The sequence below is a fragment of the Lissotriton vulgaris genome, chromosome 9, assembly GCF_964263255.1.
Source record: "Lissotriton vulgaris chromosome 9, aLisVul1.2, whole genome shotgun sequence".
Classification (NCBI taxonomy): Eukaryota; Metazoa; Chordata; class Amphibia; order Caudata; family Salamandridae; genus Lissotriton; species Lissotriton vulgaris.
The window spans coordinates 1,086,353,338-1,086,497,516 of record NC_141697.1 but is presented as its reverse complement, the minus strand read 5'-3'; positions in this window follow the sequence as shown (position 1 = coordinate 1,086,497,516).

Below are 144,179 nucleotides of genomic sequence, written 5' to 3'. Positions count from 1 at the left end.
ACGTGGGGGATGGAATGTCCCTTATTTTCTTTTTTATTATTTTTCTGCCGTATTGCAATATATAAGTCCTTTAATCTTGGGAGACAGAGTAGAAGTGTTGAATTTTCAGACATCAATCTACGAAATGATTATGGGCGAGAAAGTCAAAGGCAGCTTTCTGAGGATTGTAGAGCCTAGTTACCATAAAAAACAAAATACAAGATACCGAAGGCGGCTTTTGGAGTCTGGCAAAAAGTTTGAAAAAAACTTTTGAAATTACGTAAACTAAACTTTTATACTCCCCTTATATCAAAGGACCTCTTTCCTGAAATTTTCTGTGATTTAATTATGTATAGATGGCAAAAGAAAGGAATATGCTACTTGGGAGATCTGTTTAATAATGACCAAATGCTTTCATTCCAGGATTTAATGAATATATTTTCTGTGGGAAGAAATGATTTCTTTAAATTTCTCCAACTACAAAGTTTCCTACAGAATCATCCTTTAATCCCCCCAGTTAAAGTCTCATTGTTAGAACTTTTGCAAAAAAAAACCCCGTATAGGAGTTATCTATTCAAGTTTAATTCAGGAATATAGAGATGATTTGGGACAATGTCAGCTGAAATGGGCTAACAACCTTGGTATACCTGATGTTGATATTTTGCTTTCAATTAATATGGCTGCAGATTGTTTAATAACAGGGATGATGAAATCTCAACATTTTATGTGTATTCATAATTTGTATTATACCCCTAGTAAAGTTGTTAAGTGGAGCACGACGACAGGTACAAACTGCAGTCGTTGCGGGTTATTTGCAGCTGATGAATTGCATATGTTTTTTCTTTGTCCTAAACTCTCTACGCTGTTTCAACACATGGACATTTTTTTATCTATTATTGTTAAATGTCGGATTAAGATAACGGCGGAACTGTTGTTACTAGGTATTGATCATACTGTTACTAGGTCAAGTTCAATTTCTTATTTTTTATTTCTTTGCATGGCTGCAGCTAGATCTTGTATTACTAAGGAATGGATCAGCTCGGATCCGCCGTCATTCTTTATGTGGCGTGAAAAACTACTGTTTATGTATAATAGTGAATCTGCTATATGCAAGTTAAAGGGGGTTAAAAAAAGAGCATTGGGGGAGAAAATCTGGGCACCAATTGCCGAATGGATTTAAATTATTAAGTTGTTAGACTTATATTGATATTTATGTTACAATACGATATATACTTTAAGAAAGATTTGTCTTATTTTATGAGCTATGTATTGCTGTATTTCCTTGCAATAAAACAATAAAATAATTTTTTTTTTTTAAAATGAACAGCGCATCTGCGGGATTAACTGACCCCGAGGCCACCGGTGGGACTGCGAGGACCAGCGTGCAGTGCGGCTGGTCATCTGCCGCAGCTGGTTCTCTTCCCGCCCCGGCCCCCACCCCCGCCTCCTGCCTGCTAAAAAGACTCTCTGAGGCAGCGCTTACTTGGTGTTGTCATTTCTTCATTGGGCTCCAAGACTCACGGATTCCCGCTTTGCTACAGGATCCTTTCTGCCGCCTCTCCTCGCGGGCCCAGCTTCGCTGGAACCGCTCGAGAAAGGACTAGTGAAAGGATTCAAGGGGGTGCATTTGAACAGCGCATCTGCGGGATTAAATGACCCCGATCATACTGTTTATTAGTTGTTATGGCGGCACATTGATTAAGGGGGGAAGGTTGGAGAGAAATCCTTTACCGGAAGTCTTATGGGTACATTGGATAATTATATTACATGGGTCTCTGTGGCATTGGATCACCAGATAAGTGTTGTTGAGAAAAGATTATCAACGGAAATATTTTCTAAACGGTCCTCTTTGGGCCCGATTCAGCATTGCACTATGCCTGAGAATCGCATTAGTCAACGGTTAAGTGATTTGGGTCTGCCTGAGTCCAGTATTGAACTAGACTCTCTTGCAAATATTCATGAGGAAAATAATTCATCAGACATACAGACAGTTAGTGCTGACCTAGTAGAAATTTCCACTAGTATATCATTGCCCCAATGCACTCCTGTCTGTCTCAAAGATGATTCACCGCCCTCATGTAACAGAGCGACAGGTAAAAGGAAAAGAAGAGGGGGTGAGCCAAAATGCAAAAGAGCTAAGATTTCAAAGTTAACGAAAAAGGGGGACAAGTCTATGGGTGCAGGGATCCATGCTGAGTCTGTTAATCCAGTGCATTCCAAACCCATACCAAAACCTGCTTTTGTTGCACAAGGTGAAGGGTCTCTGGTGGGGCAGGTTGAAGATATGATTAGATCCCTATTACTCCATGCTATCAAGAGCAGAGAACAGGTGGCTATTCGTTGTGCCTGAAAGAACTACAAAGATAGTATAGCCACAGCAAAAAAAACGTGGGACGAGCGGCACTGGAGTGAGCTAAGGGAAGCATATAGGACCAAAGATTCCAGGCTTTTCTGGAGCATTGTTAAATGGGGTAGAGGTGGTGTACCTGACTGCCCCGATAATAACGTCCCAGAGGAGGATTGGGTCAATTATTTTTAAGCCAGAATATGCTGAAACTTTGCCTGGCAGTGAGATGGAGGGGTTTAAGGCTGTGTATCCCGAAGAATTTTTTTTTAGTTATCAAGAGGTGTTGTTGGCCCTAAGTGCAGTGTCTAGGGGCAGAGCACCTGGCTTGGATGGGGTCCCGGCGGATCATTTTATTAACGATAGGGAACGCTGGGGTAAATATTCTTCTTTTTGTTAATGCTGTTGCTCAGGGAGCATTGGTATCATCATCTTGGAAGGGTGCAATTATTATTCCCGTATATAAGAAAGGCAACCGTGGGTTGCCGGGTACCTATAGACCCATAAGCTTGATTGCTACCATTCAAAAGGTGGTGGGGAGGATGGTGGTGAACAAGCTTATGGACTGTGTTGATGAGCATAACGCATTATCCCCCTATCAAGCGGGGTTTAGGAAGGCCACTAGTACAGTGGATCAGGTGTTCCACTTCACTTTATTACAGTGGCGAACTGTGGTGCTAGGCCAGGGCAGCCTGTATGCAGCTTTTGTGGATCTGCGGGCTGCCTTCGACCTGGTCCCCAGGTCTAAGCTGTGGTCAGTGTTGTGGAGCCTGGGACTACCGGAGGAACTACTGACTATGATTATGAGGTTGCACAAGGTGAACTTCGCTAAGATCCAGTAGGGTAGGCAGGGTGAGGTCACCGCCGACTTTCCGGTCAAGCGGGGTGTTCGGCAAGGGTGTGCGATGGCCCCCTTTTCTCTTTTCATTATTTATTAATGGGGTAGTAGCAAGAATGCTGTCTGTTAATGTTGATGCACCCTCGTTCTCGGACATTAAGATACCAATTTTAATGTTCGCAGATGATACCCTGATCCTATCAAAGACCCCGAGTGGCCTGCAACGTGCTCTCTATATTTTTGATGAATTTTGTGGGGAGCATGGTTTAGAAGTCAATGTGGCTAAAACCAAGCTAATGACTTTTAACCCCCATCGTAGTTTCCAAACTAAGGTGTTTATGAACCATCGACCTTTAGAGGTAGTCAAAGCTTTTACCTATCTTGGCATTTATGTAACTAAGATGGTCCCAGCATATTGATCTTGCGGCATTAAGGCATAGACAATTAGCTGGAGCCCTTGGGGCAGAGCATAGAAAATCAAAGTCTAGACCAATTGCACCAGCACTACAGGTTTATGAAGCAAAAGCCCTCGTCTCTGCATTGTATGGGGCTGAGCTGTGGGGATTTGGGAAGGTTCATTTAATGCAGAAGTCCGAAAACAAGTTCTTTAGGGCTATTACTGGTCTTCCAAAAAGCACCCCATTGCTCCCCCTTAGGTATGAGTTGGGTAGGAAGGCTGTAGAAGACTTGGCCAGGCTTTGCCCAATTTTATATTGGAGACGGCTCTGGACCACCCCAGAGCTTAAACATTATCCCGAGGGCTTTCTAGCAACGATAGAAGCTGATGTGTTCCACAGGATAAAATGGTTAAAAGATCTCAGAACCATGTTATGTGTGCTTGGCCTCCAATTCCTTTGGGATAACCCGTCAGGCATCCTTTTTCCTAGCAAAAAAACATTAAATGAGCTATATTGGGATTATATGGCCAAGCGGGACTGGTGTAAAACTGATGCTGAATCTATGACAGGTCGTTATTTGGAAGCTTTTTTTCCAAATGAGGGTAGGTGCTCTCCCTCGCAGGTCCTTAACTGGCATGTGGAGTGGTTCATCTAACACTACCTGCCCCACCTGTGGAACTCCAAAGGAAACTATTGGGCACTTCCTGTTCTCTTGTAGAGCCTATGTTGTCCCAAGGTGAATTTGGCTAACACCGGTCTGTAAAAATGTAGGCACCTTTAGTAGCTCAGTAGCTCTGAGACTTATCTGCACCAATACTTGTTTGCCATTAGCTATAGCAAAAGGTAAATTTCTGGGGTGGGCATGGTCTATCAGGCAGAAAGCTATAGCCGAGAGACTGCCTTTATAGGGATTGTTTTATTGTATCCATCTGAGTCACTGTCTAAATTTTAACCATAAGTATTTTTCTTTTGTTTTATGTTTCCATGTTTGGTAATTGATTTTTATCTGAATGAGGTACCTATTTAATGATGTTTTAAATGTATGTAGGTTTGTGCTTTTATGAGAATTACTCGAATAAAGCCTCTTTGAATTGAAAATTGAATTGAGATATTCAAGTCAGGAACACCAGATTTATGTTTGAGGTGGTGTGAGTGAACTTAAGAAAGGTGTTCTGTTGGTTGAGCCAGACCATGACTGCTCCAATGGATTCGGCGTCACCTCTCCATATCACTAGTGCATCATCAATGCAACGTTTCCAGATAATAAGTGGAACGGGTTGTCTTGGTGTAGTATCTTCCTGATTTCAAGATGATGTACATATAAACCAGCCAGACTGGGGCAAAGGTGCTCCCCATGCTGGTCCCGTGTTTCTCTAAATAGTACATCCCCTCGTACTGAAAAAGGTTTTTCTTTAGGTCCAGAGAAATACATTCCTTGACCACGTTATGAGGTGTATGGTATTCCCATGTTGCAGTGAATAATACTTCCTCTATAATGTCCAAGGTTTTGCCGTGAGGTAAGCTAGTACATAAGCTTTCCACATCAAGTCCCGGTAAGAGGTGTTTGTCTGGGTCAAAAAGGTAGGTATCTGTTTTCTGAACCAGCGGGCAGAGGAATGCGTCTGCAAACTTGGAAAGCGGTTCTAAAATAGAACTGATCCCTGACACAATGGGACAGCAGAGGGGATATTCCATATTTTTATGGATTTTGTGGATGGTGTAAAAATATGGTGTCTTGGGTGATTTTTGGATGAGAATACCGGCCTCCTTCCTGGATACCCAGTCATGTGCTGTGGCTTCTTCAACCTTTCCCAAAATCCCTACCCGGATCTCCTCTGTTGGGTCATCTTGGAGGATCTCGTAGTTCCTCCGATCCTCCAAAAGTTTCCTGCATTCGGTGTCATAATTGTGTGTTGTTTGAATTACAATTGCACCCCCTTTATCAAAAGGTTTTATGACCATGTTAGTGTTGTTGGCCAATTGTTGTAATGCTTCTTTTTCCAGTTGTGTGATGTTCGGGAAGGTTTTATTGTCCTCGCTTGGTATACTGGTCAGTTCCTCCATCATTGCTTTTTCAAAAGCAAGTAGTTCTACTGGTAGTGTGGAGTTCAGTGGGGTAAAGGTCGATTTAAGTCATAGTCCAGTATCAGATGTATGGTCCTCTGTCACTTCTGCAAAAAAGGCTTGTAGTTTCAGTTTTCGGATAAAATCTTTCATTTCTATGCAGAGCTTGAATATGTCCATTTTGTTAGTGGAGACAAAACCAAAACCTTTTTCCAGGACTGGTTTCGAGACTCTGTGAATACGCACTCTGTTATATTGACCACTAGTTGCCCCGCCTGCTTGTTGATGGTTGGTTGTTCACTGTCACTGTCATGCTCCTTGTCGATACCCTCGCTATATCCTCTGAATCTTTGCCCCAGTGGACCTGGTTGCGTCTCCAGTTCCTTTCTCTGGGTGGACCTGGGCGCACTCCTACAAAAGGAGTTGGTCCATAATAGTTAAATCCTTGTGGTGGCGGGTTCCTGTGTTGGAATGGTCCTCCAATCGGCGGTGGACCGTGCGTAAATTGGTGGTCCTTGGTAACTGCCCCAACCTCTCCCTCATGGTTTTTAGGGCCTCTGGTATTGTGTTCCTCCTCTCTCATTTCTAGGAGTACTACCTCTGTTGAAGTAGGAATCGTTGGATCCTGCGTTAGACAAGTCTTTGTCCGTCCCTTGTTTGTTGCTGATTTTCTTGGTTACATAATCCTCCCGTATGTAGGGATAGACTTGTTCATGGCTGAAAACTGCAGGGTCCTTTTTTAGTTTCTTGTATTTACTCTGTTTCAATAAGATTTCGTACTCACTCATCTGCTGGTTGAGTTCGTCCAGTCTATTCTTCAGAATAGTAGTTGATTGGTAGCTCTTCAGTTGGACCTCTAGATTTTGTATGTCGATCTTAAGTTCCTGTGCCAATCGGGTGGCGGTCTTGATGATAAGGACCAGCCAGTCCCGGGTACAGTGCCACGATATCAGTGACCAGTCCTTTTTGAATGATTTGTCATGCTGGAATATGAAAGGCTCATTCTGGACTATCAGGCCTTGTGGTGCAGCGTTAGCCCTGAGGTACTCTGTCATTATCAAGCCATGTAGTGCTGTTTTTATCTTGTTTCTCCTTAGATTAGCCAACTCATCCCAGTCTGCTTTGTTCTGACCTGGATCCATGCTGCTTAATCCCTCAAAAGGATTGAGGGCTGCCAACATTCTGTCAACACTTCAAGAACTAGGGGAGAAAGAGTGTTTACAGGCTGGATCCACCCTCCTTTCAACAGTCTAAGCAAACAGACCGGGGGTTACCAGATCAAGGACCTAGCTAAGGTGGCATTTGAACCCAAAACAAAATTGAGTTGGAAGGTCAGGTATTTATAGCAAGAAAGAGCAAATGCTTTCTTGAGTTCCCTCACTCACCGGGGGTTCCCACCGGTGACATGCTTCATCATTGGGGTCAGCTCAATCTGCTGTGGATTGAGGCATGCTTCGACCTGCGAATTACGTAGGAGCACTCAACAGGTGACTATGTGTGGTGCATTGTAGGTGGAGTGGATGGAAAACCTAAAAATACCTGGCTAGTGGGCGAAACTCTTTATTCTGGCTCCTAGTCGGAATTATAAAAACAAGGGGTACTAGACAACTAATTAACTATAATGAGATAAATGTTCCTAGCATTGGTCAACATGTTTTGATCCACCCCATGGCTCTTCTTCAGGACCACACAGGGCCAGCCCTGTGCATTCCACTCCTAAGTGACCCAAAAAGTGAGATAAATAAATAGTTTAAGTGGGAAGTGATGTGCGCGCACCTACTGTGTGTGCACTTTCATACATACGATTTAAACGCAATTGATTATAGTATCTGTAGGAAATAAAACAGAGCATACATCTGCCAGCCAGGATACTGGCAGGTTATGCACTTCATGCAAAACACAACATCTAGAGCACATATACGTGAAGTAAAAAATTTGGCGTTGTTTCCAGTGACTAATTGGTGGAGAAAAAACATGCTGCTGTCATCTCTTAAAGCGATCTTAAAGAATAAGTGTATTTAAAATAAAGACATAGACACCACGTGACAGCACACACATGTAAACCACAAAAAAAATATTCATATTGGGATATTACATACTATAAATGAGGTTCAGACTGGCCCTATGGTCTGGACCGGGTGAGGGGCTCGTATTCATACTCTGTAATTACGCATGGTTATAGGTGAATCATCGCTTCTATGTTGTCATTAGCAGACACAACAAGGAATACTTCCACTGAAGCTAGTCAATGTTGGGACGAATTAACAGAACTACAAAGGAATCAAATAAAAACTATGATTCATGCTATTTTGATGTCCGAGTATTTAAGAGCAAACACCGCCCCACGAGGACTGATAGTACAAAATAAACCCTTCATCTTTCAGCAGAAGACAGCATTCATAAAGGACTGGTCACTCACTTCCTGACACTGCACCAGAGACAGGTTAGTGCTGATCATAAAAACTGCAGTCACCTGTCTGACAAGATAACAGAGGAGATACAAACGTTGAAAATACAACTGAAGTCATACCGAACAGTGACGGAACTAAAAAAGCGTTTAGAAGAATTAAACAAAACAATGATGGACTTTGAGGTGACCCTTAAAGACACTAAGTACCAGAAGTTTAAAAAAGACCAGAAATCCTTTTCACATGAAAAGGTCTACCCCAACATAAGTGAGGACTACATACCTCCTGGCAGAAACCCAGGCAACAACTCACACGGACTGCTCCGAAATGGGTTCTGACAATTTTAGAACCAAACTACAACTGAAACAACAGCAACAGGAATTGCAACTATGGCAGAGTGTCCAAAATAGTGAATAAACACTGGAGAATTCTAAACTGCGGGAGTCTCAATTCTCCAAAACCCATGTTTTCTCACAAGAGAAGCAATAACCTGAAGGACATCCTGGTCCATACAAGACCCCGTGTGACACCTGTAAGGGATCTTGCGACTACTATTCCGAAGGCTACCCTCCCGCCTGTACAAGCAATTGTAGCATGTGCAACCTCACCAGAAAAAGTAAGAATATCACATTCACGAATGGCTCAGTTTAGGAACAAAGAAAATTCACAAACTGCAAAAGCAGAAACGTGATGTATATGTTCACATATCCATGCAGACTGGAATACGTCAGAATGACGTCAAGACCAGTGAGGATCCACATTGATGAACACAAGAGCAATATTTGCTGCAAAAAGAGCACTACCAAGATGGCAACTCACTATCTAACCATGGCCCACAGCGTTGACGATTTAAAATGGACAATAATTGAGCAACTCAACAACGAGAATGGCCTACTAGAAAAAAAAACATAAATGGGTGTTCTGTCTGAGCACCCACTTAACATGTCTCAACGGCGACATACCTTGAGTACAACTGTCTTGAATCATGAAGTAATCACTATTTTCGGTCCTGTTTAAACAACCATGGGTCTCATTTATGAGGCCCCTTGCGCCATCGGAACTTCACTTTTCATGAAGTTCTGTGGCGCAGAAACCAGCGTGGTATTTATCAGGCAGCAGTACGCCAGTTTTTGTGGCGTACTGCTGCCTGATAAATATCAGTCCCTTTAACGCAGTGTACTGCGTTAAAGGGGCGTGCAATGGGTGTTGCTGGGGGCGTTCCCAGCAACATCCATGGCCTTTTGACACTGCCCCAGATTTACGAGAAATCGTAACTCTGAAGCAGTGCCAAAAGCTCACGCCTCCCCAGGGGAGGCGTAAGGAAGGCGCAACAGGGAGAAATGTCTTTATTTCTCCTCGTATTTCCTTTTTCTATGTGTGCTGCATTCTATAGCACACATAGAAAGAGGAAAAGCCTCTTGTGAATATTTTTGTACAGAAAGGTTTCCCTTCCTGTACAAAAATAATCTTCCCCGCAATGCAGGCACCCTTGCACCATTGTGCAAGGGTGCCTGCGCTGGCGCAGGCAGCCCATTGTGCGCCGGCGGAGGGGAAAAGGACAGGAATGCGCCGTATCTTATAGATACGGCGCATTTCTGCCCTTTTCTTTTGCCGTAGGGAAGCGCAGCAGGAAGGCCTGCTGCGCTTCCCTACGGCAAAAAGTCATAAATGAGGCCCCATGTCTTTATGGCACACTGCTCCTTGACCCGTGGGAGTATAGGCTACTCCCCATCAACCTTTTCCACTGTTAGGTCGGGGATACACTTCTTGAACATCTCACCATACCACCCGATACCAAAGGGGCGTTGAAACATTGCCACTGTATTGCAGATCACTAACCGCACCATTGTGCTATGATCTAAATTTTACTATATAGCATATTTTTCAGGACTATTGTTTTTTAGATACACCAAGACCATTTCCACCATTATATCGGGGGCCGGCCGCATGAACATCTCATCACACCTCCCAGTACTGAAGGGGTCGAAGACTGCCATTGTACTGCACATTATGAACAACTCCATCATGCAATATGCCCTATATTTGTTTTAACCTTTAATTGTTTAGTTTGGCATCGTTAATTTATGAACTTTTTTAGTCACACGGTCATACACGTTTCAATGTCCTCGTATTAAGTACATCAAAAACAGGGAGTAACCATTACTCACTTCCTGTTTGACACCCTTATCTACAGGTTACTGCTCTAGCGCTTCTCACCAAGCTCACTGCCACTTGATGTGATCTGCAAACACTTCTGGGTGACAAATAGCATTGACACAGGTGCAATCGTTCTCTGATTATTTGCCATTTGCCTGCAATATGAATAGAGCCCTCCCCGTGGACTCATTACACAATGGAGCAGAGGGATGGCGTTACCTTGAGCCAGGCAGTGTTCACTTCACGGTAAGTACGGCATAGCCACTTCAGAAAAACCAGTGGGATACGCTTCCTTTTAGACCCTCTTGCCACTCATTAGCTGCCAGTAATGGACAACGATTGTTTTATTTTTTATTTTCCTTCCCCACCTTTGGTCTCCATCGAACAGCATGCAGTTGCAACTCCCTTCCCACCTGTTCTAGAGGTTCATGGAGCATTTTCTCCTACATATCCCAGAATGTATTCACTTACTGTGTTTATTCTACATACTTAACAACTCTCCACTCCATTTTTCTAAACGCTAGTATAGAGTGTTCTGTTTCAATGTGTGTATGTCCAGTTCGTCAATTTTTTCTACAGGCCACAGCAATAATGGTTAAATATACAACTATGGCTAATGACACTATAGTCACCTTGTGGCACGTTTTTTTTCTTACAGGTAAAACATGTTTGCACGTAAGGAGGCGCAATTTTATAATGAATTGTGTTTTCTCTTTTCAGATTAACTTTTAGAATACCAATGGCTATTGTATAAAGTGCATGATCATTTGCTTTTTTCACTTTCCTGTATATATCACTAACTTCACTTCATTTGTTGCAACATAGTGAGGACTGAAGGGATCAGTTTCAGTCCTGATGAAGAAGCCCCAATGCTTTAAAACATGTTGACTTGATAAGGAGTATCCGCACATTACACCCAGCACATCTCCGACCCACTGTTTATAATAGTACCAACCCCAGTGACCTATTAAAGTTTTTTTAGTCCATGGGGTTCGGTCCTTTTTAATTCATCTTTTGCATTCACTCTTGACCCTTCCTCTCACTACCCCTACACCACACATAGTACTGAAAGATCAGTGCTCTTGTGTAGTCGCAGGTCGTAGCACGCCCCATCCTGCAGCAGGAAGACCCCTATGATGAAGCATGACACCAAGGGCCCTTTTGGTGTGTGAGGGGTATTTAAGCAAACTCTGTGTCGGTCCAACCAATGTAGGAAACACACCTTTTTTTACATAGTGAGAAACTCAATAGATACAATCCCCCTTTACAGGTGGATCCTTGTGTTTTGGTCTATTGTCACTAAGTGCATCATTGCAAGTTTTGGGAGTGCCGCCTCGGGTCTACCCCGCCGTCACACTGCCAAACTTGTGGTCGGGCTGCCCCATCAACACTAGATTTTCTCCTGTCGGTCTGGCTTTTGTTGATGTTCCCACTGTGGTGCAGTCAAAATGGGCACTGCAATGGGAACGGCAAAAATAGTTAGTGCACTGTATGGACTAAATATTCCATGCTGTGCATGAACTGGGGTAAATGCAAACATGGGGGCACATGTTGTGCCGACCTGCATACACCCCAGGGTGGAAAGGCACAAGGGAGCCCTGTAGGAGCCCTTTTTCTCCTCCCTGCCTTGGTTTTCATGGAGGAACCACGACAGTGGCAGAAAGGAAACTCGTAATATGTTTGGCTGGACCACCAAGCATATTGCAGCCTGCTGAACAATGCAACACCACCAGGGAATGGCAATACCCTGGTGGCGGCGGCAGGACACTGGTGGTCCAGCCATCTAAAATGTAATAGGGCAGTAGGAAGACCACCACTGCTGCGCACCACGAGTCCGACCACCAGACTGGTAAAAGAGCCCTCAGTGTTTATGTAGTCTCTGTAATTGTGCTACTTATAAATTGTTAACATTAGGATGAGGTGTGTATTTGGCTTATACTGGCCATGTTGCTTCCTCATTACTAAGGGAACTTAGTCTAGCATCTTCAGTTGTGTGTGGTTGGGTGCCATCAATCCCATCTCGGTGTTCTTGGTATGTTAACAGTATTTCTATTTCTTCATGTTGTGTGTAGTTATTTTAAACATGTATTTGTGAAATAGCCCTGTTGTAATGCCTGCTGCAGGGAATATAACTCACAAATAGAACACTTCTGTCCTATATGCTGCGTGAGCCTAAACAACAAAGGTAAGATCTCGAACCAAAAGTGTGAGACTATGTTGTAATAGCTTCTCAGTAACCACATGTTTGCATTTCTCTGCATTGTTAAGTGCTGTTTGGTCTTATTTGTAACACATTTTTTGAAATGGAATTCAAAGAGGGTAACATATTGAGAATGATCATTTGAAAAGTTCAAGCTTGAACAACCTACAGAAAATACATATGTGTTAACTATTCAGCTAAGGAGGATAGTCCCTATCACCATGGACATCTCCGTCTCTGTAGGATGGCCCAAAATCTTTCTTTGCCACAATTTTCCTTCTGAACAAATTCTCATTCCTCTGGATACAGCAAGGCCTTGCCAGGACTTCCTTCAATCCACCAGTGGTGGTGCGTCTTACTTGGAAGATGCTTTGTTCGTCATTGAAACTGTTTAGTTCCTGTAAAACAGGCAGCATCATTTGGATCAAATGGGGTTTCCAAAGCCACTGTACTGGGACTGCGAGGTCTGAGACTCAAAGCACTACCCCAAAGGTATTTCATAGGCAGTCCAAGCACCCAGGGATTTTCTATGCAGATTGTTAAGTGCCCTTTGGACTCCCATATAGATGATGGGACCAACTGCAACCAGAGCCTAGTACCCTAGCTGTTAAAGACTGCCTTAGGTCCCTTTTTATTTCTCTCCATGCCCGAATTTCCTTTGGGATGGTATGGGGAGGATAAAGCATGGTCATGCCCAAACTTTCCATGAGATCTTTGTAAGTCCTGGAGGGAAACGCCAGACCTTGTTTGGAATATATTTTGCCACTGAGTTTGTCTAATAAGACTCGCAGATCCTTTATATCAGTTCAGGCTTCAGCTGTCCGCTCTGGCCATACCCATAAGAATCGAGAGCAGGAGTCCACAGCAACATGAATATACTTGTAAGCCCCATTTGACGACAAAGGGCCACAATAGTTCAAATAAAAATAAGCGAGAGGCCTGTTTGAAATCTGGAGAGGTATCTGTGGTCAACGTGCCACGGTGGAACCTGCTCCCTAAGAGGTGACCAATGCAGATTGCGAAAGCTCTGAAAGATGGAACAAAATGTTGGGAGTATTTGGTGTCTCTGCCTGGATATATTCACTCAGTGCTACTCCCACTAGACAATCCATCAGGTTCCAGCGAACTATTGTGATCTCTGCTGCATAGTCCAGCATGGTGACTGCCCACTCACCACTCAGAAAAAGTGTCCCCAATATCTGCATCATGCCTGACCCTAAGAAGAGCTACTTTCTTCTTTTTCAATTGAGGTTTGGACGCTTTAGGTTTGTCTTCCTGTTTACTGATGCAGTCAGATGAGTCCTTATTTGGTTTCACATGCTCCTCCAAACTGCACTCTGACTGTCCAATATTATCATGGTTATGCAAGTCATAGTGTTTCTCAGTGGATCCCTGTGGAGGCGGCCCACCTCGTGATTTAATTTAGTCTTTGTTTTTCTTATTATTCCACTTTTTCTTTGTGGATGACTTGGGTGCTTGCTTAGAGTTATCCTTTTCAGAATTATTCTTTAGTTGTGGTTTACCAGGTCTGGCTCCCAAATGATCTCTCGCCAGTGTAGCATATGTTTCTTCAGTAATTTTAGACAATCTGCACTCCTGTTGTCCCAGAGCCAAATCCTTTAGATACTGGCATATAGCCAATGTTGCTGCTCCCCTTTTATGCAAGGGCTGCCCCATACTCATTCTGGATCTGTTTAAGCACTTCTCACAAAACAACTAATGAAGGGGTACTGTGTGTTCTTGTATAAACTGCTGCAAAGACTGTACTCCATGTGGTGCAGTCTTCCACAAGGGGGACATTCTCATCAACAAGCAAATTGTTAATATTCTTTGTTTTTCCTTCTGTCCCGTAAGGGGAAATACCGGTTCAAGCTAGCTTGTTTTTTTGCCATCCAAAATGAAAGCTCCTTTCATCTTGGGGGAACCTTACCAATTACTGCATTTAGTGTTTGTGGGCTGATGCCCGATGTAGCCAATTGTGGTTGTGGAGCTTGAGAAGTTTGGTGCAGTGTTAAGTGTCAATGTTGGCAATACAAACAGTGTCAAACATCTGTACATTGTCACTAAGTGCCTAATTGCAAGTTTTGGCAGTGCAGCATCAAGTCCACCCCACCACCGCACCGCCAAACCTGTGGTCGGGCCGCCCACCTCAATAGTAGGATTTCTCATGTAGGTCTGGCTTTTGTTGATGTTCCCACAGTGGTGAAGTCAAATGGGCAGTGCAATGGGAACGCCAAAAATATTTACTGCACAGTATGGACTAAACATTACAAGCAGTGCATGAACTGGGTGCATACAAAGATGGGGGCACATGTTGTGCCCCCCTGTATTCACCCCAGTTTGCAAAGGCACAAGGGAGCCCTGTAGGAGTCCCTTTTGTCCTCCCTGGCTTGGTTTTCATGGAGGAGGAACCACCATGAAAACCGTGGCGGAAAGGAAACTCGCAATATGCTTGGCTCAACCACCAAACATATTCCGTCCACCTGAACACTGCAACACTGTCAGGGAATGGCGATATGCTGGTGACTGCGGGGCACTGGCGGTCCAACCACCCAAACTATAATAGGGCAGGCGGAAGACCACCACTTCTGCGCACTACGAGTCCAACCACCAGACTCGTAAAAGAGCCATAAGTGTTTGTATAGTGTCTGCAATTGTGCTGCTGATAAATTATTACCATTAGGATGTGGTGTGCATCTGGCCTAGACTGCCCATGTTGTTTCCTTATTAATAAGGGAACTTAGTCTAACATCTTCTGTTGTGTGTGGTAGAATGCCATCAATCTAATCTCTGTGTTCTTGGTATGTTAAAGGTATTTCTATTTCCTCCTGTTGTGTGTAGTTATTTGGAACTTCATCTTGTACGTATTTGTGAAATAGCCCTGTTGTGTTGCCTGCTGCAGGGAATGTAACCCACAAGTAGAACACCTCTGACCTATATGCTTCTTGAGCCTCAACGACAAAGGTAAGATATCGACCCAAAAGTGTGAGACCATGTTGTGATAGCTTCTCAGTAACCACATGTTTGCATTTCTCTGCAATGTTAAGTGCTGTTTGGTCTTATGTGTAACACATATTTTGAAATGGAATTCAAAGGGGGTAACATATTGAGAATATTCATTTGAAAAGTTCAAGCTTGAACAACCTACAGCCAAGTACATATGTGTTAACTACTCAGCTAAGGAGGATAGTCCCTATCTCCATGGACGTCTTCGGTTAGTAGGTGTGTAGGATTCTCCAGGTATGCATGAGAGATCTACTCAGGCAATCCAATTAAATAAGAACCCAGTCTACGAGCGTTGGTACCACCATGTCATAAGGTTTCTGCTTTTCAGTGCAAAATGTTAGATTGTTGGACAATATAAAAGTTGGGATTGTGCCAAACTAATTCCATGTATCCCATCAGGATATGTCTGTCTATAGACCTGCTAGCTCACAGTTCTACCTGTTAAGGTAACAAATGATATGAGCAATCTCAGAACATGACAACCCTGACTTCCCAGGGAATCAAAATAACAGATGTAGAAACTTTTCGCTTAATAATTTGTGCTTACGAAGAGAGGTACAAAAGAAATGCATAAACTGGCTTTTTCAATATGTATTTATTAGCCTTTGTGATTCTTGGATAATTCATCCACTGCAATGATTAATAGACAAAAGCTCATTAAAATGTTTAGCAATGTAAGGACAGTGAAACAAATTAATGCTTGGACCATCATGCTAAAACAGTTTATATATGCTGGCATGTAAGTACTGGGTACAGTGTACTCCTACTATGCTTTCCCTAACCTAGTTGCCTAGGGCGGGTATTCTGCAAAGAATCCCCTACTGGATGATCTAAGTCCCACTTACCTAAAGGCAAGGTATGTAGGTTCCCCTCTTGGTCACAAGTTGGCCATCCCCCTTGCAGAGGGTAAACAGGAATCAAGTGGACTGAGACTCCAACAATAGCGAATACCTTGCAATGACAGTAGATTGCTCCCCTAATTCACTGAGACATTTATGCATTTATCAAAACATTATCCATGCTTCCATTCCAAGTCTTCAACCAGGCTGACATTGTTTAATGTCTCTGTGATAGCCCTCTCACCTCATGAACGAAAAATAAATAACAACATTCGCAAAATGTGTGTTCAGGCCTTGTACTGAATGTTCAAGGTGTCGTGATAGTGTACTTATGAAATGGAATTGCAAGAAAACTAGTCCTGCACTATCATTTAAGCAAATGTGTGTCAAAAGTCATCGTGTGAAAACGAAGCCAACTTCAGAAATGGGTACATGTAAAATGGCAGTGTTTTATCCTAGGCCTAACGTAGCCATGTGGAGGGGTCCAGTCTTCTTCCAGGTCAGAGATCAGCAGGGCAGCTCAGCAAAGCAGATGAGGTCCTCACAACAGTGAATCAAGGCAAAGTTGCAACCTTTACAGTCGCCTTTCATCCCAGCCCTGTCAGTCAGGCTAGCTGTGGGGGGTAATCAGTCCTTCGTGTGGGGGCAGGACAAACCCTATTTAGATGTAAATGTGAGCTTCCTCTCCCCCTTTCGGTCCAGGAAGAATATCACAATCAAGATGAATGCAGATGAGTCCTCTGTTACACCCACCCTTCCTGTGTTTGAAGAATGCACAAAGTATAAATGTAACCCAGCTGGAAGTGTATTGGAGACAGGCTGCAGGCATAGCAAGCAAAGTTAAGAGGAAAGAAATTTCTACTTCCTAAAAGTGGCATTTCTAAAATAGTGTTGTTAAATCCAACTTTAATACTACAGAGGATTGATCATTACAATTCCAATGATATGGAGCATGATTTGGCTACTACTTTCTAATTAGGAATTACAGCTTAAAAGTGTTTTGATGAATTCCCACTGCTAGCCTAAGAGAGGAGTGGGCCTCACAGTAGTGAAAAATGAATTTAGCTGTTTGTCACTATTAAGCCTGGCTAGTGTTCATGAAATTCTTCTACGTGGTTTACACATAGCAGAACTCCACGAAGTGACAAAAAAATTCAGCCAAGCTACTTGTAGCTATGCAAGCAGCGGAGTTGGTTACCTTGCGATGTTCACACTGATTTTTAGTGCTGGGTGTTTGTCCCACGCTGTAAAATCAGCGCAAACTGCATCTTGCACAGTGCAAGAGGATGCTGCTTCATTCTGCTGCCTGTGTAGAAGTTCTGCTCAATTAGCAGCTTCCTCAATGTTGATGGAAGGTTTCTCAACGCGAGCGGTAGCAACCGTCCGTGACCGCCTGCATTGAGAAATCTTGCTGGGTAGTGGACCAGCATCGATTTTCCTCTCTCGCGCTCACCATCTTACCATCTTACTGTTGGCTAGGGAGGAAAAACCTTTGCTCTGTGAGTTTTTCAGAATTCTGCAAGACTCTCGGAGCGTGAAAAACTCCTCAAATTCCACAAACAGAGTGGAGTTCACCATCCAGGCTTAGTTACAACCAGAACATGTAAAACACAATTTTACATGTCTTACCCTTTACCTACACAGCACCCTGCCCTTAGGGCTACCTAGGGCCTGCCTTACGGATGACCTATGTATAATAAAAGGGAAGTTTAAGGCCTAAAAAGTGGTTTTAAATTCCAAGTTGAAGTGACAGTAAACTATGCACATAGGCACTGCAGTGGCAGGGCTGAGACAGGAAGACTACTATGGGCCCGGATGCCCGCCACCCCTTCCACCACAAATCCTAATGGGAGGAGACAGACACAGTTTGAACTTTTGGAAGGCAGGGGGGCCTCACGACCCCCCCGGACGTATTTATTAAAATATGAAACAAAATTTAAAACTTTAAATTAAAAATGTTTCATGTATCATGTACAAATTCAACTTCCATTACATTTGATGAAGACAGGTATTCAGGCTAACCTTAACAAATCTCTAATACAAAGATTTCCTAACCGAGTCTAACATCATGACATAATGCATTGCATATGAATTTGTACATCCTAACGTTAGGGGCCAACGGCAAGGTCTTAACCGGTGTCAGGTCCCTATCACCAAATTCCCGCCCTCACGTGTGAGTGGCGCATGCGCAGAGGACTTTACCCTCGCAGCCAACTGTAACTTCCCTTGTCGTGGGGGCCCCCTTTCACTCAACGCCATCTTAAGGTCGTCCGAGTTCCCATGCAGGGTATCCTTAAGAAGGACAGCATGGAATACCCCCCTTTCCCCGCATTCTCTTCCGCCGGAGCGGAAATGCGGCCCCCGGGAAATTCTGGGGAGGGGCATATAGCCGTCTCCCCCTGGGAGGGGCCTATGGCCGTCTCCCCCTGGGTGACCCATCTGTAATGGGTGCTGCCCCCCCGTGGGAGGGGCGAGTGGCCGCCTCCCCCCGGCGCTCCCATCCACAATGGGTGGAGCCCCCCCTAGGGACCTTGAAATCAATGCTCACCGATCATGACCTTACCGCCACAGGCCAGATAGTTGACCGACTATCTGGCCCCCCCACACCTCCTATAGGTCATGTCTCCTCAACCCCACTAGCCAAGCTATCATGTCTCCTATCAATAAGTCATTCCCCACCCTGGAGAGGTGTACCCCATCATCAGAATAACAGTGATCACCCCAGAAGCACCCATGAGATATGCTTTGAAGATGAGCAGAGCGAAACAATTTCTCCATTTTATTGTTGACCCTCTTTACCGAATGGTTCAACGCTGTTGTGGACAAACCACCCCGCCATACCCTTCTCCTCCGAATCATGTGAGACCATGCCATTGTACATCCCGGGAGCCTTCTTGCTAACCAGCTAACTGCAGAAAGTATGTGCTCAACTAAAGCTCATCTGCCAAGTCTTACCAAGTCATTGCCTCCAATGTGCACTATGACTACAGATGGCGGTGACCTGTGGCGCCCATGGAAGGACACCCTGAACCCATATTCCTCAGATGTGTGGATCGCATCACCTGTCTTGAATATGTCCCCAGCACGCCTCACGTATGAGTGGCCCACGACCCAGACCACACGTCTTCCATTCCTTATGCCTGAAGTGGTGGTTAGCTGGTACTGGGCCGGTCCCAATTTCCGCCCTGCGTCACAGGCTTGTGAAACTGTAATCCAAACAAAAGACAACAAGCGTGAGTGCACTTCATAAGTAACTTACAACATGTGCAGTCGCACGTACCTCTTGAAACAGTTCGAAGACCAGCGGCCTAACTGCTTAACATTGTCTGCCTGCAGACCTTGAGCCGTAGCTTCTGTAGCGGCCTCTATCCTGAATGAATGGGTCCCAAAATCACTCGGGTCCAAGCCCGCCGCTGCAATCGTGATTGCCAGCACCCTCTGAAACTGAAACTTTGTCAACGGGGTGCCGTCCGTATGTCGCAGCAAGGCCCCACCCCCCACGTTGTCAACCTTTGTTTTAGGTAGGCCTCAACATGCCTCCCTGGACAACAGGGACTCCCTGGCGCGCGCTGCAACACAACGCTATTCCCCTGGGCCTCCTGGACCGTCTTTGACCTGGCTATCGGGATCAGCAGAGAATCCCCCCTTACTTGGATGTGATCCCTTGCCAGACCCCCTTCCGTATCTCTTTTGTTGACAGCCACCAGTTCGCTCACCCGCAGGGCCCCATAGAACACCAACGCGAATGCTGCCCGGAATAGTATGACCTCGCTAGGTGAGGAGCATGTCTCCTCTAGTTTAGCCAGCAAGGAGGTCAACTTGTCAAATCCTATTGGGTGCCTGTTATCCTTTCTGTACCCTTCTAAGCACCGCCAGCCGCGCAGAGCCTTCCTGACTAGAAAGGAGTCTGTCGGGTCCCTGATCCCATGGAGCTGAGCCATAAATGATATGGCGGCCTTATACCGAATTGCGGTTGCCGCCGACCGGCCTTCCTCATGAAGTGCCACTAAAAATTGGATAAAGGACTCCTCCTGACCCCATCTATGCTCCCCTGCCGGGCCCAAAAAGGCGCAGTACGAGCGGAACGCCCCTTCATAAGCTTTCCTTGTCCTGGGCGCTAAACTGGCTGCCACGAGGTTTTGTAGTCCGAGGCGCCGATTTGCCATAGTGCTTCGGGAAATGGCGCCGCCACTAGCTCCGCTGAATTGTACGTTTAATCTCAAGCATTTCAACACAATTTATTTCAACAATCGCAATATCCATTTGCAGCGTGCTGCCTGTTGATTAATGCACTCAACCACAGTCATGTTATCGGACCAAAACACCACCGAGCAGTCTCTGAACTCCTCCGGCCATGCCGACAGAGCCACCCAGATGGGGAAGAGCTCTAGAAAGCCAATGCTACTCGTCAAACCACTTGTTTCCCACCATGCTGGCCATCTTTGGGCCGACCAACGGTTTCGGAGGATCGCGCCAAACCCCACGCTGCCCGCCGAGTTGGTCCATAAGCCTAGCTCCGCCGACGAGGCCGGGGCTTTGCCCCAGACCACTCGGCCGTTGAAGTCCGCCAGGAATGCCAGCCAAATGAGCATGTCCTGGCGAACCTCAGCCGACAGTCTCGTGTTATGTTATGTTATGTTAATAACATTTATTAGGCGCAACAGCTGCCCCAGCGAAGGGGCGTCCTGGCGCCTGATCATATGCAACAACACAACAGATCAGAGCTGAAAAAAAGGGGATATTAGCTAACAGAGATGAACAGGTGGGTTTTGATGGCCCTTCTGAAGAGGGTCAAGCTGTTGAGGGCGTGAATGTGAACAGGAAGAGAATTCCATAGATCCGCCGCCAGCACACGGAAGGAACGTCCTCCCATCCTGCTAAGCCTGAACCTAGGCTTGTTCGCCAGATACTGGGCTTCGGATCTGAGGGATCGCGTGGGGACATAAGATGAAATAAGGCCTGTCAAGGCCGGGGGAGAAGAAAGCTTTAAGATCTTGAATGTCAGACAGAGAGCCTTGAATTTGATTCTCTGTCTGACCGGAAGCCAGTGCAGAGAGGCCAAGACAGGAGAGATAGAACATCGTCTCGGGAGGCCCACAATGGCCCGTGCAGCAGCGTTCTGCACCCTCTGAAGCCTAGTCGCCTCAGCCTGGTTGACTCCAAGGAGCAAGGCACTCCCGTAGTCTATCCGTGAAAGGATAGAGGCCTGAACCACCAGTTGACGTGTGGGAGGGTCGAAAAATGTGAGGACTGGTCTGAGCCCTCGCAGAATGCCATAGCAAGTGGCTGCTGTCTTCTTTGTATGGCTGGTAAAGGAAAGGTTAGAATCCAGCCATACCCCCAGATTTTTGACTTCGTCCACTGGAATGGGCATCGCCCCCAGTTCGAGAGGCCACCACTGGTCTCCCCAGAGTTCCGCCTGCTTCCCCACAATCAGGACCTCGGTTTTCTTGGCATTAAGCTGTAAGCAGTTGTTACGCATCCAGCTAGCCACAGCTATCAGTCCTGCCGGGAATCTGGGCGCAGTCACCTCAGGGTCCCCACTAAGTGTCACCGCCAGCTGCGTGTCATCGGCATACGATGTCATCGTAAGGCCATATTGCCTGACGACGGCAGCCAGCGGTTTCACATACAAGTTGAATAATGTGGGGCTGAGAGCAGAGCCCTGAGGGACTCCCAGTTCCAGAGAATGGTACGAGGACTGGCCAGGTGGAATGGCTACTTTAAAAAACCGGTCCGAGAGGAATGAGCGGAACCACTTAAGAGCCTTCCCGACAATCCCCACTTCCTCCAGACGCCGCAGCAAAATGTCATGAGACACCGTGTCAAACGCGGCGCTCAGGTCTAACAATAGGAGCGCCGCGGTCTGCCCCGCATCTAGCACTGACCGCAAATGCTCGATCATAAAGAGCAGAGCCGTTTCAGTGCTATGTTGAGCACGAAACCCATTTTGACTCTCGTCTAAGATGTTGTTACGCGAGAGGTGGGCAGACAGAATGGTATTCACGTGTGCCTCCGTGACCTTGGCAGTCCAAGGCAGGAGGGAGATGGGCCGATAATTCTCCGGGAGCAAGGGGTCAGCATTAGGTTTCTTCAAGATGGGCTTGACCACAGCCTGCTTCCAGGATAACGGAACCACGCCCTCACTAAGGGAGAGATTGATCAGCTCCAGAATGGGCTCACGACAGAGAGGCGGGAGAGAGGCGAAGAACTCCGGCTTCAGAGGGTCTGAGGGAGAGCCTGATTTAATTTTGAGGCTCAAAGTGTCGAATACCTCATTGGACATAGTCGGCAGGGTTGACAGGGTTTCAGACACCAGGACCTCTACTTCGCTAGGAGCATCCCCGGGGGCAGCTGGTGCGAATCCTCTGTAGATTTTCTGTACTTTCTCCACGAAAAAGGATGCCAGGCTTTCACAGTGCGAGTCCGTACAGATTTCTTGCGAGGTAGCCCTTTCCCCCATCAGGTCTTTAAGTACCTTGAAGATCAACTTAGAGGGGTTGGGGCTGTTGGAAAACTCAGCTGCGTAATATGCGGCCCGGGTTTGGCAAATAGCTCTGTGGTAGGACTTAAGCTGGGCAAAGTACAGCAATTTTAACGTGGAATCAAAAGCTTTTCTCCAGGCCCTCTCAGCTTGCCGGCAGGTTCTCTTAAGCTCGGCAAGAGTCTCATTATACCAAGGGCTACGATTTTTCGCATGACATTTTGCCCAACGCAAAGGTATGAGAGAGTCGAGGGCAGTAAGAACCCATTTGCAGAATTGTTCATAGCCCTGTTCTACATTCTGCAGTTTGCCTAGGGGTTGTGCCTCCAATAACCTCGTGCTATGGTGCCCTTCCTTGAGGGCTACCATGGACTGGGCAATGGATCGTGAGAAAGGGCGAGCCATTGGTATCACCCTTAATGTAAAGTTAAGCTGACCCACTGTTTCTGTAATTGGTGCAGTGTCACTATCTCGTTCCGGAGACACTGCAACAAGGAAGCCCTGAATTTGGCGATCTTCTCCGCCGGCAAGCGGAAGCAACCCTCCACGGAGTCTAGTTCTATGCCCAAAAACTCCAGGGAGGTAGTCAGCCCCACTGTCTTACCTGGCGCCAACGGCACCCCGAAACCCCGCATGAGCACGCAGAAATCCTGCAAGGCCCGTGCACAGTCTCGAGCGCCCGCTGGGCCGAGAAAGAGGAAATCATCTAGATAATGCATCACATGTTGGTGCCCTGTGGCCTTTGAGAACACCCACTCCAGAAACGAGCTAAACATTTCAAAATAGGCACACGAAATTGAACAACCCATTGGCATGCACATATCCATGTAGTATTTCCCCTGAAACGTAAAACCCAGCAAGCGCTGATCTTGGGGATGCACCGGGAGCAACCTAAAAGCAGATTCAATATCCGACTTTCCTAACAATGCACTGGGGCCTAAGCGATTCAACATTACCACTTCGTCTTCAAAAGATGCATACTTCACACTGCAAATGTCTGGATCGATCGCCTCATTGACGGAAGCCCCCTTCGGTGCCGACAAATTATGGATGAGCCTGTACTCCCCCGGGTCCTTTTTAGGCACCACCCCTAATGGGGAACATACAAAGTCAGCCGTTGGTGGGTCACCAAAAGGTCCTGCAACCCGCCCCAAGCTAACCTCCTTGGCGATCTTTTTGGCGGCAACCGCCGGGTTGTGCTGAACGGACAGTTGGTTCTTACATGAGAGGGCCCCCCGAAAATCACCCGCTGGGATCCTGAAGCCATGTGAGAAGCCATCTTGCAGGATCCCAGCGGGCGCATGATCAGGGTATCTGTTCAGCCATGGGGTCAAAGCCAGGATATCTACAGGCGAAGCTGTGGACTTCCGGGGCACCGTATCAATCCTGCTTAGTACCCCCTTTTCCTCTGGTACCATTGGCTCTGGATTGGCAGCTAGTTTTGGGGTGTGAGGTGTTGCCACAACTAGAGCACGCATGCCTGAACCTACACGTTCCTTGCGGCCTGCTACACGTCCCCTTATTGAAACCCAAAACACACCCCTCACTTATTTCCGTTCCCGCCCGATCTCGGCTGAGACTCCCCCCCCGTAGTTTGGCCGAAAGGGCTGCGACTGTTTCTGTGGAAAGGCCCTGGAGCCGTTTGTGCTCGACCCTAAACCACCCGTTGATCCCGGCAAGAGCTGGGCATGCAAGATACAGTATCCAAACAATCCCAAGTCAGTGTTTCATTAAACTCTTTCGCTTTTCTAAACGCCATGTCATACCCTTTCCATTCTTCTCCTCCATACTTCTCATGGAAGCTCGTGATCCTGCTCTGGTAACAAGCCAGGTCACTCAACAGTTCCGGTGTACATTCAGAGATAATCGCTACAAAAATAGAAAAGGCCCTGATCCAGTTCATCATAGACTACTCGACCCTGAATTCCGCCATTTTTGCCCGCCATACACTGGGGTGCCATAAATCCTTCTGAGTCTTGGCATATTCTAACTCTCGATGATCAGTCAACATGAAAACATGTTTATATATTTGTTGACCCACACCATCTCCTTAGTAACCATGGGAATATGTTGCGCCAAGCTTTCCCGCCTTGAGGGTACCGCGCCCTCCCCCAACATTGGGAGTGATCTCTTACCGGCTTCCGCCGCACCTCCAGCCGTGTCCGTGGACTTATTCTGGTTTTCGGCCATGACCACCTTCGGCACCTGTGGAGAAATAGAAGGCACGTTCGCCGCCCCAGCACCCCTTGTCTGCCTTAGCTGCTCTATAATCAGTCTAGCTTCTTCGGCCGGGTCTTCTACAGCCGCGGATCCCCCCGCTCCCTTCTTCAACCAGGGTAACACAGCCGCCAACTGAAGCGCTAGTTCAGGAGGCATTTGGTTGTCATCCAGCGGTGTAGTAACCACAGGGATTGGCAATCCCCCATCCAGTGTGGGTACCAGGCTGGACGCTGGTGCTACAGGGACCGGTGGGTCCTCCATCGGGACTGGGGCCTCACTAGGACCCGCTTTCGCCTTCTTCTTTTTCCCCTTATCCCCCCCTGGGGTAATGTTTGGTAAAGCAGGCCCTGCGATCCTCTTAGGTCACCCTGAGGGCCCCGCTTGGTCCTCAACTTGTTTCCTGAGGGCCGCTAGGCCGCGACCCAGCTGGTCTACTTTACCGAACTTCCTGTCCATCGCCGACACTTGGTTCATCAATGTGCTCAGCATTCGTTCCATCTCAGAGCTCTTTCCAGTCTTCTTACCAGGCATGTCCGTGTTTAACGTTAGCTCAGCCTGTCCTCGAGAAGTGACTTGGACTCTAGCTACGCCTTGACGACTGAAACAGAAAAAACAATGATTACACGTTCAAAAAACTGCAGCTTGTTCCCTTGAGGGCTAACGAGCGACGAGTGGTGCAGCCTTCAGAGCGCAGGAACAAGAGGATGCTTCCCCGGATTCACACGCCTTTTATCCAGCATTGGGAAGGCGGGGCCGCGACCCCATCCCGCCCATAGGTCCACGGACTTCCGGGCGGGTGTTTAGGACAACCCTTTTAGGCGGCGGGGGCGTGCTCCGACCACGCCGCTATGGGCATACCGACCGGGACACGCCCCCCGCCCGCAACGGTTTCCCGGGGGATCGGGGCACCCGGCCATACGTTCGGGGTGATCGAGTGGTCTCCCCTTTCCATTCTGTTTGTGGCACAATCAGTGCTGCAGGGCCAGCAGTAGCATTTAATTTACAGGCCCTGGGTATATGGTATACCATTTAACAAGGTAGTTACAAGTAGAATAAATATGAGAAACAGGTGTAAACCAATTATTCCATGTTTAGAGGAGAGAGCACATGCACTTTAACACTGGTCAGCTGTGGTAAAGTGCTCGGAGTCCTAGGACCAACAAAAAGAGTTCAGCTGAATTAGGAGGAGGAAGACAAAATGTTGTGGTGACACTTAAGAAACAGCCATTTTCCAACACTGGTTCACTTGTAATTGAGTCCATTGCATTGCACTGCTATTAGGAAATTACTTTACTGGACAGAGAAAAATTGAGCTTTTCCTATGTTACTGCTTAATTTGCTTCAGTACATTATACCAATATGTGTGCCGAAGAATTTGCATTTTTATCCTATGATTTGCATTACACAATGTCACTTTTAAGGTGAAAACTTTTTCTCTGACCTGCTTGTGTTTGAAAGGGAGATGCTATATTACTGTAGTTATTGCACTATACTGTACATTGTGCAAATTTAGAAGGAGGGCTCATAGAAAAAAAGAGTGATCGTGAAATATGATTTTGTTCAAAAAAACTTTTGGTAGTGATATTGAAGGGTACAGTTTTGTTGCTAGGTACCCATATGTGCATAGAGTTAAAATGATATCGAGAATACGTAGTTACAATACAGAACACACATGGTATGTATGTCATTATTGCTAGTGTAGTCGATATGTATGAAATTGAATCCGCTTCATTTTCACTTCAAGGTCAAAAATGTCGACTCGCATTCGGAAAAATGAGTTCAGTCTTGATCCTTGTGCAAACAGAAGTTGGTGCAGGCAGTTCTTAGTGCTGTAATTATCTCGCCCCCACAATTTTCCATTCAAAGATTTCGCCTGTAAAATCCACCCACAAATTAATGGGGGAAAATCTTGCATGAATGTGTCTCTGCGCCGCAAAAACAGTAATCGACTAGATAAATGCGACCACGAACAATGTACTGCGTATTATTTGTCAGTACAATAAATGTTTGCAATCAATAATATCTGGAAAATGTAATTTACAAAAATACACATTCATTTTTTAGGTATGATAATATTCTGATCATTGCAATAGTGACTTAATTTCGCCAGTAAACTGAGTATAAATTTTGGTTGGATTTATAACATCTGTGGATACATAAATGTATTTCTTTACAAAAATGGGATCTGGCAAAGCCCAATACTCCCTCCACTGCAGGGCACCATCATGAGCATATGATGACTCCGCCACAATTAGTCATGGGGATTTTCAAATTGCTATTTGATATATGTCATCAAGGTTCCGCCGTTCACTTTAAAGACACTGTGGGAGTTTAATGACGCTGTCTTTTGGACGCAATTTTATTTTACTATATTCTGCTTACTGCAGTCATTTTGCGATACTTTATACATGCACTATACGTTAATCAGTATTCTGCAATAATGAAATCGCCAAGTTAGCCTGTAGCTAGTAATTTATATCTGACAAAAATGAATGGCATCATGCGGATTGCCAATCTGCTAAAAAAAAAATCCACACATTATAAACCGACTATAAAAAGATTTTCTTTGCAGTATTAGGCAACTGTGCGTAGTTTACCGTTCCAACTTTTACCTAACCGAATAAAAGTAGCTACATATGAGCTTGCAATAAAATGTTTGCAATATTCATATTTATGTTGCTCTGGGAATTAATCTTAATATTTCACACAATATTTTGCAGAATCGTATTATTCTTGGTAATACATCACTCAACACTTTGGGGCAGATTTATGAGGCCGTTGCGCCTCTTTGCGCCGCAATAGCGTCACTTTATTTGACGCAACTGCGGCGCAAACAATGCGCCCTATTTACAACGTGACGCATCTAGGAGATGCGTCACGTTGTAAAGCACTGCGCCATAAGGAGGCGTTCCTGCGCAGGGGGGGGCGTTCCTGCGCAGGAACGCCTCCTGAAAGTGGCTGAGTGAAATCTATGAGATTTCACTCAGTCACTTTCAGGGCAATGCTGCGTCAAAACCCTGCGCCTGCTTGAAGCAGGCGTAGGTCTTGACGCAGCATTGTGCAGATGGTGTACCCTAGAGCCTTGCTGGAGCTGCGTCGCGCTTGCGACGCAACTCCAGCAATGCGCCACATTTCCGGCACAGATGCGTCACGCATCTGTGCCGTTTTTGCACCATGGTGCGCCGCGTTATAAATGCGGCGCACCATAGGTGGCGGAGCTGTGGCGCACTGTGGCGCACGTTAACTGGCGCATCCCTGGGGATGCGCCAGTTAACATAAATCTGCCCCTTTGTTTTTCAACCAATAGTTCTTCACTTAGAACTCAGACGATTAACCTGGGTCCGTTCCACTCTAAGACCACAAGAGTAACCAAGGGAGTCCCGAAGGGCTCCTGTCTGAGCCCTACTTTATTTAACATTTATATCACCCCCTTGGCGGGGTTGATGAGGACACTAGGATTCAGTCACATCTCCTATGCTGACGACACTCAGCTTCTACTCTTGTTTGATAGATCTAATCTCAACACCCAAGTTATCTTCTTGGAGGGCCTGAAGACTATTGCTGATTTGATGAGGGATAACCTCCTTCAACTTAATGCAGAAAAATCGGAGCTCATGCTGTTTGGAGAAGCAACAGTGAGCTGGACTCCTAGTTGGTGGCCCGAGGAATCGGGGACTTCCCCTACTACAAAGGAAGTGATAAAACATCTGTGAGTCTGCATTGACCAGAAACGTATGTTAGAAGAGCCATCACTACTGCGGGGGCATGTTTCCACACACTTAGCCGACTAAGGAGAGTCTTCCCTTTCCTAGCCCCACACAAAAAAAGTTGATCCAGGCACCAGTGTTGAGCCGTCTAGACTACTGCAATGCCCTGCTGGTTTCAGCCAACTAAGCTTCTTTAAGCAAATTTCAGGTGGTCTAGAATACTGTGGCCCGCCTTGTACAAATGCCCATCCCAGAATGGCTTCTGATCCCCTACTGCAACAACTACATTGGCTCCTAGTGTGGAAGCGGATCGGATTCAAAATTTGCTGTACTGTTTTTAAAGCTCTCTATGACATGGACCGCAACTAACTATCTAACAAACTTGTAAGGTACTCACCTTCTAGGTCCCTATGGTCAGGTCCTAAATCACTTCTCTGCATCCCACGGTTTAAAAAAGCTTGCATGGGTGGCAAAGCCTTTTCTCATTAAGCCCCTCTCTTTTGGAACCAACTTTCCATGTCCTTACATCAATGTTCAGACTACTTACAATTTAGAAAGCTGCTAAAGACCTTTCTGTTCTGAAATGTGCTTGTCTAGCTGTAGCTCATAATCTCAGTGCAGAGATACACCGATGGGGTGATTCAGGCGCTATATAAATGATAAAATATCACATAAGTATGTGCTATTGTCATGCTACTTGATAGATAGAGTTTCTTTTCAGTGTTGTTGGTACATCCTTAATTTGTGTTTTCAAGGAGGTCTCTCTGCCTTTAAGCAATAGTAATGGTTTGGGGTTTTTAATCATGAATGTTTATGTAGATGGTTCTACAGATGTAAAGCAAACAGGTTCTCTGCCTATTTTTCATAGATAATCTAAAGCTACTTCCAGAAGCAATAGCCATCCTGGAAAAATAATGTCTTTAATTGAAGTCTGGGAAGTTTTTTTAAATATTATTTAAAAGCTTTTACCTAATATTCATTTTGCTTGTTGATTAACCAATACATGGACATTTTGATTGCTTTAGTCTATGGTCCAAATATTTTCTTATTCTTTCAAGGCAAAATAGTGTTTTTAAAATCATGTAATACATACCTGCATTTAACTTTTCTATGTGATATAGTTAAACTTACCTGGCATTCCTTATTTTTTTAAATAAAATGTCCATTGGTAATATGCTAAACGTGTCATCCTTAGGGTGGTCCTCCCACAACATTTTGCCTGCTTACCTGCTCTTCTGCTGTATCATTTTGTTGGCAGAATAACTCTGAGCATTTTACCAGTGTTCACCAGTGTTGGAGTGCATGGGCTTCTCCCCTAAAACATGCCATTCATTTTTTTGGTAGTCAAAAATCTTGAACAGGACAAGGCAGGAGGTTGTAGCTGAGGACAGTTGTAGGAGGTTGGATACCTCTTTGAGATAGGACCACTGAACAGGATTCACTGCGGTAGAGAGGAACATTGTGCTACAAGCCGCGGTCAATCAAGCTGACCGGAGGCAGATCTTGGGCAGTTGACAAGCAGGTTGGTCCCAGTCTATCCTTAGTTCTTATAGAAGTTTTTAGCCATAAATTTCACCAGGTCCAGAGTTTCGGTTTTTGGCTATCTGGGCACCATTAGCACCATAACCGAGGATCCGTAACTGGTGAGACACCACTGGGGGCTTAGGTCTCACTCAGGCTGGGTCCAGCTGATGGTTCAAGATTGTTGGAGTCAATTCAATTCAAACAACTTTATTTCGATTCCAAGCAGGAGTCATAAAAGTATACATACATAATAAAAAAAATATTAAACAACATTCACAGTTGATATCTACACTTAAAACAAGATATTTTAAAAAACATTAGTCCGGTAGGAAGAAAATCATCACTGGGCTAATTTCATTGACAGGAAAAATTCCCCTTAACTAATATCCTATTCCCTTTTTTATATTTAATATCGGTTTCTAATCACAAGGGCCGATCTAATAAAATTCAGCACTGCATTGCAAATGGGAGGGGTTGACAAAGATAATAAGTGCTCATAACACTCTCTGTAACAACGGGATCCAAAGGAGACCAACACTAGTCTAATAATTCTGCTTCTGGGAACTTTATACAAAGCACAAAAGAGGGTTAGATGCACAGTAGTCTGAGTAACTATATTATTACAGGGACATGGCGGTAGGTTCTTACACCACCCACCATGTTTTGGGAAAGCAAAAAGAAAATGTAAAGTATTAAGACGGAAACGTGTTAAATAAAAACGCCATTGTGTGTGAATAATGTAGGTTTGGTAAAGGGGCCTTTGTAGTTTACCCCTTACATACATTGCATGCTTGCTACGAATTAGAGTGCCCAGAGTATTGCGGAAAGCAATTTTGGTCTTTGTTTTTGAATCCTTGCCGATTAATCCAGGGTAATCGAAAATATCACTTAAACCAATTTTATAAAAGTTATCCTTCACATATTGAAGTCAAGGTATCTCCCTAGTGTTGTCCAGCTTGAGGCAATCCTGTAAAATTCCATGGGTCAATTTTAGTTCTTCAGATTGCCAAACTTTAATCCATAGCAATAAGGGGGCCAGATGTATAATATCACTGAGAAACTCTGTGCACACCTCCGCGTGGCAAAAGGTGTTTGAAGTGCCTGTCTGAACTGCTAGGAGACATTTAATACATTTATTTTCCTGCAGCTGCAGTGTTTCACAATTGTGTGTGCCCCACACGCCAGCACCATAAGTTGCTACCGAGAAACATTTGGCGTTATATAGAGCTAATAATGTGGGTATTAGTTTTTGACCTAATTTACTCGCAAAGCGGAAAAGGCCCTCCGCTATATTTGATACTTTTTGGGCCCGCAATGCAATTAATGGTTCCCAATTCAATTTTTTGTTAAAAAGGTTTCCCAAATAATTAAAATTGTCCACTTTCAGTATGATGCAGTCCTTAACCCTATAAGTACGTGTTTTTGCATTTTTAGGGGCGCAGGTCATACCTAAGGATTTAGTCAAATTAACTTTTAAATCCAAATCCCCCATAAACAAATCAAAAGCATCCAGACAAAGCTGCATGCCATTTGCAGCAAGAGTCATTAAAACCGTATCATCCGCATATGACAGCATAGGGATCCTTCTATCATTTGCCTTTGGGAAATCAGCACCACATTGCAACAAAAAAATTTCCAGGCCATTCGTGTAAACTAAAAACAAAAAGGGAGCTAAAATGCATCCTTGCCGGACACCCTCAGTGGACGGGATAGGATTAGTTTTTTCTCCCCCAGGGCCATACCGCACACTTACTGTAGTTGCAGCATGTTGTCTACGGAGCAGGGATACCAATTGCTCCTCAAACCCCATCGACCCCATCATATGCCACAGCTTGTCCCTACATACGGTGTCAAAGGCACTGGATAAGTCCATGAGTGCCAAATGGATGGAACTATGTTTGGCACCCATGTACTTACCCATAATTAGTGCTAAACTCAGGCACTGCTCGGTGGTTCCCCTACCCCGTCTAATTCCATATTGGGAGTCAACAAAGGCGCGCCAAAATATTTCTGCCCATTAATTTACAGGTTGCATCAATTAAAGAGATCGGCCTGTAACAGCACGGATCTGACTTTTTACCCTTCTTAAAGATTGGTACCACTACTGCATCTTTCCAGGATCTGGGAATAACCCCCCTAACTATAGCTCTAAAGACATTTAATAAGAGAGGTACCCATACATCCATATTGCATTTATAGAAATCTAGCGGTACCGCATCAGCGCCAGGCGCTTTTGAGGCAGAACCCCTTGTCAGAGCCAACTTCACCTCAGAAAGAGTGAAAGACGCCCCTAACTCTTTAGCTGGGCGGAAAATCCGTTACGCTCGCGGATTTTCGGTAAATTCGCAATCCGCGAACGCTAGCAAATTAGCAAATTTACCGAAAATCCGCAAATTTGCACGCAGCGGATTTTTTTTTCTTGGTGATACAATTTTGCGACGCGCGGCGTTTACTTACCGTCATTCAGCGTTTGCCGAGTTGTTTTTCTCGATATTTTGCGAATGCTGCGCCATTTTGGATCTTGCTGCGGGATCCAGCGGGAATTTGGCGAGTGCGATTACGTCATCGCGGCTTGCCAAGTTGCACAGCGAGAGTTTGTCAACGCGAGTACGCCGTGATCACGTATTGCGGGACTTCGCAAATGCGAGCTTGTAGATGCGGCGAGCAGCAACAATCTCGCACTCGCGAAAATACAAAATTTGCAATTCTGCACAAGAAATCCACCAGCAAGCAGCATAAACCTTCTGGAAATGATGATTTTTATCTGAATACCTCCTCAGGTTGACATTTGCCTTCACTTTTTTTGTGAGGAGTCCATTTTGGGGAGGGGCGGTGGGAGGAAGGAAGTGCCCCACAGTCTTCAACTTCCTGTTCCTGTCCAGCAGGCTCCTCCCAGTGCTTTGTCCATCTCCTGGTCACTTTTCATTTGGATCTGGAGCTGGAAGGATTACTTTTTGTGGATGCTGCTGGATATTTGGATTTGAGGCCTTTTTAACTTTCTTTGGATCACTTTTGGATTAGAAATTTCACAAGTAAGTTTGTTTGTCGCATTACAGTTGCTGCAACTACAATTTTGGAATTTTCGATTTTTGGGCTGTTTTGGGGCCTTTTTCCCAGGGGTACTCAGTGGTGGGTGCACTGAGTCTTTCTCTGGGGTGTTTTGAATTTAAACATCATGGAGGGGCTGGATGGCTTGGGATTGTGCTGATTTTTCTGTGTTTTTCGATTTTTTGGGGTGTTCATGGGGACAGGCCATGTGGGTGGGGGCCATTTTGAGTGCTGGTACAGGCAGGCCATGTGCTGGGAGGCAAGTGGCTATTTTTAATGCAGGCAGTGTTGTTAGGCCTGCAACCATTTTGCCTAGTTTTCAACCTTTATGCCCAGGGGTAGTGAGTGTTGCATGGGCCTAGTCTTTCTGTGGGGTGTCTTGAATTTAAATATCATGGAGGGCCTGGATGGTTTGGGATTGTGCTGATTTTTCAGTGATTTTCGTTTTTTTGGCCTGTTGTTGTGGCCTTTTCACCAGGGGTAGTGAGTGTTGCATGGGCCTAGTCTTTCTGTGGGGTGTCTTGAATTTAAACATCATGGAGGGGCTGGATGGCTTGGGATTGTGCTGATTTTTCTGGGATTTTCGTTTTTTTGGCCTGTTGTTGTGGCCTTTTCACCAGGGGTAGTGAGTGTTGCATGGGCCTAGTCTTTCTGCGGGGTGTCTTGAATTTAAACATCATGGAGGGCCTGGATGGTTTGGGATTGTGCTGATTTTTCTGTGTTTTTCGATTTTTTGGGGTGTTAATGGGGACAGGCCATGTGGGTGGGGGCCATTTTGAGTGCTGGTACAGGCAGGCCATGTGCTGGGAGGCAAGTGGCCATTTTGATTGCAGGCAGTGTTGTTAGGCCTGCAACCATTTTGCCTACTTTTCAACCTTTATGCCCAGGGGTAGTGAGTGTTGCATGGGCCTAGTCTTTCTGTGGAGTGTCTTGAATTTAAACATCATGGAGGGCCTGGATGGTTTGGGATTGTGCTTATTTTTCTGTGATTTTCGTTTTTTTGGCCTGTTGTTGTGGCCTTTTCACCTGGGGTAGTGAGTGATGCATGGGCCTAGTCTTTCTGTGGGGTGTCTTAAATTTAAACATCATGGAGGGGCTGGATGGCTTCGGATTGTGCTGATTTTTCTGTGATTTTCGTTTTTTTGGCCTGTTGTTGTGGCCTTTTCACCAGGGGTAGTGAGTGTTGCATGGGCCTAGTCTTTCTGTGGGGTGTCTTGAATTTAAACATCATGGAGGGCCTGGATGGTTTGGGATTGTGCTGATTTTTCTGTGATTTTCGTTTTTTTGGCCTGTTGTTGTGGCCTTTTCACCAAGGTAGTGAGTGTTGCATGGGACTAGTCTTTCTATGGGGTGTCTTGAATTTAACATCATGGAGGGGCTGAATGGCTTGGGATTGTGCTGATTTTTCTGTGATTTTTGTTTTTTTGGCCTGTTGTTGTGGCCTTTTCAACATGGGTAGTGAGTGTTGCATGGGCCTGGTCTTTCTGTGGGGTGTCTTGAATTTAAACATCATGGAGGGGCTGGATGGCTTGGGATTGTGCTGATTTTTCTGTGATTTTCGTTTTTTTGGCCTGTTGTTGTGGCCTTTTCACCAGGTGTAGTGAGTGTTGCATGGGCCTAGTCTTTCTGTGGGGTGTCTTGAATTTAAACATCATGGAGGGCCTGGATGGTTTGGGATTGTGCTGATTTTTCTGTGTTTTTCGATTTTTTGGGGTGTTCATGGGGACAGGCCATGTGGGTGGGGGCCATTTTGAGTGCTGGTACAGGCAGGCCATGTACTGGGAGGCAAGTGGCCATTTTGAATGCAGGCAGTGTTGTTAGGCCTGCAACCATTTTGCCTACTTTTCAACCTTTATGCCCAGGGGTAGTAAGTGTTGCATGGGCCTAGTCTTTCTGTGAGGTGTCTTGAATTTAAACATCATGGAGGGCCTGGATGGTTTGGGAATGCGCTGATTTTTCTGTGATTTTCGTTTTTTTGGCCCGTTGTTGTGGCCTTTTCACCAGGGGCAGTGAGTGTTGCATGGGCCTAGTCTTTCTGTGGGGTGTCTTACATTTAAACATCATGGAGGGGCTGGATGGCTTGGGATTGTGCTGATTTTTCTGTGATTTTCGTTTTTTTGGCCTGTTGTTGTGGCCTTTTCACCAGGGGTAGTGAGTGTTGCATGGGCCTAGTCTTTCTGCGGGGTGTCTTGAATTTAAACATCATGGAGGGCCTGGATGGTTTGGGATTGTGCTGATTTTTCTGTGTTTTTTTATTTTTTGGGGTGTTCATGGGGACAGGCCATGTGAGTGGGGGCCATTTTGAGTGCTGGTACAGGCAGGCCATGTGCTGGGAGGCAAGTGGCCATTTTGAATGCAGGCAGTGTTGTTAGGCCTCCAACCATTTTGCCTAGTTTTCAACCTTTATGCCCAGGGGAAGTGAGTGTTGCATGGGCCTATACTTTCTGTGGGGTGTCTTAAATTTAAACATCATGGAGGGCCTGGATGGTTTGGCATTGTGCTGATTTTTCTGTGATTTTCGTTATTTTGACCTGTTGTTGTGGCCTTTTCACCAGGGGTAGTGAGTGTTGCATGGGACTAGTCTTTCTGTGGGGTGTCTTGAATTTAAACATCATGGAGGGGCTGGATGGCTTGGGATTTTGCTGATTTTTCTGTGATTTTCGTTTTTTTGGCCTGTTGTTGTGGCCTTTTCACCAGGGGTAGTGAGTGTTGCATGAGCCTGGTCTTTCTGTGGGGTGTCTTGAATTTAAACATCATGGAGGGGCTGGATGGCTTGGGATTGTGCTGATTTTTCTGTGATTTTCGTTTTTTTGGCCTGTTGTTGTGGCCTTTTCACCAGAGGTAGTGAGTGTTGCATGGGCCTAGTCTTTCTGCGGGGTGTCTTGAATTTAAACATCATGGAGGGCCTGGATGGTTTGGGATTGTGCTGATTTTTCTGTGTTTTTCGATTTTTTGGGGTGTTCATGGGGACAGGCCATGTGGGTGGGGGCCATTTTGAGTGCTGGTACAGGCAGGCCATGTGCTGGGAGGCAAGTGGCCATTTTGAATGCAGGCAGTGTTGTTAGGCCTGCAACCATTTTGCCTACTTTTCAACCTTTATGCCCAGGGGTAGTGAGTGTTGCATGGGCCTGGTCTTTCTGTGGGGTGTCTTGAATTTAAACATCATGGAGGGGCTGGGTGGCTTGGGATTGTGCTGATTTTTCTGTGATTTTCGTTTTTTTGGCCTGGTGTTGTGGCCTTTTCACCAGGTGTAGTGAGTGTTGCATGGGCCTAGTCTTTCTGAGGGGTGTCTTGAATTTAAACATCATGGAGGGCCTGGATGGTTTGGGATTGTGCTGATTTTTCTGTGTTTTTCGATTTTTTGGGGTGTTCATGGGAACAGGCCATGTGGGTGGGGGCCATTTTGAGTGCTGGTACAGGCAGGCCATGTGCTGGGAGGCAAGTGGCCATTTTGAATGCAGGCAGTGTTGTTAGGCCTGCAACCATTTTTCCTACTTTTCAACCTTTATGCCCAGGGGTAGTGAGTGTTGCATGGGCCTAGTCTTTCTGTTGGGTGTCTTGAATTTAAACATCATGGAGGGCCTGGATGGTTTGGGATTGTGCTGATTTTTCTGTGATTTTCGTTTTTTGGCCTGTTGTTGTGGCCTTTTCACCAGGGGTAGTGAGTGTTGCATGGGCCTAGTCTTTCTGCGGGGTGTCTTGAATTTAAACATCATGGAGGGCCTGGATGGTTTGGGATTGTGCTGATTTTTCTGTGTTTTTTTATTTTTTGGGGTGTTCATGGGGACAGGCCATGTGGGTGGGGGCCATTTTGAGTGCTGGTACAGGCAGGCCATGTGCTGGGAGGCAAGTGGCCATTTTGAATGCAGGCAGTGTTGTTAGGCCACAAAACACACTATTTAACGGAGGGTCTAAGGGCAGGTTTTACGACTCGAAACTGGACACATGCCCCTATAGTAACTTATAACAACAAAGAGTGTCCAGGAGTCGCCATTTAATGTTTTTACTCAAGACCTTTCAACAAGTGACTTTGTAAGTTAGACTGTGTATGCACTCAGATGTGAAGAGACATTCAACTACTCATATATACAACATGCAACATGGGTAGGAATTTTTCCCATCAGTTGCCGTTCTGTACCACCATTATCACATCATATGGGTTCTCCTTACCCAGGAGTTAGTACACAAGGTCAGTCACACTCTAACAGGTGTGAGGACTATGTGAGTGAGGAGACCGATGTCAATTGTGTATGTGATGGTATCAAATATGGTGTTGGATAAAATAGTTGTACACCTGAGGGGAAGCAGTGCAGTGGGTGTAAAGTGAAAAGTGAGTAAAATTGGTGAAACTGAGTAGAAAAGTGATTTATTAGTTTCTCTCAGACCCCAAGGTTAAAAACAAGTGAGAAGTAGATTTGACAGAATATCTACCGGCAAGTGGTCAACATGTTTCTGCATACCATTGGAAGATTTTCCTATGCATTCGTCAGGACCTAGATGGTGCTACTGCTTGCATTTAAATAAGTGAAGATAAAATAGAAAAATTTCACCTGAAAAGCAGGTGTAGAATCTCCACCACAGTCTACAAAAGTCACATAGGAGACAAAGAAAAGAGAAAAACATTACACGTATTAGAGAATGCACTCAATACATCGTGCTATTCTAGTGGTCACGTATTAACATTTAAACAGATATGATAACACTCACCCAAAACTTGTGGGGATGGCGCCTCACCTCACCTGGCAGCAGCTCAGGTAGAATAGGAGCACCGCTCTGTTTAGCAAGAAATAATCACAGGGACTCTCAACCGATTCCGTTAAAACAAGGCAAAAAAATATGTATCTCTGGTGGCGTGAGAGACAAATTGTGTGCGTTAAAAGTATCGCCGGTGCCGGACCAGAAAAGTTTTGTGTGTTCGGTCTTCTAACATTATAAGGCTACGGACTCGTAGCAGACAGGACTACCTATCTAGATTACGTAGCCGCACTCTTACCTCTTCGTCGGTGTCTCCAAGCGTCCCTCTGGGCTGTTCTGGGGAGGCACCGAACAAGAGAAAAGGGCGGGTATATGAGTGAAGCCAGTGTGGTGCATGATGGGAGTCGTAGTTTTTCAGATAACAAGGAAAACATGGAAAAGATGACTCAATGATATTATAATGACATCCACGGTATTGGTTCGTTTAGGCCATCCTTGTCACTGTTTAGTTTGTAGACCCATTTCTGCTCTATTCTAAACAGAAACTTTCCGACATCAGGGCAATGATCTGGTATCGTCGGCTGTTCGAGTATTGTCCATTTAAAATCACTAGGACCGTGGCCTTTTTCCAAAAAATGAGCTGTTAAGCGAGTTGCTTGTTTTCGACATCGAACAGTGCTCTTGTGCTCACCAATTCTTATTTTGGTTTTTCGGGTTGTCATCCCCACATATCTCTTTTCGCACGGACAAGTGATCATATAGATTGTGTTCTCACTATTACAGTTAGTGAACTTACGCTGTTGCCATGGGCGCATAGTTCCGATGTCCACACTGGTGGACTTATTGGTTTGTGGACATGCCGAGCAGTTACCACATGGGTGATGCCCTTGTACCGGCGGCAGGTCCCAAAGTGCTCCCACCTGTCTTGATGGTTTGGTTTTTGGTCGAGTGTGGACTAGGTGGTCTTTTGTATTAGGTCCTCTTTTGAAGGCAAAGAGAGGTGGTGGCAGAGTTTCTCCACTGGAGTTCAAAATGGACCAGTGTTTGGTTATTATTTTCCGAACCTCATTAGATCTTGTGTGAAAGGTGTTCACAAAGGTCATTCTGTTAGATCTTTCTTTCGGAATAGTTTCCAATAGGGCGTCTCTGTTATTGTTAGAGGCCCTTTTCTTCGATTGGCGGATGATTTTGGCTGGATATTTCTTTTCTCGTAAGTATTCCGAGAGTGTCTCAGAGTGCTTTTCGAATGACTGCTTGGTCGAACAGTTCCTCCTGAGCCTCAGGAATTGCCCAAAGGGCAAGTTGTCTCTGAGCGCTCGAGGGTGGCAACTCTCAAAGCTGAGACGAGCGTTGCGTGCCATGGGTTTTCTGTACAACTCTGTCTTCAAACCGTCTTCTGTGACCACTATCAAGAGATCTAAGAACGGTAGTTCTTTTTTACTGAACTCTAGGGTGAAGTTCAGAAATTCATTACAGTTGTTCAGCCATTTATGGAATTGTAAGAGACTGGCCTCCGATCCTCTCCATATGACAAAGATATCGTCTATGTATCGCTTCCAAAGGCGAAGCGATACATAGTGTGGGTTGTCTTGGTGCAGTATTTTTGTTTGTTCTAGTACATGGACATAAAGATTCGCCAGACTAGGCGCAAAAACACTGCCCATACTGGTGCCAGAGGTCTGGAGATAAATGGTATCCTCGAATTTGAAATAATTATCTTTCATTGCCATTTCAGCTAGTTCCATAATGAAGGAGACAGGAGTTGTTGTCTGTAGATCCCTTTCTTGAAGGATATTGCCCACCACTTCCAGGGTCTCTGTTTGAGGAATTGACGTGTACAAGGACTCTACGTCGAAGGACACAAGTAGGTCCATGGAACTATCAAAGTTTACGTCTGGAAGTAAACGTAACATATCTTTTGTGTCCTTGAGATATGTTGGCATTTCTTTGACAATTGGGTTGAGAAAGTGATCCACAAATGTAGAGAGTGGCTCTAGGACTGATCCTATGCCAGAGATGATTGGTCTCCCGGGTGGTGGTCTCTTCTCTTTGTGCACCTTGGGTAGGCAGTAGAAATAAGGGATCGACGGGTGAGAAGTACAGAGAAATTGGCCCTCTTGTGGAGTAATCCATCCTTGAGACGTTGCCTCTTCCACTAGATGGCTGATCTTGGTTTTTAGCCTTTCAGTGGGGTCGTCTTTCAGAGGTAGATAAGACTTACGATCTTGTAATTGTCTAAGACATTCTTGTCTGTAAGTTTCTTTATCAAGGATCACGATTCCACCGCCCTTGTCTGCAGGCTTTATGATGATCGATTCATTGGTTGACAATGACTGTAGTGCTAATTTTTCTCTGTTCGGTAGGTTTACAAAAGACCTTGGTTTCTTTGTTTTGTAGAGGCGTTCAATGTCTGTTTCAACAGCTTCTTCAAAAGTTTGAACCCTGCTTGGTAATCCAATCGTTGTGGGATTGAAGGTTGATGGTTTCTTTAGACCAGTGTTGACGACAGGGTCTATGTTCTCTCCAGGGTTCTGTTTAGCAAAAAGGTAGTGGAGTCGGACTTTCCGGAACAGTTTCGAGATCTCTATCTGGGTGTTAAATTGGTCACCTTCGTGGGTTGCCACAAAGCCAAGTCCACGATTTAGGAGTTCTTCCTCATCTTCGGACAGGTTATGGGAGCTCAGGTTGATCACGAGGCTGGTTGATCTGTTGTTGCACTCGTCCCCGCTCTGTCCTGCGGGATCTTCTTCCCATTCCTCAGATCCATAGTCGGTTGTTGCAATGGCGTCGTCCATCGGACTTGGGATCCTTGTCCCTGTCTTCTTCTCCCTCTGTTGGTCCTCTGGCCATACCCTAAAAAAGGCGGTTGTCCTTGGGTTTGCTGCATTTGTGGGGGGAAGAAAGGGGGTCCCATTTGGGGAAAGTTGGGGCCATACATCCATGGACCCGGTTGCCAAAACGGTTGGAACTGATTTTGGCCAAAGTTGTTAAAGTTGCCTCTGTTCCCTCTTCTATTTCCACGTCCTTTGTATGGTCGTCCATTACCTCGTTGTGATGTATCAGAATCACTGGAGTTGTCGTCAGAGCTTGAGGTAGCATAACTAGAACCTCTTCGACCTCCATTTTGGTTAAATGTAGGTGCTACATAGGAATCACTGGTGTATGGGTACACCTTCTCACTGGAGAATTTGGCTAAGTCCTTCTTAAATTTCTCCATTTTTGTAAAGAGGATGGATTCTTTGAATTCAGTATTCTTTTTGTTGGTATCGTCCTGCCCCGTTTTGTAAGCAGGGTTTTTTAGGGTAGCCTTGATTTTACCCTCTAAGAGTTGGATCTCAACTAAGATTTTATCAGCTACACGTTTGGCTGTTTTAATAATGAGGACTAGCCAGTCCCTTGTGCATCGCCAGGCAATTAATGACCAATCTTTTAGAAATTCCTTATCATCCATGAATAATCTTGGTGTATTGGTCAAGATTAGTCCTGACGGTGCACAGTTCCCATGTAGGTACTGTGCCATGATTGTCCCGTGCACTAAAGTTCTTGAGTGAGATTTCTTTAGAATCAAGATCTTATTCCAACCCTCGTCTGGAGTGTTAGCTGCGGGTGGGATGTTCCCCAATAGACTAGGATTGAGTGCTGGTACAGGCAGGCCATGTGCTGGGAGGCAAGTGGCCATTTTGAATGCAGGCAGTGTTGTTAGGCCTGCAACCATTTTGCCTACTTTTCAACCTTTATGCCCAGGGGTAGTGAGTGTTGCATGGGCCTGGTCTTTCTGTGGGGTGTCTTGAATTTAAACATCATGGAGGGGCTGGATGGCTTGGGATTGTGCTGATTTTTCTGTGATTTTCGTTTTTTTGGCCTGTTGTTGTGGCCTTTTCACCAGGTGTAGTGAGTGTTGCATGGGCCTAGTCTTTCTGAGGGGTGTCTTGAATTTAAACATCATGGAGGGCCTGGATGGTTTGGGATTGTGCTGATTTTTCTGTGTTTTTCGATTTTTTGGGGTGTTCATGGGGACAGGCCATGTGGGTGGGGGCCATTTTGAGTGCTGGTACAGGCAGGCCATGTGCTGGGAGGCAAGTGGCCATTTTGAATGCAGGCAGTGTTGTTAGGCCTGCAACCATTTTTCCTACTTTTCAACCTTTATGCCCAGGGGTAGTGAGTGTTGCATGGGCCTAGTCTTTCTGTGGGGTGTCTTGAATTTAAACATCATGGAGGGCCTGGATGGTTTGGGATTGTGCTGATTTTTCTGTGATTTTCGTTTTTTTGGCCTGTTGTTGTGGCCTTTTCACCAGGAGTAGTGAGTGTTGCATGGGCCTAGTCTTTCTGTGGGGTGTCTTCAAATTTAAACATCATGGAGGGGCTGGATGGCTTGGGATTGTGCTGATTTTTCTGTGATTTTTGTTTTTTTGGCCTGTTGTTGTGGCCTTTTCACCAGGGGTAGTGAGTGTTGCATGGGCCTAGTCTTTCTGTGGGTTGTCTTGAATTTAAATATAATGGAGGGGCTGGATGGCTTGGGATTGTGCTGATTTTTCTGTGATTTTCGGGGTTTTTGGCCTGTTGTTGTGGCCTTTTCACCAGGGGTAGTGAGTGTTGCATTGGCCTAGTCTTTCTGTGGGGTGTCTTGAATTTAAACATCATGGAGGGCCTGGATGGTTTGGGATTGTGCTGATTTTTCAGTGATTTTCGTTTTTTTGGCCTGTTGTTGTGGCCTTTTCACCAGGTGTAGTGAGTGTTGCATGGGCCTAGTCTTTCTGTGGGGTGTCTTGAATTTAAACATCATGAAGGGCCTGGATGGTTTGGGATTGTGCTGATTTTTCTGTGTTTTTCGATTTTTTGGGGTGTTCATGGGGACAGGCCATGTGGGTGGGGGCCATTTTGAGTGCTGGTACAGGCACCCATGTGCTGGGAGGCAAGTGGCCATTTTGAATGCAGGCAGTGTTGTTAGGCCTGCAACCATTTTGCCTACTTTTCAACCTTTATGCCCAGGGGCAGTGAGTGTTGCATGGGCCTAGTCTTTTTGTGGGGTGTCTTGAATTTAAACATCATGGAGGGCCTGGATGGTTTGGGATTGTGCTGATTTTTCTGTGATTTTCGTTTTTTTGGCCTGTTGTTGTGGCCTTTTCACCAGGGGTAGTGAGTGTTGCATGGGCCTAGTCTTTCTGCGGGGTGTCTTGAATTTAAACATCATGGAGGGCCTGGATGGTTTGGGATTGTGCTGATTTTTCTGTGTTTTTCGATTTTTTGGGGTGTTCATGGGGACAGGCCATGTGGGTGGGGGCAATTTTGAGTGCTGGTACAGGCAAGCCATGTGCTGGGAGGCAAGTGGCCATTTTGAATGCAGGCAGTGTTGTTAGGCCTGCAACCATTTTGCCTACTTTTCAACCTTTATGCCCAGGGGTAGTGAGTGTTGCATGGGCCTAGTCTTTCTTTGGGGTGTCTTGAATTTAAACATCATGGAGGGCCTGGATGGTTTGGGATTGTGCTGATTTTTCTGTGATTTTCGTTTTTTTGGCCTGTTGTTGTGGCCTTTTCACCAGGAGTAGTGAGTGTTGCATGGTCCTAGTCTTTCTGTGGGGTGTCTTAAATGTAAACATCATGGAGGGGCTGGATGGCTTCGGATTGTGCTGATTTTTCTGTGATTTTCGTTTTTTTGGCCTGTTGTTGTGGCCTTTTCACCAGGGGTAGTGAGTGTTGCATGGGCCTAGTCTTTCTGTGGGTTGTCTTGAATTTAAACATCATGGAGGGCCTGGATGGTTTGGGATTGTGCTGATTTTTCTGTGATTTTCGTTTTTTTGGCCTGTTGTTGTGGCCTTTTCACCAGGTGTAGTGAGTGTTGCATGGGCCTAGTCTTTCTGTGGGGTGTCTTGAATTTAAACATCATGGAGGGCCTGGATGGTTTGGGATTGTGCTGATTTTTCTGTGTTTTTCGATTTTTTGGGGTGTTCATGGGGACAGGCCATGTGGGTGGGGGCCATTTTGAGTGCTGGTACAGGCAGGCCATGTGCTGGGAGGCAAGTGGCCATTTTGATTGCAGGCAGTGTTGTTAGGCCTGCAACCATTTTGCCTACTTTTCAACCTTTATGCCCAGGGGTAGTGAGTGTTGCATGGGCCTAGTCTTTCTGTGGAGTGTCTTGAATTTAAACATCATGGAGGGCCTGGATGGTTTGGGATTGTGCTTATTTTTCTGTGATTTTCGTTTTTTTGGCCTGTTGTTGTGGCCTTTTCACCTGGGGTAGTGAGTGTTGCATGGGCCTAGTCTTTCTGTGGGGTGTCTTAAATTTAAACATCATGGAGGGACTGGATGGCTTCGGATTGTGCTGATTTTTCTGTGATTTTCGTTTTTTTGGCCTGTTGTTGTGGCCTTTTCACCAGGGGTAGTGAGTGTTGCATGGGCCTAGTCTTTCTGTGGGTTGTCTTGAATTTAAACATCATGGAGGGGCTGGATGGCTTGGGATTGTGCTGATTTTTCTGTGATTTTCGTTTTTTTGGCCTGTTGTTGTGGCCTTTTCACCAGGGGTAGTGAGTGTTGCATGGGCCTAGTCTTTCTGTGGGGTGTCTTGAATTTAAACATCATGGAGGGCCTGGATGGTTTGGGATTGTGCTGATTTTTCTGTGATTTTCGTTTTTTTGGCCTGTTGTTGTGGCCTATTCACCAGGTGTAGTGAGTGTTGCATGGGCCTAGTCTTTCTGTGGGGTGTCTTGAATTTAAACATCATGGAGGGCCTGGATGGTTTGGGATTGTGCTGATTTTTCTGTGTTTTTTGATTTTTTGGGGTGTTCATGGGGACAGGCCATGTGGGTGGGGGCCATTTTGAGTTCTGGTACAGGCAGGCCATGTGCTGGGAGGCAAGTGGCCATTTTGAATGCAGGCAGTGTTGTTAGGCCTGCAACCATTTTGCCTACTTTTCAACCTTTATGCCCAGGGGTAGTAAGTGTTGCATGGGCCTAGTCTTTCTGTGGGGTGTCTTGAATTTAAACATCATGGAGGGCTTGGATGGTTTGGGATTGTGCTGATTTTTCTGTGATTTTCGTTTTTTTGGCCTGTTGTTGTGGCCTTTTCACCAGGGGTAGTGAGTGTTGCATGGGCCTAGTCTTTCTGTGGGGTGTCTTAAATTTAAACATCATGGAGGGGCTGGATGGCTTGGGATTGTGCTGATTTTTCTGTGATTTTCGTTTTTTTGGCCTGTTGTTGTGGCCTTTTCACCAGGGGTAGTGAGTGTTGCATGGGCCTAGTCTTTCTGCGGGGTGTCTTGAATTTAAACATCATGGAGGGCCTGGATGGTTTGGGATTGTGCTGATTTTTCTGTGTTTTTTGATTTTTTGGGGTGTTCATGGGGACAGGCCATGTGGGTGGGGGCCATTTTGAGTGCTGGTACAGGAAGGCCATGTGCTGGGTGGCAAGTGGCCATTTTGAATGCTGGCAGTGTTGTTAGGCCTGCAACCATTTTGCCTACTTTTCAACCTTTATGCCCTGGGGTAGTGAGTGTTGCATGGGCCTACTCTTTCTGTGGGGTGTCTTGAATTTAAACATCATGGAGGGCCTGGATGGTTTGGGATTGTGCTGATTTTTCTGTGATTTTCGTTTTTTTGGCCTGTTATTGTGGCCTTTTCACCAGGGGTAGTGAGTGTTGCATGGGACTAGTCTTTCTGTGGGTTGCCTTGAATTTATACATCATGGAGGGGCTGGATGGCTTGGGATTGTGCTGATTTTTCTGTGATTTTCGTTTTTTTGGCCTGTTGTTGTCGCTTTTTCACCAGGGGTAGTGAGTGTTGCATGGGCCTAGTCTTTCTGTGGGGTGTCTTGAATTTAAAAATCATGGAGGGCCTGGATGGTTTGGGATTGTGCTGATTTTTCTGTGTTTTTCGATTTTTTGGGGTGTTCATGGGGACAGGCCATGTGGGTGGGGGCCATTTTGAGTGCTGGTACAGGCAGGGCATGTGCTGGGAGGCAAGTGGCCATTTTGAATGCAGGCAGTGTTGTTAGGCCTGCAACCATTGTGCCTACTTTTCAACCTTTATGCCCGGGGGTAGTGAGTGTTGCATGGGCCTAGTCTTTCTGTGGGGTGTCTTGAATTTAAACATCATGGAGGGCCTGGATGGTTTGGGATTGTGCTGATTTTTCTGTGATTTTCGTTTTTTTTGCCTGTTGTTGTGGCCTTTTCACCAGGGGTAGTGAGTGTTGCATGGGCCTAGTCTTTCTATGGGGTGTCTTGAATTTAAACATCATGGAGGGGCTGGATGGCTTGGGATTGTGCGGATTTTTCTGTGATTTTCGTTTTTTGGCCTGTTGTTGTGGCCTTTTCACCAGGGGTAGTGAGTGTTGCAAGGGCCTGGTCTTTCTGTGGGGTGTCTTGAATTTAAACATCATGGAGGGGCTGGATGGCTTGGGATTGTGCTGATTTTTCAGTGATTTTCGTTTTTTTGGACTGTTGTTTTGGCCTTTTCACCAGGGATAGTGAGTGTTGCATGGGCCTAGTCTTTCTGTGGGGTGTCTTGAATTTAAACATCATGGAGGGCATGGATGGTTTGGGATTGTGCTGATTTTTCTGTGTTTTTCGATTTTTTGGGGTGTTCATGGGGACAGGCCATGTGGTTGGGGGAGATTTTGAGTGCTGGTACAGGCAGGCCATGTGCTGGGAGGCAAGTGGCCATTTTGAATGCAGGCAGTGTTGTTAGGCCTGCAACCATTTTGCCTAGTTTTCAACCTTTATGCCCAGGGGTAGTGAGTGTTGCATGGGCCTAGTCTTTCTGTGGGGTGTCTTGAATTTAAACATCATGGAGGGCCTGGATGGTTTGGGATTGTGCTGATTTTTCTGTGATTTTCGTTTTTTTGGCCTGTTGTTGTGACCTTTTCACCAGGGGTAGTGAGTGTTGCATGGGCCTAGTCTTTCTATGGGGTGTCTTGAATTTAAACATCATGGAGGGGCTGGATGGCTTGGGATTGTGCAGATTTTTCTGTGATTTTTGTTTTTTTGGCCTGTTGTTGTGGCCTTTTCACCAGGGGTAGTGAGTGTTGCATGGGCCTAGTCTTTCTGTGGGGTGTCTTGAATTTAAACATCATGGAGGGCCTGGATGGCTTGGGATTGTGCAGATTTTTCTGTGATTTTCGTTTTTTTGGCCTGTTGTTTTGGCCTTTTCACCAGGGATAGTGAGTGTTGCATGGGCCTAGTCTTTCTGTGGGGTGTCTTGAATTTAAACATCATGGAGGGCCTGGATGGTTTGGGATTGTGCTGATTTTTCTGTGTTTTTCGATTTTTTGGGGTGTTCATGGGGACAGGCCATGTGGGTGGCGGACATTTTGAGTGCTGGTACAGGCAGGCCATGTGCTGGGAGGCAAGTGGCCATTTTGAATGCAGGCAGTGTTGTTAGGCCTGCAACCATTTTGCCTACTTTTCAACCTTTATGCCCAGGGGTAGTGAGTGTTGCATGGGCCTAGTCTTTCTGTGGGGTGTCTTGAATTTAAACATCATGGAGGGGCTGGATGGCTTGGGATTGTGCTGATTTTTCTGTGATTTTCATTTTTTTGGCCTGTTGTTGTGGCCTTTTCACCAGGGGTAGTGAGTGTTGCATGAGCCTAGTCTTTGTGTGAGGTGTCTTGAATTTAAACATCATGGAGGGGCTGGATGGCTTGGGATTGTGCTGATTTTGCTGTGATTTTCGTTATTTTGGCCTGTTGTTGTGGCCTTTTCACCAGGGGTAGTGAGTGTGGCATGGGCCTAGTCTTTCTGTGGGGGGTCTTGAATTTAAACATCATGGAGGGCATGGGATTGTGCTGATTTTTCTGTGTTTTTTCGATTTTTTCGGGGTGTATAACTGAACTGATGTTCCTCTGTCTTCCATTGCTTTCAGGTGCACAAGCCTCAAGAGAACCACCAGTGCCAGGAAGAAGTCCTGCAGCGGTGTGTGTGTGCAGCATAACTTCACGCGACGTCACGTCTGGCCACAGACAACTCTGCAACTCGTGCAACTGCGGCCTGCTGTTCTGACCTGCTCTGAAGAAGATGGCCCCAAAAAAAGTTCTCCGTAGCTCCTCTAGAAAGAAAGTTGCCAGTAAGGAGCAGAAGAAGCAAGTTACCAAGGAGGCTGGTGTGCCGGCCGCCGCGTTTTTTGGGTGTAAAAAAAAAAGTACGCCTGCAGCAGCAGCGGGATCTGCTGGGGACCAAGCTGGGAGCAGCACCCCCGCTCCATTGGGCTCAGTGCCTCCACCACCACCACCACGCCAACTTAAGTCCAAGCCCTTGAGTGCTGCAGAGACAGTCAGTGTACTTCTTCAATCACCATCGACCAGTGATGTTGGCTCATCGCAAGAAAGTAGCAGCAATGTCCCTGAATCAACACAGGTTGTTGTAACTCATCTGACAAGTGTTGAACAACCACAGCCGCAACAACAACCCCATGTGCAAGTACAAGCCCAAGTACATGTGGAAGGAGAGGCAGCGCAAGGAGATGCGCAAGCAGAGGTGCATGGAGGGTCACAAGTGCCCACAATAGTTGTTCCTCCCGAAGTAGGGGCACTCATGAAATCGACAATCAAGCCGAGGTATCATTTGAGGAAGCCACTCCTCCTGATGATCATTCATTGTCTTCCACATCCCTAGCAAGGAAAAGATCAAGGGGGGTGTCTACATCTTCTTCAAGCCCACCTCCTTCTGATGAACTGGATGAAAATTGGGAACCACCACGGCCGTCTGAGAGTGAGGCACACCATGATCTGACAAAGGTACTTAAGCGTAAAAGGAAGGTCGTCGAAAGACTCATAGTTATGGAGTGTGATGAGGCTCAACAAGAAGTGGCGGATACTCCTGCTGATGAAGACTCTCACGACGACGATGCAGTCATCATAAAGGTCACTGCAGCCCCAGCGTACATGCAGCAAAAAGACATTTGACATTTTGACCCTAGCCCGAGAAGCTGCTGAGCGTGATGATGTTGTCGACAAGGAGGCAATGGAAGAAACACCACAATCATTGGAGTTAACTAGTACACCAACACCTACCGCTTCCATATTTCTTAGTCGCCAGAAGGGACCTCCATCCACCTCGACCTCAATTAGTGGTGGTGAAAGTGCAAAACGTACTGAAGTTCGGCAATCCACATCCTCCACTTCATCTGGCATTAGCAGCAGGACCACCACCACCAGTATCGCCGCCTCCTCCGGCCCCCAAAGACATTTCAAGTCCGCAGTTTGGGACTTCTTTAGTGTTTGCCCAAAAAAGGAAAACTTTGCTATTTGTAGCATTTGTAGTTGGCAGTTAGTCATGGTAAGTTTGGTTCCAACTATGGTACCGGAGGCCAGAGAGGTCATCTTGAAAGAAAGCACGCTGTCAAATGGTTTGAGCACCTACAGGCGATCAAGGAAGCCCAAATTGCACGTAATGCTGTTTCATCTGATGATGACGAGGAGGAAGAAGACGTGTCAAACACTTCACTTACACCCAGTACCCCTGTCAGAAGCACACCCCATGTGAGCCACACTAAGAGTGTGGGAGAGAGTGAGACACCAATGCGAAAAAGTTCATCAGCCAGCGTAACTGGGTCGAAGATATCATCGTCATCATCATCCCGTAAATGCTTGGTCCAGGGCAACATTAAAAAGATGCTGTTTACAGAAGCGCAATATGAACGCAACCACCCACTGACGCGTCTGTATAACACTAAGCTGGCTAAAATGCTAGCTCTGGACCTTCTCCCTTTTTCTTTTGTAGAAGGTGTTGGTTTTCTAGAATTAGTGGCAGCTCTCTGCCCTAAATGGAAGGTTCCTAGCCGGTTCTATTTTGCCAGAGTTTCGGTTCCAGCACTACATGAAGATGTGCTGGAGGTGATTGGGGCAGCTTTGCAGAAGAGTGCTGTTTACACTATACATCTGACAACAGACATGTGGACCAGTGGCGCAGGCGCTGATTACATGTGCATCACTGCACACTGTTTTTTTTTTCAGGGGTTAAAGGAAAGCAAAACGCAGGTGTTGACCCGGACCAAGTTTTTAAAGCTGCTCGGAAACATGCAACACTAGCCATGTTTGGTTTGGAGAAACGTCACACAGCACAAAACATTTTGGATGAGTTTAACACAAAAGTCCTTGACTGGCTGTCCCCAAAAAAACGCCAGATTGGTTATGTTTCCACGGATAATGGCGCCAATGTAGTTAAGGCCATGGAGCTGGGTCAGCATTTCAGAGTGCCGTGTATAAACCTGGTTGTCAAAAAATTCTTGAGTGAGAAAGACAGTCCAGCGTACGAGGTAGTGGACACCTGCCGAAAAATGTGCAACCATTTCAGCCATTCTTTTAAGGCCCGGAAGCATCTGAGGAGCCTGCTACATGAACTTCGAATGCCAGTGAAAGCACTCATCCAGGAGGTGGCAACACGTTGCAACTCAACCTTCTACATGCTTGAGCGTCTGTATGAGCAGTATACGGTACTCGATCACTATTTCTTAAAACAGGGTACAGCTCAGAAGGACCTGAGGATGGGTGCGGCGCAATGGGACATAGTTAAAAGCCTGACAAGCATGCTTCGTCCTTTTGAGGTCTTCACGCCTGCAGTCAGCAAGGAGGACTGTAATTTGGGAAAAGCTATTCCATTGTTGTACATGCTGGAGCACCAACTGAAGGAGGTGTCTTCTGTGTTTCAAAAAGATGAAAAAAACAATGACCCTTTTGTTTTGGCGGAGAAATTATTAGAGCGCCTACAAGGTGATGAACGTCTTAAAATGATCCACTCACACCAGCATTACATTTGTGCTACTATTCTGGATCCACGCTACAAAAAGGTGCTGGCAGGCCGAGCATTCTTTCCTTTTGCTGATGAAGATGTTACAAAGTACAAACGTTGGCTAGCCTTGTCAGCCAAGAGGTTTGAAAGAGAACGGCAGAAAATTGATGGAAAAGGCAGTACATCAGCATCAGCATCAGCAGGCCATCCCCAGTCAAAACAATCCACTTCTGCACCTGTGGCTGTGGCACAAGTGACCTCTCAGCCGTTAAAGACACCGGCAACCGGATCATCTGCACCAGACACAACAGTAACATTGGATGCTGAAGAGGATTGGCTAAATCGGCTTGGGTTTGGTTCTCAAAAGGTCACAGCAAAAGCTAAGCAAAGTGGAGGAACCTTGGAGGACCTTGAGTCGATGGTGCAGGACTATCTGAATGACTCAACGGAGGTCTATGTTAATGCTGAACCATTGGCGTATTGGCATGGGAAAAAAGAATTGTGGCCACAGCTCTCCAACCTGGCTTTAAACTACTTGTCTTGCCCACTCGCAAGCGTGTCTTCTGAACGTGTTTTCAGTGCTGCTGGTGGCATTGTAACTCCCAAACGGAGCCGCCTCTCGCCCTAAAATGTGGAGAGGTTAACAATGATCAAGATGAATCAGCACCTCATACCACCAGATTATAGAGTACGAGAAAGCACGCCGGATGAAGACGAGGTGGACAGCAACGTAGATGAGGGAATTTCTTCTCTGTCATGTGACAGTGAGCTCACCCTGCCTGAATTCGCAGAGTATGATGACGAAGCCTTATTCTTATTCCTGGACCCTGACACTGAGCCCTGAAAATGAGACAATGAATCAATAACTTTCTTTTTCGTCCTTATTCACTTTTATTCCTGTGTGTCTGTCTTCCTTTGTTGTGCACAGTTAATATAGTTCAAACTTTAATCACCTAATCACAAAAACAAGCCCATCAGCAGAACTGTCTTCACTTGTTTGCTTATTGATTTGAAGGTGCCGCAGTCTGCATTCCTCAGGTTCACAAGTTCAGAAGAACATGCTCCTCTATCCTCCTCCTCCAGACTCCTATTTTCCATCAAAGCAGAGGACTGGATTACGCCCAATGAAGAAAGACTCAGCACTTGTGGGGGTGTTCTACTTCTTTGCGGGTGAGTTGACGGCTCTGGGGCCATTCTGGGAAGCTCCAATACCGGATAAAAGTGGTTTGGATCAAATTGGAGGAGGACATTTTTTTGTGTTTTTGCTGACTTGCTTGCCTTTGAGGTGCTCTTTGGGGGGGTTCCGGGTGTTTGTGGGTGAGTTTTGGGGTCTGGGAGCACTGCTGGGACACTCTAATCTTGATTGCATTTGCTTTTCAGGAAATCCATGCTGGAAAACGGGAGTTATGGCCTAGCTGCACAGCGCGTTTGGACCGAAGGATAAAAGTGGTTTGGATCAAATCGGAGGCGGAATTTTTTTTGTGTTTTTGCTGACTTGCTTGCCTTTGAGGTGCTCTTTGGGGGGTTCCGGGTGTTTGTGGGTGAGTTTTGGGGTCTGGGAGCACTGCTGGGACACTCTAATCTTGATTGCATTTGCTTTTCAGGAAATCCGTGCTGGAAAACGGGAGTTATGGCCTAGCTGCACAGTGCGTTTGGACCGAAGGCTGAGAAATATTGTAAGTATGAGATTTTCCTTTTTGGCTGTTTGGGGGTGTTGTGCTTTTTGGCGGGTGGGTTGGCGGGTCTTGGGGCATTCCTGGGAAGGTCTAATACCGGATAGAAGTTGTTGGAACAAAATCCACAATGATTTTTTTTTTGCTATTTCAGACATTTTGCTCAATGTAGCGTTTTCGGGGGCCTGTTTGGGGGGCTTCCTGGTGTTTGTAGGTGGGTTTCGGGGTCTGGGAGCACTGCTTGCTATGGATACTTTAGTTTGCAAGAGGTTTGAAGCAAATCCATGGTGGCAGAGGGCAGTTAGGGCCTAGCTGCAGAGCGCGCGCGGAGTGATTTGGGAAATTGGCAGAAAAATGACTAAGTCCCCATTTTTGTACGTTTGCTTTTTGGCTGTTTGGGGGTCTTCTACTCGTTTTCTCCTGGGTTGATGGCTCTGGGGCCATTGCTGGGAAGCTCTAATACCGGATAAAAGTGGTTTGGACCAAATCGGAGGCGGAAATCTTTTTGTGTTTTTGCTGACTTGCTTGCCTTTGAGGAGCTCTTTGGGGGGGTTCCGGCTGTTTGTGGGTGAGTTTTAGGGTCTGGGAGCACTGCTGGGACACTCTAATCTTGATTGCATTTCCTTTTCAGGAAATCCGTGGTGTAAAACTGGAGTTATGGCCTAGCTGCACAGCGCGTTTGGACCGAAGGCCGAGAAATATTGTAAGTATGAGATTTTCCTTTTGGGCTGTTTGGGGGTGTTGTGCTTTTTGGCAGGTGGGTTGGCGGGTCTTGGGGCATTCCTGGGAAGGTCTAATACCGGATAGAAGTGGTTGGGACAAAATCCATAAGGAAAAGCCTTTTGGCACTTTTTGTAACTTAGGGTTCGTTAGGGTTAGCCCTAGAAGCAGGATTGCATGTGTTTAGGGGTGTTCTAGATTTTTGCAACTGAGTTCTGGGGTCTTAGAGCACTCATGAGAATGTGTAATTTTGGTTGCAAGTCATTTGAAGAAAATCCATGGTGGGAAAGGGGGGATTTGGCATAGTTAAAGAAAGCCTCTGCCACTATTCTTAACTTAGAGCTCGTTAGGGTTAGCAGTATTTCTATTGCATGTGTTTGGGTGGGGGGGTTTTCGAGTCTTGGAGCGATGCTGGCTATGGATACTTTTGCTTGCTTGCAAGTGGTTTGAATACAATCCACGGTGGGTAAGGGGGTATTTGGGCCTACTTTTCCTTTGGAAGTACGTTTTGTCACCAGTTTTCTGCTAGGCCTCGTTTTTTTAGATCTGGGGGTCTTCTACATTTTTGCGATTGGCTATAGTAAGGGTCTGGGTGGGAGCACTGCTGGAAAGGTCTAATTTTGTTCTAAAACACAGTTTACAGTACACCTAGCTTGAGGGGAAAGATCCGCTAAATTAATTTGCCCATACTTATTTATCCATCAAAAGGTGACTCAGACAGAGTACGCACTTTCAAAAATGTTGTACTGTCTATTAGGAAAATCAAAGTGTGACTTTTTGCACTACACAGCGTACATACCTTATATTTATTTATCAGTGCTGTTTTTCGTTCAATAATTACAGGCCGGGTTTCAGTCTGTGCAATGGGGAAAAAAGGATGGAGTCAGGCTTCACATTAGCAAGCCGCAATTCATCATCCGCCAGGCAGGCATTGGACAGGGTGTCTTCTGGTCACCAACATTGATGGACAAAGCGTCAGCTGGAATGGAGGAGTGCCGCTAATAAGAGGAATTGTTTGCTGCATGCAACTTACTTACCAAATTCAACAGGACAACTAAAACAATACAGATACAGTATCCATTCTTTTCTTCTATGAGTGTGTGTGACTGCAATAATTGGATCTCTCTCTGCTTCTAAATTGATCCCTACAGCCATTCTATAGGTTTACTTCGGCTATTTTTTAAACCTAATTTAATGTAGCCCTGTACTGTCGCATTCTGTCATTCACGGTTGTCGAAAGTACTACTTACTTTTCAGTAACAATGCATTCAGTAGTGCATGCACTTCCTTTATGTCACGTAAAAGATTTATGGTTAGCTTTGTACCCCAAAATTTCTTTATGTTCAATTATTGTTTGTCCATGCTGTGCTTTTTTTTTTTCTCTCAACAAAACCTACCCAAAAAGAAACCCCCATTCCCATCCATTTTACAAACCCTAACCCTCTTCCCCCGGGCTGTGTGGTTTTGCTTGATGTGTGACTAAATGGCATCAATAATTCAACACACTTACTGGGGAGGATAAGGTCATAGCAACAGGCTGGTGAAGGAATCCGAGGATATATTCTAGACTTACTCAGCTTCAGTACTATTTCTTGTAGTAGTAGCCAATGTCAAAGAAATCCTACACAAGTACAAGTTATACTATCAATACTTTACCATTTGTTAGGCTACATTGTGTCACTGTTCTAGTCTATTGTACTGTCACCTCTATATTCTCTATCGTACCGTTATAATGCTAAAGTAAGGACAAACCAGGTTTCATTTTCTATTTTTTTCCATAGCCAAGCGAATGCCACTGTGTCACACCACTAGTACCACCGCAATAAGGAGGAAATTTCATCCGCCCTGGATTGCCAACCTTAATCGCCATTTCCCGTGGAGCGAGCCCTGGGCCTAGCCCTACTTTCAAACACAAATTACAGGTAAGATAAGCGTTTGGTTGGAGGTAGTATAATGGAGTATTAGGAGAGACGAGAGATTGACGGTAGTAGTACTAAAGTCCTAGGACTTTTCAGGAAAACAAATTTACTGTTAAACCCTCAAAAGCAGTAAAAAACAGGTATGGTCAGATAAAGTTTCAAAAAGTATATTTTTATAGCCCTAACAAAATAATCTCCCACAAGACCCTCCCTAACCCCAACGATTGTCCTTCAAAAGTCCCCAAAAAACCCAACTCCCAATTCCCACCCCCCAAAAGTCTCTAAAAAAGGGGCAAGGGACACTACGGCAGGGTGCTGTTGACTTTAGCAGCCAGGGCATCATGCTCCTTGCGGAGGGTGACATGTTCGAAGCGGAGGCCCTCCACCAAGTTCTTATAGCTTAGGACCTCCTGCTCCAGGTAGGACAGTCTGAGGCATAAGCGGCGCCGGCGTGCCTTGCAAATCCTGTGGGGGGCAGCTGATGTCTTTGCTGCTCGGCGGTGGCGTTTGGCTTTGGTAGCCCGGCTCCGTACCGCTGGAGCACTGCGCTGGCTGGCAGCCTGCACGAAGGAGGATGCAGCTGTCCCAGTGGATGTTGTTGTAGTACCAGACTGCGTCTCCTCCTCCTCCAGGGCCACCAGCCGCTGATATTCAGCGAAAGTGGCATCCAGCCTCCGTTGCCGGGCCATTCGAGCCAGCTGCCTCCTCCTTGATGGTCTCTTGGATTTGGAAGGAGCAACTATATGAAGAAAGAAAGACATAGTCTGTAACCAATGCTCCTTAATTAACACAAAATGATTGAGCAGAAAGATGTGTCACAGTACAAGTGGCAAATTGAAAGCACAGTACATAACTATTGAGGACAGTATCTTTGTAACCTCCGACTTCTTCATCCTTGCTCTAACATTAGTGGGAGTTTAAGGAACAAATTCTACGAGCACTATGGACTTCCATTACAGTCGACTATGACAGTACACCAGTCTTATTCTTCTTCTTCTCTCTTGTTTAGGAAAATTGGTACGTTATCTTATGCAAGCCGGCATAATGCCAGCGCAGTGAACTTGCACCCAAGAAAAACAGACGCACACCATGGTGAGTGAGACAGACTTGCGTTACTGTACCGGTCCAGTACATGCAGGCGGTGAAGCTCTTACTTTTCTATTACGGGTGGCACTGAGAATACTCTGTTAAAAGGGCTACTGCTTAATTAATTTAGCTTTCACCCCATAGTGCAAATGAGTATTCGAAAAGGAAAATGAAGAAGCTAAATAATCTGATTATCTATCACTTCACATGGGATGTATTTGATGACATATGGGATGACTTTAGGTGCTTTGCTTATTATTGAGTGAACAGTGATACACCCACACATGAATGACGTACTACTACTAAACTAAAGTTATTAAGAGAGGTAGGGAGTGTCCACCGTAATAACCGGATATATGCTGTGCTTGCAGTTGCAATACAAACTACTGCTACTATTCATGGTAGTATTTGGACAAAATTACAACTTCTTTTCCTTGCCTTTCCTACACTGGAACGGACGTGCGGGTGCGGTGTTACATGCTCTTCAAAGTAACACTTAGTTCATCCAGTGACCGTCTACTCTCTCTAGATACACATATGCTATCTAAGAGTCAGATAGTACCATGAATGATCCAGGCATCCATCCATTTAAAGTATATGCACACATACAGTTTCTGTTTCACCCACCCAGGCTGTTCTCCTTCCACCCATCCTTGCTTCATCATTCACCCAGCCATGCACCATACCATATTCTTTCCTTCCCAGCCACCTCGGGGACCAAGCAAACACATATCATTCTTCTTTGCCAGTCATCATTACATTTATCGTCCTTCCACACTTACTTACACCCTTCTTTCGCTTTTTGTTCATCCCATCCATCAAGTTCATCTCAGATCTGATTGGGATTCTTCTCGCCAAAAACTTCACAGCTAAGTCGAAGTACATTTAGAGGAGGCTACTACCTGGTTTATTTATAATACACTAAGCATGGGCGAATTTTGCGAATCTCGCGTTCGCGAATTTTGCGGATTTGCGAACTCGCAATCCACAAAATCCGCTAATTCTCGCGAATTTGCGGATTTTTTTTTTGTGTTCGCGCGGGTTTCTGCCAGTTCGCGAGGGTTTTGTACAATTTTGCAAAACGCGAACTTACCTGTCGGGTCGCAAGTTTCGCGAACTTGTTGTTTCTATGTGTCCAGCCTGTTTGGGACACTCTTCTTCATCACTGCCACTCTCTGTCACCACTGCCACTCTCTGACTACTCATGCCACCCTCTGGCCCACCCATGCCACCCTCTGTTTCATCACAGCACCCTCTGGTTGTCCAGTCAGTGTACATTATTGTGGCAAAGCAAGCACACCTTCCCTGCCTCAAGTGACCTGAATTAATTTGGGGCTGATTAATGTGTCACAGAATATTTTTTTAGCTGGCACCTGCTTCCTTAGTGCTTCCTGATTAGTGATCTTTTGCACTTGCTAAATGCTTTCATTGTTGCAAAATTAGTTACAACACCTGCCCTGCCCCAACTGACAATAATGAATTAGGGGCTGATTAATGGATTTGAACTTCCAGCCTGGCTCCTGCTTGTCTCCCTTAGCTGTAATTCAGGACCTTTGTGGCATATGTGTAACTATTCTGAGGTTCAGAGCAGGGTCACATAATAGTTGCAACTAGCAACTGAACTCTGGAGGGGCCCCTCAGGAAGCACTACAGGAAATGGCTACTAATGATGAGCCTGAACTTTTGAACCTCGTAAGTAGTTTCAGTTTTGCTAAGATCGTATTTCTGTAATTTTGCGCTTATTCGCGGGGCGCGAAGTTGTACTGGGAAGCCGCGAACTCACGCGAACAGTGCGAGCAAGCCATAAAATCCGCTGCTTGCGGATTTGCGGATTTTGCGGGAGATTCGCGAATCTCGCGGATTGCGAATTTACCGAAAATCCGCAAAATCCGCGAGCGAAACGGATTTTCCGCCCATGCTTATAATACACCCTTGCAGAAAGCACACTCTGCAGTCTTCAATCTCAATAAGTAAGGAATATATAGCTTACCTCTGCCCGCCACCACCGTGTTATCCCTCACAGAATTGTCCGGCACTTCCTCCGCCTCCTCCCCAGAGTTGTCCTCGTCCAATGCCACCACCACCTCCGCGCTGGCCCCGCCTCCAGATGTTCCACCTACAAAGTACATTTAATAATGTTAGAATACACCACTCGCTACTATATAATATTTGGTCTAGGAGGAAGAAAGAAATGTGAAAAAAACAGTATACAATTTAATAATTTGTGACTGTCTACTCTAAAGTAAAAATGTCCCTTTGTCCAGGGAAGGCTGTTGTCTTGCTGCACTTTTTGGCACAACTGATGAATGCTTGCTTTTTATTTTTAACACGCACCACTTTTTCTCCTAACAGACAGAAGCTTGACTTCTAAGAACACGAGCAGGATCAAGTTCAAACCAGGTGAGAGCTCGGCTCGACCACAAGAAATGTGTCCAATTAATCGTCAGCACTAAGCACTTTTCCATTTTCAGTTAAACGTTTACTTTTATGACAAACTTGATTTTAATAAATGTATTTACTTTTAATAAAGTTTTTAAACTTAAATAGACTCTGTGGTTTTTGGTCCTCCAGACTAGAGTGGATGAGCTAAAGGTTTTGCAATTTTTGCAAGCATGAGTCTGTGCCTCTGACATCATTGGGGATCAATCATCAGTGACTTTGGGAGCTAAATGACTCTGCCACACTATCTAGTCAGTAAGGAGATTGGGGGTTCAACTACAAAGTCTGTTATCACTGAGGTATGTGGAAAGTCTAACAGCACCTATTATAATTGATAAGCTAAGCAATGCAATATTTAGTGTCCATAGTTCTGTTTGTACAGATTTGTCCCTGCAACAGTAGTAGAATGGATTGTCTTCCTATCCAAACCAAAAGTAAAGTAGTATCTTATTCTTTCTTGGTGGTCATTCACCTTTTTATTTTTGGCAATTGTCAAAGCATAAACATTTAGAAGAGTTGAAAAGACATTATGGACAATCCCAGAGGACTGCACTCAGTGCATAGAGCTATTGCTGACTAGAATGGGAGTCCAATGGAATTGCCAAATGTGCAATCTTAGTTAGCTACACAGACAGACTAATAAGAATAATCTAGTAATACCACACAGAGTCATAGTCGAGGCAGGATAAGAATTTAGATCCAGTCTACAAGAAGCGCAAAGACGATTTAGAAAAAATCGAATGAGGAACGCTAGAAAAAAATAAGTACTCTATATTAAAATTAAAACTTACTGGGGCCAGCAAAGGAGCCCTCGCCTGCCTGATCCTGGCCTGCATCCTGAACAGCACCCTCCTCCTCCTCCTCCTGTGTCCTCCTCTTGCCCCTGGGGGAAGCTGATGTACAACATGAAAGAAAGAAAAACAGAAAACATGGATGATATTTGTCAACCAAATCAAACATTTCAAAAGAACTAACAAAATATTTTGGCGAAATAGCAAATAGACAACTATTCCACGGGATATATTATTGACCAATCTCCTGTGGTCTACTACGTTATTAGTATTGCTTGATTTGCGGACTGTCGAATTGGAAACTTCTTATGTAACTCACTAAATAAAGTACTAAAAAGGTTTGCCTAGGATTGGCAGGCAGCAGTCTGCAGCACGCGAAGTGACAGCCAAAGTCCATCGTGATTGCAGATCAGCAACAACACTAAAGTTTCCTAGTACATTAACCAGTCATTAAAATACTCAAACTATCAATCCACCACCACTATTTCTTCTTATCACCATGTGTACAACGGAAGGACTGGACTTGAGTCTGTAGGGGCTGATTTAGAAACCCCTTGCGGCTCTTTTGCTCCATTGTTGCGTGACTTTTGTGACGCAGCGGCAGCACAAAAGAGGCGCAATGGTGCGGCGTATATTAACAACGTGACGCATATGGGAGATGCATCACGTAGTAAAGCCCTGCGCCATCAGGGGGCGTTCCGGCGCAAGGGAGGGCGTTCCTGCGCAGGAACGCATCCTAAAAGTGGCTGAGGGAAATCTACAAGATTTCAATCACTCACTTTAACGACAATGATGCGTGACTCAAACCCTGCGCCTGCTTGAAGCAGACGTACGGCTTGATGCAGCATTGGGGAGATAGGGCACCCCAGAGCATTGATGGAGCTGCGCCATTGTTGCGACGCAACTCCAGCAATGCGCCGCCTTTACGGCACAGATGCGTAACGCTTTGGTGACGTTTTGGGCCCATGGTGCGCCGCATTGTAAATACGGCGCACCATGGGTGATGGTGGCATGGCGAACAATTACTGGCGCATCCCTGCTACTTTGCAGGGATGCGCCGGTAATTAAACATCTGAACCTTAGTGTGTAGCATTACGCAGTTCTTTAAACAACACTCATACATAATTTCACAGGCCAATGAAATGAACACAAAATCGAAAACAAATAAGCATAGTAGCAACACTACTGAGAAGGAGAGCAGTGCACCTGAAATGCACAGAAGATTTTGAAATATAATTTACCTACAATGTAATGAACAGCATTATTGCTCTTGGTAAAAAACAAAAATTTGCAATATAATAATACAGCAGGAGAAAACAGAGTAGTAAAGAAATAGCTACTACTATTCACCAAGCCCGGGGTTCTCAAGGCCAAGCAGGTCGAGCAGATCTCGTTCACGGGTCAGGACATCCGTCCAGCGGTGGTTGGCCTGGTTGTAGGTGCGCCGGACCCGAGAGTGGTGGTACATGGCCCGGCACACCTTATCCCACCGCTTCCGGCGCTCCCGGATCCCGTACCCGACACCGATCCTGCAGCCTGCCATGATGGTCCTGGGGAGGCGGCGCTGAACATAAAAAATGAGTGCGGCCACCTCCTCCGGGCTAAAGATCACCCTGGGTACAACCTGCTCCCCCCTCAAACACCCGCACGGGAGCCGGGCACGGGGTGCGGGACCCTTCCCTTTCTCGGGATGCTTCCCGGCTCCCTTCACCATGGTCTGGGCGGAAAGGAATAAAGAAAATAGAATAGGGAAGAGAAGAAAAGAAAAGCGTTTAAAAAAGTAGTTTAAAATTAACCAAAAGTAGCAGTAAACACAAAAATATAGGGCTAGAAAAATAAAGGGATAGATGATAAGTAAAATAGATAAAAAAAAACTTCAAACAAGCAAAGGATGGCAGAGATTTAGAGAGGATACAAGAAGCATGCCCAGAACCATAGCAATGAATGAGAAAAAGATGGCCGCGCCCGTTCACGACCGCGCGGGTACGTTCGCGCAAGATTTTCCTCGAGAACACTTGCAAAATTGTACTGGCGAGCCGCACACTTTGCGAGATTACACTTCGCGCCCGGAAACGGAAATACGTCATGCAAACAAGATGGCCGCGCCCTTGAACGACTGCGAGGGTAACTTCGCGCCTTGCGCTACAAGCGGGTCGCGAAAACGCACAAAACCTTGCGAACTAACACGCCGCAAAAAAACAAATCGCATATTCGCACGAATTCACGGCTTCCAAATCCGATCTCGCGCGTGTTCGCGCCCCGCGAATCCCGCGAAATTGCAGAAAAACGAGTTTTGCAAAACTGAAAGCACTCGGCAGGTGCAAGAGTTCAAACTCATCATTAGTAACCATTCCCTGTAGTGCTTCCTGACTGGGGCCCCTCCAGAGTTCAGTTGCTAGTTGCAACAATTGTATGACCCTGCTCTGACCCTCACAGCAGGCTCATAGAATAGCTACAAGTAGGCCACAAAGGTCCTGGAAAAAAAATTGCACTGCAACAGAAAGCAAATTACTGATAAGGAAGCAGGTGCCAGACCTGGAATTTTAAAACAGTGACAGATTAATAAACTAACCCCAAATTAATTCATGTCAGTTGAAGCAGGGCAGGTGTGCTTGCTTTTCCCCCCCATAATCTACAGTGATGATGAACCAGAGGGTGGCATTGATGTAACAGAGGGTGGCATGCGTGAAACAGAGGGTGACAGTGGTGAAACAGAGGGTGCTGGGAACCTGTGATGATGAACCAGACGTAGAAACAACATAGTCGCGACTGTTGCGAGCCGACAAGTAAGTTCGTGATTGCGAACTGGTACCAAACCCTCGCGAACTGGCAGAAACCCTTGCGAACACAAAAAAAAATAATCCGCAAATTCGCGAGAATTCGCGGATTTTGCGGATTGCGAGTTTGCAAATTCGCAAAATTCGCGAACGCCAGATTCGCAAAATTCGCCCATGCTTATCAAAATCCTCTATTCCCTGTAAGGTTCCTAGGGACACATCTTTAGGATTAAAAATGTTACTGTAATGGGCAACCCATTCATCTTCTGATATTTGCACCTGCATTGACTCGCTATCCTCGGTTTTTAAAAATGGTTGATTTATTACTTTCCAAAACAGGGTATTATCCCTCATGTCTACTGCTTTCTCCAAATCTTCCAAAGCCTTTGATTTTAACTCCTTTTTTCGTCTGTTTAGTGCCGCATTGTACTTTTTCCTGGCCGCTCTAACCAAGTCTCTGTCAAGTGGCACTTTTCGTAAGGCTTTTGCTAGGCTGGTTTGGGAAGCCGAACATTCTGCATCAAACCATTTAAAACCCTTCCCTTTATTTCTACCTGCCTTCTTCACTAGGTGTGTAGCTACATCACCCAGGGGAGTTTCAAAATTCTTAATAATACAGTCAGGGTCAGTCTTGGGATTCAAACACAATACTATCACTCCGATATTTTCCTTAAAAATATCCGACTCTAGTTTGTCCACATTTACTTTATCCCATCTTAGCCTGACCCCCTGATTTTTGGTATACTTTATTTGATGATCAGTATGATCAATATACCGATTTTTTCTGGGGGCAGGGACAAAGCTCACAATTAAGGGATTATGGTCACTAGCCGGGTTTGCCTCAACCTTAAAATCAGTCACCAAATCCACATAACCCATAGATACACTAATAAAATCAATTGTACTGACTCGATCCCCTAGCCCCTGAAATGTTGGAATACATGTTTTAGTTGAAAAACTGGACATGTCCAGAATGCATAGGTCATTATTAACAATAATACTATTTAAAGCATTCCCTTGACTTGAGTGAGTAAAATGGGCCAAAGGCTGATCACTATGATCAAACAACCCACATACATTTGATACACTGAACTTGCAGAAGGTACAATTGAAATCACCCACCCAAATAATAAAAAGTGGGAAAACTGTATTTGTTAATTTAACAATCTCCTCCTGTAACATTTCCATAACAAACGTTTCATGGTGATTAAACACATTATAATACCAATTTATCAAAAGGACAGGGGGAAAGAATATACCACTAACCATAAGCAATTGATACCAGGTGGATTCGGCTAGTTGTTTCACCTGTATTTGGTTCATTTTTACAGCGATGGCAGAAAGGAGTCCCCCCTTTGCCCCCCCTGACTGCGAGGGTTCTGCCTGAACGTTCCATGATTGGAAACCATCAAAACTTGCTATACCAGAGGACCACGTTTCCTTTAGACATACTAAATCAAAAGATTCAATAAATTTCAACCATGCAGGGTCTTGTAATCTCCGTGATAGACCCGCTATATTCCAGGAAATCAGACAAACACTTTTGTTTTCTAGCCGTTTGTACACCTTCCCTGGTATAGACATTTTCCCCAAAGGGATTTGGTCCCCTCCCTCAAAACTACAGGGTTGGCATCCTTAACCGTCTCCAATTCGGAGTTTTCAACACTTTCATTAGGTGCTTTAATATTCATGTGACCAACAAACTCCCTACTTATATGAACCAGATCATGCACAGCATCATTTCGTATTATGGTCTTTCCTTTAGCCTCATTTATGTATGAAATGTCTGTGTTCCTAGCCCCAACCTGCTGCTGAGACACTACTTTATCCATATTTCCATTAACCATAGTGACTGTAATAGCGTTCTCCGTTTGATCTTTAAACCCCCTCCTAATAGAGCAGGGCCTATGGAGTCAGTCCACTCCTTCCAGGCCCATAAGGGGATCAAACTGGTTTCTTAGAGGCAGGAAATGTGGAAAATGTGGATAAGGAAAGAGATGCTGCCCCCTCCCTGCACCATTTAGGCCAGGCCAACTACCCCAGGAGGGTGTCTTTACAATCGGGAATGGTTGTTATTCACATGGGGGTAAAAGTAATGTAAACTAATAGACTGTATGTCCCCTGCACGAGCAAACCTAGGTGTCTTACAAATAAATTCAACTGCCCAAGGATCCTGAAGGTTGACAATCACGCAGTCACCCTCAAGATCCTTGGAGCTATGCCCCACCCAGGGGACCCTTCTTACAGCCATGATGTCAGTCCTCATACCCTGAGGTAGACTCCTATGCTTATTGAGCATTTGTTCCAAGTTCAGGGACCCCTGTTAAAATGACTGTATAAGGGATTGATTCCGGGGGTAAATTAACTAAGGGGGCGTCTTCTTATATGCTTGATTGACAGTTGGGGTAATAACAGTAGGGGTAATAACAGATGGTTGGGTGAGACCCTGCATTGGAGTAGGTACTGTCCTTGGGACATTTGATACCGTGGTCGATGGTTTTGGGGCTGATAAAACATTTTTAGTAGCCAGATTCACCGGGGCCCCTAGTTTAGTTTTGTTATCAGTCTGTTTTGGAGGGTCAATTCTACCTTTTGGAATATTCCCAGTTGTTATTACCTGGTCCAATTTCAGTGTGTTCCCTTTTGCCAATTCTTCTAATCTATCCAATTTATCTGTAATTTGATTCAAACGATTTATCATTGGCATCACCAAAGATTTAACCAGTGCTTCCATTTTTCCCACAATGTCCACACTTAAAGGTTCCTGTAGAGAAGGCAATGCTGAATCGTTTGAGTGACCTGTTTGATTTACACTCTCTTCTATCCTGTCTAATATAACCCGCTGAGTTTGTTTTTTTGGTTGCTTAGTCACCCTCCTTTTCCTACCCTTTCTATGTCCTCCCCTTCTTCTTCTTGTCACTATTTCTACATTTTCACCAGTTGAGGTTTCATTCTCGGGTAGAACCAGGTTAATGACTGCCTGTGATTGGGGTACATTACGTAGACATGATGCATCAGTATCAGCCACATCCTTGTCTATACCTGTTTGTTCAAGGAACACATTTTTAGGGGTGGAGGATAAATTTGGAGGTTCGGATGAATAAGAAGCTTCAACTGTTACAAGGTTGTTAGATATAGGAGCATTTTCCACCACTACTCCGTCCCGCTCCATATCTAGAGTACATCGGATTGGGCTGGTAATAATTAGCGGGGCCAAGTCCGCTTGTTCGGCCGGGGTTACCGCCATGCTGATTACACCAAGAGAAGATCTTTTACCTGTCACAATATCAATTGAGAGATGCCTTTCTGCAAGGGCGATTTCCTTTTCTATAATTTTTGTTGTTCTTGTAAAAAAATCGTCAAGTGTACCATTTACTAACCCGGCCTTAGTTTTGATGGAGACTACTCTTGTTTTCCCTGAGCGCAAATCCATTTTAATATTTTAACCAGAGGGGGTCAGGATTTACACAAATATTTCTAATATGCGACTCCTATAACAATCCAATATAACACCATAAACACACATAACACAGAAGCCAGAATATATGGCCCAACCCAACCTCGACCGACCACGGACGGCCACAGACGGCCCAGCCCTTGTCCCGGGCTTCTCCCAGTCGCTCCCGCACAGCGGGACTGGCAGAATACTATTATAGGGTTTGAGCCTGAGGGGAGGTCCAGGCAGTCGTTTATGCAAGGTTCAAACAGAAGGACTGGCAAAGAGCGTTGAAGACAGGTTCCAGGCAGTTTATCAGTCTTTCTAGGTGCAGAAAAGTAGTCTTGTGGAGGACATAGCAGACAACAGCAGCTGGCCGTCCTCTGAGTGTCCTGCCACAGGTTCAGTAATTGAACTGAGGAGTGGGTTTGATGCCCCTATTTTTATATCTGATGCCTTCTTTGAAGTTGGGAGACGTTTCTAGAGGTTTCTCTTTGAAGTGCTTGCAATTTCCTGACGCCCCTGCCTTTGCTCCAAGCTGGCTGCAGAGACAATGTTTAGTTCACAAGCCCTTTGTATAAAGCCATGGCACAGCCTATTCAATTGCAAGTGGGGCTTTGACCAGTTCTACCCCCCACTTAACCTGTAGGTGTCCCATTCAGGTACACCTAATCCCTCTATTGTGTTCATGTGTGGGAGAAATTCACAAACAACTGTCAGTTATTCCCAGTCATGGGACCCAGGGGAGGCTGCAGGCACCAAATGGCCGGAAAGAAAAAACTTTCTAATTGTGGTATTTTGAAAATTGTAATTTAAAATCTGCCTTTACCATCAAATAGGATTTTTAATTACAGTTCGAAGACACAAAACATGAAATGCTTATGTGTCCCCAATCAAAAGTCAGTCCTTATTAAATGTAGTAAGGCAACTCAAAATTATCTCATGGGACAGACAGGCCTCACAATAGTAAAACACAAATATTTTGACTAACAGCACATGTAAAATGTATAATTTATATACATGTCCAACCTTTCAATTACAATGCGCCCTGCCCTAAGGGTTACCTAGGGTCTATGTTATGAGTCACTGTGTCCCCAAAACCAAACTGTACCTGACTGATGAACACATAATTAGGGCTAATCTAGTCCTGGGTTACTTGTGTTCTGGTTCTCCAGCACAAAAAGGAGGGGTATTCCACCATCTTCTTTTCCAAGTCCCCTTCTGATGATTAAGACTCCACTTGGATGCTACCTTAGTCTGAGACATGCAAGGAGATGTAAGGTTACTGAAAACCTTAGAGTTATGGATGAAGAGGATAATGATGACCACAACTCAGCCATCATGGATGTTAGCCCTGCCCTAGTGGAGACCAATGATACCCCATCTCAACCTGCTGTGAGGGATGTGAAACAGATACCACCACCACCATCTTCCATCATTGCAAGGCCCCTGTGACCTACATCCACAACTACCTCAGTGTGGCAGGCACTGCAGGGAGTGGAAACATCAAAACAGCCAGTGACCACCACTTCTTCGGACATTGGCAATGGCACCAGTGTCAGAACATTGCCATATGCTCCATTTGCAAAGCATGCGTTTGTCAGGGTAAGCTTTGTACCAACTATGGTACCAGAGCGCAAACACATTCACACAAAAAACACGCAATCCATTGCGAGGCGCACCTTAGCTAAAGAACTGTAAGTGGTAATCGTGTAGGCGGTGAGAGCAGGAAATCTGATCAAACCACAGTGGAAGGTGAAGAAGTGGTTGATATTTTTGTTATGGAAATCAGTCCTGTCCCCAGCAGTGCAGTAGCATCACCCATATCAGCAACATCGCAATGACACAAGACTTGAAGTCAGGTCAAGACACCGGGGCAAGAGCATACAGTGACTGGCCCACTGACATGCACATTGAGCATACCACCTTTTGCTCCCAAGAATTCGCCAGCATCAGAGGCACCCAAAAAGAAAAAAATCCAGGCTAGGATTCCTGGCATGTTTAGGCAGGAGTGTCAGTATGAACATAACCACCCAATGGCACATTTGTACAATGGGAAGATTGTTGTGGAAGGACTGGGTTTTTCCATAATTTGTGGCAGCCATCTTACTGAAATAAAAGGTTCTCAGCCGACCTATTTTGCCAGAGTTGCTGTTCCAGTGCTATCACATGATGTGCTGGGATTGTTTGGATAGGCTTTACAGCAGAGTGCTGTTCACACTATCCACCATACGACAGACAAGTGGACCAGTCGCCAAGCCACTGATTATATGTGCATCACTGCACACTTGATCTCTTTTATGGGGGCTAAAGAAATTATATCTGTAGGTGTTAACTCTGCTGAAATATTTAAAGGCTCCTGGAAGAATGTAACAATAGACATTTTCGCCATGGAGAAATCCCATACAGCTGCACATATTTTGGATGACTTTAACAACAAGGTATCTCAATGGCTACGATCCAGAGGGATTAAGATTGGATATGTTGCCACGGACAATGTTAGTAATATAGTTAAGACCATGTCAGATGGGGGCTAGTTCAGGGTCCTGTGTTTCGTACACTACATTAACAACATTGTACAGGACTTTCTCAAAAAAGAAGACCAGGTCAGCAACTTACTGTCCATCTGCAGAAGAATCTGCACACATTTCAATCATTCTTTTAAAGCCTTGAAGCAGTTCAGGATTATTCAACGGGATAATAGAATGCTAGTTAAAGCACTCATTCAAGAGGTGCCAACACATTGAAACTAGGCTTATTAAATGTTGCACTTGCAATGTCTCTTTGAGCAGTACAGACCAATCAATGAATATGTCATGCAAAGAGCAGATTCAACTGTGAAAGGCATGATCATTGAGATGGACCAATGGGGCCTAATTAAATGCAGAGATGCTTCCTTTTGAGGTTTTCACATGGGAATTCCGCAAGGAGGACAGCACCATGGGCCGTTGTTGCATATGCTACAGGGACAGCTAAATGAGGTGTCTGAAATGTATGCAGGTGTGGATGAAGAAACGGATGCTTATGAGTTGGTGGAGAGCTAAATGCTTTATTTATCTGTTAATTCAAGGCTGCAAAGAGACATTGTGTCTTCCAAACGTTACATTTGTTCACAATTTTTGATTCACAGTACAAACAATTACTGGCCACTTTCTTTCATTTTTCAGATGGGATGTTTCAAACTATAAGTCGTGGATTGCTGAGCAAGTCAGTGACCTGGAAAAAGAACAACTGAAAATTAGAGGCCCACTCCAGGGCAGAAGTTCTGAAGTGAAGCCTTCAACTTCCATTGAGTCTGAGGGCAGTGGTGTTGGCTCACAGCACCCAAAGACAACAACAATACCAGAAACAACAACAACAGGAACAGGAGCATCAACCCAAAATCTGCATTTGATTGGTTCCAAAGGTAGGGCTTAAGTCCAGTGCAGAGGAGAACACAAAAGAGCTCGAGCATGTTGAAGCACCAATGACTATTGAGAGGATGGTCCATGTCTATCCAGATGACTCAACAAAGGTCTACCTGGATTGAACCGCAGTGGTGTATTGGTAAAATAGGCGCCAGCTGCCAGTGCTCCTCAGGCTGGCAATAAAGTATCTGGCGTGTCCAGTAGCCAGTGTGTCTGCTGATTGTGTGTTCAGTGCAGCTGTTGCAGTTGTCACAGTGAGAAGGACCAGGCTCCCAACACAAAACATGGAGAGATTAACCATGATCAAAATGAATCAATACTTTATACCACCAATTCTACCATACCTCAACAGCTACAGGAGGAAGATGAGAGCAATTGGTCAGGCTCAGGGCATGGGGTGTGTTAGCTGGCCAACTTCTGAGCAAACCATCTGAGCTTGAGGAAAAACTCTGCTTCCCGGCCTACTGAGTAGGCCTGGGCCACAATAAAGCTTTCTATCATTGAACTGCTTTGACAAAAATATATATATAGCTAAGAGAACATTATATTATTTTGTTTGTTTTTTTGTTTGTGCTTGACAGACTAATGGAGCCCCAACATTTGAGACACATGTATGGCCAGATTTGAGTTGGACCAATGTGCAATGAAGAAGCCCCCTATTCACTTCAAGGGCATTAGTGAGACAATGCCTGCCTCTATCCCCTACTTATCTTTTTTCATCCCCTAGCAGGACTGCCCCAGAATATAAAATTTACATGGCTAGCCAATGTGTGCTGTGTGAAATCCAAGAGGAACAGAAATGTACCACTATGCTTGAATTGGAACAGGTAAATAATGCACCAATAAGGGATTTATGAGTTATTGTTTATGACTATTGAGATGATTCATGTGATGGCAGACAGTGAGGGTGGGTGTTCCACTATAATTTTAAGCTTGATTGTATTTGTGATGATTTACAATGTTGATGGCCTAATGAGTGATCCTTTCCTGAAGGTGATTTTTTTCCTTCCACTTTGACACTTAGCGAGATTTGTTTGCCTGATCCACACTGCTTAGTTTTCTGGTTCACACTCCTGAAACAAACCTCCACAACCTGTCTGTTTAGCTAACAAACAGAAATCTAGTCTACTCCAAAAAATTACTCAATGTTCTCTTGTTGTTCATCAATAGCATTTCACTACAAATCAATCGCTCTCATTTGGGTTGGGAGTCAGAAAGGAGTTGAACATATTCATTAGTTAGAGTGAAGGCGGACACCCTGTCCCCAGTAAATGACCAATTTAGCCATTCAAAAACTAAACTCCAAACTCTATTGGTCCCCAACTCTCAACATTTCCACTCTCTACCACCCACAACAAGTCCCACCACCAAAATAAATAAAGGGGGTTAAATGGGCACTAGACATAGTGGGCCACAAACTTTCTGAGGTACCCCTTCATCTGTTCCTGCTTTGCTTCTATGCATGCAAGCCTCAACAGGCTGCGGCATTGAACGGTGCGGTCTGAAAATGAGAAGGGTAGCAGTGGTGGAATGACGGTGGGCTGCTGCCAGCGAGCTACAGTCCTGGTGTTGCTTAGAGGCTGGAGGTGCTGGCAGCTGGCTGGAGCCCTGGGCAGCTGCCTCCTCCTCCTGGGCCACTAGCCTCTGGTACTCAGTCCTTATGACCTCCAGGTCAGCTATATCCTGCCAAGGTGGACCGGCAGGAGTAGCTATATCAAGTAAGAAAAAACAAATTGCAAACAATGCTCTGTGCAAAATATTTGTTTAAAATTATGTAGTGGTACAGTCACAGTACCTTGCTGGTCCTGTAAGGCCATTCGATTTTGATGTGATTAGAGTCACAGCCATTGCCCACACATGCCTCAAAGAAAACTAAAGGCAAATGGCAAATACACTAATGGTCTAAACGGAATTACAGCAGAATAAACAGTACACCAGTTTTAAAAAACAGTATTTTTTTATTTTGAAGGATTCCTAGTAAACAAAATTAAACAGACACTTTGGTCTCAAGTGGTCGGTCGGACAGCTCACCGCTATCATGTCAGTCAGAAGATCGCCATAAAAGCAGGCTGCTGTCAGATAGCTGCATTAGGATGTGATCGTCAGGCTGGCAGTGCCTGAACCATGTCGTGCATGGCACACAGTGCATGGAGGTCAGTGGGGGCACTACATGTACAGACAGTGGCCCTATTTGGGGCCCCAATATCCCTTTACAGGCTGTCAGAAATGGATATCCAAATCCCGTTGGTGATGCCTGGTTCAGCACCGCGGCCATTCTGGGCCATTACTCTGATCGCCGCTGCCCCATTGGGATCTGAGATCCTGGCAGAGGCAGCGGTCTGAACTCAGAGAGCTGTGGTCCAACTGCCAGGATTAAAATGTTGGGGTCGGATTGAAGACCTGTCAGCAGTTGGACCGACGGCCTGTTGGTGGTTGTCCATCCGCCATCAACATGAGGCTCTTTGTGTGGAAAAATAAAAATATAGACACTTATCTCATTCCAATCGCCCTGCTCTTCTCCAAAATGCCTTTTAATTTGATCTTGACTGCATGTCAGATGAATAATAATGAATGATACACGTCATGTTCAAAATCATGCGGACATCCTGTCTGCCATCGGTGAGAAAAGTGATCCCCTGCAGTAAAGGGAAATGATTGAGGAATGGGATATAGATTGTATTTGGCACATCTGTCATTGACTATCCCATTTTCAAAATTCAAGGCACTAAGAAAAGGAAACCTAACTTACTCTACTGAAGGTTAACATTATGGGATTATTAGACTGTTTTACTACAGATTAGTGGGGTGTCACTGATCATCATCATGTGCTTAACCTTTGGCTAGTGAATCACTATGGTTGACAAATGGTGAAAAGGAAAAACTTGAACAGGGGTAAATCCGTTAGCCATGATGAAATATATCACTTGGCCCAAAAAAATGTGGTGCATTCCAAGAATGGATTTTTGCCAATTTCTTGGAAGGCTGTGAAAGAACTTAGGAAAGAATAAAGGAGTGAAGTACTTTTGGAAGAAGATCCGAAGATGGATTGCGTTCTATTTACAACTTCAGAAGACTTTAAAAAATGACATATTAATGAAATATGTATAGCTTTTTCTGTTGCAAAATGGTGCCATCAAGTTATCCGTTCCCAACTCTTTGTTCTGGAGTTGTTCTGACTAACATTTACCTAAGTCCACCCCAGAGCGTGAAATATTAAATAAATGGCCCAATACCAACAGATACCAAGAAGGAGATAAATGCTTCTTAGACACAACACAATCAGTGTCAGAGTGGATTTTGTACTCATTTATTTTCATGACAAGGTGACGCCCAACAGAGTGGCTATCCAAAGATCTGTGTGACCAATAGGAAGCACTGGAACGCACATAGTGACATGAATGTGAAAAGTAGAAAAATTATCAAGAATTTCCTATCCAGGTATGGACCTAAGAGAAGTAAACAACCCTGCATCTCCCACACTTAGGGCTGAATTTGAATTACCACTTTTATTCCACAGGTGAAGCTCATCTTTGATAGAGATTTGTAAATCCACAAAGTTAACACATTCAAGAGTGGTATTTTTTTGCAACTGTGTTATCAGCTAGTGGAATGTTGATGTTGGAATGCCATTGCTGAATCTCATGTAGGACCGTTTCACTGTGTGACAGTTGGAGCAAGTCCTGAGGAGAAGATGGCAGTGACTTCTTGTGTTGTAATGTGTTGCTTATAAACACACTTAAGCCCATCTTATCATTGTTATTGATCCTTCGCCATGACACAGATTGGCGACAAAAAGAGGCCACCATAAAGAATCCACATAGTTCTACTTATGAGAATCTGAAGCGATGCTCTGCCGTTTATGACCACCCATAACCCAAGGTGAGCCGGGGGGTCGCATACACGTTGGGGTGCTTCAAGTTAATTTTCATCAGCACAGTGATCGAAGGATGATGTGTAGTTTTGGGCAGAGCCGCTCATCACCATCCTCCAAAACGCTATACTGCTTTTACGAGCGCTATTGAAGCATCTGCCACCTTAGGGGAAACTAGTTGCATGACACATAACATTACAAGTTAGGGCTCCAGCTTTTTATATTGCTTCACTTCAAGTCACCATTTTGGAAATCTAGTGTGCCAACTTCTCATGTCGCTTCACGTAAAGCTGCCATTTTGGTAATTTAGAGGGATATTTATAAGCCCCTGTTGCCATGGGAACATCACTTCTTGCTATGTTTGCGTGATGATAGGGGCTTTGATTTATTTACAAGGCAGCATGTCTTAACTCTGCTTTGTAAATAAGGCACCCTTTCACACTATGCTTAGCGTGAAAGGAGTGTGCAGTGGGTGTTGTGGTGGGCATTCCACTGCAACACCCTATGATTTTGACTCTGCGACTCTGCCCCCTGTTACAAGGACAGAGTAAACATGAGGCAGCGACAAAAAAAGACAGGAAAAACCTGGTCTTAACTTGGCAAAACGAGGAGAAATGCTTTATTTCTCCTCACTTTTGCTTTTTGCTTGTAAAAGCAAAACGCCTTGGATTGTTTATGTTCAGGAATATTACCCTTCTTGCACATAAACAATCTTAAAAAAGAAAAAAATTAAAATTTTCATGTGTGCTGCATTTAGCAGCACACATAGAAGTGACAACACTGCATTTAAATAATGTTTATGTGCAGGAAGGGGGACCTTCCTGAACATAAACAATCTCCCCATGCATGCAGACACCCTTGCATTCGGGTGCAAAGGTGCATGCGTTGGCACCACACAACTAAGTGTAGCGCCAGCGCAGTGGGAAATGCAGGGCTGCACCATATTCTTATAAATATGGTGCAGCCCTGCGTTTCTGAAGTGGTGGAGCCTATCGTTAAGCGAGGTAGGCAAACACACACTCCACCAATTCTGTTGTAAAAATACCCCTCAGTGTTTCAGTTTCTCAAGTCGTTTCACATCAGAGTCTTGATTGACTTTAGCCCTCAATGTCCCAGCTTGCCTTTCACTCTAACTATTTATATACTGCCTTTTTGCTTTGGAATAATACATGTTTCATTGTAAGTCTTTGTAACCATTTACTTGGCAGCAAGCAGTGTGTCCTGGACTTATTGAATGACAGTGAAAAGCACACAATTTCCTTTTGAAGGAGGAGCATGTTATGGGTCCATTGAATGAAATTCTCGGTTACTTGGGAGCATATCATCAAGGGCCTGAAGATATAATTATCAACACTTTAGCCTCCGTTTTTGAGCGAAAAGTGGCAATAATTATATCGCATTATTTGCAAGGACATGCTAACGCATGTTTCCTTGCTTCAACTCCCGTTTTGTTCACACCTTGCTTTGAACCTCTAATAAGATGCAAAGGAGGCGTGCCTAAGAAAACACCATGGGAAAACATCGCTACCCCAGGTTTGTGATATCATCAATGAGGGGTAGCGATATTTTAAATACTGTTAACCATGCCTTAACGCAGGAATTTAACATCTGTTCCTGACTAAGGCACAGCTAACATGGGAGGTGGATTATGGTGATACGACCACAGGGTCGTATCACCAAGGCTATCTCCATTTTGGGTTCAAAATCGCTGTTTCCAGCGATGTTGGCATATTTCTCTGGAATATTATCGCCCTGGAGTTACACATTTTTAATAACGCATTACCAGGGCGATAAATTCCTGCGATGGACGGCGATAAATAAACAGGCGCTAAGTGCGCTTTGTGTTTATTTATCGCCGTCCTAATAAATATGCCCCCTAGTGTTTAATTTACAGCATAGCAGATAAAGCGTATAGTGTATGTGCATCTGTTAGATTTGCTTAGCAGCTTGTCATTAGATCTAAATATAGATAAATAAGGCTAACTTAAATTTTAGCGCTTTTTATCTTCATGGTAATACTAGTCATGTATTCTGTGAACCCACTTGTGCCATTTCTTGATTCTCCTGATAATCTGGGAATTCCTTGGAAGTAATGGTTTGATGCATCCAAATGTATCTAGGCACATGTGTAGCATCATGTTTCGGTGCAGAAAGGAAAAGCTTTTTACTTTTACATTTACTGGGGTTTGAAGGTAGGGAGGTATTTAAACATCTGCTGCACCTAGTAGTAGCTGAGGATTTGGACGAATACCAAAAAGTGGCAAAAGAATTGGAAATTAGTTTTGACATCGAACTCCGTGTGGTAGATCTGAGGCATAATTGTTTCAAAAGATCACAAATGCAGAATAAGAATGTGGACATTCAGATTAGCATGTTAAGCAATGCCACTTTGGGAAGTTCACCAACCAATTGATTAGGGAGCAGAATATCAGCCACTGCTCAGACAAACAGATTCAGCAAAATGGACAATGGACACAATGGACAAAACATCTCTGAAAGAGACAATTAAAACAAGGTAGCTTAATGTCTTGAAGACACAAATGTCTCTTAAAGAGTTTAATATTTCTACAAGAGAATGTACATGACATTCAAAGTAGCCAACCTGCATGTAGAGAGGTCAAAAATATTGAAAAGCATTTCGTTTAATGTAGCAACATATGCTTTAGGTGTGGTAACAACCCTCATTGCAGAGAAGGTAAAGGGTGCCCAACCAAGAATGTCTCATGCAAAGTAGGGTTGTTAGGAATGAGATTCCTAGTTGGCTGAGCTATGCACCCAGGCCAGGCAGGAACTACCACTCTAGTCAGGGTAAGCTTGATACACAATAAGATAACCTGTGCTCAACCTCTGGTAGATTGGCACTGAGCAGTCAGGCTTATCTACAAAGGTAATTTGTGAAGTATTTGTCTATCACGCACACACAGTAACACAATGAATGCAGCACAAAAAGACTCCACACAGGTTTAGAACAATAGAGTATATTTATCTGAGTAAAATAACACCAAAACAACACAAATCCAGTTAGCAGAAATTGAGATACACATTTTTCAAGATTAAATCAAAAATAATGCTTAGAAGTTACTAGCAGTCAAAAGGTTAATTTAGGTTGCAAGAGACCGGAGTAAATCCACAGTTCAGGCTGACTGGGATCAAGGGCAGGCCAGTTCCAGGACACAGACAGGTGTCTCTGACAAAGTACCTTGGATGGAGAAAAGTGTAGCTGTCAAAGACTTGAGGCGAGGAGTCGAGGAAGTCAATCGTCAATCTGTGGGAGGAGGTGACCAATCGTGACAATCTGCACCGTCAGTGGAGGCTTCGGTGTTGAACCCCTTTGCGATGCAGATGCTGCATTGATGTTTATCCTCACTGTCTGTTGGCATCAAGATGTGCTGTAGAATCTCTGTTGTCGAGTGGCTGCTGCTTCATCGTTGAAGTCGATGTGTCTGTTCTGATCAGGGCAAAGTCACAGCTGCATCAATGTTTAGGATGAAAAAGTTGCAGAACCTACTTCTGAGGCCAGAATTTGGAAAGGGCACCTCAGGCAAGAATAGGAATCACAGAAGACAGAGTCAAGCAGCACCAGCAGAATCGTAGGAAGTCTTTTGTGTCCCTGAGACATTAGGAAACAAGAGTCAAGCCAGCAAGGCCTTAGACATTATTTGGAGGGAAATTAGAGTCCTTATAGTAGAGTCAGGGAGCAGCAGGGCAAAACAAGCAGAAAAACAGTCCTTACAGAAAAGCAGTCCAGCTGAGTCCTTTGAGCAGTACAGCAGTCCTTCTGATGGAGGTTCGCTTCAAGATCCAGTAGTGTCTGATCTTGGGGAGGTCAGAGACCGAGTAGTTCTACCCAAAACTGCCTTTGATATGGGGGGGGTGACTTCAGAAAAACTCTCTGAAGTTCATAAGGATTCCTTTAAACCCAGTCCTGTCTGCCAGGCTAACTCTGGGGGATAAACAAGTGCTTTGTGTGAATACAGGACACAGCCTATTCAGATGAACGTGAGAGCCATCACTCCCCCTTCCTGTCCAGCAAGACCCATCAGAATACAGATGGGTGCTCAGAATGCAGATGAGCCTCAGCTTTTTGTGTTTCTGATTGTCTAGAAGGAATTCACAAAGTGTGGCTGTCACCCACCCCAGACAAGTATTGGAGACAGGCTGTCAGGCGCAAAGAGAAGTAAGTACATAGAAATGTCCACTTTCTAAAAGTGCTTTTCTAAAACAGTAATGTTAAATCCAACTTCACCAGTAAGGAGGATGTTTCATTACCATTCCAAAAACATATCATCATCATAGAAATCTTAATTTCGGCACTATGCCATAAAAGATACACAACATATACATACAGTAATTCATGGTAAACAATTTCAAGTCACGAAGCAAAAAAGGAGGATATTCTCAAGTTTCTAAAAAGGTACAAAGTGGCGGGCAAAAATTATACCACGCATAATACAGTCCAGTGTAACAAACATAAGTTATTACAGGTATAAAACAATACAACTAATTCGCAGTCCAGTTCATATCAAAATTGGGTTAATCAGGAACCTTCGCTTGCGCCACATTGCTACCAAAAATTGTGACACAGCAAAAACAATTAGTCTAGTTGTGTCTGTTTTAGGAACTCTAAAAGCATGCATACAATGAATAAAACCCAAATTCTTGCACAGGGGTACTAACCAATACTTCCTGGGCTTACAATAAGTGGGACAGAAGAATAAACCGTGTAGATCATTTTCCCTGTCACAGTTACACCCAGGGCATATTTCCACAGCTACTGAAGACCACCTGTTAGTCAAAGCTCGCAAGGGTAAAACACCATATCTCCACTGAATATACAATTTTCTCGCTAAGACAGGGTAAATTTCATCCATGAATTCTTCAAAGAAATAAAAATCTTTGACCGTTAAAAAAGAAGCAGTTAAGGTGCCAACTTTGGAATTGGTCAAAGCCGCAGTATGTTTAGTTTCATAGTAAATCCTCGTAAGGTTTTTTCGGGTGATCATTGTAGAACCTTTCTCTGGGTCAGACCATAGTACATGAAATCCTAACCTTGAACATTCATTTTTTATAAATCTGAGCCATGGAATTTTCCCTGCCACAGGAAGAGTCAGTAATTCTACCTATAATGTATGAGCTCCGGTGTCACCCAGAGCCTGCGCCAAAACCTTAAAGGTTTGAGGGCTAGGACCTCATTAATGGGCCTAAGCCCCAGATCAAGCCTTAAAGGCAGGAGAGGAGTGCTAGATGGTAGGGCAAACAATTGTCTTATAACCTTGTTTTCTATCCTCATCATTTCAGTCCTGCATGAATATCCCCAGAGTTCCCCGCCATAGACGATCGCCCCCCTAACTTGCGTCTTATAAACCTCTAAGGGTGGAGCAAGCGGTTTATTAGAGGAAGTATTAGATAATTTCAGAATACCACCAGCAAGTTGGGACAATTTTAATTGAGACTTGATTTGCTGAGGGCCACACGTCAGGTTATCGTTAAAGGTGACCCCTAAATAATCAAACGTGGAGACCCTTTCCAGGCTAGATGTGGATATTCATGAATTTGGACGGGTTGTTACCGAGGGGTTGAAAATCATAAACTTTGTTTTGAGCGGGTTAATCTCCAGGCCCCTACCTCTACAAAATTTCTCAAATCCATCCAATATACGCTGGATCCCCATCTGGGACTTAGAAAGCAACAGGGTGTCGTCAGCAAACATAATAGCTGCACCCTGTTGCCAGCCAACTTTGGGGCATCATTATTCTGTAGTCCATTCAAATGCGAGATTACCCCATTGACAAAGAGGCAAAACAGGGTCGGTGCAAGCACACAGCCCTGCCTTACCCCCCTTCCAACGGGAAATCTCGACGACAATACACCATTTTTCTCACATCTGACTTGGGCAAAATTCGCCTCATGGAACCTCATCAATATAGTCAGAAGTGGGACTGGTATACCTAATTCAAGAAGAACAGTCCATAATTTCGTCCGTGGAACCAAGTCAAAAGCCGAGCGAAGGTCGACGAACACCATATAAAGGCTGCCACCCTCTATATTCACTGTTTTCCAAAACAATAATGATAACCGAAAGATTTGGACTATAGTGGAGGTGTTCTTTCTAAACCCCGCTTGGTATGGGCTAAGGACTGTGTGCTCCTCCATCCAGTCCTGCAACCAATCCAGGATTAACCGGGCAAAGATCTTCTGGGGGACATCTATGAGGCTGATGGGCCTGTAGTTGGCTGGGAGCAGAGGAGAACCCTTTTTGAAAATGGGGACTATCTCCGCGCCCAGCCAAGTACAGGGCACCGCCATGCCTGCCAAGACCGCATTAAAAAGGATAATGAAATATGGCCCCCATATCCTCGGTTCCTGCCTAAAGAGATTGCCCGGGAGTTTGTCAAGACCTGGGGCTTTACCCAAGGCCAGTTTGGAAATTGCATTGGATACTTCAGTAAGCTTAAAATCCGCCTCCAGCTCTTGATGCTGAATAAAAGCTGGGTGTACCATTAAAGATTCCTGAGCATCTAGCTGGTCCACACTTTGGTACAAAGCCCGAAAGTGATTTTCCCAGGCTTCAGGCGCTACATTTGATTCAATGGCCGGTTTTGGTTCTCCCGAGCCATGATTTATTATTGACCAGAATTCCCAGGAATCTTTATATCTTAACGCAATGGATGAGTTAGCCCACTTCTCGTAGTCCGACTCCTCCATAGCGCATTTTATCAGCCCTTTATAATGTATTCTCTTGGCTTTAATTTCAGATTTATCGATATTCTCTTTTATGGCCTGTGTCAGTTGGGACTTCGCCATCCTACAAGCTGCGTTGTACCATGAATGCCGCCTAGCCCCTTTACTCTTCATTGTTTGCTGAGGATTGAATACCTCCGCCAAGTTGGATACCAAGTCCAAATGGAGAGCCAGGATTTTAGTGAAATAATCAGGGGGTACTGGTTGCGTAATTAGCACTTTAACCTCAGTGAATAAGGGGACAATCCAGCTATAGAGTTTAAAAAGTTCTTCCGGATGGTCCACAAATTTGTTCCATCTGACTCTACGCTTATCATCAGTAAGAATAGTCTGTCAGAAGGATCCCCAGAGCCCAAGATGCTGCTCGTGCTAAAACTCAGCGTGCCCAGCTCCAGTATTAAGCAGTTGTGATCGCTCTCTGCTAGCGTAACTACATGTAGATCTACGACTAATGGCCATAACCGTGTTTCTGCCAGGATATAGTCCAGACGTGACGACTGGCCAGGTTTATTAAAAGTACACTTAGCTGGACTATCAGAGGGGGTACGACCATTACAAACTCATAAAGAATGGTTTCATGTTAGAGCCGTGATCTGATTGGCTAGAGGGGACCACGCTCTAGGGGATGGGGCCTGGGTCAAAGGTATGGACCAATAATCATCTTCTGCTACTAAGACATCATCATTCAAACCCTCTAGGGGTTCAAAGTGACAGTTCAGATCACCCCGACCAACAAATAAGTATCACTCTGGAGAGTGTGCAAGAAGTCGCACAGTTCTTCTATAGTCCTAGACTCACTGGTTAAGCTCACAGGGCGGGAGTAAACATTAATGAGGGCAAGCTTCATATCATTAGGCCATGTGATACCACACATTGAACATTGTTGGAATGTGTTGCTATTGTCGTGGCAGTACATCCAATATGGGAACCAACCCACACGGTGAGCCCTCCCGATGGACGACCTCTCCCTCCCCAGAGTGTTGGCACATGGAATGAAGCAAACCCCTCCCAGGACTGCTCTTCGCGAGACCATGTCTCTTGAAAGAGACACACATTGTTACCATCTACAAAGGAGCCCCAGTCAGGACAAGCCAATTTGTTTGGGAGACCAGCCACATTCCATGACAGTATCTTAATTGTGCCAGCCTTCCTCCCTGACTCCGTGCTCAAGATCTGCTCACTCTGGCCACCTGGTGGAGATCCTGTTGCAGCTGGCATGGGGCCCGATGGTCTACCTACCACTGATTTATTAAGCAGGTGCTTAGATGGTATATTTAGCACGAGTTCGGGATTGGTTGCAATAGGAGTTAGATGGATAATATGGGAGACAAGGGGAGCTATCTTCAGCGTATTTTCTCTAACTCTTTTGTTACTAGAAATGTTTGAGCAATTCCCTCTTGTCCCATTACATTGTTCACCCATCATACTCCCTCTAGTTGGCCCAATAAGATCAACCTCCTTGTGCAACAGTCAATCAACTGAGTCCAAACAGCTATATCTATTTTGGGTACAAATGTCAAATGGTACATGGACAGCTCCATACCTTTCCCTGATATGACCAACTCCTGCACCAGACCCCACCGTCTTCCAGCTCAGATCAATAGCTGGCCTTTGACGGGAGTGGCCAGGGGGATAAAAGTACGACAATGGCAGGGATTGTATTTCCGACCCAGAATCAGACTGCTCCCAACCACATATGTGAGATACCGTACGAGTATCTCTGAAATTAACCAGCACACAGTCTCCCTTGATATTCTTTGCCCTGTGCCCAACCCAGGCCACCCTTCGCACTAGCAGAATTTCACTGCAGATATAGGCTGGGAGCGGTCTATTTCTGCTCAACCAATCTATAACTGTGTTTTTTAGGGACAGACGGGACTCCTCTCTGGTTTTAAGATGTTCGGGTACCCCGGCTAGAACCACAACATATGGGCTCGAATCTGGGGGCAAATCAATTCATGGTCATGGTTGTATTTGCCAGATCCCGAATAACCAAAAAGTCCGTCCTGTAGCGACCGCGATGTGTCCTTCCGCCAGGCGACCACGATCTGAGGCTCGTATATATTTTTTTTTCACCATTTGACAACATTGTCTTCATGCCATCCTGGTAATCAGAGCTAGCTGTGTGCTATAGTAATGCGGAATGCAAATTGAGATGAACCAAGGATCACGTTATTATTAACAAAGGTAGATAGTTCCATGTTGATGACTTTTCTATTACCTTAGAGGGGAAAAAAAGTCTTGATATTGGTCTGTAGTTGAGGGTGTCATTGGCATTCAAATTGTTCTTTTTCAATAGGTTGATCTCGCTCATTCAGAACTTTGTCCTCAACCACACTTCTCACCTTAGACAACTAAGTCCGAATGCTTTGGTACACTTAAGCGAAGTACCCTTGTTAGACCTGTCATCCTTAGGGTGGCCTTTCCCACAAATCTTTGCCTTTACCTGTCATTTGTGCTGATTCGTTTTGTTAGCCTCAGGACTCTGACCACTTTATCACTTCTAACCAGTGGTAAAGTGCATGTGCTTCTCTCCTAAACATGACAACATTGCTGTATACCTGATTGGCATATCTGCTGTACTGGTCAGTTCCTTGTAAATTTGTATGCTATATAACCAGGGCCGTTACTCAAATTCTACTAGAGGGCCTGCAATACTCAGTGTGCCACACACATAAGTAGCCTTTCAAGCCTGTCTCTGGCCTGCCACTGCAGGGCTGTTGGTGCAGTTTACTGCCACTTCGGCTTGGCATTTAGCACTCAGGTTTTCAGGATTCTACCCTGGTAGTAGCAATGATATTCTGCTGGTATTCTTCAGATTATGACCTTTGCATGCGTCTCACCCTGTCACATTTATATCCTATTTAGCTGGGTTTGCCTTTGGGTTGGGTGCTGTATGAGAGTACATACCAGTGACTTGATATTGCATGTATATTTTGTGGTTTTTACCACATCTTTGCCGATTCATGTTTGAAATCACATAAAGACCTGCCATATGGGAAATGGTAGGGTTTCACACAAAAAGTTTATTGTTTCATTTAATTAAAACCATAACAATACATTTTTAAAAATCGATTACTGAGATCAAGGCTCTTAATATTTTAACCACATTCTCTTTCGTTAGATCTTTTTTTTTTTTTGTTTAAATATGAGCATTTTGGTGAACATAATATACAAGTTAAAAGAAAGAAATGGTCATGAAACTATTGTTAACACATATAAAATGTGGTTCCAAGAGTTCTGGTATTATTCTTTGTTAAGTTCGAGAGGGCCTTTATTAAGTTCAAGAGAGCCCTCTTCCACGGAGGCCACCGACATGTGTCCCTTATTCAGGCAGAGTACCAGATTATAGTTCAACGCTCGAGCATGAACCTGCATGAACTTTAGTAATAGGCAGTTCAGGCGGGTGTCTGTTGGATTTAGGACTGCCATAATCGCCGATCTGCACGTTCTAATGCCTCGTTCATTCATGGCCTTTTTTAGAAAGGTGGCTCGAGCGTGGGCCAAATTTGGACAAATGCAAATGAGGGTATGGTGTCACAGAAAAAGATAAGTGTGAAATTCATGAGTTTATGCTGCTGTGTTATGGTAACTCTCCCCTGACATCACAATATACGAATAATATTTGTCAACACGTTTCAACTTTTGTGGTGCATGCCTGTGCAGTGTCAAAGAACTGGCCAAGGAGGGCATCATGTAGCTGTAATTGGATTGCACGGTGTGTATATTTCTGAAGGGGTCCCACAAAATATGTTTGCCACAGGGACCCCATAACCTAGCCAGGTCCATGGAGGGCCATCTATTTGCTGTGTGATCGATAGAAGAGTTACCGTGAGTTGCATCCATGATGGCCTCAGTTTTGGATATTTTCCATCAGGTACAGCAGTGGCAGGACATGCAAGATTGGCTCCATGGCAGTACAGGGCATATATAGCTGTGTACATGTCAGTTTCAGCCTTTTATCCCTCCCTTTCCATCAGCTAGGATGTGGTGATTGATCCACCACAGGAACATCAGCGGTCGAGCACCTCTTGATTGGGTGGGCGGTGTGACTGAAGTTCCGCCCTCCAACAGATGATTTTTGCTTGGCCACTGCAGTCAAAATATACCGGTGTTGGCGGCGGTGCAGTGGCAGTATCTCGTCTAAGTAACCGCCTGCATTGTTATTGGGGAGTCAGACCAACTACACCTCCACCGACAGAACGGCGGTTTCCAGAAGCCAAACTTGTAATCAGATGCTAGTATGATGCGCATGTATTATTGGGAATGTCATATGTTTTTCTGTTGTTTTTTTTTAACAATTTTACAGGTTTTTGTCTAGGAATGCGTCCTATAGATATTGGGAGTTTCTTATTGTTTTTAAAAAGGAAATCACTTTTGTTTTATGATAAACTAATGTTTTTTACTTAACTTTTTTTATTTCTGAGTTACCTGGGTGCTTCTTTTCTTTAAACATGTTTTTGGCCTTTTTATGGTTCCAAGATATTTTGGATTGCTTTGAAAGATATCTATTGGGTTTGTTTTATTTTTGCATATTTTAGGGCTTTTTATACTATACTTTTACCATTTTTAGAGGGATATCATTTTTGTCTGTGTGGAAAATCTGCAGGTACAAAACAGTATATCTTATTTATTTTATTTATTTTGGATTGGAGATGGTATATTGTATTGTTTGTGTAATATGTGATTTATATTTTAAAATCTGTGTTTTATGCATTTATTTTATTTGATGAATTGAGTTTGTTTTCAGTTGGTGAGGTTTACATTTTTTGTTTAAAAATCAGTCCTAATTAAAATGTGAGTTTTATTTAAGCTTTAGGCTGGCGTAATAAAAAATAATATGTTTATTATTTGCATAAACAAATGTTAGTTTACATTTTGTGACTTTTTTGGGGACTTTGGAAGGTTACTTTTTATTTTCTAATAGGCTTTTGTCTATTTTTTCTAAGTCATCTATTCCTTTGTTGTTTATGAAGAGTTTGACTTTAAATTTGTGCATATCTTGTATTCTGTTTGCTTGTTTGCTAAGTATAGGCACAATTTGGCTAACAGATTGCTTTATTCATAGTTTTGGTAGCCTTGCTCTATGTGCAATGCTTCTATAAATGTATACAGAGTGTAGATTGGGTGATGTTAGTGGTTGGCTTAGTTTTAGTCTGGATTTATTTTCCAATTATGTCATTCTGTGTTAAACACATATTTAGGTGTTGTTTATAATGTATGTCATATAGTTTGATAGTTTTGAAAATAATTATATCATTTTATAGAGACATATTAAGTCTGCTGTCTAAATCGTTGTAGTTAACACACATTTTATTTTGGGTTGTATTATTATGATTTTAATTATATATTTAATTCATGGGAATTGTAAATATTTTGGTAATGTAATATGTTATATGTAATTTAAAAACATGTATAAAGTATTTTTGATTACTGTGAAATAATGGTTTTACATAAAAAGTGATTCATTTATATTTATCAATGATAATGCCACTATTATGTCTATATTATCGGAGGCGATATTTAGTGAATCAATATTTTCGACCCATCATATGTTTATTTAAAGGTGACAACGTTTTTGCTTCCAATATCTGTATTTTCGTTATAATTAAAAATCGATATTTTTAACAATGATAATTGTGTTCTCAATATTTGGGGTTTTACTAGTTAAGTGTAGAAAGTCAATATTTTTGTGATTGATATTTATTTTCTGGTATTTTTATGTCGTAATATTGAATACATTGATATTATGTCAGTTATCCCTTCTTATAGCACTACATGGCTCACTTCTGTAATGTTTAAGCAATCTACCAAATGCATGTTACTATTACCCAATTTAATGGTACTAAATGTTCTCAATTCAGATGGATGGAAGTATAAGTCAGTCTCACTAGAAGTTTAACTAATGCACTTCAGACCACTGCATGGATCAGTGGCCAGTTCCTATTGTTTTTGATGGAATTGTTGAAAAGTGTGAGAAAGCAGAATATTGGTTAAAGTAGATGGTAGTCCACCACAAATAATAATGTCAGCATGCGTATAGTAATGGTTTCAGTAATTTAAACCTGAGCTCAACACATTATAGCTACAGCACAGAGCAGACAGTCACATAAGCAGACAGCAGTTTTGCCACTATTTCTATTTAAAAAGTTAAAAATTCATATGTTTGATTCTCCTTATTAGATTTTTAATGCTGTTGTGTCATTTAGGTCATTAAAGTATTTTCTATTTTTATAAATTGTAGTGGGTTTTTTAATGCGTTGTGTTTTTGACTTTTTAACTGTTTTGGTAGTTCAACATGCTTTAAACAGTTCCTTAAATTAAGCCTATATGCTGTGCGTTACAGCTACCAGGGATTTAGTGACCCTTTCAAGAATAGTGCCAATATCTCTTGTAGTGGACCACCCTCCACTCCATATAATAAACCACTGTTTCCACTCATTTAGATGCTGGTCATGAGGTTGTATATAAACATGTGAACTCCTATTTCCGTGTTCCGTGTCGCTGGCTGGAAGTGCGACCTCCCAGAGGGATCCTGCTCTCATCATTGACTCCTGACCCCTGAAGGCATTCCAAACCTCGCCGGACCCGCTTCGCGGGTCCCGCAGCGCCTGGACATCTAAGGCTGCTGATTTTGGAGAGTTTGCAGCGGAGGAGCGGGCAGGCAGAAGAGCCGGCGGGGTCGCGAGCACAGGCAGGGACTCCAGTATCCAGGAGCCCCTGCGCGCCCATTCCTCACACCTGGGCTGCTCTCCCCGCTGGCCACGCCCCCGCTTCAGTGCTAGAAAACCGGGTTGTACCCTTTGACCCGTGGATCACCTGTGAACTGCTATTTCCGTGTTCCGTGTCGCTGGCTGGAAGTGCGACCTCCCAGAGGGATCCTGCTCTCATCATTGACTCCTGACCCCTGAAGGCATTCCAAACCTCGCCGGACCCGCTTCGCGGGTCCCGCAGCGCCTGGACATCTAAGGCTGCTGATTGTGGAGAGTTTGCAGCGGAGGAGCGGGCAGGCAGAAGAGCCGGCGGGGCCGCGAGCACAGGCAGGGACTCCAGTATCCAGGAGCCCCTGCACGCCCATTCCTCACACCTGGGCTGCTCTCCCCGCTGGCCACACCCCCCCTGTCCACCAACCAACGATAGCCGCTACCAGCGTATAAAACAGACCATAGTTCCCGCTGCGCGGGAGCGCGTGGGAGGGCGCCGGGAGAAGCCCGGGACAAGGGCGAGACCGTTCGAGGCCTAAGAGGACTGGCCTGGCCCACCCCCCTTGGTTCGCGTCATTGTGAGTACACTCCCGGAACTGTAATTGTCTCACACCATGTGCACACGGGGCAGTCGCAGCAAGACTGCAATGGGGTTGAGTAAGCCAAGTGGGACTTTGGATGATTTCCTTGTGAAAACAAATTTGGCAATTGACGCCGAAATTACTAAAATGCAGAAGAGGGTTTCAATTAAGCTAGATGCTGCGCGTAGGCTTTCTCAAACCTTTGCAAATTCCCAAAAATCTTTTTTGGGAAAAATTGCGTCTGCTGCATCTCCACAACACGTTTCACGCCCTCTCCCTCTGATAATTCATGCCGACATTCACCATCCTCCCCCTTCCTCTTCCCTTCCATCAGAGCCCATATTCACTTTAACCCCCATGCCCTCTAAACCTTCTGAGGGACACGTGCCCACCGGACCTGGAACTACCATTATTTTGCCGGACAGCCCTGACCCCCCCTCCTCTGTAGTCAAAAGCAAAAATCTAGATGGCCCAGCCCTGAAAAAGAAAAACAACGCAAGATCTGCTTACGCCCGTAAAAAAGCAAAAATTGCAAGGCAGCAGTTTTTCAATCACAGAAGAACACTACCCAACACAGGGGAGCTCACACAAATATCAAATTCGGTCACCCAGTTAACAGGGGGTGATAGCGAACACAGCCATCCTAACATCGCTCTCGCCCCTGCTTCAGAGCACCTCCCTGTCTGTGGCGAGAACTTAAAAGGGGGAGGGCAAAGCGAGTCAGGGAGGGATAAGGCGGGTGACGATGAAGACTTTCTCAACACAGTCTGGGTTACTTTAAAACAACTACTGTCTCCTTTGGAACTCAGACTTTCACGTATTGAGAATCATCTTCTTGAGATGGATAAGACCTTGGTATCCCTGGCCACTCTTAGCCTAAAACAACTGGAAGCCACATATCCCCGTATCACTGAGGGTGTCCCCCAGGACGGCAATGATGGCATCCAACCGGCTCCAGACCCTAACGCTGCTTCCCCTGCTCCTCCAATCTTGCCCCCAGCTCTGCCCCCACCACTACCAAAATCTACTCCAATTCCCAAACCTTGGACAATTTCAAACGTTTCTGTTCCCCCATATCAAACCCATCAAAATCAGAGATAAAAGCCTCCAAAAAACAGACACAGCCCAAACTATTCCTAGGGCAGCCCACAAGGCGAATAAGATTACAAGCCCTCTTCCTCAGCGTACAGCTAACCAACACCAAAGTCACCAGAACTTTCGTGGAGGCTACATCGATCTCCCCCCTGATGCCGGGCCCTATGTTGTCATCTTGGCTGGGGTACCTCCACTCGATTCTCATTCTGTGGAGACCCAGTGGTCTCTAAAGAACAAGGTGATATATTGGCTTAACGTCAACAGGCAGCTCCCTAACACCACCAGGACCAGGGTCCTAATGGTCAGACGAGTCCCATGGGTGGGTCGCACTCATAAATCCATACCTGGAGACTGCATTGTGGTCTCATTTGCAGACCCCCATACAGCTCAACTCATCACTACATGGGATCCATATGAGACTGACCAATCTATTGTCACCAGACCCCTTACCTTCTTTTACCCTCCTAAACAGACTGCAGAGCTACCTGGGGCCTGGTCAATAGCCCACAATCGCAGATGGAAAGGCCAGGGGCACGGCTGGCAACCCACTAACAACTGGTGGGAAGGAGCACCTACTATGAATAGGTTTGAGTGTCTAGACCAGGTGGATTGACTGGGAACTACTGTTCCTCCATCCCCTTCTAGTGCCCATAACCACCCAATAGATGCCATTAAGAACGATAAATTATTGCCCACTTACAAAAATTCAAGCCTAATGGGGGTAGATCAATCCCTCCCTGAACAGCATGCCCTTCCTGTACAGGCCACACAACAGATAGAGATGGCACATTCCCTAGATCCTAAAGATATAATGGGGAACGAGGGTCATCTTTATCAGAATAATAGAAACTCAATGCACTCTCTCCTATCCTGGAATGTAGCAGGCTTGGGTAGCAAGATCACCCACAAACCGTGGCTGGAGATCGTGCAGAAGCATGGCATCCTTTGCCTGCAAGAAACCTGGCTTGTAGAGGAAACCCATATCCTGGGCTACCGAACATTTCACTCACCCGCTGTTCCATCGCCCCAGGGTCGCAATAAGGGGGGTCTGTGCATATACATCTCGAATCTAGGGGATGTAAAAGTATATAATTTCCATTCTGATCAGTACTTCCAAATTATTTTATTTAAATGGGGCACCACACAAAAGGTGATACTAGTGAATTTTTATAATAACATGCCAGCTAAGGAAGTGGAATTGATCTTGAACAAAATGATCCATCATATCCACAAACTGAGAGATCAATGCACGGGGGACCACATAGTACTGTGGGTGGGAGATTTCAATTGTGCCATCTGTCCGTCTTCTGAGTTAGGCTTGTGCGGCCTTTCAGACCTCGGGGAGGATGGTCCTTTGCACTTCTCACACACCAATCTGGGGTCTCTTCTCAACAACATCATATTCACTTTTGATCTCACTTTTATCAACCAGGCATGCTCCCCCCCGGTTCCCTTTGCCCCAACATATAATGGAAGAGGCTGTGAAACTACATTCGATTTTGCACTGATATCACCCACTAATCCCAATTTTATAACTTTCTGGGAAATTGGGGATGACCCAATGAGCGATCATTATCCTATCACCTTCGGGGTAAAGCTGACAGAGGGGAAAGTAAAGCAATCTAGCGGGACTCTTTATCCACTTGAGGTCACCCTAACTAAGACCAATGGGTATGTAATAAAATGGGAGAAAATGAACCCTACAACTTTCTTCCATAATTTCATATTGTCCTGCTCTACAGACATATTTGTCTGTTTAGAAGAAGACACTGACCCAAAGGCCATCATGGTTGCCTTTTCTAACATTCAGCGACACATAAAAGATGCACTAACTAGGAGTCACAAAGAGAATGGGAAGCACACACGTGGGTGGTTTGACTCCAGGTGTACAGCTGCTTTGAAAAACCTAAAGAAAGCTCTATCTGCTATCCCAAAAGACAGGGCTCAAATTTGCCAGGCGAGACGAGAGTATAAGCAGGCAATTAACCAGCAGAGGGCGACAATGAAGAAGGAGGCCTGGGAAGCCTTGGGGGAAGCCGCTAGGAATAAGGACACTAATCTCTTTTGGAAAGTCATAAGATCTGTATATAACTCAAAAGACAGTGACAATTCCATAGACGTAGCAATAACTGAAGAGCTCTGGGTAGAACATTATGGCAACCTTTATACCAACAGCCAGGGTGACGCCTCGAACCAACAAAAGGCGATTTCATCCTTGGATAAAATAACTGAGGATTACCCACTAAGCGCCCCCCCCCAGCATCCCCCTATCCAATTGAACTGGTTTTTACCACTCTGGAAGTGGAAGATGCCCTTAGGGAAAGCCCGTCAGGGAAAGCTCCCGGCCCTGATCACACCCCAGTGGACGTCTGCAAATCAAATCTGGATTTCTGGGTTCCCCTGTTAACCAACGTATTAAATATGGGAAACAAATGTGGCTTTATTAACACCTGGTCAGATGCAATTGTAGTGCCCATTTTTAAAAAGGGAAACAGGGACGATCCTGCTTGCTACCGTCCTATATCGCTATTGGACGGACTCATGAAAATCGCAGGAAGGATCGTCCTTAAGAGGATTCAGTACTGGGAAGCAGAGAAAAAGGTCATCTCGGAACTCCAATATGGGTTCCGAAAGGGATTAGGGACACAGGAACAATGCTTAAACCTGTCTCTATTGGTCTCCAAATACACTGTGGCCAAAAAAGGGGACCTGTTCGTTACCTTTGTTGAACTTAGCTCCGCATTTGATTGTGTGGACCACGCGCAGCTCTGGTCAACATTGGAACACATTGGGGTGGATCCAACCATTATCACATTCATAAAAGAATTATACAGAGATGCCGGGGCTAGAGTGAGGTTCGGGTCCCAGGGGCAATGTACTCAAAAATTTGCCATAAATAGAGGGGTTAGGCAAGGCTGCATACTTGCGCCCCCGCTGTTTAGTTTTTACATAAACTCCATCGCAGAGAATCTAATAAACTTGCCAAGCGACTACCCAGCTGTCAATGGTAGGCCTGTACCCATTCTTTTATATGCCAATGACGCGGCAATTATGTCTAGGACAAAGGTAGGCTTGCAGAGAGCTGTAACTGAATTTTCATCCTACATGGGTAAAAGAAACCTGAAGTTGAATATCTCTAAAACTTTCTCCATGTCCTGCTCCCAAAAAAACAAGAGACCACAATGCTCAATATATCTGGAGCAGCAAAAAATTGCGATCACGGACAACTTCTGCTACCTGGGCGTTGTTTTTGATAGGAGAGGAAGGTGGAAATATGCAGTATCAGCCAGGAAACTCGCCTTCAGCCGTGCCATAGGGGCCCTACGAACCTTCGCAGCCAAAATTGGGGGTAAACCTATCACTGAGATGTTACAGATCTACCGGGCAAAGTGTATAGCGACGGCCACCTACGGAGCAGGTTTATGGGGCTTCGATAATGTGTCCTCACTACAAACCTGCGAGAACATTTTTATTTGCTACTTACTAGGCGTGCACAAAACCACTTCGACTTTTATGACCCACATCGAGACCGGCCTCAAATACCTCAGTGACATTATAAAGTTATCACCTTGCCTGCTTTGGCATAAAATTTGGACTACAGTGGAATGCCAATTGAACAGAGACCTCATCAAAGACTGCTTGACTTTGGATGGCGCATCAAAAGTCAAATGGCTACGACACGTTCAGACGATGTTCTCTAACATTGGACACCCCGAATTTTATGATGATCCAGAGTCTTTAGAAACCTTGTCTAGGCCGGCCCTCAAAAAACTTTTAATTACACACCTAGAAAGTGCCAGATGGAACACTGAGAAACTTAAAGGCACCACCTTGAGCTATCAGCAAATTACCCCCACCGAAGGTCTACAACTTTATCTCAGGATTGAAACTGCACCCTACCCTCGCATGCTCCTTACTAGGCTGCGCCTAGGGATCCTCTTTCGCATGGTCACTTTCCCAAAACAGAACGATTGGGCCTCTTTGAACCTAATTTGCCCATGCGATGATCATTCAACACAAAGTAACATCCATATCATGTTCTTTTGTAACCTGTACACCACCCCGAGGAAACTGTTCCTTTTACCACTACTTAAACGCTGGGGGATAAGAACATGTAAAACTGCATATTTGAAATTACTGTTGCTAGATGACGAGTATGTTATCTTTGTTGTTTCTCGCTTTTTAATGTCAGTGATGAAATACAGAAACTCAATGACCTAAGTATCACACGTTCAAATTAACTAAACACTGCAATATGAGGCCTTTCGTCCAAATGTCTACTGCAGACTTTTAATCCTTGGAAAAATGTTTTATATATTTTTTGTAAATTTTGCTTATGTGAAAATTGTTTTTTAGATTCATTGTATAAACTGTATTTGTACGCTTTTATGATTTTCTGATAAATCGAATAAAGCTTATTTACCTTACCTTACCTATATAAACATTACTAATCATTTTAGAAACATTTGCTGGAAAGAATAGCTTTTTAGTTTGAACGATTTTATATCCTCAAAAATGTTAAATATTATTTAAAAGAAAAGATTTTTTGGACGTCCATGTCACATTCCATTTGACAGCTGAATATAATAATATCAAGTGCCCTCTATATAAAAACATACATCTGGTGACCATTAAATATTTCAATACAGGGCATAACATTTTCTCATAACAGGCTTGCTCGAGATTTAGCCTGCTCTTCTACATTCAAACATTAACAGCAATTACATTTTAACCTTACAGTACAGGTTGCCAATGTGTCCTAGTATCTAAGTTTTGTTAACCCCCAGTCGGTGTCCAGCAATATTTCTGGCATCTCAAAAAGTAAGTGTTAACTTGGAATAAACCCAGAGAGCTTTGTTTCTTTGGGTCAGGTCAGACGCATGTCAACACTTGGGAGAGAAGTGCCTCAGATAGCCACCACATGCACATATTTTGGTTTGGATCAAAATATGCAATAACCTTACTTGTAAGGTGTGATCTGTTAGCACGATCCCTGAGGAGATCAGAGTTGTCATGTTCAGTGGTTACCAGAACCATTTTCAATTTGCCTAAGTTTAGGGGTGCTCATGGTGGCACTGTGATCTACCTGGCCTACAGGACAACACATCCTGAGGGGGTGCATAGAATCAGTCTGGCACCAGCCTAACTGTTATGCTGTCCACAAAAGCTCAGTTCGTACTAAAGGGTGGAAACTACACAACATGGTAATGTCAAATATGTCAAAATCTATCCAGCATTTAAACAATATGGGCCTGATTACTAGTTTGGAGGTCTTCAAATGGACTGCCACCATGGCGGTCCAAGGGAGACTGCCAAGCTTGCGGTGAGCCTGCCCTCCGGATTAGGACTTGATTCAAGGATGGGTGAGCCATGCGGCGGCAGTCTCATGGCAGCGGTCTTTTAGGCTCATAGGAGAGCCTAAGAAGAAGAATGCTGAAGTGACAGTGCCTACTGGACATTCAGGCATAGTGTGACATGCACCATGTTGGGCGTGCCACACAATGCAGGAACGAGGGTGCAATTCCAAGGAAGCCACAACATGTGCCCCCTGTATGCAACCCTAGGCCCTGATTCGGCCAGGAGCCCATTGAGGACCCCTTACAGGCATGTTTGCCACCCTTTTCATGGCAGAATACCCGCCACCTCTGTGGTACCTGCATCAGCATCACTAGCATATTCAGGCCCTTTGCTGACTGCCGCCGCAGCTGGATCCTTGATCTTGGAAGAGGTGGCAGTTTTGTGTCAGTTCCACCGCCACACTCATAAAACAGCAGAGGGACCCGCCTTGGTGGTGATGGTCAGAGCGCCACTGTAAGTATGGTGGTCCCAGGACTGCCAAACACATAATAAGCCCCTAAGTATTGGGTTTGTCTATAAATGCTGTCTGAAAGCTCTTTCAAGCAAAAATATACCCCGTGCTGACCTGTAGCTCCCTTCCTCGTTTTGAACAGTACAAGTGAACCTGGAGTCCCTAGAAAAGAAAATACGGCTAAATAATCTGGAGCATGTTGATTGTGTTCCTATAGAGGTGATCTAGTTAGAAATGAGTATCACATATCTGTTTGGTGCTGCTCAAAAGATTGAACACTTTAGTCAAAGGGAAATCCCTGGGTGTACACTAAAGTAGGTGCGTGTTATGTTACTGTCTGCCGGAGAAGAACGCGGCAGAGGCGCAGACAACTTTCTGAGCAGAACATATCCAGTTCCAAAGCAAAGAAAAATCGATATATGCCCGTTCATGAGAGCGTTTTAAATTATATAAAGATATTTACACATTTTGAAAAAAAAAATTGACTGAAAGAGGGGATCCTAGCCCACCTGATCATAGAACAGGAGAAAGACTTTTTTATTCTGAGAAGTTTCATCACCCCGGAGGTACAACAAAAACCTACAGTGATTGTCTGGAGAAGGTTTCCTGACGGCTGTTTTCCTAGGGGAATCTTACAAGATTTATGGGAAATTTTTAAATAAAAGTCTAGAATCCGGTGACCCCAAAGAGACGGCATGTTCTGATGAAGGTGTTACAACATCAAGTATTATAACACCGAAACGCGTCGGCGCATTTGCTACTAGAATCCAAACAAGGTCAAGGAGGTAGCAGATATCCATGCATTTTTGATACTGTCTACTGTACCACCAGCATCAAAGAAAAGACCAATGGATCTATACTAGTAGTGGCGGGAGAATATCAAGGCCACAGTGGTAGGGGGTTTGTGAAAAGGATCCAATCGTTTTTGTGTACTGTATAAGTGTTGATCATTTTTTCTCCTTTGTTACATAATTGTGATGATTGTGATATTATGTTCTTTTATGTGTAATGAATTGTTATTAATTTTTTATTGACATTTTATTGTACTTGTTCAAAGAGTTTTCTTTGGATTTTTAATTTAGTTCTCTGTGATAGAGGTTTTAATTTTATAGAAACATTAAAGAGATTGTGAGCGTTCACTTTTAGTGTGGAACTCCTTATCTAATGTTTTATTTTTATATGAATTTTCCCCTTAATGTACCTATAAGGAACGTTTGTATGATTGGTTAGAACCCATACAGTAACATAACACGCACCTACTTTAGTGTACACCCAGGGATTTCCCTTTGACTAAACTGTCACTGTACCCTGTTCCCTGGTGATAGTGGGGTACTCTCTCTTGTGTTTACACAAAAGATTGAACACTACATAAATGATACACCAATTTACTCAATGATGGTATGTGGTAGAGATTCAAGGCCTATAATAGGCATAGTGGGTCAGTGGGGATTTACATGCACTAGTGACGGGCTTCGATATACTAATGCTTTGAATTGTCCTTGTATCTTTGAAGGTGACACAAGGGAAAGCAAGCCCTCAAGTCAGATTTACTAACCACACAAAAGCCACCTTGCATGGCTCCTAGTTGACTACTAAATCTAGAGTATTACAAGACTGTGCAAGTCACTGCCTTGCATTGCTCTGTGTTGGGAAGGCATTCTATGGGCGGAGTATGGGCATTCTCATGCATCCACCCATGAATTTTGGCTCATTCTCAAATTTATTTAGAACAGTAAACCCGGGAACGAATCAAAATGCCATGCCATCCCAACAGATTTATAACGATGAGAAATATGAATGTTTATTTTTCCTTGATATTTCCTCCTTCTATGGGTGCTGCATTCTGCAGCATTTAGAAATAGCAAAATGCCTCTGAGAATTGTTCTTTGTGTAGGAAGGTGTCTCTTCTTACACAAACGCAATTCACATTCTAACACGGGCACTTTTGATTCATCGTAAAAGAGTACCTGAGTAGGCGCTATGAAGCACTTACTGTGCCAGTGCTGGGAGAGAGATAGAATGCATGCTATCTCAGTAGGTAACGGTGCATTCCTTCTCTCTCTCTGCCTACCATGCAGCGAAGCAAGTTGTCTTACTGCATTGCATGATGTTTTAGTAAATCTGGGCCCAGGTATCTGACTAAGAAGCCTGCAGTTGGAGAAATGTTCTCTGAATCAACCTGTTAGAGTAAGTAAGTTCTCACTGGGCAGACACATATTCTGGCTAACTTTAAATCCGCCAAACTCTACTGTGAAATTGTTAAGTGTGGGATGTTTCGTTTTTATCTCAACTTCCCAGTAGCTTCAGACTTTCATGGGAATTGTTGTTTGCCTCAACTAGGATTTTTTACTTTTTATAATTGGAAGGAAATACCTAGTGAATGTATAGGCCCTGAAAGAATGAGGATAAAATATGGCTAATTTTGTTTTGGATGCATTAGGACACTCACGCATTCATTGGGCTATGTAAACTGCTATCTTAACTTCTGAAGTGGTAGTGTTGAATAAAAGACAGGCATCTTTTAGGATGCTGTGTGATTTGATATCAATTTAAAAAACAGGAAGTTCACAACATATGTGTTGTCCGCTTGCGTGGAGTAAGGGCTAATTACAGGATATTCCTTCGGGTGACATATTCTAAAGTATAATTTGTGAATGATTTGACTTTTTATTGCAATAACAAATTATTGGATATGTTTCTCGATTTTATGTCTGGTATTTTTGCTTTCAAATGTATAAAATGATGCAAAAATAAATTGAGGCAGCCACACAAATACTTGTAAAGATGCAGCAATGACCAGTGATGGTCTTGTTACGTTATTATTCACCTTAACTTAAAAACTAGCAATTACCACCTCATTTAGTGACATACACCAAATTATATTTGATGAATAGGCATCCTGTCTAGTAGTTTTTAAGGCTTTCATGCTATGCTTCACCCAATCATTATCAAATATAGTCGTAAACTCTAGTCACACTGCAGATGAAAAGAAGGTAATGTCAACTACTGAGACTTTCACTTTATCCCTCTCAAGTCTTTTTGACTTAGCCTTATTCGAAAACCTATGCCTCAGAGATAACTTGGTAACTTTTGAACATGAATCCAGGTCACTATACAGATCAGCACATCCAAGCTTCACACACACCGATTGTACATAAGAGATCCATGGAATCGCCTGGGCCACATGCAATTGGCGACAATCCCCAAGATCAATTTAGTTAAGGTTGTTTCCTCCCTTCTCCATATGGAGTGCCAGAGTAGAAAATATGCCATATTAAATGTACCCATTATGTAAGGGGCCCGAAGTTCCTTATCAATTATAGCATTTGAACAATTTAGTGTGACAGCCTAGAGATTTTTCGAAAATGCATCTTTTATGGACTGAATGGCTTGTACATTCTGAATGCCCTAGATTCCAGCCCCATATATGGCAATTGCCACACATTTAGATGCATAGAGTTTTAGGATTTCGTTAAGTGGTTTGGAACCAAACTTTTTACAAATCTGAGTACACTGTGTATGGCCTGTTCAAGCAGGACCACCCAATTTGCAATCATAGGTTTCCAGACATATTTATCATCAAATAGGATTCCAAGATACAAGAATGTTGCTGGCTCCTCACTCTACTCCTATTAATAATATGTACACGTCTTCTCCTAGGCCTTGCTCCACATATTGTAAAAGTTTTAGAAAACATTAACTTGTAGATCAAGGTTGTGTAGAACGATGACATAGTCATTTTTCAACTCTTGGAGCCCTCAGCCTATTCGTGAAATCAACACTGCATCCTCTGCATAAGAAAGAATTGGTAGGGGACTGGAGCCAACATAAGTTGTGTCCCGCGATCTTGATTTCAATACTATTTCCACCCTGTTCGTATACAGAGAAAAGAGGCCAGTACGCACCCTTGTCTTACTCCTCTTAAAATTTAATGATTGTCTCCTCTATTCCTAATTGTGGTGTGATGATCCAGAGTTTAAAATGTGATTACAGTCAAAAGCTGCAGACAAGTCCATCAAAGAAAGAAAGATTGTGCCCTTATTTGCAATAATGTATTCCCCAATAATCAAGGATAAATTCAAGCCTTTGTCCTATGTCCCCAAACCTTTTTTTTTTTTGTAAAAGAAATTTTATTAAGGGAACAGAAAAACAGAAACAATAGAAAGGAAAGGGGGGATGAAGACACATGAATTGCAAATCAGAGATGTACCCACGCAGGGGTCAATACAAAGAGTCCAGGCAGCAGGAAACGTGCATGAAGGGCTGAGCAGTCTCAACACACAGGGCAGGAATACTAGTGCAAAAAAGAAAAAGTGCCAAAAATGCAGCTCGGGAGAGTGTCAAGCCCCCTGAGAAGTTCGGAGGGGAAAGCCTGCATGGCATTGGGCAAGGCAATGCAATTCAGAGGCTAGATCGACCAGGTCCATGCACGCCTCCCCGCAGTGCGGCCTCAAGAAATCCAGCATGATGTGCAATATCATAAAAGCAAATCGTCCACATCCCCTGTCAGAAAGAAAAAGCAAACCCAAAAAAAGAACCCCCCCCCCCAGAGACTCCAACCTCCCCAGTGCGCCCACCCCCCGATGGTGGCGGCCAGACAACAACCGTTCATACAGGCACGGATCACACTTGAAACAGATGTAAGGCACGTATAGTGGGCGGGCATACCGCGGACGGCAACCCACGAGAAAGAAAGCGGACCAGTGGGCCCCATCTGAAAGCAAAATTCTTAAAAATGTTCCTAAAGATATCTGCCATCCGTTCCACACTCAGCAGCCTCCAAAGTCTAGCAAAGGGGAGAGAGTCGGGGAAAGAGCCGGGGCCTCCTTCTTTTTCCATGAAGCAGCCAGAGTGAGTTTGGCCGCTCCCAGGCAGAGCCAAAGGATGTGCTTGTCGGCCCTGGTTTGGTGCTCCAAAAGCGGGTCCCGAAGGCCAAGGAGCACGAAGCCAATGGAATCTGGAACCGGGTAGCCCAGGATCTCCCTAATATGAGATAGTATCTCCTCCCAGTAGGGGCGTATGATGGGGCAGTCCGACCAGATATGGCAGAAGTCCCCCAAAAGTCCACAGCCCCGCCAACATCTGTCAGAAGCTGAAGGAAAAATCCTTTTCAATCGGGTCGGATATAGATACCAATCTAACATGGTTTTCATATGTGCTTCCCTAAGATCGATCGAATGATTAAATGTGTGTAGATCGCGCCAAAGATGCGACCACTCTGCGTCGGAGATGTCTCTCCCCAGGTGCCTTTCCCACAACCCCATGTACCTAGGGCGAGGTGAAACAGCCGTGGTTAACAGCAAATCGTAGAGAAAGGAAATCACCCCCTTCATGGAGGATGTGCGAGTAATGTAGGACTCGAAAGCTGTGGGAGGCCTCGTGGCAGCGTCCCTCACCTCAGGAGACAGTGCCCAATGCAGCAGCTGGGCATGTCGGTAGCGTTCAGTAGGCGGCACACCATAATCGCGCATGCAGTTGTGGAAGGTGAGCGGCTCATAGCCATGAAACAAGTGTGTAAGTGCATGGCAGCCTCCCGCCTTCCACCTATCAAAGGGCCCCTCAACTAGCGCCGGCGGGAATGCAGGATTAAAGTGAATAGGTGTGAAGGGGGAAGGAAAGGACGTCCACCGCTCGTCATGAGAGACCGAGTCCCAGACATTCAGAGTGGTGCTAGTAGGGGTGCTAATGTATGCGTTGCGAGGCCGATCCCCTTTCGCCTTCCAAACCAGGTCCCAAATAGAGCGCCCCGCCACACTTCTGTCCATGTGCAACCAATGCTTCTCCGACTCCATCTGAGTCCATTCAGCCAACACCCGGAGTTGCGCCGCTTTATAGTAAAGGAGCATGTCCGGCAGGCCAGCCCCACCCTTCCTCTGAGGTCGGCGAAGCGTAAGACAGGAAAGTCTGGCACGGCCCCCTTGCCAGACGTAACGCAGAATCATAGTTTTCAGTCGCCGAAAGAAACCCCCGTCCAAGGGAATGGGGAGGGCTTGGAAGAAGTACAGAAGCTTGGGGAGCAGCGTCATCTTGACGGCATTTACACGCCCAAGCCAAGAAATGAACATAGGCTTCCAGCGAGTCAGCTCAGCCTGTATCTGAGACAGCAGAGGAGGGAAGTTAGCTGCATATAGGGTGGCGACGGAAGAGGTCAGCTGGACCCCAAGATATTGAATGGAGGAGCCCGCCCAGGCCAGGGGAGTGAGCGGTCGGACGCGCTCTACTTCAGAGGGCGGAAGCGTGAGATTAAGTATGTATGATTTGCCGGGGTTCACACAAAACCCCGCAACCGCTTCGAATTGGGACAGCACGTCCTGAACCCGCGGAAGGGAAGTCCCGGGGTCAGCTAGCGACAAGGACATCGTCACCAAACAAAGATATTTTATGCTGTTCCCCCGAAAAGGGAAGGCCCACAATATCCGGATCCTCACGAACCCTAATAGCAAGAGGCTCTATGCTAAGTGCAAAAAGTAAGGGGGATAGGGGGCAGCCCTGCCTCGTGCCTCGAGAATGACCAAAAAATGGAGAGACATGGCCGTTCACCATGACCCTCGAGCGCGGGTCGTGATAGTTGGCCCGGAGCATAGTTATAAACGTGGGGGAAAAGCCAAAAGCCTGTAAAGTGCCAAAGAGAAAGTTCCAGTCCACCCGGTCGAATGCCTTTTCGGCGTCAAGGCCGAGCAGGACAGCCGGGATCCGAAAGCGTTCGGCCTTCTCGATCAGGTGAATTAGGCGTCTAGTGTTATCGTGGGTCTGACGACCCTTTATAAAGCCCGATTGATCCGGATGAATGAGAGCGGGCATAAGATCCTTAAGTCGAGCGGCCAAGATAGAAGAATACAACTTAGCATCAATATTCAGGAGGGCAATGGGTCGATAGGATTCACACCTGGAGGGGTCTTTCCCCGCCTTGGGAATTATCTAAATCATAGCCTCCGCCATAGAACCCGAGGTGTGACCCTCATCCCTCATGGTGTTGAAGAGGAGCACCAAACGGTCTCCCAACTCGGACGCGAACGTCTGATAAAAGGAGGCTGTATAGCCGTCCGGGCCCGGTGCTTTATGCGGCTTGAGAGACCGAATGGCAGAGATTACCTCCTCCCTAGTAATCGGGGCCTCCAGAAGGTCATTCCATTCCTTGGAGACCTGCGGTAGCGCTAGGTCCTCCAGATATGCTTGTTGGGCGGGCGGCACCAAGCGGTCCGCCGAGTACAGAGCAGCATAGAAGTCACCAAAGAGCGCTGCCTTATCCGCGTCCTTGTGTTCCACTACCCCGGAGGGGTTCCGAATACCACCCACATATTCTCTCTCATGTTTATCACGCAGCTGCCGCGCTAAGTGCTTCCCCACTTTGTTGCCCTGAGCGTAGGAGAGGCGCCGTAAGCGCAATAGAGTATATTCTGCTCGGTTATTATAATGCGCCCTGAGCTTCCCTCGTACCGCCGCTAGAGGGCGAAGCGTCCTTCTAGAAGGATTCTGCTTATGTGCAGTTTCCAACGTGGTCAGTTCCGCTTCCAGCGCCTTCCTGTCCTCCCGACGAAGCCTATTCAGGGCGGAGTTCAGAGCAATGCATGTACCACGTGTCGACGCCTTGAAGGCGTCCCATTGGGTAAAGATCGAGGTGTCGCCAGTCTTATTCAGCTCAAAGAACTCCCCAATGGCCGCCCGAAGCTTCTTGCAGGATTCCTCATCTCGCGTGAGGGATGCCGGGAAATACCATTTGCGATGAGGGGACGAATCAGGGGCCCAGTTCAAGCATGTCGCCAAAAGGCTATGATCCGAAACTGAAAGTGGATAAATGTTGCTATCGCGCAGGTCACCCTGTAAAGATTGATGCACAAAAATATGGTCGAGACGGGAGTATGTGTGGTGAACATGTGAATAGAACGTGTAGTCCCTAGTGCGGGGGTGGAGGGAGCGCCAGCTATCAATAAGGCCCAGACTTAACAAAGTATCGGGCAGCTCCGGGGAAAAGAGACCCGTCTCAGTCCTCTGTTGATGCGAACAATCAAAATCTTTATCCCAAACCAAGTTGAAATCCCCCAGCACAATCAACGCTCCCTCCCCAAAGTCCCCAATCACATTCAAAAGAGTCTCAAGGAACCCATGCTGCCCCGTATTCGGAGCATAGACCACCACCCATGTGCAAAGTTTACCCATGAGCATCCCCTTCACCATCAACCACCTCCCTTCTTTGTCCCCCCGCACCCCCACAGGTTGAAACTGAAGGGCAGATCGTAACAAAAGTGCTACCCCACGGTGCTTAGTAGTGGCAGATGATTTATAAATCAGGGGATACTGCCTGTGCTTGAGCCTGGATTCATCTTTGCGAGCCAAATGAGTCTCCTGCAGGCCCACCACATCCAGTTGATGATCTAGAATATATTTCCAAATCTTTTGACGCTTCTGAGGCGAGTTAAGGCCTTTAACGTTCCAAGAGCCTATCGTAACAGGCAACATCGAGACCAATCTCCCCACCCAGCTCTTCCAGTAATGCAACCCAACTCTAAAGACAAACCAGACACACCACAGCCACACCAGGTCCCAATCCACCACCATCGGGGTCCCTCCCCAACAAGCCCACCGGAGCCCTCAGGAGCCTCAAAAACAAACCATAGAGAAAGGAAAACGAAAAGTAGAGAAAATACTTTGAAAGTCAGACATGACCGTAAGGGTCGGGGTTAGAAGACCCAGGTAATGCCCCCCCCGATTCCAGGGCCGGGGTGACCCTCCATCGGAGAAAAGTCCCACAGAGTACCTGAGGTGGTAGAGCCCCCCGGCTCCCACTGGCCGCTGATGATGGGGCCTAAGCCGCCGAGGAGCTGTCCACTCGGCTCGATTCAGTCACCTGGGCCACCGAGGCCAAAGCATCTCTCCTCTCAGTCTGGCTCGCTGACGGGGAAGGCCCCTCCGCCGTGCGCTGTCGGCCCGCTCTCTGCCAAGGCGGGGATCGGGAGCGGCGACGTCTTCTCGGTGAGGCAGTAGCGTCCGCCGAAGCAGATGTTTCCTCCATTCCCAGCAAGTCCCTGGCGGCCGCCACAGTCCGCACCTGCACCAGTCTATTTTGCCATCGGAAGATTAGCCGAAAGGGGTGACCCCAGGAGTAGGACACCCCGTGTTCCCTCAGGAAAGCCGTGATTGGGCGAAAGTCCCGTCGCTTCTGCAGGGTGGTGGCCGCCAGGTCCTGAAAAAGTTGGGGGCTGTGTCCGCGGAAAAGAAAATTGTTAATGTCCCTCGCCTTCCGCAGGATCATCTCCTTTGGCTGAAAGTCGTGGACACAGACCAGGATGTCGGGGGGGCGGCGAGCGCGCGCGGCGCGGCAGGCCCACCCGATGTACCCTGTCCAGCTTGACTTCATCGCGATCGTCCTCCGCCAAGATGTGTATAAAGAGAGCCTCCACGTATTCCCGCAGATTTCCACCGTCTCCATCTGAGGGCACCGCTCTGATTCGGATGTTGTTGCGACGGGACCTGTTTTCCAGATCCTCGCAGTGGGTCTGAAGATCCAGATTCTGCTCACGAAGCTGGAGCAGGTCCTGCTGTAGCTGATGGACATCCCCACTGAGGCCCAAGTCATGATCCTCCAGGGTAGCTACACGCTCGCCAATGCCGTCTACATCACGACAGACTTCACGGAGGTCGGAGGCCAGTTGCGCTTTCAGTTCCGTGATATCCTCCTTGATGGAGGAAAAAAGCTCGATCAGGAAGGCCTTCGTGACCGGGCCATCAGCGTCGTCTTTGGTCGGCGACTTGCTAGGGCCTGGGGGCGAGCCAGACGCCCCATTCCCGGGACCTTCCTTCCCCGGTTTATTCAGGCGATTCCTCGTCGACATGGTGCGACGTCCCAGTGCCGATGATAGGAGGCAAGATGGCACCACTTCTCCGATCGTTCGCCGATGACGCTGTCCAGCAAGGCCCCAGACAGGACGGCGCCTCCTTGTCACCTCCGTACGGCGATAATTGCCAGCTAGACCACTGGAACCGCAGGCGGGCTCGTCACAGCGCCAATGTAGGGGACACGCACAGAAGAGCTGCACTCGGTCACCAGCCAAAGTCTCGAGTCCCCTCTCGCAAAGGGTCGAAGCCGCCCAGACAAAGCCCCGTAGGCCGCTCCGGAGCAAGTGCGTCACCAAAGTAACACCTCGGCCAAGTCCGCCGTCCCGTGTCGTAGCTCGACGGGAGAAGGGACAAACCAATGCAGGGCGCCTCAGGAGACCCAGGAGAGTCAAAGCCGGGGCTTAAATCGCCCCAATACCGCTAAACAAAGCTATGAAGGGCTCGGGGTGCCGGAGGAGCTTGCAGGCACGTCTTACTCCGTCGCCATCTTGGCCACGCCCCCCCAAACCTTTTTTAAACCATACTGTGTATCTGTGGAAATATTATTTTCAATGGCCCAGTTGTTGTAAATAAAACAGCGATAATGTTAAGCATTCGCTGAAGACATGCTATTGTGTCTTCAGTATAGTTTTTCCGCTCATACTCGTATTTACGGCCGGACTCCATTTTGTTTTCTGGCCTCCATTTTGTAGGCTACATTGTGCCATGTGCTGGCCACGAGGCAAGTCCTACCTCACTGACTGTCACCCCTGGAGTTTGCCCAGCAACAGGCTATAAATAGTTCCAGCCTATCTAGCGCATGCCCAGTACGTGTAACATCTGTTTCTGTTTAGAGGGGATCGGAATGTGCATTCAGGGGGCTTCATGAACCGTTAACCCCACCCATGTATTGATCATGTTCAAGAAATGTCCATATATGGTTGTAAATCATACTTTTGAGCTGTAACCGCCCACTTATGAGCCCCTTCCTTGGTGTATAAAAGGGGACCGCATGTCCGAGTTCTTTGTGCTACCTTGTACAATACTGTAGAGTGTTGTGTGGGCTGTAGTACCACCTTTAAAGGTTTATTAAACTATGTCTTTGTATTTCCAGTTTCCGTACCAATTTCTTATGTAGTCTGAGGACTTTGCGTACAGAAGGGCGAAACTTTCGCATTTACAGGCCTGGCTGAGGCCTGAATTCATCATTGGCGCCCGTCACGTGGGGCTCATCGGCGACTCGGATGCTCGAAGGACTGGTCGTGACGAAGGATTGGAACCTTGCCGGGGACGTGATCACTGCCAGCGGCGCCTTTAGTCCTGGCATCCTGAGGTACTCTTCCTTCCCTTCTGATCTGACCATCTGGGTGGCGCCGGTCATCGACTGAGACCTCTTCTGTCGGTTTGCCGCGTAGTGGCCGTTTGGCCGAATTCAGAACTTGGCAGTTGGAATCTGGACGCTCTTGACTGGTAAGAATCGTTGTACGATACTTGCCCCGAGCCTTTGATAGTCTTGACTGGCAAGGCAGTTTTAGGATACGCTTGCCCCGACTAATTTGTTTTGATTGATGATGACTAGTCATTTTGAATGAGCCTATGAGAGTGATATATGAGTTGCAACCCATATAGGCGGGCAATGTGGGGATTTTTCTCCTGATCTATGAATTTGAACGGCGCAACGTTTTAAGTGCCATTTAATTGTAATATTGCATATTCTGCATTATTTTTAAGACATGCCTGTTTTTAGCGCACTTCGTAAGTGGTGCTGCTGCTTTGGGAATGACCGGTTGGTACTTGAAGACTCACAGCCGGCTCCCCCAGAGGGGACGCCGAATAGGGATATGTATGTAAAATTTGGTCTTTCCCCTATAATGTACAGCACGTTGTGGAGGAAATATACCAAGAAGGATCCTGAGTTGCGATGGCCTATGTACGGATTGTTTGATTTGAGGAAGATTGAGTATGTGGAACAGTGTATGTGTAAACGGAGAGTGCGACAAGATATGTTTGAATGTATACGAATGTGGGTGAAAGAAGTGCGAGAGCGTGAGAAGCGTGAGCAAGCACTGATCAAGAAAGAGCAACGAAAGAGTGAGCGTGAGAAAGCGCAAGAGTTGATAAAACGTGAAGCTAAGGAATTAGAAGAAAAGCAGGAGAAAGAACGGCGGTTGCAAATATCTGGCCAGTATTCTGTTCGCCAGCCACACTATCTTGTCCTTAATAAATCGGATGATGATTTTGTGTTACTAGATTGTTTGCCACCGCCTTACGCTGGTCCGTCCGCCCCGAATGGAGGAGATTCAGATTCTAGGCCGTCCGATCAGAAGAGGGATACGTGGTCTATGTTATTGGCCGATCGTATGGCTGATCTTCGTAAGATTGCTTATCGGGTCACCAAAGATACTGTGTCTTTAACTGATGTGTTAACAGAGCTTGAGGCGTGGGAGGATAGGGAAAGATTGTATTTTGCTAGTTTTCTTTCTGATGAAGTGGTGTCCGCCTTTCGAAAATATTCTGATGTTCTTGAACCAGCGTATGTGATAGCTGATGCAAAAGAACTGCGTAAAGGTATTTTTCTTTCTTCCCAGGTGCCCAATGCAGTTCGACGGCTCTTTGCGTTGTGGGACGAAATGTTTCGACTCCGAGAAGAGGCATGGAAACAGAAGGCGAGCGACGAGGCCTCGACCCCGGCTGGCGGTGGGAAGCAGTCATCCATCTTTTATTCAGATAAGATTGATACAGTGCATGCTAAACCGATGCGGGAGGCAGCGCCTTTGTACGTTCCCCCTAAGGGAGCGGGTACTAGTACGGATAGGGGATCACCTGATGCTCAAGGGTATTTTATTTATAATTGGGTATATACTCCTTGGAATAGAGCAGATGTAATGGCATTGAAAGCAGCATTACCCGATCCCCGAAAGAATCCCGCAGCCTTTTATGAGGAAGTTGAGGGGGCTTTAAATTCCTGTACTATGACTTTGACCAATATTGATTTGTTTTTCGGGCTTATATTGCCACCAGATATGTGGAGGTCAATACGAAAGGTTGATGATCTTCCGATATTTAAAGCTCGGTGGGCGGATCTTTAGGATGAGGACAGGGAGAGAAAACCAGCGCAGAAGCCGCCCCAATCGAGTTTTAGATCTCCCCGCTGCCATAGTAACTAAATTGAAAATGCTTATCCCCCCTAAAAAGATTGATTGGACTATGTTAGCATCCTGTAAACAGAAAGTAGATGAATCCGTATCGGATTTCTTCACACGGTTTGAGGAAACATTTCATGATTTCAGCGGTCAGTCGCTTACGGACGACACGGGTCGACATCTCTTTGTTGATAAATATGTCTCAAATCTATTACCAAGTATAGCAGCTCGATTAAAACCGAGTGAAAGTTCTTGGACAACTTCGACACCAGCATCTCTCCTGACGATGGCTCAGTATTACGAGCGTCAGGAGTTAGAAGTGAAAGGGAGTGAGGAAAAGAAAGCTAAGGATTTAAAAACTAAGGTTATGTTAGCGCAAGTATATGGGCCACCTCGTAGAGGTAACGAGCGGGGTGGCAGGAATTTTTCTACCCTTCCGTCAGTTCGTACTGATGTGGCTCGGGATCAATGTGTGTATTGTAAACAGAAAGGCCATTGGGCGTGCGACTGCCCGGTGTTAAGTGCACAGCGTCAGGAGCGTGGGCAAGGGTCTGTGAGGGGTAGAGGAAATTTTTCAGGCCCTCGATATAACACGAATGACCGAGCTAAGTTTGACTCCAATGTGCGATCCCGAGATGGGTCCAATGTTTTTTATCGACGAAATCAGTACCAAATGTCTGAATATGCACCTCCCGAACAACATGATTCTCAGTATGCATAGGATTGCGTAGGATGGGGTAAGGAACCAGTTGAAGTGCCAGTAGATCAGAGGGGTCCTTATGTTACAGCGCACGTTTTGGGCTCCACTGATTCCTGGTTGATACAGGAGCTACTCGTAGCGCTTTGTCCAGAAAATTGGTACCGAGGGCTCCCCTGTCTGGCTCATCGATTACGTCAATAGGGTTCGATGGAACTCCTTCTGTTAGCCCACTGTTACAACCCCTTGCACTTTATGTAGATCAGTTTGCTGCACCATGCCCATTCCTACTCTCCCCAAACACTCCTGATAACATCGTCAGCCTGGATATGCTCAAGTATTTCCGGGCCACGATACGGTGCTCCCCTGAGGGAGTCCGTGTTATTTTGAATGACAATTATCCATCAATGGAGAGGGTATACATGATTACTGTGGAAGCTGCCTTGGCCTCTTTACCTGAATCTTTGTGGGCCACATCCGATACCGACGTGGGACAGATGGTTATTCCTCCAGTGCACATTAGTGTAAAGGAGGGAGCTGTGCTGCCGCGCCTGCCTCAGTATCGGATTTCACAGGAGGGGGAGGAGGCGCTTATACAAATAGTGCAGGATTTGATTAAAGCAGGAGTGGTTGAAGAAGTCTCATACAATGTGTGTAACAGTCCTATCCTACCGATTTTGAAAAAAGACACTGACACCAGGATTTATCGATTTATTATCGATTTGAGGGAGGTTAATAAGGGAAGCTTTCCCTGTTCGCCTAGCCTAGCCACACCACGCCACACCCTCGCCAGACCGAAGCAGTCGAGCAGGAAGCGGAAGCCGAGCAGGAGAGCAGGAGAGCCACGGAGAGCGACGGAGCCACGGAGAGAGCGCTATACAACCGCCGCAGGACGACCGCTTCCATCTACCAGCGGTAACCGGCAAGCGGGAAGTGGGAAAAGAGCGAACCGCCACGAATCCCGTCCCCCGCCTGGGTACACTGCGGAGCGGAGCCCGCGGGGGGGAGGAGACGCGAGCCGGTGAGCCGCCAAGAGTCACATAAGTGAAGAATCCCGTCCCCCGCCTGGGTACACAGCGGAGCCCGCGGGGGGGAGGAGACGCGAGCCGGTGAGCCGCCAAGAGTCACATAAGTGAAGAGGGGCATAAGTGAAGCTGCAGCGGAGGTGTCCATCGCCCGCCCCAGCCCCATTTTAGTGCAAATTACCCTTTAGCGCAAACTACCCATTAGCGCTAACTTCTATTCAGCGCCAGCACTCCGTAGTACCCTTCAGACCCTAAGCAGACTTGGACAGCTAGCTGGAGCAGCAACCAGCAGTGTCTGCAGGGAAACAGGGAAATAGGAGCCTACAATATTGTAAGGGAGGCGCCTAAAGGCATCAAGGCAGGAAGGAAGAGCAAAGTAATTAAAAGCATAGGTCCAAAAGAAGCCTGGATCTACTGTGAAGCAGGAGATCTACCAAAATACGACAGAAAGGGCAATTGTGGCAAGGACAGCGGAAGGAAAACTGGCGGAAGGCTCCTAGGCAGAACAGAGGTAAGTGATTAACTTGAAATAAAGAAATTTAATAATTAAGTGTAACACCTTCATCTACATAACAGCTCTTGTACCTAGCAATGGTCCCCAAAAGAGGAACAAACTTACGTACAGGGGACGAACAAGGGAGGAGTAAATTAATGGAGGGCTTAAAATCTCTGGAAGAGAGCCATGAAAGTCAAGTATCATCCTTGGACAATAGTAAGGGTAAAAGAAAGAAAAGAAAAGTTAAAAAAGCAGCGAAGAATGCACAGAAGGCAAAAAGAGGTGGCAATCAAACGAATAACAAACAGAAAGTGAACACGGGAGGGACAAAGTCCATAAAGGATTTTGTGGGTAAACACTATAAATCATTGAACCCAGCGATTACATCGGAAATAGATGAAGAAATAGTGGAAATTGTCGGGGAAATCGATGGAAACCCTGGCAAATCGGACGAAAGTCGAGGACAGCTAGAAAAGGGAGGAAACCACGAAGAAGTGAGCCCGGATAGCAAAGAGGAGGGGGAGAACCACATTACTATAAATCTAACTCTTCAAAGCTTAAATCACCAAATCTCGGCGCCTCGTCTATCATCATCTCCCAAACTGTTCTCTCAGCTGTCACTAAGAAACGAAGATCTTAGGGGAAATGAAGATCAGAACCAGAGTGATATCTGGGGAGGTGCGCCAGATCAATGCCAGCAGCTCTATCGATTGCAAAAATCATCAATGCATCAAGAGAGCAAAAGGTCTAGCAACCCAGTAAACCCTGTCAGAAACACAATACAGGATTCAGCGATCTCGGAAACGCCTACATCTTCGCTGATAGAGGTAATCTTGTTACTCCAGAAGGCATTACAAGGAATCCTGGAAGTGAGTCTCTCAAATAATGGTCTGATGAAAGCGCAAAAACAACACCTAAAGAAAATAGAAGAAGAGCTAGGAGAAATAAAGAGCAAATTGCCAATCAAGGAAATGACAATGGATTTAACCCCATCAAGGGAGAAAAGTGACATGGTAATAATAGAAGAAGAAAGTAGAGTATCTCTGGGAAGAGACCCCCAACCCGCAAAACAAACAGCAAAGGAGGCAGAAGAGTCTGCAGACAATGTATATATATCAAGAAGACCCATGTTGATAAAAAGGCGCAGGGGGTATGTTACATGTGGGGCCACGACCAGGACTGGAAAAAACAGGCAAGTGAATCAAGTAGGGAAGAAAAAAGGGAAGGTAACAGTGACGGGGGCGATTCAGTCAGGCTTGAATGCATCAGCACCAACCTTTACAACAATTAGACCTACGCAAGTAGAGACAAAAGCCCCAAAGACACCAAGGACCCCGAGAGTACAAAGGAAAATGCAGAGATGCAAGGAGGCAATCGAGACCCTCCCTTCCATCCGTACGATGAAACAGAAAGTAAGGCATAGGGACGAACGAGTTATAGAACAAAGAACAGTAAGACCTCAGGTACATGAAGAACCCAATACGAGAAGGAACGGACGGCAAACGGGGAGACCAACTTCCTATCAACAGGCGTTGGTAACAAACACGTATCTTACCGAGAGAGATAAGAACAACTGGTTATTTCTGGACCCAATACCTCCCGGGAGGAAAGAGAAGCTGACAGGAAATCCAAGACCCCTAAATAGGGCACGGATTCTGTCTGCATTTGAAAAATGCGACAGCCTGAAAGGGATCGGTACTAAAGATCTACAGCATGTCGGCTTTGTAGAAAACAGGTATGGAAAGGAGATAACAAAAATTACCCTCCATTCAGGCCTGGTAAAAAGGGCAATCCAGAAAGCCTCAATTGAGATAACTCAACAGGGAATAAGGATTATCCCAGAGAGGGAAATAAAAACCTCCAAAGATAATAACTTCTTAAATCACCATGCCGGGCTTCAGAAGAGACAAGTGATTCTCTGTAGAGAAATGGAAAAGGATTTAAGCCGCCTGAACGTCGTAATAGATAACACAAGGAACGACCTCATGGGGCAACTGGTCGTCACATAGTAACCCAATGGGAGAAGGTAACTCAAGTAATTTGCTGGATATGGAGGAAGTAGGCGCTCTGAGTGACGTTGAATAGGATGGAGGGGGGTCGCAAAATTTAGGTCTCTTAACCTGGAATATAAATGGGTTAGGCAATGAGCAAAAACGTGAGTATATAAAGGAAGTCATAAATAAAGTGGACATTGCCTGCTTGCAAGAGACCTGGTTATGCGACAATACCCCTACATTTGACGGATACGCCCAGATACAGCAGTCAGCCATAAAGAAAAACCATGGACGGCCCTCGGGGGGGCTGCTGACTTTGATATCAACAAAAGCGATGAGGGATTTTGAAACGTTGAATACAAAATGCAAATGGGTACAAGCATGCAGAATTGAACTTATGAAGGTGGATCAGAATTATAAAATGTTGATTTTAATGAATGTATACATGCAGTGGGATAACGGGGAGGAATATGAAAGGGAAATGAAGTGCTTTAAAGAGGATGTAGACAGTATTTTAGAAAAATATCCCGCAGAGACAATAATGATATTGGGGGATTTTAACCATAAACTAAATCCAAAAAAAGCAGATCTATGGAATAGGGAACAGTTAGAGGTTTATGGAATAAACCCGGCTAAGTTCCCAGTAGGGGAAATCTCGAAACAAGATGTTGGTCTTGTACACACCCTAGGAGGTAGAGGCTTTCATTGTGTAAATGGGAGAATGGAGACAGACTCCCCAGCAGGAAAGACTTTCATCCAAGGGCAACAGAAATGCCCAATTGATTATATATTCTTGCAGGCCTGGAATTTCACCCAGATCAGGGATTTTAGGCTAGAACAAAAAGATGTGAGTGATCACAAATTCCTGTATATATCAATGGCAGGGGGAAGTGAATTACAGAGAGAAAGGGTGATCTCCCAGGAAGTTGAGTATCCCAAACGGGTGACGACACGCCTAACTGAGGAGTATATGGAAAAATTGAAGGCTATGCAAATTAAAATAGTACCGGAAAATTGTGAGAATAAGAAATTGGAATGGTTCACAGGGAAATTAGAAGAGGTGGTCCAAATGCAAAAAGGGTATATAAAGAAAAGTGCTGGCTAGAACTATTAGAAGCCATAGAGAATAAAAATCTAAGGCAATTTTGGAGATTAGTAAAGTCGGTAGCGGGAACACCAGATGGAGAACTGAACTGTGTGGTGAGTGAGGCCGCATGGGAAGGGTACATAGGGGAACTATATGGGGTAAGGACTTCTAGAGAGGTGGTGGAGCATAAAGTATGGCAAGAAATCTCAGATGATTTATTACTACAATTTAACGAAGACTATGTTGAGCGCACAATAAGAGAACTCAAGTTAACTCGGGCAGCAGGTCCGGACAATCTTCCTGCTATAATTTTGAAATCCGAGGTAAAATGGTGGGCAAGATTTCATGCCAAGATGTTCCAGGTAGTCCTAAAAGAAGGGGTAATGCCACCAACCTGGAAGGGGGCAATAATTAGGCCAATTCATAAGAAAGGGAGCAAAGAAGAGCCACAAAACTATCGGCTAATCAATCTGCTAGATATAGGCGAGAAAGTGTTCTCTAAAATTTTGTTGAAACAATTGAATGCATGGGTAGATGAGTTTCAAATAATACCCACAGAACAGGGGGGATTTAGAGCAGGCCACTCTACAATAGACCACGGATTTGCACTATGGGCGATGGCGATGAAGTCGACGGAACAGAATGGCAAATTATGCTGCTGTTTTGTCGACTTCAGAGCAGCCTTTGATTCGGTGGATCGGGCCTGCCTATGGGAGCTATTAGAGAGGCTGAAGATTCCCAATGATCTACTCACTATAATAAAAGAACTCCACAGGGAAAACTGGGGGCAAGTAATTAAGGATAAGGTGGGTTCCTTAACACCAAAAATACCCATAGCGAATGGTCTAAGACAAGGCTGTGTGTTGGCCCCACAGCTCTTTTTGATCTTCCTGTCAGACCTCCCGGCACATCTAGAGGTAGAGGGCAGTGCCAGCCCCAAAATGGATGGCAATAAAATACCCTGCCTATTGTACGCAGATGATCTGGTGATAGTAGACCAGACTGAGAGGGGCCTACAAAGGAAGCTTAACGCCTTCAAAACATACTGTGCCAGAAAATTCCTAACAATCAATTTAGATAAAACGAAAACCCTATGCTTTGGGAAAAAGATAAGCAAATTTACTTGGTATATAGGCAACCTCAAACTGGAGACTGTTAATGAATATAGATATCTGGGTTTGTGGTTCGATAGAGCTCTAAATTGGAACTCCCATCTGGATACCCAAAAAGCTAAGGCACTCTCATCCATATGTGGTCTAAAAAGGTTTAATGGGGTATATGGAGAGATGTCACACCGACCTATGCTGAGAGCTTTCGAAGCAATGATACCTTCTCAAATTTTATATGGCGTAGAGATCCTTTATTTGAGCGGTAAGGGGTCCTGGGACGTGATAGAGGGGAATTGCTTAAAAAGACTCTTATCCCTTCCTCAATCTTCGATGATACAAGCCATCAGGTTAGAAATAGCCTCAAAATCCTGGAAAATACAAACCCAGTTGGCTGTGATTAGATTCTGGAAGAGATAGGAAGACCCCGAAAGCCAAAAAGTAGCATATTGGTGTCACAATGAAATACTGAGAAGCGAGCTAAAATTGGCAAAAGTCTGCAGGAACAAATTGAAAGGAATCTGCAACTCACTTGAAATCGATTGGGACCACGAAACGCTGCAGGTCCTAAGTACCAAAGGGGAGCTGAAACAAAGGGGGAAGGAAGTTTCTAAAGCGATTGATATTGGCTATCTAACAAACAAAAAATCAGTGGCGCATATGCTAAATGCCTGGCCCAACGAAAACTGGTTCCCCTACCTTGATAGACTACCTAACCGCGGGTTCAGGCAAGAGATCCTGAGGTGTCGAATTGGGATTAACCCATGGATAATAAATAAAGAGCTCAAAGCTACAATTCTAGACCAAGAAGGCCGCTGCAAGTGTAAGTTGAGAACTAAGGGTGACTGGCCGCATATTTTGCTGGACTGCCTGTTTCTCCTAGAGCAGAGAAAATTATGGCTGCGCCCAGTTTTCCTAAAATATGGAATTAAAACAAGGACACAGGCAGCCAGCCTCCTAACAGAAGTACCCTTTATTGACATCGCAATTGCCCTAGGGAAATTTTTAAAGGTGACCCAGAGTGTATTGAGAACCAAGGGAAAAATGTAGTACTGTATGAAGTTTTACTGACTGAAACGGTTACGACGGTAAGAAAAGTGAATAGGTTTTTAATCTTTATAATATGTTTTAAGGCATTTGTAACTTTTAACGGTGATTAGTATTTTATAATTGGACTTTGTATTTTTGGAAATGAAATGCAGAATTGTTTTAAAGAATAACTTTTAAAAATAAGGATATGTATTTACTGTATACACCACCCTTATGCCGTTATGCTCACTGCTTGTTTGTTTAAAGACTACGGTCATAATAAACATAACTTGACTGACTGACTGACTGAGGTTAATAAGATTGTGATACCTCAATACCCTGTGGTCTCCGATATCACGACACTTCTTACTTTGGTCCCACCAACTGCAACAACGTTTTCTGTCATAGACTTGAAGAATGCTTTCTTTTCGATCCCTATTCATCCTGACAGCCGATACCTTTTCGGATTCACTTTGGATAATAGATCGTACAGATTCTGTAGAGTTCCTCAAGGCTATACTGAGAGTCCCAGCATCTATAGTCAGGCATTGAAACAACAACTAGATTATTTTGTTTTACCTGATGGTGTGGTGCTTATACAATATGTCGATTACATTTTGTTGGCCGCCGACACCCCTGAGCAATGTGAAACATGCACTTTGTCTTTACTCACATTTTTGGCATCCCACAATCATAAAGTATCGAAGAAAAAACTGCAATATTGTAGACCAAAGGTAACCTACTTAGGTCACCTTTTGTCTAAGGAGGGGCGTACACTCACGTCAGATCGTATTCAAGCTATTTTAGACACACCAGTACCCTCCACGCAGAAAGAAGTCCGAGCCTTTTTGGGTCTCACCTCCTTTTGTAGACAGTGGATATTAGGATTTTCACACATAGTTAAACCACTGTTAAGTCTGTTGACAAAGGATACCCCAGTTCCCCTTCCATGGACAGATGAATGTGAGAATGCTTTTCACCAATTGCGTCAGGCCCTTTGTTCAGCACCAGTGTTAGGTACCCCTGATTACACGAAGCCCTATACATTGTATGTGCATGAGAGAGATGGATGTGCGTTATCAGTGTTAGTGCAGATGCACGGCGATAAGCAGCGCCCTTGTGCATACTTCTCGGCAGTACTTGATCCTGTTGCCCGAGCATTGCCTGGGTGTTTTCGCTCATTTGCGGCGACAGCTGTGTCAATACGCCAGAGCGAAGGGATAGTCTTATCTCATAAGTTGTTGGTATTGGTCCCCCATGCTGTTGATGCCCTTTTGAATCAGACAAAGACGCAGCATTTAACTAGTGCTCGTCTGACAGGATATGAGCTGACACTGTTGGCTCCTCACATAACTTTGAAGAGATGTGCAACGTTGAACCAAGCTACATTGTTGCCTTTCCCAGCGACCCAGCCTGAGGCACAAGAGACGCATGACTGTGTCTTTGTGACCGAGGAACAGACAAAGGGTCGCATTGATTTACAGGATACGCCCTTTGCAGATGTGGATGGAGAGCTGTGGGTGGATGGGTCCTGTTTAAAATTACCAGATGGAACCACCTCCGCAGCATATGCAATCACCACATTATACACCGTAGTGGAGACAGCACGCATACCGCAGAAGTCAGCTCAGGCAGCAGAACTGATAGCATTGATACAAGCTTGTGAGCTTAGTACAGGATTATGTGTGAATGTTTATACCGACAGCCGCTATGCTTTCAGAGTAGCGCACGATTTTGGTCTGCTCTGGAAGGAAAGGGGCTTTTTGACATCACACGGGACTCAGATTATGTATGGAGAATTAGTACACTAGCTTTTGACTACACTGACACTCCCTAAAAGAATAGCCATAGTAAAATGTAGTGCGCACAAGAAAGTGACAGATAAAATGGGACAAGGAAACGCTTTTGTAGATCGAGTGGCACGAGAAACTGCGATGCAGCCTGGTTCCACCTCTATGTATGTTGTGAAGTCACAAGCTGAACGGTGGCATGATGCTAGGTAGAAGGTATTAGAAATGAAAAAGACTGCTACTGAGAAGGAACGAGAGCAATGGTCCAAAGATGGAGAACTGGACGATGAGGGTTGTTGGAGGAATAAGCAGATGGATAAATGGAAGTTACCCACAGCCTTCGTACAACCTATGGTTCAGATGGCACATGGGCTAGCGCATGTTGGAGCTTCGGCGATCATGAAATTGCTCACACAAGTATGGGAGCATTCAGAGATTGCTAGCATAGCTAAGAGAGTGGTACAGATATGCATGATTTGCCTTAAGTACAATCCGGGAAAAGGGACATGAACTCCGGCAGGAGGATTTGCAACACCCACTGCACCTTTTGAAGTATTGCAAATGGATTATATTCAGCTGGAACGCTCTATTAATCTGAAGTACGTCCTGGTTGTGGTTTGTGCATTCAGTAAATGGATCGAAGCATACCCTACTAAGGACAATACTGCAATGACTACTGCTAAGGTGCTTTTGAAGGAATTTTTCCCTCGTTTCGGTGTTTGTAGATTGCTGTGGAGTGATAACGGGCCCCATTTTGTGGCGGACGTTATTCAGTATGTCCTGAAGGGATTGGGCATTATGCAAAAGTTCCACGCCATATTTCACCCGCAATCAGCAGGATTGGTGGAGAAGTACAACGGCACTCTGAAATTAAAAATTGCAAAAATACAGGCTTCTACTTCTCTAACTTGGCCAGATGCTCTGCCTTTGGCGTTGTTGTCTATCAGATCGGTACCACACTCTCGGACAGGCTTAACGCCTTATGAGATTGTCTTCGGGTGCCCCATGAACATATGGGGGGTGCCCAAACCGAGTTCAGTGTATGATGTACCTTGTTTTTTAATGAATGGCTATTTGGCACAATTAACTGATAGCTTGGTTTCTATTCATCAACAGGTTCGAGAGGCACTCCCTGATCGGTCCACAGGAGAAGGTCATAATCTCGGGCCTGGTGACTTCGTCCTCGTGAAAGCATTTGAGAGGTCGAACAGTCTGGAACCGAGGTGGTGTGGCCCTGAACAAGTCCTCCTAGCCATGAGAACAGCAGTACGAGTGACGAATCGCAAAAATAGGATCCACTCGATCCATTGCCGGAAGGTGCAACCTGACCTGGTGGAGCCTGCTGTACTGACTGACCATCGAGATATCCTGACTACAGAGAGAGGCCGTGCTGTGGTACCTGACGATTCTGAGGAGTTCTTCCCGGACCAGACAACGCCTGCATCGAGGAGATACAATCTACGACCAAGAAAAGAATCTGCAATCGTATAAGAAATTGTCAGAACGGTCCCTAGGTTTGTGAAACGGAGAGCCAATGAGGCAAGGGAGGGGGATCAGCCATGCATTAGAGTAGTGACACCCGTCTTGGCCCGATGGTGAAAAAAACAACGGCTACCTCAGGGGTAAGAGTTCTGACAACACTTTAGATACAGGAAGATACTGTGTCCTTTGTTCAAGATGGATAAAAAGAAACTTTTTGGTTCTATAGGGTTTATTCTCGTTATAACAGTCATCGCTACAGTCATGTGGTTTGTTGAGGAGAAAGCTCCTGCCCGTGAACTGTATGTTGTTTCTACTCCCGTTCCTGATGAGCACTTCTTCAATACACTCCCTTACCAAGAGTTGAAGCATCGACAGTCTTATTTGAATAACACCTTTATACAGATGTTGCATCATACCCACGTTGCTACAAATGCCACAGACTGTTGGATATGTGGGATGATGCCAGCGCACCAAAAGAAAGGGGGAACACCGTTCATACCACTTCCCTTTTCGCATAATGGCTCTTGTAGAGTATGGTACACTCTGCTTTTTGCTACAAGGAAACCTACTGTAGGACGATTGATTTTCAAACTGAACAAAGAATGCCATCAAGATAAAGACGGTTATCCACAAGCCAACTGAACTATATGGGAGTGGGAAGAATATCGACCGGACAATGCATCAACCCCTTATTTCTTCACGAACACCAGAGACACTGTTGGACAGGAGAAATGTGTGATCTCTGTGGCCCAAGCACAAGCTGATTTATGTGTACAAAGTGTAGGCCATATTCCTGTAGGTGTTAGTGATTGCATTGTCGTTCTGAACATTGATGGCTTGAACAACAGTACTTTCATAACACTTATTTTGTATGTGGGAATAAGGGTTATTATCGATTACCAGCCGGATAGTCTGGAGTATGTTATGTATCATTTCTATTGACACCTGTATTTCTGACACCTGCATCATATCATAAAGATTTGAAATTGTTGAATAATGTAACTGTGAACAGATTTAAGCAGACTTTATCCATAGATGATGTGGATCAGACAGATACTAGTCTGCAACAGTATATAGATTTTAATTTGGGATTGTTTTTCTTTGTGGGACCAGCTCTGAACAGCAGAAAGATACGGCAATTAACAAGAGTAGTGGAAGCTGTGACAAATCAAACTGCAGCAGCTCTGGGGAACCTTACTGAAGAGTTACAGATTACTAGAGTTGTTGCATTGCAGAACCGAATGGTCCTTGACGTCATGTTAGCAGATAGAGGTGGGGCTTGCAGAATTATCGGAAGTAGTTGTTGTGTCTTTATACCCGACCATACTCCTTCTGTGTACAAAGCTATTAATAAGTTGCACAAAATTGCAGCTGACATACATCAAGAAAATGGGTCTTGGACGTTCTCCGGGTGGTTCTGGACCTTAATTTCCACATGGGGTTGGAAGGTTCTTACTGGACTATGCATAATTGTTGCCATATTGTTCACCTGCTGTGTATGCATTCAATGTAGCCCTATGATATGCACGTTATGCATTTCATTTTGCGTGCCCAATAAACAAACTGTTGCGGATGCTGCCCATAAGGAAACTATAGCTAGAGAGATAGCGGATATGATGAGCATCGATATAAACGATGAGTATTTAGATTATCCAAGGAAACCGAATGTCTTCAGCAAATGCTGAAAGGGTCGTCTGTTGTAAATAAAACAGCGATAATGTTAAGCATTCGCTGAAGACATGCTATTGTGTCTTCAGTATAGTTTTCCCGCTCATACTCGTATTTACGGCCGGACTCCATTTTGATTTCTGGCCTCCATTTTGTAGGCTACATTGTGCCATGTGCTCGCCACGAGGCAAGTCCTACCTCACTGACTGTCACCCCTGGAGTTTGCCCAGCAACAGGCTATAAATAGTTCCAGCGCATGCCCAGTACGTGTAACATCTGTTTCTGTTTAGAGGGGATCGGAATGTGCATTCAGGGGGCTTCATGAACCGTTAACCCCACCCATGTATTGATCATGTTCAAGAAATGTCCATATATGGTTGTAAATTATTCTTTTGAGCTGTAACCGCCCACTTATGAGCCCCTTCTTTGGTGTATAAAAGGGGACCGCATGTCCGAGTTCTTTGTGCTACCTTGTACAATACTGTAGAGTGTTGTGTGGGCTGTAGTACCACCTTTAAAGGTTTATTAAACTATGTCTTTGTATTTCCAGTTTCCGTGCCAATTTCTTATGTAGTCTGAAGACTTTGCGTACAGAAGGGCAAACCTTTCGCATTTACAGGCCTGGCTGAGGCCTGAATTCATCACAGTCCTCCAATCTATGCACTAATATGTGCCCCATCAACGTCATTGTTAAATCCAAGAGGTATATAGGCCTACAGTTCTTTTTAGAGACATTTATCACCTTTTTTTTAACATACGTGTGTTCTTTCTTTAATGATAAACATTGCTTTCCAATATTTGTCACAGTCTAAGCAAACATTGACAGAACTGAAATATATATGTAGAATTTAAAGTATTTCATTTAACATTTTAACTTAAAAACTCGGGGCCCATTTATGAGGAATTGGAGTAAGGCAGCGCCACAAGTCTTCTTGTTGCGCTGCTTACGCCAACGTAAAAGGGCAGGACTGTACCATATTTACTGAATACAGTGCATTCTTGTCCTTTCCTGCTGCGCTGGCACACATGACACCATGATGCAAAAGTGCTTCCATTGCAGGCAGGGTTGTTGTTGTGCAGGGAGGGGCACCTTCCTGCAAAAAACAATTCTGAGAGGTTTTGTCCTAGTTCTATGTGTGCTGCAGAATGCAACAAACATGGAAAGAGGAAAATGAGAAGAAATTAACACATTTCTCCTCGTAATGTCTGCTCTGGGTAGGTGTAATGTTTTGGCATTGCCCCCGGTTTAAATGATTTTGTAAATCTGGGGCAGCATCAAAATCCGTGGGTGTTGGTGGGAACACCCACCACATCGCCCATGAAACAACTTCTTGACACAGAGTAAGGCAATGTAGGCATTACCTTACTCCATATCTATAAGCACTTGCAAAGCCATGCAGGGTGGCTTTCTGTTGCCTCATAGATAAGATTGAGGGGCATATTACCAAGCAATAGTGATAATTATCGCTATTGCTTGGTTAGAGACAAAAATTTACTGCTGAGCTGCGCCGATTTTTATCGCAGATAAACCTTTGTATTACCAAGGTTTATCGCAAAGCGATAAAAATCGTCCGCAATGCATGAATATCGCTGAAAAGTCTGCGATATTCATGCATTACCGAGCTAATGCTCTTAGCCATGTTATCCACCTACCATTGGATAACATGGCTAAGAACTGCTCAGGGGCAGGTGTTAGCTTTTGGAGATATTCGCGCTTAGCGCAAATATCTCCAAAAGTTGGTAATAGGAGATAGCGATGTTAGCGACTGTTTTCAGTCGCTAACATCTTGGCACACCCACTTTGCATGTCATTAGTGATAAATATCACTGACATGCAAAGTGGGGCCCAAGATGGTCGCTATCTCCTACTAGCTGTCGCTAACTGGTGTTAGCGACAGCTAGGTAATAGGGAGATAATTTTATCTCCGCTTTCTTGGCTTTTAAAGCCAAAAAAGCGGAAATAAACCCCCTTGATAATATGCCCCTGAGAGACTTGCGACACAGGAGCGTCAAAAAAAGTGTTGCTCCAGAGGCACAAGCCTCTCATAAATAACCCCCTAAATTCGATTAGAATATGAAGTGCATCTTTGGTGTTTATGGGCCAAATCTCATCCTAACTCTACCAGGCACGTGAAAAGGTTCCCTGAACATTCAGTGATGTAATTACACTTCCAATTAACATTGCAAAATACATTTACGGTGCACACAAATGCCTCTTTTGTATTTGTCTAGCGAATAGGGAAAGGGGGAGCTCCTTTACCGCCACAACATAGAAGTTATAAAAAAAAAACATTGCCTTTCCCATAAAGGGCTGCAGTGATCTAAAACCGAACCTTTCGACAGCACTAACAACGTTAATAAAAAAACATAAAACACAGCTGTCAGGCTTGCCCGCCAGCTTACACTAAGAGACACGACCAAGAAAAAGAGCTCTTTTCACCTGCATGCATGTTCTAAGACTTTCAGAATTTAAAAGTAATCAAAACTGACAGCGAAAGATTATTGGTGGAAGTGCATTTTCTGCTCCAGGTGAAAGAAAAGTGTAATTTATCAGAAAATTGCCAAGTCAAACATCAGTAATGATCAGCTTGGAGACGGGCGGGCACGCCGCAGACAGAGGGCATTTATTTTGTACTTTTGCTCTGCATGGCTAGGTGATGTGCAGCGCTGTTAACAAGAACCTCGGTGTGTGACAAAAACCAAGAGCCGTCGTCAAACATCCCAGAAACAGACGTAAAATAGTATTATATGTTTCAGGCCGCAAGTCGTTTGCTTAAGCTATCTCAATACCTCCAGGCTCAGTTCACATAAGAGTGCATATTATCGGCACACTTCATTTGCAATTGAGATGACTGGAATTTCTTACAGTGGCAATCTTCTCGTTCGAGTTTCTGTAATTTTTCGAGAGGTTGAGTGGCTTTCTTTCAAAGTTTTGTAATTTAACAGAAACTGGGTAACACTGAAATGAATGATTCAAGCTAAGGCGAATCTGCTCAACTTTCTGCTGGACAAAGGTTAACATAAATGTAATTGATATTGAATCATAAAATCTAAAACTGATCGCTTGTCCTGAAAAACATACGTTCAGCAAAATATTAGCAGTGCATTTTTAGGGCCATATTTAATGCACAAAGCTGTAATCTGTGGGGCCGATTCACAGAACTAACTTAAGACAAAATCCTAAACTTACTACTTTTGATATTCACAGAAGTTAGGATTTTGTCTTAAGTTTGTCTTAAGACAAACTTAAGACAGACTTAAGACAAACTTAAGACAAAATCCTAACTTAAGTCTGTCTTAAGTCTGTCTTAAGACAAACTTAAGACAAAATCCTAACTTCTGTGAATATCAAAAGTAGTAAGTTTAGGATTTTGTCTTAAGTTGGTTCTGTGAATCGGGCCCACTGTCGCTAGATTTGGGCACACTTTTTGAAACTCCTGTAAATGTCGATAAAACTTTTCAATTTTGTAAAAGTTACAACACTGTTTGTTTTTCCCATGTATGCGAAAATCATGACGTTTTTTTACAATTTTTACATCACATATCATACATGAATAAATGAACCAATGAATGAATGAAAGTAAATTCATAACTCCTTCAACAAGAAGCGTCCCAGGCCCTGCTCAGACAATTGTAGCAGGACTAAATTTATATCTCAAGAAACAGAAAAGTCTCCAAATGAACCTTGAACATACTTTAGTCAGAGGGCCGGTCCTAGGGCAGTGCGACTGGTGCTACAGCACTGGCTGCTGACTGCGGGCCTGGGTACTGTGGGCCTCATTTATGAGGCCCCTTGCGCCATCGGAACTTCACTTTTCATGAAGTTCCGTGGCGCAGAAGCCTGCGTGGTATTTATCAGGCAGCAGTGCGCCAGTTTTTGTGGCGTACTGCTGCCTCATAAATATCAGTCCCTTTAACGCAGTGTTCTGCGTTAAAGGGGCGTGCATTGGGTGTTGCTGGGGGCGTTCCCAGCAACATCCATGGCCTTTTGACACTGCCCCAGATTTACGAGAAATCGTAACTCTGAAGCAGTGCCAAAAGCTTACGCCTCCCCAGGGGAGGCGTAAGGGAGGCGCAACAGGGAGAAATGTCTTTATTTCTCCTCGTATTTCCTTTTTCTATGTGTACTGCATTCTACAGCACACATAGAAAGAGGAAAAGCCTCTTGTGATTATTTTTGTACAGAAAGGTTTCCCTTTCTGTACAAAAATAATCTTCCCCGCAATGCAGGCAGCCCATTGTGCGCCGGCGCAGGGGAAAAGGACAGGAATGCGCCATATCTTATAGATACGGCGCATTCCTGCCCTTTGCTTTTGCCGTAGGGAAGCGCAGCAGGAAGGCCTGCTGCACTTCCCTACGGCAAAAAGTCATAAATGAGGCCCCAGGTTCGCAAGCATATTACAGTTATAGAACTACATGCTGCTGCCTTGTTGATTGCCTCCAGTAATTTTCAAAAGACACAAATGATAGACGGAATTCAGAACAAATCAAATATTCACCCCCAGTCAAGAGATCTCGATTGAATCCATTGTTCTTCTGCCCACCATGCCACTCCAGTTTAGATCCAGCCATATGCAAATCAATATTGACCGTGCTCCTCATGGGAACAGTCCAGCCCGAACTGCCAAACCAGGTGCTCCTTGGACCGGAAACAAGCATTCTGGGACTGGTTTTAGGGTATCACCCCTCATCAGCTAAGATAGCTTGTGTACAGTAATTTCCAGGCAACAATAAAAATGTCAAGATGACTCTGGTGATTTATGTTCTTCCTTGAGAGAGATCAGAGTAAGATAGCGCAGAGGGTTAATATGCCTGCTGCAAAGATTGTGCACCATGCATATCACAAAGTGCACATAACTAAACATGTCAGGGGAATAGTCCTTTTGTTAAAGAGATCAATTAGGTATTTGCAGTTTATAAGTTAAAATCCTAATATCGAACAGTGAGCTTTTAACTGCCATCAAAGAGATGAAGGTAAACTACAAGGTGTTGTGTTTATATCTAGGACCCTAATTCGATATTCCCGATTTATGCCCTTGTGAGGTTATAATCAATAATATCCTGATAAAGGCATAAGAATCAGATCCATATTCAGTTTTAGCCCATGCAGTCCAAAGCACAGCACGGCTACTCCCATTGACTCCTAGAAAGCACAGCGCGTTCTTTAAACAAGCCAAGCCTCCAGCAGCCCGGGAAATCCCCCCTCCTTTTGTTTTGATTTGAACAAGAACTCCTGAATTCCAGAAAGAACTGTTAGTTCTTAGTGACGTCTTATGTCCAACCTTACGTCAAACCCGGCACCTTTCCGGTATAAATATACCAACAGTTGCCTTAAGCAAACACACAGTGGTTTGGAGCAGAGCGGCCATCTACTTGCCCAAGAGCCCAGCTGATGCGAGAGCCCACGGAAGCCGCCCCTCCCGATTGACGCACTGAGAGAGACGCTGTCTTTTTCTCCAGCCGAGAAAATCCAGCTCCGGTGTTTCCAGCCTACCCTTGCAAGTTGCTGGGATATCGAGTCCTGAGGAAAGAGATACCAGACCTCCCACATTCTATTACCAAGGTACGGAGCTGACTAAACCCTGAAGAGAATTCTTGATGCAGATTCTTGGCAAAATAATCTTAACCAACTTAACTTAAACTGCTACTTACTTATCCCTTCCCACGTATTAGGCTTAGGTCAGGTACACCGGGGTAGGCTTAGTTAGAAGAACCAGTTGAGTACGTTAGTCAATGTATTTATGTATGTATATATTTTATCCATTTTAAAGTATCATATGGCTAAGAAACCATATCAATGCTTTTACAGTAATATTTTATAATACTACTTTTACTGTACGCACTTTACTTAACTTTAAGTATTGCAATTGTGGCAACTCATTTCTATTGCATGAGAAAGAAGACTGCTCAATAAATAACACCTTTGTATTGAAAACGCCTGTCTCTCTATTTCTCTGCACTCTGGTGAAACTAAGTATGCACTGCTGACTGAGTGGAATAGCTGTCTATTGTTTTCACAGGACTCTAGAGATATACTCTTATTCTGAGGGAGCAAAGTTGTCATGTTTATGCGGTTGTCGGAAGCTGAATCCCTTCTTGTCTGAGCCAGGGGAGCTTGTCCCTCCCTATTCATTCAAGAAAGTTTCCAGTGACCTCTGAGCTAGCTGGCGCAAACCTAAATTAAGTTTAACGTAGTCAGTAGAGACCTAGATGACCTCAGTCCTACGTCTACACTGCTGTTTATGTTTATCCAATGCGCAGAGCCTATTGGGAAAATAGGAACTACACTACAAAGGTATAGATTACAGCGCTATGATTGTTTTCCCATCTTTCATTATCCAAATGTTGCAAAAAGGGTTCATTTAGGTAGAAACCAATTTATATTATTAAAGCGAACCCCCAACCATGGTGTTTTGTTTTGAATTTGGAGTTTCTGCTTCTCCTGACCAAGCACTCTTAAACTATGCTGCCTACCAGAATGGATAACATATGAGCCCTACTCCTTGTAGTCCTCTGTTTTATGTAACATTTCCTTTATGCTGATTTACACACCTTTGATTGATTGTCTCTTTGCAATGTGTGTGTGATGTAAAGTTCTCTGACACCATACACTGGTATGAGTGGTACTATAAAAATGAGAGAGTAGTTATGAAGACTTGAGGGGCACTGTGAAAGGGTGGGTGTGAGGGAATACGTGGCAGAGGTGGTCATTGGGGGGCACCAACAAACATTGTCACACCAGGCGCTGCCGGTGCTTAAGCCAGAACTGCATGCAGGTCAATTCAGCAAAGTACCATGGGTAGCGGAAGTGACATCACCCATCCTTTGATCTTCACTTTAACTCACACACACATTCTATTGTACATACTCACACATAAATACACTCACCCACAAGCACACACACAACATACATTTAAAAGCATTTTGTGCTCATCTCCACAGCCTGGTAGGGTTATATTTCAGCTTATTAATCATGCACTTTTAGTGTAATAAAATAATTGACAGAATACAAAGAGAATGCAGCACCAACTGATTTACTGAGTTCATGGCACTTATTTGGACATCCCTGAGCACAGGGGTCCCAATAGCAGTTCTAGGGATAGCAAGGAGCAAGACAGGGGTAGCAGCTGCAACCCTAAAATTACATTCATGGTGCCATGTAGGACAGCGATCTGCCACCTGCTCTGGCTTTATGCACTTTAAATATGGATAATATTTTTTGATTAGCACGCGGAGCGTAGTGCCCTTACAGGGAAATATTTTTTTATTTTTTCCGGAATATATTGAGGACCGTTATTGTGAAATGCCCTTTGTATAATCTTGATAGCTTTGAATTTGATTCTCATTTGGAGGGGTTAGCAATGCAGTTGCTTCAGACCCTGCTGAATAGACTGTCTTTTTGGGATGTTTAAGACCAGGTAGGCTGCTGCATTCTGTACTCGTTATAGCAGGATAACCAGCTCCTAATGTTTCTTTCATAAAATGGTTCCAAGTTAAATATAATTAATAGAAAACATGTTTGATTTCTTGTTCTGAGTATTTTCATTGTGCCCAAAGACTTTCACAAAAGGTCGGCTTGCAGAGAATTGTTCTACATTTCTAGGCTGCTAGGGCTCAATTACAGTGAACGTTTTCTTGATATTTAATGAAAGTTGGCGGCATGCCAAATATGATATATGAAGATATCATCTCATACATATTTTATTTATTTATTTTATTTATTTAAGCTTATATCGCGCACAGCTACCCACGCCAGGGATAGACTATAGAAGAAAGGAGGGTGCATCACCTGACTTGAGGCCACAACCGACTATTGGCCACGCTTAGTAAAAAGCAGAGTCTTCAGAGCCTTACGAAGCGGAGTAGGTTGGTCTCTGATTTTAGTGCCAGTGGGAGGGAGTTCCAATATTTAGGGCCCAAAGTAGAAAAGGAGCGGCCTCCCATTTTTGTCAGCTTCCATCTTGGCACTGTGAAGTTGCCAGTGTCCGATGACCATAGTGAGCGCAGGGGTCTGTAGGGTTTTACCAGCTCTTGAATATAGGCTGGGGCGCTGCCCCGCTTGGCCTTGAACATGTAACAGAGTGCCTTGAATTTAACACGTTCAGGGATGCTCAGCCAGTGAAGGTCATGCAAGGCGGCAGTGGCTGAAATGCGTCTAGGGATGTTCTTTAGCAGGCGCGCAGCCGCATTTTGCACAACCTGAAGCACATGTATGGTGGCTTTATCTGCGCCCAAGTAGAGAATGTTGCCATAGTCCAGGCGTGATGTTACAAGTGCCTGGACTACGGTTCTGCGGGAGGAGAGGGGGAGCATCCACAGAATCTTATAAAGCCACCGCAGCGTTGAGAAGCAAATGGCTGCAACCTTAGTAGCCTGTTGCCTCATAGTTAGCCTGTCGTCAATAATGACACCCAGGTTACGAACTGCAGTAGATGGTGTTGGCGCATTTCCCAGTTCGATGGGCCAATGGCGGGGACCCCAGAGATGTTTGTTCCGACCTAGAATGACCACCTCGGTCTTCTCCCCATTCAGCTTGAGACAGTTTCTCCGCATCCAGTCGGCCACAAGAATGAGGCCCGACTTGAGTGCGGAGATATTGTTCTCGTCTCTCCCTGATAGGGAGAAGACAATCTGGGTGTCATCTGCGTAGGAGAACAGGGTTAGCCCTGCCTGTTCAACTATGGTTGCCAAGGGTTTAACATAAATATTAAATAATAAAGGGCTAAGGATTGAACCTTGGGGAACGCCGCGGGTAGATGGGCAGATGGTGGAAGCTGCTTTAGAAGAAAACACTTGAAAGGTTCGGTCGTTAAGGAAAGACACCACCCAGGCCAGGGCCTGGCCTGCCACATCTAGAGATTTCAGAAAGTCAATGAGGATGGAATGCGACACGGTGTCGAAGGCTGCGCTCAAATCCAGCAGGATGAGCGCCATGGTGTTTCCCTGATCGACACCGTGCCTAAGACTCTCTGTTACCCCCAGGAGGGCTGTCTCAGTTGAGTGCCTAGGCCGAAAGCCCGACTGAGAAGGATGGAGAAAAGCAGTGTTTTCGACCAGTTTAGAAAGCTCGGAATTTATATGTCTCTCCAATATCTTCGAAAAGATAGGCAACAAAGATATAGGGCGAAAATTGGTGGAGTTGGAAGAATCTGCACCCAATTTTTTCAGTAAAGGGACAACCATGGCGTGTTTCCAAGGTTGGGGGACATGGGCCTCACTCAGAGAAGCGTTAGTAATTTGATAATGATGGGGTGAGTGAGGGGATCTAATTGTTTTAGTATTTTGGCCGAGAGAGCGTCCGGTGGGGAGCCCGATCGCACACTATTTAAACAGGAGACAAAGGAAGTGGCATCTAGAGGCTGCCAGGTAGTGATTACTGCATCAATGGCGGTATTCTCCGGTTCCTGGACCATATCAGGGGCAGTGGAAGTAGTCCCTGGGAGTGTAGTAAAATGGTCGTAGATAAGATCAACTTTATTTATAAAGTAATCTGCTAAGGACTGACACTGGGTGGCATCAAGTGCCGGAGGGGGAGGAGTAGAATTTGCACCAGTCAATTTTTTAACAACGGAGAATAGCACCTTTGGGCAATTTTGTGCATCAGTCACTGTTTTTTTAGTGTAATCTGCTTTAGCAGTTTTACAGCTATTGTGGTACTTTTTCAAGGCTTCTTTTATATGACTTTGCGTGAAGGGGAATAGCCTTGTCTCCATTTACGCTCCAAGGTCTTACATTGTGAGCGGAGGCTTTTTAGTTGTTCCGAGTACCATGGAGCCGGGGGATGGTGTGAAAGTGCGGATTTCGATGTCATTGGTAGCGCCAAATTGACAGCATTGGTTAGCCAGAGTTCAGTGGCGCAATTGAGTGCAGCAACTGGTAGTTCAGCGCACGGGAGTATTTTGATCAACAGCTTATTGAGTTCTGGCATGTTGATCTTCCCCCAATTCCGAGCTGGCCTCGCAGTTTCCACCTCAGGTCTTATTGCTGTTTCAGCCATATCTAAGGAGAAGGGGACAGCTAAGTGGTCGGACCAGGCAATTTGTAGGGCTTCACGAGAACAGTCTAAGGACAGATTGGACAGAATCGGGTCCAGTAAATGACCGGCACAATGCGTGGGACCTGTGTTTTGAAGTTGAAGATTAAAAGCTTCCAGGATGGAGAGAAGCTGATTTGTGGTCGTCTAGATGTATATTTAGGTCCACTAAGATCGTAAAATTCGACGCTTTAAGCATTACTGGAGCTAAGAAATCCGGTAATGATGTTATCCATGAGCTCGCTGTCCCAGGGGGACGGTATACCAATAATCTTGACAGCGTGAATTGGGGGGTAATGGACAATTTAAATAGGGCTGATTCACAATCTTTTTGAGTGGCATCTACCAATTTACAAGTGTATGCATTCTTGAAAATAATTGCAATTCCACCACCCCTGCCAGAAACTCTATCCTGACGAAGAATGGCATAATTGGAGGGCATAGCATCTGCAATATCCGGACCTGAGCAGTCCCTGAGCCACGTCTCGGTCAGGAATATCGCATCAGGTTGATTTTCAACAAGAAAGTCATGGATATTGTATCTATGTTGTGGCAAGGATCTGCAATTTATGCTCCAAAATCTTAAAGGGGGGCGAGTGGAAGCTGTCCTGGAGCATACCTGTCTCTTTTGTCTACCTTGATGTTGGAGGGATCTGCATTTGGTAGGAGTTTTTAATGAGAAGCTGCAGCGAGGACAGCTGAACTTATGAGGCGGGAGAGGGTAGGTGGAGCAGTTATTATTGGGAGCACCACGTAGCGCATATAACTCTTCGAAAGAATATGTGAGAATCATGATGGATATAGTCGCTTTACTCACCAGAAGAAGAGTATGCCAGAGCCCAGAGCCCGGCCCAGCGCGGACGGGCGCAGACGGACTGGACTCTGGCGTGACTCCGGCGGGCATCCGGCGCGTCCGCAAACGCGTCCGCTACGCGGAGAGGCCTTTCCCTTTTTTAAAGGAAGTCTAGAGCGCGTCACGGCGCAGCCCGACCCAATATGGCCGCTGTCCTGCCCTCGCCTCCCCGGGACCAACTCTCAGCGTCAACACTCAGCTGAGAGTGGCCCAGGCGGCAAAGGGAGGTGAGGAGACAATTACAAATACAAGCGCTTATTAAAATCAAGCGACAAGGTTATTAACCCACTACTTTAAAACGAACATAAAAATGCTTATTACTTCAAGCGTAGCGTAGCGCTGCTTGCAGTCAAGACAGGAGAAGAGCGTAAGAACCTCCGGCTTTCCGCCTCAGAGGGTGAAATGCTAATCTGTGCCCAGGAAGTGAGCCCTTTTTAAAGAAGTCTAGAGCGCGTCACGGCGCAGCCCGACCCACTATGGCCGCTGTCCTGCCCTCGCCTCCCCGGGACCAACTCTCAGCGTCAACACTCAGCTGAGAGTGGCCCAGGCGGCAAAGGGAGGTGAGGAGACAATTACAAATACAAGCGCTTATTAAAATCAAGCGACAAGGTTATCAACCCACTACTTTAAAACGAACATAAAAATGCTTATTACTTCAAGCGTAGCGTAGCGCTGCTGGCAGTCAAGACAGGAGAAGAGCGTAAGAACCTCCGGCTTTCCGCCTCAGAGGGTGAAATGCTAATCTGTGCCCAGGAAGTGAGCCCTTTTTAAAGAAGTCTAGAGCACGTCACGGCGCAGCCCGACCCAATATGGCCGCTGTCCTGCCCTCGCCTCCCCGGGACCAACTCTCAGCGTCAACACTCAGCTGAGAGTGGCCCAGGCGGCAAAAGGAGGTGAGGAGACAATTACAAATACAAGCGCTTATTAAAATCAAGCGACAAGGTTATTAACCCACTACTTTAAAACAAACATAAAAATGCTTATTACTTCAAGCGTAGCGTAGCGCTGCTGGCAGTCAAGACAGGAGAAGAGCGTAAGAACCTCCGGCTTTCCGCCTCAGAGGGTGAAATGCATATTGTTTACAAACATATTCCTCCATTTAGTGTAGCGGTTCTGTTTAATAGTCCAGTCTGGTGATGTCTCTGCTGACAATATTTACGCTACAAAATTCATGTCAGGCACACACCAGATACATTTTAATGCATGGACAAAGTGAGCAATAGCCAGGGCCAGTTCACTGACAGAATATCCGCCCTCGAAATATCAAGGTAAAAATATTGGGACCAAAATATCGAGTTCGAAATGTTTGTAATCCCATACTCATAAGGGTACAAACATTATTGAGAGAAAAAATATAAATGTCATCAATATCATTGTAATAAATACCGTTTTCTAACTATATATAAAATAAAATGATAGATTTTATATATTAAATAGTAATATTATTTAATAAAAAATAGAATCTATATTTCAACACATAAACTTGATTAAAAAGTTAAGCACATATATAATATTTATATATATTTGCCTATTTATATACTTAGAAACAATTATTAAACTAATACTTTTAATTCATATTATACTTTCAGTGTTTTTCATAATATAAAAAGAGATATTAATATCTGTATATACATAGACATATACCAAAATCATATAATCTTTAAAACACAAAATATGTTAATTAAATTAAAAAGTAAAAACTTAAAATGTGTTCAATTTGGTACAAAACAATTACACATTAAAACATAAATAATTAAAAATATTATAATTTTAAATCAACAAAAACATGATACTGTAAATTATAAATTATTAAAATATATTATGTAACACATACACTATTCCCAATACTATTTATACAAAAGAACACAAAATATTATAGTAAATATATTATTATTATTATTAAATTTCTTTATTCGGTATTTCATGATAGAAATCCATAAAAGCATTTTTATACACATTTTACCATTAAAATAAAAGGAAAATACACCTTTTAAAAATTGAAGTTTTACAATAAGATGGGAATGGGTACTTAAAAATAGTTCAATTCTGTTTACATTTGATAAAGTTCGTTGTGTGAACAGTTTCCTCACAGGTTATTTCTATGTTTAAAAACACATTCATTTTGAATAGTTAACCATATGGTAGCAAGTAGCTTCAGAGTCCAGAAATTGAAGGCGTAGCATTGCAGGGTGACACTGTCTTAGGTCCCACAATTTCAGCAATGGTGCCAGCCAAATTTTGATGGCGGGTGGATTGCCCCTGCCAGGCCGGCAGTAGTGACCACCCGGCCAGCAGGGGCGATCCACCCGTCATCCACACAGCAAAGACCCCTCGCCATATTATGATGGCTGGGGGGTTCACGGCGGAAGGTTTAACAGTCCGCCGCTTTTCCGCCAGTCGACGAGAAAACATGGGTAATATGGTGGTGGTGTCTGCAAGACACCGCCATCAATATTACGATCACTGCGGAGATCAGCCTTTCCATGGCGGCGATGCTACCATGGAAAGGCATATGGTCTTTGCCTTTGTGGGCCTTTGTGGGGCCCCAGAAAGTTGGGGGGTGTGGGGTGCACATGGGAGGTACCCCCCTGCTTTGGCATGGACAAAGTGGCAGGCACCGCGCGGTGCCTGTCACCTTGTGAATGCCAATGCACAACTTGCATTTCCCGCATTGTGGTGGGCGGTGCGGTGAGCACCGCCCGCCACAATGATGGGAACAGGGGATGCCACCGGCACGGTGGTGGTGGCATCCTAAACGCAGGTGCGGAACTCAACAACCCTTGAGGACCATCCCGCATTCCGTTACGGTGGCGGGCGGACTTTGTCCACCCACCATCATAATAGGCCGCTAAGTTAGGTACAATTTATAAATCTCCCACCAGTAAAAGCCACAGTAGTGAAAGTTTGTGATTGCGGATAGGTAATTTTTACTATAACCAATCTAGCCAGTACAACAGTAGGGAAACTGTTGATGTGGAGGGGTAAAATGTACTATTTCCAATCCAATAAGTGCAACAGAAGGGTAAGTGTTGGATAGCGGAGGAGTAAAATTTACTATTCCCTCTCCAGTCAGTACAATATCAAAAACAAACAAAATATCTTGAACAAAATAAAATTATTTCAAAAACAATCTAAATAAAGAAAAAAATATACATATTTTATAAACAAATAAAAATATATTTAGCGCAAAAAATGTAAAAAGAAACATTAAAATCTCAAACTTATTATCACAAATACCTTAAAATATTATTATGAATAAAAATACTCAGTACATACATTTCATTTTCTAACTACCCACCTTATAATCCCATAATATCCACAACCTGCACCCTACACCCAACCTACAGAAGATTTTTACACTATAAATATTCAACAAACTAATTATCATTAATTAAACAATATACCCTATACAAAACACACAACACGCTCATAAAATGTTACAAAAATGTACACAATTAACATAATTAATTATCAAAATATTTAATGACTATTAACTACAAAAATAATTATTAATTACTTATAATTAATGTACTTCCCACCCTGTACCCCAACAAAACCCACAACCCACATCTAAAATAAGAAAAAACATTCATTGCACAATTAACAACATGTATCAACAATTAAACAAATATTGATTAAAAAAGAAATGTCAATTGATTAAAATTGATACCCTTCCCACCCTTTACCCCTATAAACCCTATAACCCACACCTAAAATTAAACTAAAAAAACAGAATTACTCAAATAAAATAAAATTGCCAATTAAATAATGAATAGTATTTAGCAACTAATTAATAATTAATTAAAATTGATTTTCCCCCACCCGTTATCCCTATAGACCCCAAAACCTGCACCTAAAAGGAATTTAATGAAACAATTTACATAATTATTTATCAATGAATTAATATTAACACCTAATTAATAATAATTAAAAATAAATTAATTCCCTCCCTTTATCCCCATAAACCATACAAACCACACCGAAAAATAAATAATTACACAAATAACATAACTAATTCTCAATTAATTACTTTGGGGCCTATTACGATCTTGGTAGGAAAGACTCTGGCCTTAGGTCAGAGGCTTTCTGACAGATTGTCGGTTTCAAATCTGACCGGCTGATTAGAATACATCCGGTCAGAACTGAAATAGACCCGTCGTTTCGGCTGGATTCCACGGGCTCAAGAGCATGTTAACAAGTCAGAAGCCGGCCAGTTATCCATATGGATGGCTTACGATTAAGCATGAGCGAATTTTGCGGATCTCGCGTTCGCGAATTTTGCGGATTTGCGGATTCGCAATCCGCAAAATCCGCGAATTCTCGCGAATTTGCGGATTTTTTTTTTTTTGTGTTTGCGCGGGTTTCTGCCAGTTCGCGAGGGTTTTGTACAATGTCGCAAATTGCGAACTTACCTGTCGGGTCGCAAGTTTCGCGAACTTGTTGTTTCTACGTGTCCAGCCTGTTTGGGACACTCTTCTTCATCACTGCCACTCTCTGTCACCACTGCCACTCTCTGACTACTCATGCCACCCTCTGGCCCACCCATGCCACCCTCTGTTTCATCACCACACCCTCTGGTTGTCCAGTGTACATTATTTTCGGCAAAGCAAAGCACACCTTCCCTGCCTCAAGTGACCTGAATTAATTTGGGGCTGATTAATGTGTCACAGAATATTTTTTTAGCTGGCACCTGCTTCCTTAGTGCGCCCTGATTAGTGATCTTTTGCACTTGCTAAGTGCTTTCATTGTTGCAAAATTAGTTACAACACCTGCCCTGCCCCAACTGACAATAATGAATTAGGGGCTGATTAATGGATTTTAACTTCCAGCCTGGCTCCTGCTTGTCTCCCTTAGCTGTAATTCAGGACCTTTGTGGCATATGTGTAACTATTCTGAGGTTCAGAGCAGGGTCACATAATAGTTTCAACTGGCAACTGAACTCTGGAGGGGCCCCTCAGGAAGCACTACAGGAAATGGCTACTAATGATGAGCCTGAACTTTTGAACCTGGTAAGTAGTTACTTTCAGTTTTGCTAAGATCGTATTTCTGCAATTTTGCACTTATTCGCGGGGCGCGAACTCACGCGAACAGTGCGAGCAGTGCGAGCAAAATCCGCTGCTCGCGGATTTGCGGATTTTGCGGGAAATTCGCAAATCTCGCGGATTGCGGATTTCCCGAAAATCCGCAAAATCCGCGAGCGGAACGGATTTTCCGCCCATGCTTACTTACGATGCACAGTTTTCAACAGGCTTTCTGTGCCGGACTTTCCAACATGGAAAGCCTGTCGGAAAGTATGTTTAGGGGCCCTAGAATGCCCCCTTTCTGTTTGCGGCCTCTGGTTTGGGGAAGAGGAGGCGAATCCTTGTTGATCACTGCACCTTGTGGAAGGCACCTTTAGGGTGTGCAGGGATTAACACAATCTCCAATTTCTCCATGGTTTATGGCTGAAACACAAGCCCCATGGAGAAATGGGAGTATGTGAACTCACCATGGGGCCGACTACGATGCGGTCTGAAATTGCTCCGATCATCGGATTCCTTTCCGACCGCCTCATTATGACTGAGGTGGTTGGCAGGGAATCCGAAGAGCCATTCCAGCTGGGTTTTAACAGGCTTGGAGAACCTGTCAGCTAGTCAGATTGTGGCCAGTATTCCCTACGGCGGTTCTTTCCGCCCTAGGAATTATGATGTTGGGGTTTGGCAGCCTTTCTATTCCAGCCTTTAGGTGCCTGCTACCGGTAGCAGGGATGAACGGCAGTGGCTTTGGTCGGTCCCACGACCAAGACGATGTTGGGATGAGGAAACTCTGCCCGACATCCTAATAGGGCCCCATGTGTGGTTGCATCATAATACCGGTGTTGTGACCGTAGGTTGGTCCCGAGACTGTGTCTGTGTTGCCCAGACTCAAGTCCGCCAACTTTGTAATCGAGCCCTTAATATTAACCAACCAACTTGGATCCGGGGAGTCTAACGGATAACGAAGCATCTGGATACTTCTAGGTAAAATTCAGTCGGATTCCCATTGAATTCAATGGGAGCCTGTGTTCCGACCGAATACACAGACTCTCAGTGAAGTAAGGGATGGATGGGGAAAAGTGGGCACACCATGGTACCAGCCACACTATGCATGGTTTGAAAGGGGGTCCCATGGGTACCCCCCACAGGTCCAATTCAGAAGGCCCAGGGCGAAGGAGGGCCTTCTACGGGCCCCCAAAGTCAGATTCTGACTGCTGATCTGAGTTGGAACAACCGATTTGGAAGGTCTGTCCAAATCTGACATTGTAATCACTTGTTCGGAGAGCTTCCAAGTCGTTCGGAAATGTAGCTGGAAAAAAACCCACGATTCAGCTCTGAATGACTTGGACTTTCCGAATGCGGTCTGGTTCAGATTTGGAACCAATCCGGAAAGTCTGAACATCATAATTGGTTGTTCAGAAAGGTTTCTGAATCGGTCGGAAACAAGGCTTCTGAATCAGATTCGGCAAACCTGAATACAATTCAGAGCCCTTTAGAAGATCATTGTAATTGACCGGTAAATATTAATTTATACAAATAAATTACTCCCCACCCTTTATCCCTATAACCCCACAACCCAAATCCCAAAAAAAAGAATTTACTGAATCAATTAATTATTATCAATTTCCAAGTAATATTAAATTAATTAAAAATACATTTTTTCCCACTCTTCATCCACTAAACCCCACACACTATACATACAATGTATATAACAAAAATTATTAGCACAATTATTATTATTAAATACCAATCAAATACATATTATTAAATAGAAAACAATCAAAAATGTATTATTATTAAATTACTTCCCAACCTGTGCCCCTATAAAACCACAACCGCTATGGAACTAAAGAAAACAACATTTAATTTAATAACTACTAATAATCTAACAACTGTATTTAAAAACATGAAAAATAATTATATCAAAAAATTACACCTATACATTCAGAATATATAATAAAATCCATAACAATAATTTAAAAATGATAATATAAACACCTATGTTTTTGCTAACAATATTATTAACTTTGATATTTTACAAAATTGATGTGACTTACCGATGTTCTTTACATCAATATTCTTGCTGAAAATGTTTCCATACCACGATATGTTACACTTGATATTTTGGTATAACGATATTTTGTACTTAATATTTTGACTAAATACCTCCAAGGCCCCCAAGTTCAACACCCCCCTGTCAATAACTCCAGTGTGGTGATGTCTTTGTTGACAATATTTATGATACAACATTTATGTCAGGTGATGTTCTGCCAAGGAAATTCTGGTACTACATCAGAGGCAAATGAGGCAATTGATACTATTTGAGGCCTCGTTCAAGGCATATATTAGCTGTTTTTGTGTGATTCAATTCCTAAAAAGTAGAACATACTTTACGACTTTTTGGCATTATGCTAGCTTTAATTAACACAAAGTTGGTAATGAAATAAAAAATATTTTTGTACAGGGGCCCCCAAAATATGTCTTGCCTAGGTCACCAGAGATCCTGAAGATGACACTTTACCATTTGCAATGCAGTAACATCTTTTTTTGAGCAAAAGCAAAGTTAAATTGCAAAATAAAACTCTACATGTATTATCCATTAGTAGCAGAACATTTTATACTGATTACCCACTGACTGGTTCACATTTACCATGGCGATCACATATGTAATCAAGACTATGAGCCTCATTATGACTTTCGCCCGACTGCAATCCTGTCAGAAATGGGATGCCCCGACTAGCTGTTGGCGGTCCGGCCATCCGGATTACAATGCGCCCACCTCCATGGTGGTCACAATCTGTATCATTTGTATTGTGGCATGTGATGCGGGCTGCACCACATGCCGCAATACATTAAAACACATTGCAGATATATCCCTGCACCATGTGGCAGGCACCATGTAGTGCCTGCCGCATGGTATGTAGGGGGCACCGTAGGTGCCCCCCGCGGACCATATCCAAGGGCCATGGGGAAGGAGGGCAAGCAATGGGCCCCTAAATCCATTTCCGCTAGTCTATTCATGGCAGGTTAACCGCCATGAAACAGCTGGCGGAAAGGGACATTGTAATCCCTACGGCGGTGCCTGAGCAGGCCCTGCCACCATTGAAGCGATTCAAGTCCGTCCACTGGTCCGATGGGCTCATATGTATGGGGGTCAGTCTCCCCACCCAACCCCTATATCCACCCACCATCATAATGCGGTCTGCAGACATGCAGGGTCCAATAGTGGTGGGACTACCACCAACGTGCTGACTGTGGTGGTCCCACCGCCATCATAATGAGGCCCTATATTCTCTGTGGTGCTAATTACAGTATCAGATGACTGCTTCCATGTGCCCTTTTGAAACTAAACTCCCTCAAAACGGAATTCATCTTAATCGCCCCCCCTAACAAAACTCCCACTATTCTAGATTGGCTGAAGCACTTAACAGCTCTCAAATGACAACCTCTCATTGTCGACTCAGCGTAATCGCTAGGGATAACGCTTGACAGCAATTTAAAGATGCAGACGCATATCAGAGCTTCAAAAAAAAGGAGACAGCTTCCACCTGAAGACCCTGTAATAACTGAAACCCTTTCTGCCAGCCTTCGATGTCGAACAAGCAGTTCAAGCCTTAGTAATACCTAGAGTGGAATATGGGGGTGGTAACCTTATGCGGCCTCCCAAGGTCTTCGACAGCTCCACTAAGAGCTACTATTAACTCAGCTGCGAGACTCATCACGGGTTCAAAGAGAAACTCTCACATATCCCCTGACATCAGATCCGTCAACTGGCTACCATTTGAAGCTAGAATTCATCTTAAAATCGTTTTTATGACTCACAAGGCCCTATTCCACAATTCTCCGCACTACCTAGCTCAGAAACTGGAGCTCTCTGCTGGCAGCAGAGCCTCCTGGAGTGCCAAGTCACTTCTTCTAAAACCACAACGATTTGCCAAGAAAAAAAACTATATTTGTTCATTCTCTTTTATGGTTCCTAGGATCTGGAACGCTTTGCCCACTGAAACAAGAACGAACCCTTCCTCTACCTCCTTCAAAAAAGAAGTGAAAGCGATGCTCATGGCTCAATTCACGTGAACTCTGGCCGTTTGCTAGTTTCTCTGTATATTATACCTATCTATGTCTCGGTGCTCAATAGTTTTTTGTCTTTCAAGATAGCTGATCTATACATGTATAAGTTATGTATCGCTGTTTCACCTATTTCTTGTTTTGTTACATCTTGTATTCTTCTTACAATTGACTTGTATAGCGCTCTGATACTCGTAAGAGTCTTGTTCGCGCTATATAAAACCCTCAAAGAAAGAAAAAGAAAAAAAGAGGATCTCAAGAATAAGGCCTGCACAAAGTGTGGGATATTGCACTGTTATATCCCAAAATGGATAGTGTTATGTGTCCCATGTTTCTTTTGAACATCAGTAGATCCTACATTTTAATAACTTAAAGGCTGATTTAGAGTTTGATGGACGGGTACCCTGTCACATATGTCACAAATATCACCCTGTCTTCCTTCTTACAAGTGCATTAGGATACAAAGCACTTGAAAGAAGGAAGACAGTATTACCGTCACATTTGAGACCGGACACCCGCATGACAAACTCCAAATTCGGTCCTTTATTTTTGATTCGCTATGCTTCCTATTTCTATTTTCTATTTTACTATTCTGAACCTGCAATTGACTTGTTTAATCACATTTGTTTAAATTTTTTGTACATTGATTTTGAAAACGTTACGCTAAAAACCTAACTTTCCTGAAATGATTAACTTCACGAATGCTGCAAAGACAAAGAACGGGAATACATCTCCTTGCTTGAACATAAGGTATGTCACATTAGAGCAGTGAACCTCAAATAGGGTCCGGGGGTCTCATGCAGCACTCCTGACCTTCACATGCGGCCTCCTGGCCAACAGAGGAACTGGGCCTCTGATTCTCGACTCAGCACAAATAACCAGAAATATGTTAAATAAAGGGGCACACATTTATTTACAGCTTAACTGAAGTTAAAGGAAGTAATTAATGCGTAGTTCCCCATTTAAACGTAGGATCGTCTTCATTTATTTTTCAAGACTTGTTGCAACTGTAAAAATATGACAGTCTCTTCAGAATTCAAAACATGTATTTCACTAAAATGCTGAAGTGTTTCCTCTTATATCAGTGCAGTGAGATTTATTTTCTCCAAAGTGATACTGTGCATCTTGAAGTTATGTATTTCGAAGTCCTATTATATGTGATAATGAAAAGAAGTGAAAGTGAAATAAAAAAAAAAAATTCTACGACCACACAGTTTGGTCAAGTGGGGAAGCCGTGATAAATCCCAGGTTTTCTTGCTTTATAATGTGCAATTAAGCCATTATATGTACATTCTTTGCTTCCCCAATGCCCACCTTATACCCCCCCCCCAACAATGCGGCCCTCGATCATCACACTACTGGCATTCTTTTTGGTCCCCTGGAAAATGTTTGTGAGAACCCATGCATTAGAGGATAAACATCCATCAGTCCTACGAAGCCATTTATAATATTTTCACTTGGGCAAATATGGAACATTTCATTGCGTGGAGAACATGTTCCAAGTTATACTAAATTCTGAATCATTTTAGTTGGCTGGCACCCATGGCAGTGGAGGAACTACTTAAATATTTTGGCCCTTTTTGCTGCCCATGTATGTGTTATTTGTGAGACAACAACACTTTCAGTATTATTGCAATTATGAGACTTGTGATAAATGTCGACAGATCAAACCTGCTAATATTTATTGAGAGGAAAATGGCCAAGATTTAGGGGAAATGCAGACATTGGTGCGGTAAGCACCAACATCCTCACGTTATTCCTCTAAAAAATCCTAATTGTATGGCATTTATTATTTCCGACGAATTCTTGCTCAGCGGAGACGGATTTTATCAGGTGGAATAAAGATCACACCAATATCTGGATCGCTTGTAATGAGGGGCTTAATAGGCACCTCAAACATATTTTAAAGTCCTGCTTCTGTAGTTAAGACAAAAATACTGTGTCACACCATGAGACAAAACAAGCCACAAGAACTGGCTTAAAGTCCTACTCTGAAAAGCCTGAAGCCTAGATCGTTTTTAAATCTGTATTATATCTTGAAGGTGTGATATCCTACAAGGTTATAAAAGTACAAAGGCTGTAATGAACACGCTGGTGTAGATAATGGACAACTGTCAGCCAGACATCAAAAAGTAATCCCACGGGAATTTACAATTTCACAGAACACAAAAAAGAAACTTGCATTTTCTGCTTGCTGTGTGACCCGCTTGATCCCTTCCAGTAAGCCTCATGTCCAGACCAATGGAAACTAAGACTTGTCATCATTCTGGCTGAGCCACTCAAAGGTCACACAGCAATTTATGTACTTCGAGAAGGCTGAACAAAATGCCATTGCTCCAGTTCCCTGAATGAAAACCACAAAGCTGCGTGTCATAATGATATCATTCTCAAGGCACCATCCAAAGAGCAAGGACGTAGCAAATATATTTTCCAAGCTGAACTGGATCACAGTGTATCATTCCACAATCACTAAGCGTTCAAGACCCTAATTTAGGGAAATTGGGCATCCAAACCACTCGCCAAAGGCTTTCCATAGCACATACTCTGGGGCAAGATTTGCAATGCTTGAAGAGACTGACAAATTAACCAATGTTTGGCAACCATATTTTATTGCATCCTTCTTCTGGTAGCCCACATCCGAGTAAAGAAAATAGAATGCACATTCATAAGCCAACAATACAAAAGCTAATATCAATGCTATTAAGATAGGTTTTGCAGAAACCTGACAGTAAAGACAGTTTGAAATGTAAGAAAAATAATTGAAAATTGCAACATAGTGTGCATAGGACTAGACGAAATTAAAAAATAACAGCATACACAGTATAAATGTTCCGACAAACTCAAAAGAACAAGCTGCATCAGAAAATGCAAGCACACAACATCTCATAAATTAGCGCTGCTACCAAACACATCTGCATATTTTCAGAACAATGTATTGGAGCACATTGGGTCTGAAAATAAGGTCACTACACCCTCAACATTAATCATGAAGCACTAATCCATCTCGTACACAGAAATTTTACTATCATCAAAATATTATTCTGCTGACAGAGAAAGAAGTCAGGATTGAAAGGGCTCCTAAATACAGCTGTATCAGCCAGGCATAAAAAGTGAGCAAAAGGAGTTCTGGTAGAAAGAGTAATAATTTGATTATGCAACAAAGGGCGGGACAGCAGAATATTGATTATGGTTGCATATTACAAACAGTAATGGGTTTTTTTCCGGAGTAAATTGTAAGGCGTCAAACATCTCAGAGACAAAAAAAAGGTGTAATATGTTTTTTTAATTAAATTGAATACATTTGATGTTTTTTAATATAAATGATGTTCTGACTTAACAGAAATGTTGATAATATACTTATTGTCAAGCTTATGTGTTTTTAACGTAAACCTGGATGAAATTGATTAATAAAGTTACATACTTTTTTGCAAAAAAAACAAAAAGAAAAGTATTAAAAAACACTGAAGCTATCAACCTCAGTGGAATATATAGGATAGTGTAAGTCATTGCTTCCATTTTATTGTTAAGTATAGGTTTACCTGTAGGGCAGTTTTACGTTAAGGAAAAGATTTGGATAAGTGTCAGTATTAGCTTTAGAGTGTGCTAGGTCTAAGCTAAGAGGAGGTGGTTGGTTTATTGATAGGTATAGGGTTAGTGTTGTGTAAAGCTGAAAGGTAAAGGTTAAAATTAGGAGTAGATAAGGTTCGGATGTTTTTGGTTTTCATGATGAGTTTTAAAATAAATTAAAGATTTACCTATGATTTCTTTATAATGGAGAATCAACCTGAATGGAAAAATAAGGTCAGATATGGAAGCTTGAATTTTGCGACCAATAGCACTTCATTACAAGTTTGGTGGGCCGGGGTTCGACAATTGCCACACATGCTAAATACCATTGTCACTGGATGAGATATGTAGTACATGTGGTAAATACCTCCTATTCAGAGATTTTAACCTGCAAATGAGACATAACATGCAGAATCCATATTAAACACACTGAATACCGTGTTTTGCCTTTATTATGAGATTTTTTCTCGGACACAATTCAAGATATTTGACCAACCAAATCTATTAGGATACTAGAGTGAGAGTCTGAGTTTGACAATTATCACACAACTCCTAAGGATAAGAATTTAGCTCTGCACTTGTAATGGGAACTCTAGATGTTTTCTCACATATCAATTAAAATGTAATTTGTGTTCCTACAGAATAACAAGCATCAATTAAATTTAGGATAGTGGGTAATATGTTTTGCTGTTGTGCTTTAGTAATAAGAAACACGCAAAAGATGATGGGAGTCTGCTTGCAATAATACTTTATACAATAGGACTTTAACACTGCTAACCAGGGCTACAGTGCTTGTCCTCTCACCTTTAAACATGATGAAATTGCCTTACAAATAATTGACACATTGAATTTGCTTGTAAGTCACTAGTAAAGGGGTCCTACATGTACCCAGGGCCTGAGTTGGAATGCAAATAGTGGGCCTGCAAGATTGATAGTGCCACCAGCTTAAGTAGCCTTTCAAACATATTTTGTGAGGACTTGTAGACCCGATCTTCCTCCTCCTTACCCTAATGCCTATTTGATTTTTCCCAGGTTGTCGGTTGGAGAACTATTTGACACTCTTAGGGACTGGGTCAACCCTTCTTATAGATAAACTAATATTGTGCTGAATCCACTATTTTCCTGTTGGTCGTATTTAGTATTCAAATGTTATTGTTTTGAATATCCGAGCAAGAAAAAACCTAGGTCTGAGCTTTAGCTTGTTTATTTAATTCTTCGTTAAAACATAGCATTTGCAGGTTCTCCTGCATCATCTTCATACTAGGGTTGTTGCATACAGTTCTGTTTTCCTGCGAACACGTGTTCCACCCCTTCCAGTACCTGGAGGGCAGAGGCTTTCTCAAGGCTGTAGATGTATTCCAACCATTGTTTAGTGATTGACATTTATTGTGTGCTTCACACCTCATGTGAACTGTGATATTGGAAAGGTTTTCATTGACCTAATTCTAATGGTCGTGTCTGTGCTCAATGAAAGGAAGGGATGTGCCCATATCATCATAAAAAATAAAATATTAGAGTTTAAGAAATATTAAAGATAGAAACAATTAAAAAAGGGGATTTGGTTGTTTAAATTGAACTTAGAGTTTTAAACAAAGGTTCCATATAGGGATAAGGTTAAGTAATGTCCATTGGCATTC